Here is a 133,034-nt window from a genome sequence, read left to right as displayed (position 1 = left end):
AAGCTGATGCTTTGCAAGCACAGGCAAGTCTTACAGTATGCTGCAAGAATACAAGATGTTCACTTAACCTACTTCCTATGTAAGAACAAAACATAGGTCACCTGCTGTCAAACAAGGCAGAACTACAATGGATCAGGCCAGCAGCCAGTGGGAGAACCTGTGCAGAGTTCCTGTGTCTAAATCATGCTAAAATCAATATGGAACTAAAACAACAAAAATTCATACTATAAATACACAAGGGACATACAATTATGTGCTTGAATATGTACAATGAATCTCATTCAATTTTTGTGCATTTCCTAGGTGAGAATTAGGTGGGAAAAGAATCGAATCAAGGAATATTAAGTTGCTTGTTATATTTAGAGGCTCCTGAACTTGTAAATTGCCATAATTTTTTTGTAATTAAATATAAAGTGTATGTGTTTATAGTTCACATTTGGAACATTTGTGCATAAAATGCTTTAAATATACACTAATTTTAAGCTTTGTACGGTGCACATCTCATTTCAGTAGATTCCATTGTCTTCTGTTAGGTGCTTGTTAGCTTTACTTGTGCAGAAAAAATTCTCTATCCCAAAATTGGCATGCAAACTCTGAGCATAAAAGTAAAACTCTTCTTTATTTGGCATCTTGCATCTCCGTTTCTCATGCTCTCCTTCTTTTGCATCTGTATTGCAAGTACTGTGACAGCCTCTGGGTAACTTTACCTCCCATAGCAAGCAGAAATGAGCAGCGCAAAAGTTTTCTGTGGAGTTATTTGTACTATTCTATGGACCATCTAAATTCATGGGCTCTGGCTAGAAATCAGTGGTGGGATATGTATCTAATAGGACAGTTGCTGTTTGATACTCCAGCTTTTATGTGAACTGTCTGAGTCCCAGAACATCTATTATTATTTTTGTTGCATAATTATTGTCCCCAAGGTAACAAACATCAAGGCATTAAAGCATTTAAAACATCAAAACAGCATTTAAAATGTATATGTAAAATATCTAGCAATGCAATAAAAACATATAGACATACAGATACAACACAACCAGGGAGGAGGGACAATGAGAGTTTACTGGCAGTACACCAAATGAAACTGGCAATGTAGAGCTAGCATACCAGCAAACCACCTCAGTGGTGAAGTTGTTAAACAGGTGTTTTATTTTATCAAATTATAATGCCACTGAGTCTCATGAATAAAGCTGTAAGTTGATGTTTTGCTAAATAAAATAGTAGCACAGGTCTGACTGACATGTGTCATACCACAATGCTTTAGTGGAAAAGAAAGATATGAAATAGTGAGAGCTGCCCTGCAATTCTATAAAGTCAGCTGATGTAAACTTGGGACATAGTTTAATCTGCCAAACTTGTTCTGACCTTGGTCTGATTTTTTTTTAAAGTGGCTCCAAAAATAGAATTGGAGACATCAGTAGAAAGTAAACAAAAAGTCCAAAATAGAAAGGCATAGATAGCTATGGGCCAGAGCAAAAGAAAGAACATGTTGAAACATACTGTTTTCATATTGTCCCACTGCTCTAATAAAGCAGTCTATATACCACTTGACCAAAGTGCAGCTAACTCATGTTGAAGTTCTCCTTTAAAAAATTAATCATTTTTTGCCTTTACTAGATCTTGACAAATCAAAATATGCAACCTTAAAAATGGACTAATGCTTCAAGTAGAAACAATATATTTTTTAATATCTATGTGGTCCAGAGTCCCATACCCATGGGTTACCCATTCATTGAAAAGGAATCTGCATATAGATGACATAATTCATGCACTAGATAAACATGAAGGAAGCTTCACATGTTCAGCAGAGTATGTACTATACAATGACACTGGATCCCAACAATGGATCTATATTACAAATCATGCCATTCCATTTACTTTGGTGAGTGAAGGTACCCATCTGCCACTCACTTAAGTGTGAGATGAGAGATTGGAATCAGTTACCCTGCCATCTTCTTCCACCTTATGGTAGTCACTCCACTGCCATATTTTAGTGAAAAATGTGGTAGCAAGGAACAACTATTTTGTTCGTTGTATCTGGGGTTTGTCAGGTGGCCTTTGCTAATTTGGTGGAAAGATTATGCTGAATTCTTAACACTACAAGCTAGTTTTAGGCAGATACAGGGGCTGGAGAATTATTACGAATCCATGTTATAATAATTCTCCTTCCTTTCAGCAGCTGTATGCATATCATAACTAGAGGTAGGCATGGACTAGGAAAAAAATGTTTCATCACATTTCACAGACCACGAAATTTTCACGGACCCACCCCGGTTTGCGGACTGGTTTGTCAGCCCATGGTCTGCCAATTCCAGGATCCCTAGGATGGCTCCGTTCACACGAAGAGATGCCAAACTCGCAGGGAGCCTTCAGCAGCCACCCTCCAAGTTTGGTGAAGACTGGCTGTCAGATGTCCGAGTTATAGACACCCAAAGTGGCTGCCCCCAGGAAAGTTCCATTAGATATAATAGGAGTTGGAAATGCCAATTGACTTGCATTGGATCCATTGAGATACATTGCAGCACTAAAAAGTTGTAATGAAAACATGGAACGGAGTTAGAGAATCTTTCTCTGAGAACGGAAAGTGCTCTGCAGTGTTCTCTGTTATTTCTGCACAAGCTTAGATGCACTGCTCTGCTCTGGGCTTAGGGTTGCCAGCCTCCAGGTGGTGGCTGGAGATCTCCCTGAACTGATCTCCAGGCCACAGAGATGAGTTCATCTGGAGAAAATGACTGCTTTGGAGGGAGATCTCTATGGCATTATACCCTGCTGAGGTTCCTCCCCTCCTCAAACCCTGCCTTCTTCAGGCTCCACCCCCAAATTCTCCAGGAATTTCCCAACCTGGAGCTGGCAACCCTATCTGGGCCTGGAATGACAGCCACTAGAGTAAATGACGGTATCTGGAAACAGATCAAAGGGAGTTGGTAAAAATCAGATCCAGATCATTTTAAACGGATCATCATGAATTCATATGGTTTTTATATTGAAACGAAACAAAAAGGCTGTCATATTATAGATTGTATCCTAGTCTACAGACAGCACCAAAACAATCACACACACACACACACCGATCTGTGGCACTGCCACAGCGCAAAAACATGCTTCAAAAGCACGGATCCCCATGGAGCCTCTCGATTTTTACATTGAGCCACCAAAAATCCACCACACAATCCCATATCATGTCTACTGCCACAAATTGCACCCCAAAAACCATGCACTCACTGCTTCGTTGTACCACCACGGTGCAAAAACACACTTCAGAACCATGGATCCTCATGGCCTAGTGGCAAGGAATCCCCAAAAGGGGAGTTTCAGATCCTCCTGAAACAAACAAAGCTATGGACAATGAGTACCTCTGCTGGGATGCAGCCAGAGGGTGGCAGGCACTGGTGGACTAGGGGACAGGAGGACATATGGAGAAGGAGGTTAAAATTCCCTTTGTGTGTGGGGAGGTGCAGTCGCACTTGGCAAGGACAGGGGGTGGTCTAGAGCCCTGATCCACACAGGCACCTTCCCAGCCAGGACAAGTGCTCTAAATAATAATGATACTGTTAATAAGTATAATATATAAAAGTATTCTTTGATTCCTCACTAGCATAGCCCCTGAGCCTGGCTATGGAACAGAAGCAGCCAGAATCTCAAGCAAAAGCTTCAAATACCTCCCTCTGTGACTGAAAAATCCACGCTGCAGTTTCTCTGGGTCTTACTGCCTGTTGGAAAAAGAAACCACTTGCCTGAGAGGTGGAGGGGAATTTATTCCTTCTGCTCTCATAGAGAAGAATGGGAGCTCTCTGTTTGACAGCCGGAGAAGGTCTGCAGATGTCCCCTCTGTTGCCTAGGAATTTTTTTTTTTATATAAAATTTTTTATTGGATTAGACACATATAAAATTTATTACAATCACGTTCCCTTAAATTTTCCAATTCTAACCCCCTCCCTTTCCCCCCCCTTTTGTTGATTTCCAACAGTTTTCCAACCCCTTATCTATTCTCCCTCTACTCATTTCAAACTTATTATGCTTATTATAATATACTTTCAAACTCTTCTAAGCTTATCTATAGTAACATAGTGCTATCTCTAATTCCCTTCCCAAATGGGTAAAAGTATAACACTCTTAACTTATCTTCTTCAATAATAATAATAATCATTTTGATAGTCTGTACTCTATCTTACTCTTTCTAATTACTTCAAAATGGGACAAACAATTTGTCCCTCTTTATGCATAACTTCAAATACTTCTATAAACATTGCATACATTTATTATAAATCTGTTGCCTAGGAAATTGATTGCTTGGCAGTGGCATGTCTGGTTTCACAGACCAATGGACCAACAGATCGGCCCAAAGGTAGTTGAGCCCATGAAAAACGCTCATCCCATGATCCGCCGGTTCGCAAATGCCAAACTGGGCCAGTCTATTTCAAATTTTGGTCCATTTTTCTGTCCCTGCCCACCTCTAATCATAACACATATTTTATTTTTTAAAAAGGAGTGCTCATAGCCAAGCACACCAGGAAGGCTTTCCATGGGTAAACATTTGTATTAACTTTGGAACTAGCTGATAACTATTCAATATGAAAATATTGCCATCTTTCACCATTGACCTGATTGATTACTATGACCATGGCTTTTAATCAATACATTTGTTTGTACACAAAATATTTCATTCTACAAACAAATGAAACACTAGTTTACCTATTACTCACATGGAAAGTGCACCAAACTACTATAAATGGTACACAAAGACAAAAATAATGGTTTTCAGGAGAAAGCCAAAAATCTCCCACTTGGCAACCCAATCCAACAATGCAGCCCCTTTAAATATCTTGGGGTAACCTTTAAAGATACTCTGAATTGGAAGACACATCTTGCATTGGTTAAATCCTCAGCATCAAGGATTGTAGGGTCAATCATACATTTCTTTTATACAAAGGGGTGGTGGTCAACTGATAGATCCAGCACTGAAATTATTTAAGAGCAAGGTAGTCCCTCACCTCCTATATAGAGCTGAAGTGTGGGGTTGGAAGGAAGACATTCTAACCAGCCTTGAGGTAATCCAAAACCAGTTCTTGAGACGGATTTTGGCTTTACCCAAAGGCCCTCCTGCCGCCCTGATGAGGGCCAAAACAGGACTCCCCTCCCTTAGGGCTCAGGTACACCTTGCAGTTTTAAAATACTGGAAAGGGATCAGATTTTCCAGTTCTGACTCCTTAAGTTGCCAATCAGTAAATTACTTACTATCCAAAGACCCCACACAGCCTGGCTTTCTATCCACCATTTGCCAAAGGTATACCATCCCGGATGACCTGTTAGGGGTCTCAGCCAACAACCTCCCATTTAAGGAGTGGATCTATAAGTCAGATGCAGTGATGGATTGGCTATCAATATCAAAATCTAAGGCAGCTCCTTGGTATAAACTGATCAAATTTGACCATTCAAGATCTCCCTACCTAGCCAGTATTTCTCATTACAACCTCAAAGTGTCTTTCACTGCTCTGTGCTTCCAGATGATGCAGACAGCTCTTTTGGCAGGGCGTTATTCTCACACCCCTATGGAACATCGCACCTGCATTTGTGGATTACCTACAGTGGAGAACCTTTCCCACTACCTACTTTATTGCCCATTATATAGTGTACCCAGAGCTAAATTTTTGGCCAGAATCCTACCAGTGACAAACACATACTCTGAAATCGAGAAGATTGTGTTTTTGTTATCTGACACTGATAATCATGTGTCCTGTAGAGTCAGTTTGCACTTGCAGCCAAAAAGATAAAATCTAAGGTGGTACTGAATGAGGCTGCTTCGTGATCCCTGGGATAGTTTGGCATACTGTATTGTTCTAAATAATTTTAGTAACATATAAAGTGTGATAAGGGACTTAATTGTTTATTAGTCAATGTTTGGTGAATTGTGACGACCTATGATTATAGACAATAAACTCTTTTGATCATTTCATTTTCAAAAACTATAAATGGCTGCCATTTAGGTTGTATGGATATTCATGACATGCTCCTGGCATATGTGTGAGAGAAGGAAGCACAATGTGATAAAAAGCCAGAAAATTGACACTTGCTTGATAGTTTTGTAGTAAACTTGCCTCATGGGCAGTGAGGCAATAAATATTATAATCTCATGTAGAAGGAAGGAGCTATAATCCTTTCAAATAATTGATAATAGACCTGAAGAGTTGGCAGATGGCAAAAAAAGAAAAAAACAAGTCTAGATATATAAGATGGGTAAGAGGAGGAGAGACCAACCAAATTATATTACCAAAACTCCAGAGAGTGTGCTCATGGTTAAAGATATAAAGCAGATGATTCTTATGGTTGTTCTTCCTGGGGGGGTAGGGAGAAAAGGGGGGAAACAAGTTTGTATCGGATGTATGGATTGTTAAATTTATTCTATATGTATATGTACCTGAAGTATAGATTGTACGTGGAGGCAATATAAGGAATACATCAGTACAATAAAAAAAATTTTTTTAACAAAACCAAAAAAACAAATAGACATAATATGACCATGTTCAGTGCTCATTTGCCTGACCGGAAAGCCTATTCCACATGTGCAGCTCTTTTTGAGCACTGAAGCAATGGATGAATGTTTTGTAAAACTTAGTTCTTCAGTGGCAGTTCACTGTATCTGCAGCGCCTGATCTAGGGTTGCCCGCGCCCGGGGCAACCCTAGGCTGACTTCCTCGTGCATTCCTCGTCACTTCGGTGACATCATCACGCAGGGCAGAATGGCGGAGGCAGCGTGCGGAGCTGGGAAGCCGCCCGCGCCATTCGCCTCCCTGCAGGTGAATGGTGCGGGCGGCCTCACAGCCCCCCGCACTGCAGGACAGGGGGCAGCCGGCTTGCCGCACATCCCCTGTCCTGCAGGGCAAGCAAAGGGCAGTGCGGCCGCCCACATCATTCGCCTGCCCCGCAGGAGAGGGGGCAGCTGGCCGCCCCCTGTCCTGCAGGGCAGGCGCATGGCATGGATGGCCTCGCAGCCCCCCACTCTGCCTTTCGCCTGCTCCATGGGACAGGGGGCAGCCGGCTTGCCGCGCACCTCCTGTCCTGCAGGGCAGGCAAAGGGCAGTGAGGCCACCCACGTCATTCGCCTACCCTGCAGGAGAGGGGGCAGCCGTCCACCCCCTGTCCTGCGGGGCAGACGAATGGCGTGGGCGGCCCCGCAGCCCCCCGTGCTGCCTTTTGCCTGCCCTGCAGGACAGGGGGTGCACGGCAAGCCGGCCACCCCCTGTCCTGCAGGGCAGGTGAAAGGCAGCGTCAGGGGGCTACGAGGCTGCTCGCGCTGCTGCCTGCACCCTCTGGCAGCTGGCAGCTGCTCCCGGCGCCCTCTCCCTAGTGGCACTGGGGGAAGACTACCCCCCTGCCCCCCTCGATCTGGCCCTGTGTATCTGCATTTATTGACATTTCCTATGCAAGAAGCTGCTGAGGCATTAATGTGGAGGGAGGGCTCTGCTAAAGCAAATGTATAACATTCTATTCATTCTTGGAATGGTGGGACATTCATAAAGAAAGTAAAATTGCTATTTTGAAATGAAAATAGGATCAAGTAAGCATGTCTGACTAACAACTACCACCCAAGTTCCCTTGCAGGCTATTGTACTTTGGTCGCATCATGAAAAGACAAGACTCTCTGGAAAAGTCAATAATGCTAGGAAAAGCTGAAGGCAGTAGGAAAAGAGGAAGGCCCAAAATGAGATGGCTCGACTCAATAAAAGAAACTACGCCCTCCAGTTTGCAAGATCTGAACAAGTCTGTTAATGATAGGATGTTCTGGCGATCTTTCATTCATAGTGTTGCCATAGGTTAGAGATGACTTGATGGCACATAACACACACACAAGGTACACTGAGGAATGCTAAAAGCAGAAATGGAAAAGCCTGCAGATTTTAATCTCTCATATTTATTGCACAGGAATGTCTTTTTTTATCAGAGCTGATATTTTTCCAATAGCAAGTGAGCAAGCTTTTATATTTAAAAAAATACAGCAAAAAAAGGAGAAAGAATTGATACAAGTTGAAACTGGACATTTCATAGTTAATTCTTAGCAACTGCTGGAATTGCCAGCAGCCCTTCCCTGTACAGAAATGTCAAGGTAGGTCAAAGTATTTATAATCTAGATTGGCACAGAAACTTTATCTGCTGAATGACTATCACATGAATTTCATCACAGTATTTTTTTTTTACCAGTCTCTGTGGCCAAGAAAAACTGGACTGTATCCTTTTTGTAGGTGACTTCAGTTCTTTTCCTTTCCACTATATCTCAGTCAGGATTTTCATAGACCATATCCAGACATATCGCTGTCTTAATTCTGTTGCAATGTACTATGTGTAACAAGGGAGGGCGATAAAGCTCAGCCCTGCTGCCTGCCAAGTCACGAGATACCTTGTGAGTTAGCAGTTTATTCAGTCAAGCCTGCATGCTGAATTCAAATGTCTCATATTAAAATCACAAGGCACTATCAGTTCCTTTTTATTCTCTCAATTTGATAAAATATGTATATGTAACTAAAAATGTTTAAAATAGTGACATTGTTGCCTTCTTGGATTTGGTAAGCCTTGAGAAACTCTCATCTTCAAAAAATCTTTTACAATTAATGGGTGAATTGGTTCTAAACCACGGAAATTAAATCAGTTGATAAGTAACCAAAGATAACTGTGGATACATTATTCACTGTATCACAGTATCAGTCTGTAGTTCCTCATCTTTAAATATTGTTAGTTTGTAGTAAAGTCCCACCAATGCCACTCATCAATCACCTAAAGAGGAAAGATCCAGAACAGATGACAGGGCTACACCTTAAACCAGTGATACTCATTCAATGGCTTGGGGGCCACATGTGGCTCTTACACATACCAACTGTGGCTCTTCTGAATACCATTTCCTAGTATGGCACCTCCCTAGGGTTGTCAGGTCCCCTTGCCCTCCCAGTAGAAGGAGGGGGATGCGGTGCCTACCTGTTCACTGCTCCCATCATACTCCTTGTTCACCCCCATACCTGGACAACAATGCCACTTCTGGGAAGTGACATCATCACGCAGGTTTAGGGGTACGCGTGCACTTTGCAGCCCAGCAGTGTACTCGGGGTAGTGTCATGTCACTCCCAGGAATTAATGCCATCACATTGCCCTGGGAGCATGCCCAGGAGTCATGTTCCCGCACTTCCCCCCACCCCACCAGTCAGGTAAGTGGTAGTGTGGGTTGGAGGGTGAAGATGGGGGATCCACTGCCCCCATCAGGGGAATGGGATCTCTACGCCTGTCCCATATTTCAGAAGCATAAGGAAGGCCCTTGCCCAGTGATGCTTGGTTCCCAACTTGAAACAGCTGCCACCAGAGAAAGGACAAGCCGGGAGCCTCCTTGAGGTACAGAACTCATGTTGTGGATGGAAGTAAATGTGGCTCTCTGCAATCAACAGAGTGAGTACCACTGCCTTAAACAATTCCTACATGGAACTTATAAAGTAACTTTATAAACGTACAAAGTTACCATGTGTTACAATATAAATATGCACTTCCTATGAATTCTTATAGAAGAATACCTTTGATAGACTAAAGACTCCCACTTTCTCTGGTGGGAACTTCTCTCGAAGCCTAAGTGGTCCTATGCTAACTAGCTATCTGACTAAACAAACAGAACAACCATTTAACTCTTTCACAACTGAGCATAGGACACTTGCACAGATTCCAACAGTTTTGCACAAAGAGTGCAAAGAGTTTGTCTATACCGACAAACTCTTGTCCGCAAGTGTCACTATAGAGGGGCTTGGATGGCAATATTGATACCCATAATTCTCATCACCGACAGTCTTCTGATGTCATTTTCTTTCACAGTGAACATAACCTCATGCCAATCTGGAAGTTATTGTGAGCTGTGTAACATGAGGTAATGCATGTTCTAGGTAATTTTGTCCATTGACTGCATTTATTTTTTCCGATTTGAACTATAAAATGGTGATTTTCTTGAGTCAAACTGAGAGTACCCCTAAACATTTTTTTTAGAAAAAAAGCACTGCTGAACATTCTGGTGCAAACTGGACAAAATATATGTTGTTGTGTAAATTCACAGCTCAGTTTATAAGCTGGTTTGGACTTTAGTATGGCTGTGCTTTTCATGAAATTTAAACCATGAATTTCTGTAGTAGACTACTACGGGTGCAATCATAAGAAGAGCTACTCCAGTCTAATTCCATTGTTTTCAATGGACTTAGACTGGAGTAGCTCTACTTAGGATTGCACAGTAAATAATATCTATCTCCAGCTGAATAAGCTTCTTAATGCACGCCTCAGATTCAAAACAGATGACAGAACTATTACCAGCAGGACAATATGTGTTTAAAATCAATGTTAAAAATCAAGATACTACAAATTCTTGAAGAAATAAACCTTATTCAAAAGCTATTGAAATGGAGAAACAATTATATCAATAGAATTCAGTAACAAAAATGAAACCTAAAGTACTTTCACCTCATTCAGCTTGTTCAAAGAAAAATATTAAAAGCATCTAGATTTAGATGGGGGCAGGGAGACATTAAAGTAAGAATTCTGTCCACCCTGCAGTATTTGATAGTGTACAAACAGTAATTATATGGCTGCCTGCAGTGATTTTGCTGTTTTTCCAGATATTACCATGTGGAGAGGTGAGATGAGTTCAACACCAGCAGTTCAGTTCATCTGCTCACCAAGCTCTCTGTCAGAATCTTCTCACTTGCTAGTGGCTGGAAAAAAAATAGAGTGAACAGATTGTCTCACCCTTGGGGCCAAACAAACTGAAATCTTCTGGAACAGAACTGATGACAGTCTCTAAGGAAGGTATCTAATCTATTATCATGCTATACCATGATGCTTAGCACCTGTAAAGTAACTTGCTGTGGGGGGTGGGGAGAAAATATTATGGCTTCAAAGAGACCTGAGAGATTTACATCCTGCCTCTGATTTTACTATTCTCTAGCAGATTGTAGAAAGACATCACTAGGTATTTCTAACTGCAAAATATCTTCATTAAATTGCTTCTAGATTTTCCAACCATTTCAAAATAAGTCAAAATCAACTTTATAATTAAAGTATGCTGTTTTTCAGTGTTGTACCATTGAAATGCCTGATAATTCCATTAATCATGAAATCAACCACTTTGTTTAATCAATCTAAATTTGGCACAGAGAATCTACTTGAAATGGGATATAACATGGCTAAATTTCAGAGAAATTCTATATAGAATGGCTGCATTGTCAGGTTATCCTCTTTAAATTATTGATTGAAATAAAGACAGGCTTTAAGTTTGCATTGGGTGAAACAAGTGTTCTCTCTCTGGAATAAACCCCTAATATAAAATGGTGCTTTGCTTGCCAAGCCAAGAGGATTTCAAGCCACAGCCCTCTGGGCAAAGGGATCCTAGTGGTTTCTTAGGGAAGTGTAAGGCAAGACATGCTTCACAAACTCTTTACATTTATGAAGTTAGTATCCAATATGTTGTGCCCCCCTCCAATCAAAAGTGCAGTTGCACTTCTGTAGAAAGGCTATAATCTGCATTATTGCTGTGTCACAGAAATTCGAATGGTTGAACTATTGCCATTTGATGACTTCCTTACTTTCTAAATAAAAACTTGTGTAATTTCTCTGAATTCTTGCAGAAGTGGCATTTTAGGAAATAATGAGGAAACTCCTCCACCCACTTTGCCACAAATGCAGTGATCCAAGCTCCTAAAATCTGTTATAGACTTGCAGGCAGTGTCTACATCATAAATAACCAATCTAATTGGATGTAAGCAGGCATCAGATGGGAAAGTGAGAGTCACAGCTTTACAAAATGGGTGAACCACTGGATAACTTAGTATAAACAGTCACTCTTGATCCAGACTCACTTCCATAATCCTGGTAATTCTTTGTCAGGATGTCTCCTGTCATACTCTGCAAGGCCTCTGTGTACTGGTTGCACTTTGCAAGCCCTGTTTGATTCTGTGTGACTCTGATGTTAGAAGCTGTTCACTGCCTGGAATGTGACAGCCTGCTGTTATCTCTTTCTCAATTTGCGGTTTGGCTTTTGCCTGGGAAGGCCCTGAAGTTACCTACACATCATCTCAGTTGGGTTCTGCTGTTCATCTATTAAACTTAGCTAACGAGGGTTGCCAACTCCAAGTTTGGAAATTCCTGGAGATCTGGGGAGTGAAACCTGGAGAAAGTGGGGTTTGGGGAGGGAAAAGACCTTGGCATGGCAAAGTAGCCATTGGCATGGCAAAGTAGCCATTTTCTCCAGGTGAATTGATCTCTGTGGCCTGGAGACCAGTTGTAATTCCAGGAGATCTCCAGCCACTACCTGGAGGCTAAGCAACAAAAAAGAGAGGCGCCTTCAGTGCGAACGAATAAGAATGGTGGAAACCACAATAGAAGGCTGAGTACCGGCAATCTCTGGACTGAAAAACTTTTCTGTTGATTTGGGCATTGCCCTTTTTGAATTTGCTGGTACACAGTTGTTTTCAGTCCTGTTGCGCTTATAGAAACACAGCGCTTTGGTCCATCATTCAACTTTTGTTTATGTTAATTGCTCACAATGAATGTGTATTTAACTTGTTTATTGGACTGAGTGCATACTCGCCTTGTTTATTTGACTTCCTTTTACTGTATAATCACGACTTTTGACTGAATATACTGTTTGTATATACCTTTGACTGCATATACTGTTTGTATATGCATATGTAATTGTTTATTGCTATCAGTGTTTAGTATTGCCGGTACTCAGCCTTCTATTGTGGTTACTCCCTGGAAGCTGGCAACCCTATAGCTAACTGTTCTCTGAAGGGGGCTGGGCTTAGAATCCTATAGAATCCTGCTTGTAGAGAAAGGACATTCCTGTCAAGGAATGTAATAGTGGATGAACTAGCAACTTATCAATAAAATGCTTTAACTCATGCATTTTCTGGACTCATGCAGTAAAGTCTTTGACAGTTACTTGGCAGAACTTTACATTCTTTAATATTCCCAAGTGACCAGGTCAAGCACATATGTATGGGTTACAGTCGAATCCAGCATGAATGAAAATACAAGTAATCCTGTATTGTGAAAGTACCTTATGACCATCTCAACTGTAACAACCAAGAAAAAAAAAAGGAGCAGCACCAATGCAAGGTCCAGGAAGAGAAAAAGAAACTGAAGCACAGTGGAAGAATTAATAATTATAGATCTCTTTTTAAAAACAACCTCTCCAAATTCCCACTTTAATCAAATGAGTATTTTAAAAAAATACTTTTTCAAAATATGCTTTTTTAAAAAAAGGATTGTTCTTCAAGACTAAGTTGACCTTTGTTCTTAAATATGTATGGAAAATTATTATCACCTATTTTGTGCCTTTTGCTGAACCAAAATCAGAGTTTCTTGCCAGGCATTTGAATCAGTGTCAGTGATGACATTTGCTAACTGTGCTGGTCAGATTCTCAGCATGATCCTTTCCTTTAATCTGTCTCCCCATGTTTAAGTTATTTATTAATGTTATTGTTTAGATTGACATTTCTTTAAAAAATCACAGGACTACATAGAGACCATCAATTTATCTAATTCTGAAGATGATATCATCTCCAGATACTTGAATCTGAGGATTGGAGCTACATTGACAGAAAGGAAATTTATCTTCAAATTCAGGATACTCTCCAGGTTTGAAGAAAAATCTGAAAGTTAAAGGGGGGGGGGCAATGCAGCAGTTGTCTGTGCTTGCACAAATAACTGTATCCTGGAGCCTCCTCCCTCACTAGCTGCTGAGGTGGCCTCACTGGATGTCTGTGGGCCGGCTGGGTGAAGCTCCACTGCTGCCTTCCAGCATCGCTGGACCCAGGAAGGGTGGCAAGAGGAGGACAGGCAGGCAGGTGGGGACAGCAGTGGAGCGGGGAGGGGAGGCAACTGATTGAAATCCACCTGTAAGTCTCTTGGTGAGGGAGTGGAGGAGGAGAAGCGAGTTGGCTGGGGTGAAGGATGGGAACGCTCCCCCCCAAGTCTCATGGATTCCCACTTGTCCTTTTATGATACTCAAGAAGGTTTCTGTTCCATTCTTTGCTTGCTGCTTGACTGATCAGGTTCCAAGGACACAGATTGCATCTCTGCCACTCCAGACAAGAGAATGGTCACAGATAGACAATTGTGCTATTTTTTGTTTTTGCTAATATATCTGAAAGCTGTTGTTTCCCTGAATAAATCTACTGTTAGTTCAACCATTCTTTCTTTGTCCCTGTGGTTGCAAGATATTAAAATAACACAAATCCCAGCCTATTACTCTACATACAATCTGGAAAATAAGCAAATGGTTAATTGGAATGCCAAAATGGTAAACTGGAAAGCCAATTTGATTAAATAAGGAAAACGTGAGTATCTATGCTGTGTCATATCTTATGATTTATATAGTTTCTTAAAATGCCTCATCCTCTGTTTGCTTCTGAATCCTGTTAGTTTCTAAATTAGTTTCCTATTATCCTTGGTTTGCTGGAAATATTGTCATCTGATTTGTCCTGTTGATCCAACTGAATTTCATTTTTCTATTCACTCTAACAGAACTCTGGTCTACCTTTCCTCATTTTACTAAGACCTAACAGAAACAGTGACATTCACATCCTTTTTGTTAATCTGCACTTTGGTTGCTTAGTTTCAGCCACATGTGACCTAGTTTTTTTTACAGAAGCTGTGTACACATCTCCCACTGAAATTAACTGAAATTGTCAGGGGGGGGGGGGAATCCTTGAAAATCATTCATAGGATGTCCCAAAACAGCCATTTCAAATAAGTGTGACTGAAGTAAAGCAGTGGCTAAATAAGAGGATCCTCAGAGCACCTATGGTGATGGAAGGGAAATTAAATGAAGAAAATTAAATGAGGTAGCTGAGCTGATGGGAAGTAGAGTGGCTAATAGAAGTGTGACAAGTAGGTAACTCACAAGGGCTTGTGAGGTGTATCTCATTTTCCCTTTCCTCACTATGTCCTCTTTCCCATTCTTGGCCACCCTCATAGCCTGTCCTTCTCTCCTTCCTACCCACCTTTGTCTGCCCCCTGTCTTCAGATTTCTCCCCCCCCCTCTCGTCCCACGTAGCTTCTCCCTGATGGCCCAGTTGCATGGTGCCAGCTGAGTCAAGACCAGATGCATGGTGGGAAACCTGCAAGGACTTGCAAGGGGTACTTCACTTTCCCCTGCATCTTCTACCCTACACTATTTCCTTTTCCCCTTCCGCTCGTAGCCTCCATATGCTCACCTTTCCCTATGTCCCTCTCTCCTTCAAACGCACTAAACAACTTACCTTTTATCTGCTCCCCCCATCTTCATCTCTATATCTTAATGTACTTAATTTTTATGCCATCTTTCTCTACAATGGGACCCAAAGCTGCCCACATCATTCTCCTTGCCTCCAAATTATCCTCACAACAACCCTGAGAGGTAGATTAAGCTGTGTGTGTGTGACTGGCTCAAAGTCACCCAGTGAGTTTCTACAACAGAGGGATGATTTGAACCTGGGTATCCCACATTCTTCTCTGAAACTCTTACTACTACACTACACTGGCTTGTGGGCAGGGGAGGCTGCTGATGAACAGTAGCAAATAGCCAGGTCTAGGTTAGTCATGCAAGCCATGTGGTATCAAGTCATCCGGTGGTTGCTTCTGGACCTGCCCCCATGAGTCCTCCCTCAAAGGTCAAAATAGTTTTGGAAAGGGCTCTGCCACCTCCCCTTGCCTTTTACTGACAGAAACCAAGCCTGGAATACTAGCGAAACTGTTATCATTGCCTAGCAACAACCTCTTAGGGCATCTGGTTAAAGCTACATGTTCTCCTTTATCATTCTGGGGTTTTTAAAACTCCCCAGTTTTAAAAAAATGTTCCAGACTTTTCTGCAAATCTGGGACCTTTTTCAGGTGTGTAGGAAGATCTATTGTGTCATTAAATCTCTGGATTTAAGTTTTCTCAGATCAGAGGAACTTGGCTATTAGTATGTAAGATTAAGATTAAGATTAGTATGTAAGATTAAGATTAGTATGTAAGATTAAGTAGAAGTTTTAGGAGATTTGTTGGGAGTTGAAAAGTGGCAACCTGTGACCTAATCAAAAAAGGACACTGGTATACAAAGAGGCCAAGGAACAGAGATGGTATGGACATGATCCTTGTGAATATGAGTTTGGTGTAGCGGTTAAGAGCGCAGGACTCTAATCTGGAGAGCCGGGTTTGATTCCCCACTCCTCCACTTGAAGCCAGCTCTGGAGCTCTCTCAGTCCCACCTACCTCACAGGGTGTTTTGTTGTGGAGATAATAATGACATACTTTGTAAACCACTCTCAGTGGGCATTAAGGTGTTTAAGGTATATAAATCGAATGTTGTTGTTGTTATGTTTTAGCTCTCCCTCAAATTTAGGCTATATTTGACAACTTCAGTTTCTTTTCAGAGCTGACTGAGGTTTGATAATGTAACAATGTTGTTGTTTTTCTACCTAAAATAATGTTTATGTTATATTTTATAGGGATATACTTGACTTTCTCTGATGCAAGGGAACCTGAGAGTCCTGTGTTATTTGCCATGTATTTAGACAGCTTTTCAACTCAAAAGATCCTCAAGGTGGTCCGCAACAAGTTATTGTGGTTGAAGGGGAAAAGAACTGAGGAATAAGGGGACGCTTAAGAGAACACTGACTTGTTGGTGTTGCCAAAAGAACATTTACTCTCCATTATGTTGTTCCTGGATTTCTCTGTTCTACAGAATTTGTTTAACTTTTCTTTAGTCCTTGAGGACCCTTCTGCTCTTACATTGCCTGACAGGCAACATTATTCAGGGAAAGCTTTTCCTATAACTGAGAGGCAGTGATAAAGGGTTTACCCCTTGAATAAACTGGCCATGTAGCTGTTAAAAGCATCAAGGCTGTGCATGCGAAAAAGTGATGGTGTCCTTACTTCTGTCCTCGAGTTCCCATTGACTCTCTTTCCTCCTCTCCCTCTCATTTCCTCCTGTGCAAAGTATCTATTGTGCGTGCCTTGAGGTAGCTTCATGTATTTTATTTATGATATTCTTTAGTGCCATGAACATTATAAAACACATCCATAATTTGTTTTGACACTCCTAATAATTATTTAGGAGCTGTATTTCTGCACATTGTCGTTAATTTTGAATATTTGCAATCGTTAATACTGGAGGGGGGGGGGCTGAAATGCCCAGAGGCAAAAATAGAATTGTGTAAGTAAAGTTTAATATTTCAAAAATTCCTGAGCAGGGCTTTGTCTTTAATAGAGCTGATACTTTACAGACAGAAAACTGAATCTTCGGTTACAAGCTTTTAGGTAGGCTGGGAATGGTGTCCACTTGAGCCTTTAAGAGTTCCTGCCTCACAGCGGAGCAGACAACCCTGGGCTAGTTGGTTGAATGAAGGCATATGTACGTTTGCAACTGCTGAAGCAGCACCTACTTGCTTGTCACCACTTGCGGCGGCTGCAGTTGCATGACTTTCAGCGTCATCCGAAGCAGAATTATACCCTTCTAAGTAATTCTACTTAGGAAGGCACTGAAAGCCACGCCGAGAAGAATGCCTGTAATGAATGAAACAAGCAATCACTTCAGAGTGAAAAAAATTGAAGGGCAGGAAAAAGGAGGCGTTGTAGGAACGGCGGCGGCAACTGATGCCTTAAGTGGCAGCTGTGGGCGGAGTGCTCGGGCGTGGCACTTCCCATCGCAACTGGGTCAAAGAGGAACCCACCTTGACCGAAGCACTCCCAAATGCTTCCTCCAGATGGCGCCACAGCAACTCCCTCTTACATGCTCTTCTTGCCCCGTCCCTCCCCACCGCCCCTCAAGCCTTCTCCGGTCGCCTTCTGATTGGTCTGTGAACTCTGTTACGCATCCTCATAGGCAACACCGCCCTCATTTCCCTAGAACGGGATTGGTTAGCGCTCACGTCAAACAAAAACCTTTCAGCCCCTAGCTGGATGGATGGATGGGTGTCAAATGTAGGTGACACTGGCGGCGGGAGACACGTAACCTGAGCATTGTTCTGGGCCTCAGTGAGGTTGGGGCACTGTGCCCTCCGCAAAAGGAGTGGGGCGGCGCTGCTGCTACTGTTGGTGCGGGAAAAATCGCCGCCGCCGCCGCCATCATGGGAGAGAAAGCGAGTAACCAACTGCTCTGCGACAGCCTCATCCTCTGGGTAAGGGACGGAGGCCGAGCTGGGGAAGGAGGGAGGGAGGGCCAGCGTACGCCTCTGCCCCTCTCTTCCTCCTCTCCGTTCTCCGTGTGGCGCTCTAGTTGGGGCAGGGGGCGCCGCATGGTAACGCTGCCTGTCATAATCCCGCCCAGCGCCCTTCACCTGCCGTCTTTCTGCATGCCGGCCTGGAGCCGCCTCTCGCGGTCACTCACCTTTCAGGCTCAGCCAGCCAGCCACCCCCGGGGATAGATCGAAACGAAGCCGCGACGAGCTTCTGCATGTCTCCTAAAAAGCAAGCTTCGCTGCACGGAATTTATTCTCAGTTTAAATTAAATAAACCTCCACTGCCACTATAAAAACTAGAGAGATTTGTTAAAGCCACCGTAAGCTTTCCTAAGCGTAAGCCTTTTTTCCTTTTTACATATGTATGTAAGGTGCCACTAGGCTCGTGGTGAATTTTGCTGCAGCACAGACGCAAGGCGGCTACTCCTGTGGAATTATTCTTACCTTAAATGTCCATTTTTATCCGGATATAAACTCCGTGGCGCAAAGTGGGATTTACTTCCAAGTAATCATACATAAAATGGGGCTGTAAATGCTATAGAGGTACATGTTGCATGAATACAGTGCCCTCCCTCTTCTGTTGTCTGTTGTGTAGCACTGCTTCAAATTACAAAATTTAGTTGTATACAGGTGGAGTATCCTGTAGGTAGTCTTGAATGTACCTGCAAATGTTTCCCTGATTTTGCTATTATTCTGCCTATTGCAATTTATTTACTTATTTACTTATTTGTTTAGGAAATCGCATATCCATGCCTTTAATCTTATAACTTCTGTTACTGCCCGCATGTTTTGTCTTCTCAGAAGGTGCACATTTGTCTCTCCATTCCACATATCAGGCCGTTTGTTCAGTTCAGCATAATGTCAGTCAGTCTGGCTTTCCAGCATCTCAGCTGCCAACTTTATATATACGGCCTTCCCAGTTTGGTCTGCAAGTGGAATAGTTGCAAAGCCCGAGGGTGTTTACACACCTGGCAGTTAAATACGACCTTTGTGCTATTTGTACCATTTGTGCAAATTTGACTCTGTCAAGCTGGGACTGAATAGGGACTATGAATGGTTATCACATTATCACGGGTAACAGATTTCCTTTACAGAGGCGGGGTCTGGGGGAGCTCAGTGGCACTTGGCGTGGGCTTTCGGGGACCACAGATCTCTTTGTCAGATGCATCTGACAGGGAGAGCTGTGGTTATCGAAGGCTCATACTGCATTGGAATTGGATGGTCTAGCTGTTTGGCTGCTACAAACTAACAGGGCAAACTCCTTTGAAGCTAACTGATCCACACACTAAAAGGAGATGTTTACATATACTAGCAAAGGAATGTTTTGGTTTCACCCTCCCCTTTCCCCCCGTAATTGCATCTTCTCTCTCCTCCCCTCCTCCCCCCTCCTCGTCTATATTTGACCAGTCTCTGTATCATGCATCTGACGAAGAGAACTTGATTCTCGAAAGCTTATGCTACAATAAAATTGGTTAGTCTTAAAGGTGCTACTGGACTCTTTTTGATTTTGTACCATTTGTATAATTCTTTGTTCAGACAAGAAATCAAGTGTGAATTGTAGCTAAAGTAGGTTTTACATTCTTTCTTTGAAAGCCAAAGCCACTGAAGTGTGAAAATGCCAATTTTCTAAGAATCTTCCCTGTTCTCTTATGCTGTTTAAATTGTCTTCTCCTAAAATGCTGCCCCCTTTTTAATACGTTTACAGGATATATGTTTCTCTGTACCAGTCCTGTTTAAAGAATTTTAGGATTGCAGAGAAGGAAGTTCTCCAAGTAGCGTAGTCAGACAAACAATGAGAATCACTCCCAGTTGAGCCATGATACATTGTACAGAGTGGGTGATTTTGAGTTAGATATGCATAGGTATTCATAGCATCAGGCTGCAAGCTCTTTATTTATATTCCTCTGGAGAAGGCGCGTTCTGTTTGCTTGTGATGCCTGTCATACTGTCCAAAGAAAAGAAGCTTCCCCCTTTTTGTCCTCCGCACAAGTAATCTCTCTTTTCATTTCCTTATGTTTTAGACTTCCTTGTTAGATGAATGCAAAATTACATTCTCTGATCAAGCTCTTGGTAGTAGAAATTTATAGGGAAATAAGTTATAAGCATTCCTCCTCCCCACATGATTTCATAACTTCCTCCTCCTGGCAACTCCCGTAGCCTCACCTTTTCCAGCTTTCTTTCTCGTTCACACTCACTAACCAACCTACCTTTTATCTACCCCTCCCTTTCACCTATGTATATTATTTATTCTCTTCTTTTATATTCTGCCTTTCTCCACAATGGGGACCCAAAGCAGCTTACATCATTCTTGTCTCCTCCATTTTATCCTCAAAACAACCCTGTGGGGTAGGTTAGGCCAAGAATATGTAAGTGGCCCAAGGCAGGGCCAGATCTAGGGTTGCTGGCACCCTGGGCAACCCAAGTCCAGTCCGCGCATGCGTGCGCTCCTGGCACTGCATGATGATGTTATTTCTGTGACATCACGCAGGGGCGGAGTGTGCCCGCCAGCGCGGCAAGCCGGCTGCCCCGGCACATGGTCTGCCGCAGAGCTGGCGGCGACAGCGCGGGCAGCTGGGAGGCCACCCGTCCCATTCGCCTGCCCTGCTGAGGGGGCGGCTGGCTTGCTGCGCACTCCCTGTCTTGCAGGGCAGGCGAATGGCGTGGGTGGCCTCCCCCCTCTACTCAGCTGCCCGCACTGCCGCCTGTGTGCTCCTGGCGGCTGGCAGCTGCACCCGGCGCCCCCTCTTTGGTAGCACCAGGGGCAGACTACCCCTCTACCCCCCCCCGTTGATCCGGCCCTGGCCCAAGGTCACCCCAGCAGAGTGGTGATTTAAAGCAGTATCTTTCAGATCCTAGTCTGAAACTCTAGCCACTACATTACACTGTCTTTCATGGGGTGATTGATGCTGAACAGTGGCAGGCAGCTAGTCCTGGGTGAGTAATGTAAGTTGGGTGGTAGTAAGTTGCTCAGTGGTTGCTGTCAGTCTGGCCCTTCAAAGGCCAAAAACAGCCCTTCTCCTACCTTTTACTGGTGGAAAACAAGGCTTGAAGACTGAGGATACTGATGCGGTTGCATAGCAGCCTCCAAAACAGCTATCAAGAGGGTATTTAATTGCTTAAAACTATAGGGATTGCCTCTATTATTTTGGAATTGGTTAGGCCCCCAATGTATTCTTTTTCTTTCAGATTTTTCTGCAAAACTGGTAGTTTTTCAGGTTTTTAGTAAGATTTTTCTTGTTTGTTCATGGTTTCCATCTCTGGATTTAAGTATCCACAGATTTGGCCATGTCAAGAATTAGATATATTGATGATGAGTTTAGGATAAATACAGAAAAATGTTATATTACATTATCCATGTCAGAGAACAGCAATTGTATCTAATCTTATTGAATGCCAAGGTCCACAAGTATTCAGATCACAAAGCAAAAGCTACACAAGTATTTTTCAAAAACCGGGGACTGGGAATGTTATATAGAATACATCAGGAGTCCCCAATATGGTGCCTGCTGGCATCTTTCCTGGCATCTACCAAGTGCTTTTAGAAAGCGCACAGGGTCAGGTAGGGGTTTTGTCCAGCCAGGCTTCTGGTTGGCCATTGGAGATCTGATTGGCTGTGGCAATTTTTTAAAAGTTGCTTTGACAGCAGCTGCCACTAGCTCATGGATCTTCACTATGTGATTGAAGGTAAGCCCAAATAAAGACAGTATTTTAAACAGAGTTTTCATTTAAAAAGACATCCTGTTAAACAGAACTTCTGCCTCAAATGCTGAAGAGTTAGAGTTTTGTACAATGTCCTGCAGCAGCCAGTTTGTGGATGCATCTACTACCCTGTGTCAGAAGAACTCCAAAGGTGCCCGCAGGCTCAAAAAGGTTGAGGACCCATGGGATACAGTAAAAAATATAGTGCACAACAGTTTAGTTTAAGTTAAATCAAAGTTCAGTCATGAATATGATTGATCTCCCCACCCCAAAAGTAGGAATTCTGAATAATCTGCAAATCAGTATACGAAATTCATAGAATATACTTTGTCTCTATCCTACTTTATAGCCCCAATTTGCATAGCATTCCATAGCTAAGTAGATAACAGAATTTCACATTGCTTATTCTATGTGTTGCATATTGGTTGTTCAAATGTAATTTTTAGGAAATCTGTTTCCTGGTATCTGGTAAACCATCATCCAAGGTATGAACATAACAATATATATTTGAGAAGGGAGCCATCTAGCTCTTAACAGAGCAAAAGGGATTACTAGAAGGTTAAAAAAAACTCTAAAAACTATTTTTGTTATATTTTGTTATTCCCAGGAAAGTGTCCTTAAAATTGCTGTTTATGTGCTTAATACAAACAAAGTTGTTATGGAAAGAATCCCTTGTCAACTGTTCAGTTTGATAGTCATTACCATTTGAGTGAGTTCTCTTCTTTGAAATGCTGAAGGAGTAAAATAGCTTTTGTTTGCTAAATTGTAAATTATCACTTATTGTCAGAGGAAAAGCTGTTTAGTAATTGTCATTATTAACATACCAGAACCAAGAGACTGGAAAGCAAACAAATGTGCTCGTAATGAAATGTCCCACAGATTAAAATTTGCCTTATTGGTTAATCAAGTAAAGCTAAAGTTTATTAATCTTCCAACATAAAGCAAATTAAGTTTACAGCACAAACTTTTGTGTTTCAGTGTTGCTTCTTGTGGAATAGGCTGCTTCACAATGATATTTTTCTCTTCTTCCTCTCTCAAGTGCTAGTTTATAAGTGTTTATTTTCAGTCATATGCTGCTGCACTGTGTGCTGTTTTAATTCTCCTTAGTAATTTAATCTTAATCAGGAAGGGAATAAAATGCTTACTGAGGGAATTCTTAATATGCACTTGGAAACTCTTAAAACTGTATGCATAGTAGGATCCCTGGTCCCCTGGTGGGGAGCTGGCAGGGGGAAAAGCGGGGGAACAGGTCTCTGGGGTGGTGTGACAAGATCACTCCCAGGAGTAATGTCATCTTGCCACCACAAAAGTGCTCCTGCGCTTTTTAGCGGGTGAATTAGGGCCCCAAACGGGGCCGAATCGGCCCCTTTTGGGGCCCAAACCAGCCCAATGTGAAGCATGCACGCTCCTTGGCTTGCAGGATTATATCACTTCCTGGAAGTAACATCATCACACTGCCCCAGGAGCATGCTCGTGCAAACCATGTACTCAAGGATCGACAAAAATGTGAGTGCTGGGTGTCCCTCCCTACCTGGAGGGTAAGAAAACTGGAAACCCTAATGCTTAGCATAAAGAGTTCAAGTGTATCTAAAAGCCTGTCCATATTAATTTAGATCAACATGATAAATATGATCAACAAGGGATGTTGGTACTTATGAATGTACAGTTTTAACCATGAAGGATGACCAACAGAAATCAATTTAAACCAGTTGTCTAAGAATACACATAGTGATGCAGGAAGTAGAATACCAAGTCATGGTGTGTGCAATGGGTGGGTAGAAGGTTTGATGTTGGGAAGGTAGTATATAAATATTTAAATAAATGAATGAAATTAATGAAAGATGGGTCATGATGATACACTGGTGATGCATGTAATGCTGGCTGGTTGTTGGGATTGTTGCCAGAAACTGGACTGAGTGGATCTTAAACTGATCCCACACAATCCTTCCTGTGTTCTTATGAAAGAGTCCTTGGTCAGGATCACTTATTAATGATCACACAGATTAATGAGACCTACTTTTCAAAGAGATCATGAATATGCACCATAATTATTTTATACTTTTAAATGAAGCTGGTTGACCATGGAGAGTTTTTTTCTAAAAAGTACACACAAGAATACAGTCAGCGCTGATACTGGTGTAGGCAATGTGAGTCAGTACTAGAAAGAGACAAGTTTGTTTTATAGACTGATCCTGATGAGTAATTAGAATTCTGTTTGGATGTCTTGTAGTTGAATCACAAAAGTACATCTTGATGCTGAAGATTCTGCTTACTTAGCTTATGCCTGAAATCATGTTTTGGCTCTACCCCATAAATCATTTGATGGTTGGAATGTAGTGTATTATATTTAACAGCTGTCATATTCTTATACCTGTAATGCTTATTTTGCTTTTTCAGCTAGTATATGTGTTAGACAATTTACATTTTTGCCTCTGCCTCATTTCAGAGCTGTAGCACTGGCAAAATTATTATAGCATATTTTGGGGGGTACTGCCTGCATACTAGAATAAAGACAGCTGTGGATTAAACAAAAGAAGTTTGAGGACATATTTAACTTTAGTACTTAGAAAAGCTGGAGCTTCTTACTTATTATGAGGTTTTTTTCCTGTTATTTTTTCATGTGACTCTTCCATAAGTATGCTTTGTTATTTATTTTGAAAGATCAATATACTGCTAGCACATTTTGAAATATTATTGTGCTATTTGATGTATGATGAACAGGTGGAGTCTTGAATTATGCATGGTATACATGGCTTGTAGAATGTAGCCTTCTCTACAAGTGACCAAATAAAATTGCTTCCTATGTCTAGCTATTGTATTCCAAAGTTCATCGCTGATCACTTATCAGGAAAGCAGTGAAAAGAGACCACTCATAGGCAAAACGGGTTTCTACATACTCTGGAATGGACTCCTAGAATTCAAAAAAGAATTGGTTTTTAAAAATGCCTTCCAAAATGACCTGTTGAAGACTGAACATACTTATTACCCTTGGAATGGTGAGAGCAGTTGAGATTCAGTTAAGGGGAGGGAGAGAATGAGGCCCAAACTGCACATTACGTTTGGTACATGCCAACAGGGATTTACAGCAGGAACCACCTGCCAGTTGTTCATGGCAAATACATTTAGAAGCACTTCAGCCGGCCAATTTGGATCGGGATCATGGTGCAGGGGGAGGAGGGGTTCCTGCCTTTCCCTGTATGCTGTTTTCCTGACCCAAAAGGGCACCAGTGGCGTAATTTGCCCTGCTAGGGGAGTGTGTATGAAAGCATTCAGTGCACATGCAGCCTAGCCCAGTCCCTCCCTCACCAACCAGGGCAAATAATGCCTCCTGGGGGCCTTTTCAGTCAGGAAAATAGTGTGGGAGGGTGAAGCAGGAGCCTCTCCTCCCCTATGTTGTGGTCCTGATCCAAACTGAACCGCTGTAGAGCTTCTGCTTTGAGTTGCCATGGGGAATTCGCATCTGCCATATGGCTGCAAGTCCCTGTGGCAATCACATGTAAAATGTAATGTGGAATTGGACCTAAGACCCTCTGCTCATGTCTTTAACAACTTGTAGACCCCTGGGTGTGGAAATACAGGTGTGGTCATGGGGAATTTTGAGTCTGTATAATGGTAGAAGGCTGGAAAACATAGTTTGAAAATTGCTCTGTATGATCTGGCAACTCCAGTTTTTTGGGGAAGCCATCTCAGTAAGGAAATGCCACCCATCAATGGACCAACTTTATTTGTAATTTAAATATACAACTGTTGTGGTGGGAGCTCTTGCGGGGAAAAATTCCCCAGAAAATGTCTACTACATTATTATCCTGCCTCTCCAAGGAGCTCCTCCATTTTGTCCTTGCAGCAATCCTGTGAACTAACCTCGGATGTGGGATAGTGACTAGCCCGAGTCACAGTACCGTTATAAGCAGAGTTACCATCTTCTAAGTTCACTGACTTCAAGGGACTTAGAAGGGTGCAACTCTGTCTAAAATGGCACTGCGTGAATCTCACCATCGTTCAGCCTTCTAGATATTTCAAGAAAGCTCCCACTGGATTAAAAAAAATATAGTAAAACACAAGATTGGAATCTGGTTTTATTTATATGTGAATTTTGATCATGTTTTGTCAGTAATATGACTATCAAAGTATCTTATAGGAGATATATGAAATAAAGTATAACATCTAATATATTCGTTAACAAAAAAGTAGGATCACACTGATGTGGAGAAGTAGAAAACACTTGATCAGTCTTCTGCAACTCTGTGCTCTGTGTATCCTGTAAGTTTAATGAGGTTAACTGTTCTTTGGTATTTTATGTTCTCCCCTTTGTATATTTTTGTAAATTTCAATGTATATTCTCCTAGTGGTGGTGGTGGAGGTCAATTGCATTGAAAAGAAAATTAATGTGACTAGATATGGCAAAACTGACAAAATTATATTTTCTCTCAGGTATATTTGCTGGTATTCTTCTATTCCTTTATTGCCAAAAGGAAACACCTTAATAAGCATTGACTGTTTTTCTTGGCAGATGGTATGCTCAACTCCCAAGGTTTTTTAAAAAATTCGTAGCATAGTTTGGGTTTTATTCGACACCCCCATCTCTAGATTAATAGACTTTTTCTTTGGTCAAGCATTACAATTATTAATTTGCAACAACCAGAAATACATTGCTTCTCCTTTTTAGGCCTGCTAAAGCCTAAATGAGAACCAGGCTTCCTTTTGATGTACAGGTTTAACATCTGAAAGTTCAGCCGGATATCCTATATATTTTTTTCTAGAGCTGAATGCTGTTTTATCCCAGGCAAATAGCTTGTAAGACCTCCCACTTGTGCTTTATAAATATATGCAGATTGGTAACCTCTTTTTTTTATTACGTGAATTGCTAACATAAATAATTTGGTTTGTCCAGAAGTATTTATTCTTGTTTCTCTCTAGTTGCAGACATTTAATACTGCTGAATCCTGCAAAGGTGTTCAAGACTTAACTAATGGTGTTGCTATGGCACAGGTTCTTCATGAAGTGTAAGTTAATATGTATTAAATTACTTTCATTTCTTACAAAAATTTAATTCAGACTTACCACAAGAATCAGGAATTATAAAGTGCTGCATTCATGAAAACTTCAGATATTTAATACATGATTATAAAAAGATGCAGACTTTTTCTGAAATGGCCATTATCATGCTGCTGGACAACTTCTAACATTCTTGGATGAGATGAATAGATCCTTTCCAGTTGGGTCTTAGGCCTGGTTATGGGACTGAAACAGCCTTGGTTGCCCTGGTGAGTAATCTTTGCCATGAGGCAGAGGGGTGTATGTGCAATTCTGTTGATTCTCTTGGATGTCTCAGCAGCTTTTTGATTCCATCAGTCTTGGTATCCTTTTGGACCACCTTTCTGGGCTGGAATTTGAAGGTACCATTTTGTGGTAGTTCTGATGGAGGGTAGGTTTCAGAAGGTAGTCTGGGGGGACTATTGCTTGGCTCCTTAGCCCTGGCTTGTGGGGCCTTGCAAGGTTCCATCTTATCCCCTATGCTCTTTAACATCTACATGAAACCCTTGGATGAGGTCATCTGGAGATTTGGTCTGGATTATCACCGATGTGCGCATGAGACTCAGCTCTATCTTGCGCTTCAGGCTGATCCCAGAGAGGCTATAGAAACTCTGAACTGGAGCTTGGAGGAAGTTTTGGAGTGAATAATAATCTGAGGGTTAATCCTGACAACATGGAAGTACTACTGGAGAGCAGAAGGTCTGGTCATGATTTAAGGTGTCACCCATTCTGAACGGTGTTGTCCTTGACGGAACAAATCCATAGTTTGAGGGTGTTCTTGGACCTAAGTCTACTGCCAGATAAACAGGTGGCAACTGTGGCCAGGAGTGCCTTTACCAGCTTCAACTGAGTAGCCAGCTCTAATCTTCCTAGGCAGAAAAGATCTGGCCACTGTGGTGCAAGCCCTGTTACATGTAGATTAGATTACTGCAATGCACTGTACACAGAGCTGCCCTTGAGAAACATTTGGAAACTTCAATTGGTACAAAATGTTACCACCAGGATGTTGAATGGTGTAAGTTGTAAGGACCATATCACTCCAATCTTGGCCCATTTACATTGGCTCCCACTTTTTATCTGGGTGCAATTCTTTTTTAAAAAAAATAAATTTATTACACATTAACTTAAAACATAACCATACAAAACCCAAAATATAACAATTCCTAAGGAGTTCCATACATCTAGAAATTCAATAGTTCTTGACAATGATTGTTAGAAGAAACAATTTCTTTTTCCTGCAAAAATTGCACAATAGGAAACCGTATTGCTTGGAAATTTTTTCGATAGGCTTCCAAAATTCTCAATGCCTGTAGAGCAATCCACTTTACCCAATATAAAATGGTTCCAGATGGAATCATACTAATTTTGTAGTGAGGGCCCTTTCTTATTTCTCCATTTCTTGGCAATCTCTATCCTAGCAATTGCTAACAAAGTTGTTATTGTAACCAGTTTGTTTTTATCTACTTGTTTTAACAAATCTATTTCTAGAAAAATATTTTCTGGATTTCTTGGAATCTGTTGGCCCACGATACTTTCTATTTGCAATAATACTTTATTCCAGAACCTTTTAATGGTGGGACAAAGCCAAAAACAATGTAAAAAGTCTCCTATCTGTCCACAACCATTCCAACATTTTAAGTTCATTTTTAAAAAAAAATTAGCAAATCTCATAGGAGTTAAATAGCTTCTGTGTAGTATCTTAAATGAGTTAAGGTGAATTGTTAAAATTTTAGAATTAAAACTTGGGGCCTTCCATGCTTTTTCAAACTCCTCTTTGGAAATTCTACCTTCACAATCTGCAATCCAAGCTCTTTCAGCTGTTACAATAGGTTTATTACATGTTGATAATAGTACTTTATAGATCTTAGAAAGGAGACCTTTATGGCCTCTCTCACTTTGCTTAAATAGTGCTTCTAGAGCAGTTCAAGGCATTACCCAGTTTCGTACTATACCTAGGGTTTCTACAATATGTCTAATCTGATAATAATTTAACCAAGATATACCTTCTTGCATTGCAGTCTCTATATCTGGTTTGGAAAGGATTTGACCATTTGAAATAAAATCCACCAATCTAACAAAGCCTTTAAGGTAGCATCGTCTAAAAGGAGAATTCCCTTGAGCAGGAGGGAACCAAGATTGATTAGTATAAGAGGCATATCTGGAGGTTAAGGGAAGAAGTTCACTTCCATATTTATCCCAAATTTTCAAAGATATCCTTAAAAATTGATTTTTTTGGACTAGGGGCGTTCTATCTGTTGGTAAATTCCAAAAAAAATTCTAGAATTGTACGTTTGTCACAAAAGTCCTCTTCAATATGTTGCCAGCTTGTTTGTTCATCTGAATTGAACATAATTACTTTAAGCAGTGCCGTTAATATGGCAGCTTCATAATAAAGTTGCAAATTTGGAAAATTTAGGCCGCCTTGTGCTTTAGGGTTAGAAATCACACTGAATTTAATTCTCGGGGGTTTGTAAGACCAAAAAAATTCTGTCATTGAAGACTGCCATTTAGATATAGATTTTTTAGGAATAGGTATAGGTAAAGTCCGAAATAAAAACAAATATTTAGGTAATATAAAACTCTTAATTATTTGCAATCTGTCAGTTTGTGAAAAGCCCTGTTTATGCAACTTTTTCAGTTGTCTTTTAGTTTCCTTATGTATCGTTTCGAAATTAACAGAAATTAAATCATTAAGATCCAATCTAGCTGGAATTTGAACCCCGAGATATTTCCATTTGGTATCCTTCCAAGAAAAAGGAATCTGGGGACCTAGTTGTTCTTTCGTTTCTCTACGGATGTTAATAGGTACTAGGAATGACTTGCTAAAATTACTCTTCAGACCAGAATGAAACTGAAATTGAGTGAAAATATCCATTAAAGTTGGAAATCTGGGTGCAATTCAAGGTTCTGGTGCTGACTTTTAAAGCCCTGTATGGTTTAGGACCAGCATATCTGAAGGACTTCCTACTCCCTTATCAACCTACCCAACCACTGTGGTCATCTTCAGAGGCCCTGTTTTGGGTCCCCTGCTTTCTGAGGTGGGTGGCAACCTGGGAGACAGCCTTCTTGGTAGTGGCTGCAACACCCTGGAACCCTCTCCCCAGGGAGGTTCATCTGTTCCCTTCTGTTGACGTCTTCCCTTCTGTTGACATCTTCTGAGGGCAGAAAGGGTAGAAATTTTGTAAAATGTCAAAAAAATCATATTCAGAAGACAAAATACTTTGTGCACAGGGGGGCTTGTGCAGTGGTTTACTATAGCTACCATCTCTGGAAACTGCTTAAGATGTGAGTGAGGTTTGGTGCACATGGCTGCCAAGTGGATAGCAGCTCCTATCACCAGCCAGTGGAATGATCACTAGCACCCACACTGGTGCTTAGCAGTTGTTTACCTGTACTATGCTGTAGGAACAACCACTTTGCCTCCACTGCAGCCTGTTGAAAAGGGGAATTTGTTTCTGCATTTAGTGATGCTCAGTGGCAATAGCTGAATGAAAGTCCCTCTTAACAAATTATCTTGCTATTAATCTGCTAAGTGTGCTGACAGTACCTGCTTTCTAATTCTGTTTCTTTACATGAGCCAATTATTTTTGATACTGTGTCATGTTGTGATTCTTTATACACATACATATATCGAGGTGATCAAGAATTCCTTGGGTTTCTAGCCCCAGATTCTCAAAAACATTAAACATAATACACTTTTGGTTCTCTTTTTTTTGTTCTTCTATGCCTTTCATATTTTCAAATATTTTTCACAATTGTGAAAGTTTACAGAAGACCACATCAAATTGCTGATGGATATGCATGTGGTAGTGCCAGTACTGCTTTATTTAAGAATAACTATTATCTTTATGTTAAAAGGTAAGATCAGTAGAATAACGTTTCAGAGTGTGTATTAGACTTGCTTTTTAAAAGAAAAAAACAGATAAAAGTAACACTTGAAATGTTCATTCTTAATTTTGTTATATAAAATCATATTTTTGCAATAAATTCTGAGTAGATACCCCTTTCTTCCACATACTCCCATGGGCTTCTTTTACATCAGTCTTGCCCTTTTCCTTCCACCTCTCTTTCTTCTACTTTAGCTTTTTTTTAATCAAACAATGTTGGTTTAAATGCTGTGGGGAGGAGAGAAAAGAACCCATCACATTTAAATAAAGGTAGCTGTTATGTTACTGGGCAAACTGTTTTTGCTCACATGAGGTAATAGGGGTGGAGCTCAATGAACTTGTGAACTTCAGTCATTGTGTTATATTTAATAAAAAAAGCTTAATTTCATTCTAGTGATGCTGCTTGGTTTAATGATGCTTGGCTAAGTCGTATTAAAGAAGATGTTGGTGACAATTGGAGGATAAAGGTAAACAAGAAAGTCTCTGTGCTTCATTTATTCAGTGAGATTTCATAGCTAAAACTGTACAAATGAACAGGTTTTACATGATTGAGAAAGTTTGGCCTAGCAGTTTAAACTCTGAATTACAAGTTAGTTAGACCCTGGTTCTTGCTTGTGCCTTCCAACCAAAGATTGATTCATATGCACAGAATTCACCCACTCTCTTCTTGGTAAGACTGCTGCCAGGGAACTGCATGCATTCCAGCCACCAGGGTTAGAAGACTGGCTGCTCAGCCCCATCCATCTTCATGCTTGAGGCATTTTAAGAATGTCAGCCTGTGAAAAGGACAGACAGTATAATAACAGAGAGAGTTCTATTACTGTTTCTAATTTAATTTATTTTACTTCATTTATACACTGCTTTTCTCCCCAATGGGGACCCGAAGCAGGTTACATCTTTCTCTTCTCACCCATTTTGTCCTCACAACAACCCTATGAGGTAGGTTAGGCTGAGAGCTTCCAATGCAGAGTGGGGATTCGAATCTGGTTCTCCCAGATCTTAATCTGACACTCTTACTACTACATCGCACTAATTATTTTATTGCACTGTCATAGAAACATAGAGCTGGAAGGGGTCTAAAGGTCATCCAGTCCAGCCCCCTGCATAATGCTGGAAATTCACAGCTATCCCCTCCCCTTCACCTCCCTCAGTGACCCCTGCTTTATGACCAGAGGAAGACAAAACACCTCCAGGATTCCTGGCCAATCTGGCCTGGAAGAAAATTCCTTCTTGACTCCGAGGTGGTGATCAGCATTACCCTGGGCATATAAAAAAGGGCCATGAGAGCCAAATACCAGCTCATCCCTTCATACACTCCCTCTCCTGATCTGTGTACATTCATATTAAGTCAGAGAATCATCATAGCTGTCAGATGACCATCTAGCCTCTTATTAAATACCTCCAAGGAAGGAGAGCCCACCACCTCCCAAGGAAGACTGTTCCACTGATGAACAGCTCTAACTGTCAGGAAGTTCTTTCTAATGTTTAGCCAAAAACTCTCTTGCTTTAATTTTAACCCTTTGTTTTTGGTTCAACCCACTGGGGCAACAGAAAACAACTCCACTCCATCCTCTATGTGACAGCCCTTCAAATACTTGAAGAAGGCTATCATATCAGCTCTCAGTGTCCTCCTCTCCTGGCTAAACATAACCAACTCCTTCACCCTTTCCTCATAGGATCTACAGACCTCTTACCATCTTTGTTGCCCTCCTTTGGACATGTTCCATCTTGTCAAAACCTTCTTAAACCATGATTCCCCAAACTGAACACAGTACTCCAAATAAGATCTAACCAGAGCAGAGTAAAATGATACCATCACATCATGTGATGTGGACACTATATTTCTGTTGATAAAGCCTAAATTGCATTTGCCTTTTTAGCTAGAGCATCACACTGCTGACTCATGTTCAGGGTATCATCTACTAAGACTCCTAGATCCTTTTCACATATTCTATTGCCAAGACAAATCTCCCCCATCCTTTAACTGCCTTTTCCTAAATGCAGACTTTTATGTTTATCTCTGTTAAAGTTAGTTTTGCTGGTTTTAGCCCAGTTTTCCAGCCTGTCAAGATCACCTTGAATCATGCTTCTGCCTTCTATTGTATTTGCAACCACTCCCAATTTAATATCATCTGCAAATTTAATGAGCATCCCCTCTATTCTTTCATCCAAGTCATTTATAAAGATGTTGAACAACCCAGGGCCCAGGACAGATCCCCAAGACACTCCACTTATTGCTCCTCTCCAAGAGGATGAGGAACCATTTCCGAGCACTCTTTGGGTGTAATCTGTTAACCAGTTACAAATCCACCTAACAGTAGTAGGATCCAACCATATTACCAATTTGTCAGCCAGAGTAACATGTGGAACCTTATCAAAAGCCTTACTGAAATCAAGATAAACTATGTCCACAGCATTCTACCAAAGTAGTAACTCTCTCAAAAAAGGAGATAAAGTTAGTTTGAAGTGACTTGTTCTTGAGGAACCCATACTGGCTCTTAGTAATTACAGCTGTCTTTTCTAAATGCTCAAGGACTGACTGTTTGATAATTTGTTCCAAGATCTTTCCAGTTATGGACATCAAGCGGATGGGTCGATAATTACCTGACTCCTCTTTTTTCCCCTTCTTGAAGGTGGGAACAACATTTGCCTGCCTCCAATATTCTGGCACCTCACGTATTCTCCAAGAATGATCAAAGATGGTAGACAGAGGCTCCGCAATTACATCAGCAAGTTCCTTTAGTACACTACGGTACAGTTCCTCTGGTCCTGAGAACCTGATTTCATTTAAAGAAGCTAGGTGTTTATGTACCACCCTAGTGTCTATCCCAGGCTGCAATTCCATTTCTTCATCATATGTTTCTTTTTTGCCAGGGTGAGCACAGTTCCCATTACAAGTGAAGACCAAGGCAAAATAGGAATCGAGCAGTTCTGTCCTCTCTTTATTACCTGTTAAAATCTCACTTTCCTTTCCCTCAGTGAGCCTAACACTTCCTTATTCTTTTTCCAGCTCCAAACATAACCAAAGAACCCTTTTTTGTTGTGTTTAGCATCTCTCACTTGCCTAAGCTCATATTGAGCGTTAGCCTTTCTAACACTCTCTACAAGCACTGGCAAGTTGTTTATATTCATCCTTGGTTCTACAGTTCTCCTTTCATTTCTTACATGTGTCTTTTTAAATTTTCAGATCTTTAGAAAGCTGTTTATGGAGCCATCCTGGCTTGTTTAGGTTCCTTCTATTTTTCTTTTTCATTGGAATAGTTTGTGATTATGTCTTCAATATCTCACTTTTAAGAAACACCCACCCATCTTGGACTCCTTTCTCCCTGAGTTTTTCTGACTGTAGGATTCTCCCCAGCATGACTTTGAACTTGTTAAAATTACCTTTTCTAAAATCCATCACAGAATCACAGAGTTGGAAGGGGCCATATAGACCTTCTAGTCCAACCCCCTGCCCAATGCAGGATGAGCCTAAAGCATCCCTGACAAATATTCATTCAGCCTCTTCTTGAAAACTGCCAGTGAAGGGGAGCTCACCACCTCCCTAGGCAGCTGATTCCACCTTTGAACTACTCTGACCGTGAAAAAGTTTTTCCTAATATCCAGCCAGTACCTTTCTGCTTGTAATTTAAGCCCGTTGCTTTGAGTCCTGTTCTCTGCTGCCAACTGGAACAGCTCCTTGCCCTCCTCCAAATGACAGCCTTTCAAATATTTAAAGAGAGCAATCATGTCCCCCCTCAATCTCCTCTTCTCCAAACTAAACATTCCCAAGGCCCTCAGCCTTTCCTCATAGGGCTCAGTCTCCAGACCCCTGATCATTCTCATCACTCTCTTCTGCACCCTCTCAATTTTGTCCACATCCTTTTTGAAGTGAGGCCTCCAGAACTGCACTCAGTACTCCAGGTGCAGCCTGACCAAGGCAGTATAGAGAGGGACTATGACCTCCTGCAATTTCGATGCAATGGCCCTTTTGATACAACCCAAGATTGAGTTTGCCTTTTTTACCACCGCATCACACTGACTGCTCATATTAATTTACAGTCCACTCTTACTCCAAGATCTCTTTCACATACACTACTACCCAGAAGTGTACCCCCCATCCTGTATTTGTGCTTCACATTTTTGTGGTCCAGATGTAATACTGTGCAGCACTTATCTATGTTGAATTGCATCCTGTTCACAACCACCCACTTCTCCAGAGTATTCAGGTCTTGTTGAATTTTCACTCTATCTTCTTGGGTGTTTGCCACTCCTCCCAATTTGGCATCATCAGCAAATTTAATGATTAGCCCATTTACCCCTTCATCCAGATCATTGAAAAAAATACTGAAAAGTACCGGGCCCAAAACTGAGCCCTGTGGCACCCCACTGGACACCTCCCTCCAATCTGATGAAACGCTGTTGACTACCACTCTTTGGGTGCAGTCCTCTAACCAGTTTCCTATCCACCAGACTGTCCTATAGTCCAGTCCACAGTCTTCCAGTTTACCCATTAGAATGTCATGGGGGACCTTATCAAAAGCTTTACTGAAATCCAGGTAAATCACATCGACAGAGTTCCCACGATCCAGTAAGCTCGTCACTTGATCAAAGAAGGAAACCAGGTTGGTCTGACAAGATCTGTTGGGGACAAAACTATGTTGACTTCCCCGGATCACTAAGCGGTCCTTTAGATGCTTACAGATCAATCCCTTTAAAATCTGCTCTAATATCTTCCCAGCAACAGAAGTCAGACTGACCAGCTTGTAGTTTCCCGGGTATCCTTCTTGCCTTTCTTAAAGATTGGGATAACATTCGCTCTTCTCCAATCTTGTGGCACATCCCCAGTCCTCTGAGAGGCCTTGAAGATGATGGACAGAGGCTCTGCAAGTTCTCTAGAAAGTTATTTGAGCACTCTTGGGTGCACACCATCCGGCCCAGGGGATTTGTATTCATCCAGTGCAGCCAGGTGCCTCTCCACAACCTCTCTGCCAATGTCAACTAGCCCCCCAGGTGTCCTGTCATATCTACTACCATCTCTAGATGAGCTCGAGTTCTTCAGGGAGAAAACAGAGGCAAAAAAGTCATTAAGCCTGTCTGCTTTTTCTCTGTCCTCCATCAGAGTTTCTCCTTCCACACCCAACAGCGGTCCAGTTGCCTCTTATACCTTGTGTTATGCTTCTCACATATCTGTAGAAGTTTTTCTTATTGTAGTGAGCCCCCCTGGCCAGACCCAGCTCATACTGAGCTTTGGCTTCTCTGATGGCTGATCTGCAGTACCTAGTAACACTCATATATTCCTCTTTAGAGGCCTGTCCTTCTCTCCATTTCCTGAACATTTCCTTTTTCTCCCTTAGCTTATTCTGGAGCTCTCTGTTCATCCACATCGGTTTCTTGGAGCCCTTACCATGTTTCCATCTTGCTGGAATAGTGAGGGCTTGAGATTGCAAGCTGTTTTCTTCCACTTCTGTGTGGCCCCATGCCCTCTTCACTCCCTCCTCCAGGTTTTTGTGGTTCTCCTTCCACTCTTGTCTCCATCATCATCTCAAGCACCTCAAAACGATTCTTGAGCTCCAGTGGACCAGCGCTTCGCTTTAGTCCACGTCTTGCGGTTTGTATTGCAGAACTGAGAGGACGCTCAGAAGGGAGATGGACTCTTCCTTCTCTTGGACTTATTTGTTCATGCTCATGCAGAGCCCCCAGGCTCTTCTCAATAAAATCTTCCTCTTCCTTGATTTCCTGAAGGGTGGTGATCCTCTCCTCGAGGCTCTGAATCTTCTCCTCCAAAAGCCTGACCAGCTTACATTTCTGACAAGTGAAGTCTGTCTTCTCTTCCAGGAGGAAAACAAACATGACACACTCCATGTAGGTGACTGGAAAGGGGCCTTCTGTCAACATCATCACCTTCCAAGTATATTCCAAGAGTACCCTTCTAGCTGCAGGTCCCTTTCCTTCTCCTTCTCAGAGCCCAGATGGATGTGATGTGCCTCTGGTGAGGAGGAGCCTAATTCAATTCAAGGCTCAGTCAGTAGAGGGTGGGGCCAGCAGTTAGCCCCAGGCAAAACAGACACTCTCCAATTAGTAACAAGCCCCCTCTGAAATCAGCTCCAACTCAGGCAAAAAAGACAAACAGAAACACTTACCCCAACTGGCACCACTTTACAGCAGGCTCTACACACTCACACAGCCCCAAACACTGTCCTCCCACACAATAACCTCAGCAAATTCCCCCAGCAGTTAAGGAAGGCAACAGAAAAAGACTCACCACTCTAGCAGCTCCTATCCTATTCGTCTGACTATGTTCAGCTTTTCCCTTACCTAAGATCTTAAACTCCAAACTTACATGGTCACTACTACCCAGGGTACCCACTACTTTCACCTCATCAACCAGTTTTTCCTTGTTGGTGAGAAACAAGTCTAAGTCATATCTGTTGGATGTGACTCGTAAGTGTCTTGGGTCCTGCTGGACAGGAAAAAAGATGGTGTAGAAACATTTTAAGCAGCCTAAATAACCCAGATCATTCCAAACTTGTCTGAACTTGGAGCTAAGCAGAATTGGCATGGTTAGTACTTGGACGGTAGACCGCCAAGGAAGGTCAGGGAATCATCATAAGTCAGTTGCAACTTGACAGCATTTAATAATTATTGGAAACATTTAAAAATAAAAAGGCAGTTTTACATGTATAACAGTGCAAACTTGAGAACTGTGGAGGCACCTGGTCGCTGGTGTAACAGCAGCATCTCTGGTCCATTCCCTGAAGGGAGCCACAGAGGTTGGAGACCATGCAAATGCTCTGTAGCAGGCTGCAGGTGCCATGATGGCAACCCCAGAAACAGTGTCATCCTGCCCACAAGATACCATGGGGCCACAGTAGCATGGCTTTACCAGACAGAGACCCAAACCACCACATGGCAGCAGCCACAAGGACTTGGCCTTTGGATGCTTGAGTGGAGGTGTGGCACACAGAATGGAGGCAGCAGCATAAAAAGGGTGGAAGGGGGCCCCCAGCACTCCATATACCACCCCTGCCTTTCTGGCTTGGCCTGCCTGGCATGTGGGGATGGCAGAATGGGACAGCTGTACTTCACCAGAAGCACAATAACCAAAATACAAGGGGAGAAGAACTGTGCCACACCAGGCACAACCAAAAATACCAGTGCTTCCTTGAGCAAGGCCAAAGAAAGAAAGAAGCAAAGATGAGACCAAAATGAAGAGTTAACCAGTGCTTCATTGAGCTTCCACAATAGGCAGCCACAGCCTGTCTGGGCAGGACAGGGACAGCTCCCAAGGGCATGCCACTCTTGGCAAAATGAAAAGCTCCTCTAAGCAGGCAGTTACCAAATAGCAACTCCTAAAGTTGTGCTGTGCCAACTTGGAATCCCTCTTCTCTATACAAAAGTATGGCAAAATCCCTAAATTCCTGTTGGAACCACCTGTCTACCAACCAAAAACCTCTACACCAGGCAGGATAAGTAAGAACTCGGAGATCTCTTGGTTTCAATTCCTTTCTTTTCCCCAGACAATGACATGGTCTTTCCCCCTTCTCAAAACAGCTGATGCATTTCTCCACCAACTCTCAGGTCCAAAAAGGGACGTTCGGCTATTCTGAGCCATCAGCTCCCTGTTCAAAGCCTAGACTGATCAAGCCCGGGCTCTGAGAGGCAAGTAGGAGTCTTACCTGCTTTTTAAGAAGGCCAGAGATGTCACTTATTCATATAAGAGAAAAGGGACGTTTATAGTACCACAAAGACAGAAACAAGGTAAAAGCCTGGATTTTACTCAGGCACACAATTACAGGCAACATATACCTCAGGCTAGTCCTGTTGCTACAGTGTAGAAAGACAGCTGCTATAACAGCCTGAGGTGGATGCTTCAAAGGAAGAAGAGAGACTCTAAGCTTGGGGGTGCATCAGCACATACCTCCTTTTCGGTACTTCTTGCCCTTCCCTAGGATTGGCCTGTGTCCCCTCAAATTAGGGTTTGTTCCTGACTTCTGGGAGGATTCTCAGCAGGCTCTAGTATTAATTTTGATACTTATAGATAAGCGAACCAACCCCCTCCCCCTTTTATTTTTGGGGATTCTCACAGATTTGCTGAGGGTTGCGAGTTATGAACTGTGCTAAGGTTCCTGTGCCATAATTCTGACTGCCAGCTGAGACCAAGAGGTATTGATAAGCATCTCACATTCCAATTTTACCCTTGGAAGAGCTGAGTACAGGGGAGAATGATGATAGCTGTGGTTCTGCTCTCTGAGCAGGCCTCAAATCAGAGGACAGCCAGAGTTGCCTCTAATGGGGGAGCAGTACTCAGACTGTGAGGAGGAGCTTGGTTGCATCGGAATCCAGTAAGGAGAATATATGAGAGATACAGTGCCAAACTTTAATAAAGACTCTAAAAAGTGAATTCTTCATAATAACCAAGGTCTTTTCCCTCCTCTTTTGAACATTCTTAGGCCAGTAATTTGAAGAAGGTTCTTCAGGGAATTATGGATTATTATCATGAGGTATGAAAACGCCTGCAGTCTTTTTAGAATATCAAAACTTAAAAAAAAATTTAAATCAAACTCTAAACCTCAATTTGATAGTGTATTGATGAAATATTATTGTGCTGTTTTTGTTTTTGGTTGACTTAAAATAGAAATAATAGGAACTTGCTTGGGAGGAGTTTACTTGCGTATTCTGTGAATAAGTCATTTTTACTTCTTTGTAAACAATCTGTAGTTTATTGTATCAGAAAAAACTTTTTGAAATTCTATAAAGTTGTACTGAACATGCTACCCACATGTGTGGGTTGTCCTGATGCTTCAGATAGGCAGAGAGAGCTTTGTCACAAGCAGCCAGTCTTCCTAAGGGAGAAACTACATGCCAAAGTGCTGCTTCTTTGTCTTTTTTATTCTGCATCCTATTCTAAATCTCTACTTACAGTCATTCCTCTTGTAGCATACACTGCTGCATCTCTAACAGAATTACTAGCCTCATATTTCGCCTAATGCCATTGGTCTGTGAACTGGCTGGGGACTCTCAAGGCTGCAATTCTCACTTCAGTTGCCCTAGAACCACTTTACTTACTCTCAGTCATCAACTGGTGACAAATCACTTAACTGATTAGATACAGTTCTTGTCCATTTTTAGTTTTTCATATTAATATTTCTTTGCTTGGTTATTATCATACTAGCATATCTGAAAAGATTTGTATAAAACAAATGTGCATAATAGAAAAGTGTTTATTCCTACGAAGAAGCTGAACAGTTTTTTAACTTCTCCAGTTTATTCCCATGTTTGTAGTAGGACCAACAAATGTGTATCTTCACAGACTTGTTTTTTGCATTATAAAATTATAAGACAAGAATTATTTTCAACTTTTACAGTTTTTGGGCCAGCAGATTTCAGAAGATCTCCTTCCTGATTTAAGTCAGATATCTGAACATTCAGATCCTGTAGAACTAGGCAGGTTACTGCAGCTTATTCTTGGCTGTGCTGTCAACTGTGAAAAGAAACAAGGTATGACATGCTGTCTAGTTAAATGTTATTTCCTGTGAATCAACTCTGGGACAGATTTTTATAAACTGTACTGAGAAATAAATTGCACGGGGAAATAGTTTGCAGTGATAAAACTGTTCACTCCTCTTTATTAATTGTTCTATATGCTATGTATGACTGATTGTTAAATGGAAGCTTAATTTAACAATCTGAAAGTATTTGAGAGAGAGAATAAAAAATATGCTTAGAAGTAACAGCCCAACCCTAAAATTTCTATGTCTGCATTGTGCCAATGCCACTAGTCAGTATCCTATGTTTGCTTAGCAGAGAGGCAACATGTACAGAAAATTCCAAGATGTTTGGAACATAGAAGTTGCTTCATTGTCCATAGCAATCTCACCACAAGTCATCAGTCACAGAGTTCTGTGCCAGTGACATCCCCATGACAGGTAGATGGAAACAGCCCAACTCACTAGTGCATGCTGATGTGGCTACACCTCCTAGATGTCCTACAGCACTCTCCACTGAAGCTAGCACCATAGGCTGGCTAGGAGGAGTGATACAGGGAGCTCTCCTAATGTGAGTTGAAGTCCACTGCTGCATCCATTTCCCTTTTGCCCAAGGCACACAAGGGAAAGAAAATATGGCCACTCCAGCCACAGCACTCGCACACTTCTGTAGCACTCTTCGCAAAGGCAATCCCAATAGCACACTTAAGACCTCTCCTGCACAAGGGTTCAAATCATCAATATGGCAGAGCTTAGAAGAACCAGCATTTTGTTAGGCAGGGAGAATACAGATGCTGGTGCAACAGGAAGGCAGCACACACTTGCACATCACAAAGGCATTTCTGTCAACCCCCTTATTAGCTCACTGGGTAAAGGCACCCAGGGCTTCTGACTTTGCTGTGGTATGTTTGCAAAAGTCACCTTTTGGCCTGCAATAGGTTGAGCAACAGCAGAACAGAAGTCCACATTAGAACCCACAAGTCTCATAGTTGGGAACAGTCCTCTAATCAAACATTCAGCTTAGACACAGAAGAAGAACACATAGCAGAAGTCATTAGGAATCCCCATCTGCCCTGGCGCCAACACCAGACATATATATCAGAGCAAGGAGAACTGCAGAGAAAGATGAAGTGCAATTGGGAGGCCCAGGTCTAGTATATCCAGTATATCCTGCCTGTGGCTAAGAAACCTAGAAAGGAATCCCAGGCACAACTGAGATTTTGCCCCATCAATCACAATAAGTTGGGATGGACGGCTCCTGCTGATTGGCTGCCCAACATCTCATTTTGGCCGGCAATCCCACATACACTATCTCTTTGCTGCACTCAGGGAACTTAGTACCTCCACCTGCTTCCTTTCATCCCAGCAACCTGTCCATACCCTCTACCTCTGTCATTGTGCAGGCTGCCTGACCTATCACATACCAGTAGGGATCTGGGGTAATATGCAACATAAGGATCCTTCGCTTTCCCTCTAGCAAAAATACACCTGTGCGAACAGTGGACCACCCACTCAGCTCCCTTTCAGTGTAACTTGTATGCTGAAGTCAGCTCAGGGCAGTAATGAAAAGGAGGTGGGAACTGATTCCTCTCTGCGAAAACCTTAGTCACACAGAAACCCAACTGTAAAGTCATCCACACATTTATTGAACAGCATCAGAAATGGTTGTTGTGGATTTTCTGGGCTGTATAGCCGTGGTCTTGGCGTTGTAGTTCCTGACGTTTCGCCAGCAGCTGTGACTGGCATCTTCAGAGGTGTAGCACCAAAAGACAGATCTCTCAGTGTCACAGCGTGGAAAAGAAGTTGGCAGGTAATTTATATCTACTCAGGAAGGTAGGGTTGGGCTGAGTCATCCTGTAAGAGTTTCCCAGGGTGTGGAATGCTAATGGAGGGAGGCTTCACTGTATCCTGAGGAGGTTCTTTTGCATATGGATTGGTGCTTGATATGCTAATCTTCTCTGCAGGGCTATTGTCGGGTATAGAGTATTTTGTTAGCCTGATGTTTTTCAGGATGGAAACCATGCTCTATTCATTCTTAAGGTCTCTTCTTTCCTGTTGAAATGGTGCTTATGCTTATGAATTTCAATAGCTTCCCTGTGCAATCTGACGAAGTAGTTGGAAGCGTTGTCCAGTATTTCAGTGTCCTGGAATAGGAATCAGCAGTGGCTGAACATAGCCTAACTCAAACAGGACACAGTAGCCTAACTCAAACAGGACACAGTATCCTATACCCTGGGAAACTCTTACAGGATGACTCAGCCCAACCCTACCTTCCTGAGTAGATATAAATTACCTGCCAACTTCTTTTCCACACTGTGACACAGAGAGATCTCTGTCTTTTGTGCTACACCTCTGAAGATGCCAGTCACAGCTGCTGGCGAAACGTCAGGAACTACAATGCCAAGACCACGGCTATACAGCCCGGAAAATCCACAACAACCATCGTTCTCTGACTGTGAAAGCCTTCGACAATACAGCATCAGAAATACTGGCAGCAAGAATGGTGTTGCCAGTTTTGCTATTCCCACAAAGTTTCTTTGCTTTTGAAAGCTGCTGTGCAGATCCTGTATGGCCATGAGAGGGTCAACTGTACTGGTTGTACAACTGTTCGTTAAGCAACTTAAATAGTGCAGGATCCAGATACAGGACAGGACAAGCAGATGCTCTACCACTGAGCCACAGCCCTTCCCCTTCACATATTCAAGGAATATGTAAAATAATTTTAAAAGAGTATTTCAAGATTTCCTTACATAATGGAATCCTCAATTGCCTTTGTAAGGAAATTGCCTTACAAATGAAAACTTCAGCTGGAATGAATGTTTCAGAAGTGAATTGCATAGCAAAGAGATTTTATATTGTATACCTGCCGTTTCCCTGTCTTACTACAAAAATATTTTGCATTTTGGTTTGCCTTGTAGAACATATACAAGTTATAATGACACTAGAAGAGTCTGTCCAACATGTTGTCATGGCTGCAATACAAGAGGTAAGCAAGAATTTTATGTTAAAAATAGTTCCTTATTAGGGTTGCTAGGCCTCTGCTGGGGGTGAGGAATTCTCCCCTCTCCCTGTTTCCTGCTCCCTCTCTAAGCAGAAGTGGAAGAAATTTTTTTTAAAGGCTTTGGGCTGACAGCGTGATGTTGCTTTTAAGGAAAACCCAGAAGTGATGAAAGTCTTCTCTAAGAATCACCAGAAACTGTATGGTTTTACCATAGAGTTTACAGCAATTTGTGGAGAGGCATGACCTGGAAGTGATGTCATACCATCACTGATGGCCACCTCTGTTCCCCATCCCGTGCCCTGTCTCCTGTTGGCATGGCCTGGCAAACCTATTTTACAGGTGTGCATGTAGGTCAGATTCTCCCTGACATCTAGGTCAGATTCTCCAGTCTAGTTAGAGAATCCTTAATTCATCCAGCCATTATTTCCTATGGGGAATAATGGGGGAAACTATCCGGGGGGGAGCAGGGGGGAGTAATTTTTCAAGCAAATTCTACCAAATGTGCAGAGAACTTACTAAAGACCCCCCCCCCCGGTCCAATTCTATGGGCTCCTGAACAAGTTGCCTCCAGCTACTCTCTATTGTTTTCTCTGGAGGAAACATTTCCAAGGCTTCCCATGCAAAGGGAAACCTTAAGCAAAGGCAACCCTTGGCCAAAAACCAATCCCAAATGCAAGTCCCAGTCCCATGCAAGCTGAACCAACAGGCTCAACAGAACCAAAGTAAAGCAAGCAAACCAATGTCAAACCAGAGAATCCCAACCAAACTGAAGCAAGGTGGGGCTTGCCAGAGTTGTGGAGTTTAAAAGGGCTCTTTTGGAGCTCAGGAGGGGTAAAGGGGCAGGATGGGTATCTGCTTGCAGCCTCCTGTCCCATATCTGCCTCATGCTGCTCTTCTACTGTGGCATAAAGCTTGCCTCCTCTTTGCACTGCTGCCCTCTTGCTCATTGGCTACTGTTTTGTCCCTTGCTGCCATTGAGGCTCGTACGGCTCTCCTGCCATGGTGCAAAGCTTGCCTCCACTTCGTACTGATGCCCTGTCACTCGCTGCTGCTCGCCTCTGCATTGGCTGCTTGCAGTTGAATAATTTGGCACAGCAGAGTTCAATTCCCCGGATCCGATCTGGGTTTCTCTTACGTGAACCGTCATAGCCAAATTATCCACCTATAAAGCTAGATCCTGAACCATAGATTGCTCCCTTACCCTGTTCCTAACTCAAAAACTAAACAAACTGAGCTGTCTAGGACTACAGCAGTGATTAAACAATATATATTAATCAGCCAGAAATCTTGATTTATCTTCTCTACTCATACATGGCTAGCCCAGTTTTCCTTGTGACTGAAGAAGAAAATATGTCCAAATGTAATTGATTTAAAATATATTTTGAATATGAGCCACTTTCTTTAGAAAAGAATAAATCACTCCTGAGCTCTTGACTCATATCCCTATTTACTTCCTTTTGTTTTGCTTTTCCCTCTTTTCTGTCTTGTTTGTTGCACTTTGTCCGGAACATCCCCAGCCTATCCCAGAGTCAGCACCAGCACCCGCCCAGATTCCCCAGCCCCACCCCGAGCTGAGCCCGGCGGCCCCACGCCAGGCATCCCAGCACCGGCCCCACTTACCGGCCATTCCACCGCTGGAGGAGAAGCCCCACTGAGCCGGGGCGAGCTGGGGAAGCCCGCGGAACAGCTGAGCGGCACAGGGAAACTTGCTGAGCTGCAGTGGCAGGGGAGCAGACTATGGGCCCGCTGACCAGCTGGAAGTGGCAGCGGAGTACCCGCCGAGCCGCATGGCAGCCCAGGAGCCAATGGTGGGGCCCACCAGCCAGTCAGGGAGGGTGGCAGCATTGCGGCTAGCAGGATGGCTGCGGGGAAACATGGCCTTTTGGCGGAAGGTGGGGGCAGCCAATCAGGCGGGGCTGTGGCTCACACACTTATTTAAGCTAAATTGCATAGTCAAGATATTGTTGGAGACATTTGGGAGGGATTGTAGGAACTCAGGTGTAAAGAGTTTATAGAGCTGCTTATTAAATGTATGTACTTTTTGGTGAATATTGTGTTTTTATCTTCATAAGGGAAATAAATATTTGTCTAAATATAGATGTATTGTCATATGTTTGGATTTTTTGAAAAACTTTTAAGATAATTTTAATAACTAAAAACAGTTTGATCTTTGCCCTTGACCAAGGCAAACTGCTTGATCTACTCTTGCATTTCAAAAAAGAAAGCAGTCTTTTAAAACAATAGGCAGGAATTACTTAATGGCTTGTGACTCTTAGCTGAGTATATGTCTTTCAGGTCAGCGTATGAATTATGGCAAAACAACCCGTTCTACATATGAGAATCTAGACTGCATGATTAGCATCTTCCCAAGGACAATCCTAAACAGAGTTACATGCTTCTAAGGTCATAGACTTCAGTGGACTTAAAAAGATGTATCTCTGCTTAGGATTGAGCTGTAATTGTAGTTCTATCTAGCCTACAGTTCCATAGAAGACTCTGTACTGAGCTCTATCAAGTTACAAACACTCGTTTTATAGAACAGATAATTTTATCTAAGTTACTTTTAATTTTTGTTGTTGTAGTTAATGAGCAAAGAAATGCCTGGCTTTGTTGCGAGTGACTCGTCTGGTGATCTGGAGCAACAGGTAAATATAACATATAATAAGTGAACATTAATGGTATCTTTTAGGTGTTTAATGATCTTCTACTCTTAATTTATAATTATTTTCCAACTAATAGACTTAATATTGATGCAGCCGTATTAGTCTTACTACCAAAGGGAAGGTTGTCACTGAAGGAAATGCTCTTTCAGCTCCATGTTGGGCATTACCAAAAACAAGGCCTGGCCAGTTTCAGGTTTTTCAGAGCTTAAGTTCCTTGTTGTGAATTGATGCTGGATATCCCAGTGCTAGTGTAACTAAAAATAAGCTTTGTAGATGGGTGGAATTGAGACTAAAGCCTTCAGGTACTTTACTGGACTTTTGGGGAACTAAATTTGGAAATAACCTGAGTAATTAAAGGTACAGTCAGGCTTTGAAGCAATTGCCATCTGTTTATTAAACTTACTTCCCAACACCTGGCTATAGTTTTCCCACTGGGCAGGTTGAGTGAATGGGAGTTGCCGGATGCGCAGTATATAGGTAAAAAACAAACTAACCTTTTGTGTCTAGCTAAATAACTGAAAATGAAAATTTTGTTTTCAAGCTGAAAATAACATTGGAAGAGCTTAATGAAGTAATAGCAGAAAAAGAAGAACTAAAGCAACGATGTCAAGAGCTGGATCTGCAGGTGAGCCCATAGTTTTATCCAAGTATTTTTCATATAGGGAGATTCACTGATCTTAGTTGGCTGACAGTGCAATCCTGTGCAGACTTATTCCATTGACAAACAGGCTTATAGGGACAAACTAGACATGCAGGTTTTTAAAGAGTTGGGTCCAGGTTCCCCATACCCAGCTTGGGTTTACTGCAGCCACACAGCAGCTTTGGGGAATGGCTGTTAAAAATAGAGTGCAAACAGCTTCAGAACTCCAATGCTGTGGAAGGAAGAGCATCCTTCCTCAAGCCATTTTCCAAAATAGCAAGGGGGGAGGGGTGTCTCTGGTTTTGCTGCTCCATGTGGAGTATTCTGTGCAGTAAAAAACAGGAAAATACCCTCCCCTGTGCTATTTTGGTATGGGAAAGCAGCCTAGGGAGGAAGCCAGGAGCTTGTTTGGGCTCTCCTTATTTTTTAACAGTCACTCCTTAGACTGGAAAGTAACTGCATAGGATTTTACTGTCAGATCATATTTCCTTCAAACAGCTGTCTGTGGGTTCACACACTAAACTACCAGGCCATTCTATTCATTTTAATTTACTTGTCTTTGTACAGAAATCTGATACAGCATACAATTTAGGCTAAACCTCTGTGAAAACATACTTTTTGCTTAATTCCACATAAAAATGTCTGTAATGCTTCCAAATCCCTGAGAGATTTCTTACACAATTTTTTGTGGTGAGCTAGTGTGGTGTGGTGCAGTGATTACAGAATTGGACCAGAATCTGGAAAACCCAAATTTGAATCCCTCCTCTCACATGGAAGCTTGCTGGGTGAATTTGGGTCAGTCACACTCCGCCTAACTTACCTCACAGGGTTGTTGTGAGGATAAAATGGAGGAGAGGAGAATGATATAAGCAGCTTTAGGACCCCATTGGGGAGAAAGGTAGGGTATAAATGAAGTAAATAAATAAATACAATTTAAGTTTTGTAGGTGCATCTCTGTTTCTGACAAAATGAACCTTATACACCATTCCAGCAATCACACCATTCCAAACACGTTGGTTTAGCAGGGTGTAGCTCTACACTGTTTTGTCACCTTTTTGTTGCTGCAGTTCTGTCTGGTGTAGAACATTCTATAGCCTGATAGCAGTCCACATAACAAAAACAGTATCTCGTTATTTTTAAAGTAGACAAAGGTACTAGCCTCTGTCTTCCTACCCGGGGGAAAAATACGTAAGCTCCTTAATAATCGGGAAAGGATTGTACCCTTTAATATGAGAAAGTTACGGATCCAGGGAAAGGACTTATGGGAAGAACTTTGGAACACACAATTTTGTCATACTGGGATTTAAAAATGCTATGTGAATTTCTCCTGGGAGCTTACAGAGCTCAGCTTTTACTAAAAAAAAGTTGTAAAAAAAAAGTTGTGTTTGCATCCTTGTGCCCAGAGTTTCATTTTGGACAGCATACAGTGTGACAGGATTCACAAGTGCTGCAGTGCTCTTTTCTGTCTTTGGTTTAGTTACCAGAACAGTGCCAAGAGCCTTGACTTTTAAGTCAGTTGGGTTATGTATTGGGGCTTGTATTTTCTGTGCTGGTGCAGTGGATCAAATAATTGGGCTGTTTTTCCTGTTTATAGTCCTGTTTATAACAGTTATAGAGTACTCTGTGTTAGATCCTTGCCTAACAGTGTATCTCTGTGGTTGTAGGAGATTAGTGAAGACTCATTAAGTCTATTAGGCTGTTGGTAGTAGCTGATAACCTGCTGGGTCTGTTAGGCACATTTGTTGTAATAAATAATAGTAGTAGTAGTAGTAGTAATAGTAATAATCATTATCATCGATTTATATACTGCCCTTCAGGACAATTTAACACCCATGGCGATCATGGCAGTGTCTCATTCTGGAATGTTGATGTATAAGTTATGGTAGATACTTTTCTTATTCTTCCTTTGTTTTAGGCTAATAATTTTATTATATTTTTATGAATGGGCTATGCTTTGATTATAAGCTGTCTTGAGTGCATGTTTAAAAGGCAAAATTATGAATGTAAAATACACATGCTTTCTTAAACACTGTGAACTTGAACACCACCATTTCTCCTGCCAAAAGTCAAACAGAAACAGATCCAGCATTGCATATAGCAGAGATTTTTATAACAAAGGCCACAGCTGACTGGTCAAGCACCTGCTTTGCATGCCCAAATTTTCTGGTGTAATTCTCAGCATCTCTGGTTAGAGAAACAATTTGAGAGCTACTGCTACCCATCAGTACTGGGCTAGATGGACCAGTAATGTTGCCTATTCCAAAAAAACAGTTGCGGATAAGAATTTCCATTCAAGTTTTTAACATGTTGGGGCACTGAGTCAAAGTTGGTGCACCTGATTTGAATGCAGAAGATCCTAGGATGATCCCTTGCGTTTCCAGTAAAAGGATCAGGAAAGGCCTTAGGAAAAACCTTCTTCTGCTTGAGACCCTTGAGAGCTGCTGCCTGTCAGAATAAGTTCTGAAGCATTTGGACCAGCGGTCTGACTCCATGTAAGGCAGCTTTGTAAGTGAGGGGAGGGCTGTAACTCAGTGGTAGAGCATCTGCTTAGCATGCAGAACGTTCCAGGTTCAATCCCCGGCATCTTCATTTAAAAGGATCAGGTAGGAGGTGATGTTAAAAAACCTCTGAGACTCTGGAGAGCTGCTGCCAGTCGAGTACTGGCCTGATTGGACCAATGATCTGATTAATTATAATGCTGCTTCATGTGTATGTGTGTGCAGTTTCCCAAATTAGCTTCAGATTCCTTTGATGAAGGAAGAACAAAGGTATCGGGTATGATTTTAAGTGCTCGTGTAATAATGTATATCCCCCGTATGCCCTTAGGTGAAAGATGGCATGGAAATTAAAATAATATCTTTAAATTCACACTAACCCATATTATGCTCGTTACTTTACTTAAGTGTTTCCAATCTAATAGATAGGAAAATCTCATTTGATACCACCAAGTAGTGCCGCTGAGAATATGTATTTTTAGTTGAAAATCAACAGAAATGGATTATTCTTGGTTAAACTAATTGTTAATAAATTCACTTATAAGGTCTCCTATGATACTTTACAAGAATATAAGAAAGGTAGGTTTCTTTTTGTTTTAGAGGACAGTAATCCAAAGAGTGTATTGCATCTAAGTACCAATGAACTAACATGATGTTATGGTATGATATTAAAATTAACACAGTGGCTTTCACTAGCAAAAGCTTAAGGCTCTGTTCTTTTAATCTGTTGCTCTTTTGCGACTGTTAATATACTTACTATTGCATTCCTTTTTTCTCAACTGGCAACGTTCTCAGGAGTAATTACAAAATGCATGTTCTCCCATATATAGTACTGTATAGGAACTGAAATGCTGCTGCTGGCTTCTGGCTCCTGGAATTGCTTTCTGCAAAAACCATTTCCTGCTGAGTGTTAGTCAGTGCCATGCTGCTGTGTGTCTCCAGTTTACAAACTAAGAAGCCCCTCCCCCCAAATGTAAATTACGGTTTCCCCATGGTGCGTCTTGTTGGATTTTTTTTCCTTCCAAAGTAACCTAAAAACACTATATTTTTATGTCTTCTAAAAAAATAACTGCCTTGACTAGATCAGCTCAGACAGCATAGGCCACATCTTTGTTATCAACTTCAATACAGAGGTTCCATTTAGTTGTTGTAGGTAGCATCATCGATTACACAGCAAATCCTAAAAGAAATTTTGTATGAAAATCTAAAAAGCTGCAAGGGGAAGAGAAATAACCACTCAAGTAGTCCACGCTGTAGCATGAGAAAGTGAGCCATGCAAGGTCATAAATCTCTCACAAAGGTAAATGAGCTTGCACACAAGCAGAACAAAGCGTCAGAATAAGTATTTTTTCTTCCCAATTTGAGGTTCTATTAAGGGTTTTGCACACAGATAAGCAAAGCATCTTCCTGTGAATAGTATGTTATCTTTGGAATCTAGTCTGACGTTGAAGTCTGAAACAACCACTTGAAGGTACATAAGGGTAGATTTGCTGGAAAAGACAAGTGGTCTATCTAGATCAGCACTCTGCTTAAGAGTGGCCAACCACATGTCTAACCTAGATGGCATACCAGCAGGGTACAGAGAGACAAGTCTCTCCCTGTTGTGGACCCCTGCCCCCTCACCCCTTGGTATTCAGAGAGTTACTGCCTCTGAACATGAAGGTTCCAGTTAATCATCAAGGCTCATAACCATTGACAGACATATCCTACATGAATTTGCCTAATTCCCTTTTAAAGTCAATGAGACAAGTGGACATTAGTACATCCTGTGGCAGTGAATTCTGCAAGTTAATTATTGCGATTAGGAAATACTTTCTTTTGTCTGTCATGAGTCTGGTACTGATTGCTGGGTATTTATGAATTCTAGAATTCTAGAAATGTTTATGAATTTCTAGAATTCTAGAAACAGCAAGTCAGCTGAAATTAATTAATTTATGATAGTGTATATAAATAGGTACACATTGTCACAATATAAGATAAGAAAGATATTTTAGCAAATGTGACCTTTTACCATTTGTTTTGCCCTCAGATATACTGAGATTATTTCGGAGGAATCACTTTTATACTCTTATCAGGCAGTGGCTGAATAGCAGTACATTTTTATGGATGTTTTGATGAATTAGTACTCCTGGATTCTGTATCTTTAGGTGGCTGCCCTTCAAGAGGAAAAAAGTAGTCTGATGTCTGAAAATGAGATTATGAATGATCGGTTGGACCAGCTGGATGGCTCTCTTGATGATACCAATACTGCAGTAACAAAAAAGTATTTTCATGCACAGTTACAACTGGAACAACTGCAGGAAGAAAACTTCAGGTATGGATTAGTGACTTCTATTGGCACTGTTATACCCAGTGACCTCATGAATTAATTAGAAGTGAAACAGGTGGAGAATTGCTGCATTAAACTTACTGTATTTTTGGGAATCTCTTCTAAAAACATTGTATTTTTTGGAACCCACTTGAAAAGTAACTCCATGCTATTTTCCCCCTTCCCAACATAAAATGGTGGATGTTCACACCAGTTAACACTGGACAATTTATATTTAATTTTTTTTATTTTTAGTATATACTATATAATCTACATAATATATATAAAAATAATATATAAAACAACAACAAGCACAGACAAACCCAAATTTGCCATTGGACCTCGCAGAACCTCTTCTCCCAGCTTAACCTATTCCGCCTTTGCCTCATGAACAACCTGTAAAAGAGCCATAAGCCAGTGCTGGGTTCCAGTCCACAGTTTTGAGAACCACTAGATTAATCTAGTGATCTCTTTTTGAGGCTGGCCTTGAAGACAGTTCCGAAAGTCCTGCTCATGCAGAACACTATCCTATTCATTCGTGGCTTAAGTGCACTTGTTTGCAGTGTTTCCTATATACCCACCATATGCTTGATTCAAAGTGCTGGCTATCACCTGTAAAACTAAGAACAACCTAGGTTCAGCATACCTGAGACAATGCCTTCTTCACTGCTAGCCTGCCTAATTGCTAAGATCTTCTCAAGAGGCCACTGTTTAGGGTTCTACACTGATGGGTGGTTCATTCCATGAAGACTCATAATACAGCCTTTTCTGTGGTAACACTTTAAATTATGGAGCATACTTCCTGGTGAAGCCTGGTGTAAAACTTTCCACCAGACTGTCAAACTTGCTCTAGCTCTTCATTTGTTCCTAATTTAACTAATTGCTGTGGAACTAAGATATTTCTGCTGCTGTTAATTCTAGTAATCTGTTTTATCATTTTGTTTGTTTTATTTTATATATTTTAAATGTCAGTGGCTTTATTTTGTTCATGACCTTCTATAATATTGATGAAAAACTGATTTTTTAAAAAAATATTGCATTATCTATAGTCTGCTTTTCTCACTGAGACTCGGTGCAGATTATACCATGTAACTCAATACAATCAATAGTTGGGAGTTCAATAAACAAAAGAGTAGGGTATGGATTGCAGAAATTTGAAAAAAAGCCAAAATTTAATACAGAGCTGAAATAGTGCTGAAACAAAATATAAGCAATTTAACATGACATGTTAAACATGGAAACTCCTCAGTAGGAGCATGCTTGCAGCAACAAACAGTTCACAGTAGTATAGTCTACAGTTCGTATCTCTATATCAGAGCATCTTTCTGAACAATTTCCTTACACCACAGTCCTATAACCTGTGTAAAAAAAAGCTCTGCTGAATAATTCATAGACATAGTTTGTAGAAAGCCAGGAGAATGGGAGCTTTCCTGATCAATTCAGGTAGGCCATTCCATAACGTGGGAACCACCATAAAGAAATGTGCACATGTGGGCAGCTGTTGATTTTGCCCATTTACAGGGTGGTATCTACAAAAGGCTCTGTTCAGATGAGCAAAGCTGCCATGGCAGAGCATAGGGAGAGAGGCAGTCCCATAGATATGAAGGCCCAAGATCATGAAGCGGTTTGTGTGTGATAGCCAAAACTTTGAACCTGGTAACTGAGGGGTAGCCAATGAAGTGATTGTAGAATGGGAGTAATATGCATGCTCCATCCAGCTCCTCATAATAACTGAGGTGAGGCATTCTGTACCAAATGGAGTCTCCAAGTTGTCTTCAAGGGGGACCTATATAGAATGTGTTACAGTTGGTAATCAAGAAGATTGAAAAAAGAAAAACCCTGGGCATGGAAATATCAAGGTCTGTATCCAAAAAGGCTAAAAAAATTATTACATCATAGAATCTTTAAATATAAATATTAAAAACCATATAATAAAAATCCATCAATTTTCAGTAACAATGAAGCATTGCCTTTGTCTATGTTCAGGTAGAGATCATAGAATCATAGAGTTGGAAGGGGCCATACAGACCATCTAGTTCAACCCCCTGCCCAGTGCAGGATCAGCCTAAAGCATCTCTGACAAATATTCATCCAAATAAATATTTGAATAAATGATCATCATCTGAGCCATTAGAGCCATATTCATCACTTAGCCTGCCCTAAAACCAGACCGAAAAAGGTCCAAATCACAAGAGTTGTCCAAGGAGGCCTGGAGCTTGTCAGCTACTGCTCTCAACCACTTTGCCCAGAAAGGGCAGTTTAGAGACTGGGCCATAATTGCCTGCATCATTTTTGTCTAAGGATGGTTTTTTAAGTAGTGGGCAAATGACTGCCTCTTTGAGAGGCTGAGGGAAGGTGCCTTGAGTTAGTGACTGATTTAGGGTTCCTTTATGTGGTCTTTACAAGATTCTAGCAGCCAGGATGGACAAGGATCCATCCCTCAGTGGGATGGGCAAGGATCTGTTGATGTGAAAGAACAACTTAGTGATTGCTCTGTTTATTTTGAAGACTCCTTTTGCTTGCCATTTTGGGATGATGCAGCTTCTGGTCAGATGTGATTTATCATCTTTTGTCATATTTTGAAATATGGGATAGGAATGGGGAATACTTGATGCATATGATTAAGAGACTAGGGGTTATACTGGACCTGGCACTGCTGCTAGAGAAACAAGTAAATGCAGCTGCAAAAAAAACCCCTCACAACTCAGACTAGCCGGGAAGATGGCTCTCTACCTTGACACAGCTGATCTGGCCATTTGGATTTATGGCACAGTAACGTCAAGACTAGACTACTGTAATGCACTCCACATAGGTCTCCCTTTCAAAGTCAACTTGGAGACTCCAGCTGGTGGAGAAGGCTGCAATTCATTACTCTCAGGAGCTAGGTGGAGCATGAATATCACTCCCATCCTGCAGTCACTCTATTGGCTGCCCTTCAGTTACCAGGCTCAATTCAAGTTCATGACTATCACATTCAGAGCCCTTCATGGCCTTCACCTCTCACATCTGTGCAACCACCTCTCCCCCTATGTTTCGCCATGGCAATTTCGCTCATCTGAACAGAGTCTTCTACAGCTACCATTCTACAGTTGGGCAAAATCAACAGCTGCCTTTAAACATACTTTCGCTGTGGTAGCCCCTGCCTTTTGGTCTGCTTGAGGTCAGGAAAACTCCCATCCTCCTGGCTTTCCTCAAACTATGCAAAACTGAACTATTCTACCCAGATTATAGGGCCTGGTAGGAACTGGGACTATAAACTATGCTGTTGGATACAGTCTGCTGATGTAGATATGCTCCTGCTAGGGATTTCCATGTTGCTAAACATGTCATGTTAATTAGTTACTCTCTTTCAGAAAGAATTTTATCTCGGTGCTCAACTTTATGATTGTTTTCAAATTTTCTGCTACTATACCCTATAAGAATAATACTAGGAAAAATGGAAGGCAGTAGGAAAGGAGGAAGACCTAAAACGAGATGGCTTGACTCAATAAAAGAAGTCACATCCTCCAGTTTGCAGGATCTGAGCAAGTCTGTTAATAATAGGATGCTTTGGAGGCCTTTCATTCATAGGGTCGCCATAGGTCGGAAGCAACTTGATGGCACATCACACACATGTACCTTGTTGTATCTGCTCACTAAATGCCCTGTTCATTATTGTATTTTGCTCAGTGAATATTCTAGCTGTTCATTATATTATATTTCACCTCCACTATGTAATTTATCTTGTGTCACAGTGAGAAAAGTGGACAATAAATAAATATAAATAAATAATAAAATCTGCAGAATAAGGCATGTTTATTTTAATTTTTTTGCTCATTTTAGTTTTTGCGTTTCTCACTAATCATAATCATTATTTATAGATACCCTATAAAGAGAAACAGATACTCTTAACAATTGCTTATTAATAAGATTCAAAAGTACATTTTTGAAATTTAGTAATTCTAGAGCAGCCATTCTCTAGACTTAATTTTCCTTTGTGGAAAGGAAATGCATATAATAAACTGCTCCTTGTCTAATATGTCTATCCCTTTCTTAAATTTTCTTAAATATTTTTGTTTTGCCTCTATAAATATAAGATAAATGAGCAATACTGCTTATGAGTATAAATATGTAGTATTAAAGAAGTGAATACTGAGAAGTATTTTCTAGCAATCCCTTCTATGTTTATGAAAAGGCTTGAAGCTGCAAAAGATGATTATCGTGTTCACTGTGAAGAGCTGGAGAAACAACTGGTTGAGCTTCAACATCGGAATGATGAACTGACCAGTCTGGCAGAAGAATCCAGGGCCTTGAAAGATGAAATTGATATTCTGAGGTATGGTGTGAATAGTTGCCACTGGTAAAGAGTGTCCCCAGCATATGATGAGGTTGTCCAACTTCTTACAACGACGTATACTACTTCACTTCTCATAAACAAAGAAACAAAATGTCAAATAAATACAGCAATTCAGTCGCAATGTTACACATTTTGTTAAACTAATAGATTTTAGACCATAATCCAGGAGCCCTTTGTTTGCAAGTGTAATTGAAGTTGTCAAAACTATTTTGGACTAAGTGATACGTGATGTTCTGGTATTGAAAGTGCAAAATTTGGCAGTAAACAAGAGTGAATATGATGGGTTTTTATTTCTACATTTTCATGTTTATAAGTAATATTAGGGTATCCCTATGCTTTGGTTATCATGTATGCTGTTACATTTTTTTCCACATCTGAAAAATACGTCATTGCACTTATGGTTAAGGTGTAAGATGCTGTGCATTCAGGAGTGCTGCAGACTTCCTCAATAAGAGTGCCGTCCTAAGCACAGTGGCTTCAATAGATGTGGAAGGGTATAACCCTGCTTAAGTGGCACTGTTAAGTGTTGCACTACAATGTCAGGGATCCAGACTTTGAGTATCTTAATTTTTAATAACAAATGAAGACGTATGAAATTTACACCTGGAATGCATTTGTGTATTGTGGAAGAAATTCTTCCCTTTAGTGATCGCTGTGGAGGGGAAGAGAAAAGAGGTTCAGTCTTCCTTTCCTCCAAGCTGATTGGCCTGGAAAATTCCTGGAGATTTGGTGGTGGTACTTATGGAGGAGGGTTTAGGGAACAATTAGCATAGAGTCTACCCTCCAAAGCTACCTTTTTCTCCAGGGGAACTGATCTCTCTAGTCTGGAGATCAGTTGTAATTCTAGGAGATGTCCAGTCCCCATTTGAAGGTTGGCAACTCTAGGACGGAGAATGGGGATGAGAGGGAGCTTATCAGGGATGGGACGCCACCCTCTGCAGCTGCCATTTCCTCCAGGGGATCTGATATCTATTGTTTGGAGACTGGTTATAACTCTGGAAACACTTCGTGCCTCACCTAGAGGTTAGAAACCGTAGCTCAGAGTCAGCACACCAAAAGGACACATTGAGTTGCTTCACTCCAGGTGGACTCTAAACATCTCCATGAATTACATCTCCCAGAATTACTACTGGTCTCCAGACAACAAAAATCAGTTCCCCTAGAGAAAATGACAGCTTTGGAGAGTGGGCACTGTGGCATTATACCCCACTGAAGTCCTTCCTTGCCCCCAAACTCTGTCCTCCCCAGGATCCACCTCCAAATCTTCAGGAATTTCCCAGCTCAGAGCTGGCAATCCTACATTGAGCCCTATTTTATCCGCCTTCCATCATCATTGAAAGATACCAAAGAGGGCACTACTCCCTTTCACCCCCAAAATATTTGCTTTGGAGGAGGTATTTGTGGTTCATTTTGTTCTCTGGGGGAAGCAATTTAAACCTCATCCACACTCAGAACTGCCATATTTGTGCTACTTTCTTGTGCTAGGTGTATAAGGAAAGGGAAATGTGCATATGTCTTCAATGTCTACATCTGAGTTAGAGAATATGGTATATGTGGGATAGGAGTAGATCAGTTAGATTCCTTCACCTCTCTACCATCTCTACCATCAGTAGATAATCTCTGTGAAGGAATTAAACAATTTCTACCATTTTGTATTTGAGTATTGTTTAATATTTAAAATGGTTGCCTTTGGGGAAAATTATCAGTTTCAGGCAGATCATTCTTAAGGTAAACCTAGGAAATAGAAACCCAAACAAACTATCCCTACTGACATTTGGAGAAGTGAAGCGTAGGGCTGCTTTACTGATTAATCAAGATCTTGGTGGAAGTGCCAGATATAAACCTTATAAACAAGAGAACCAGAAACAAGCTAAGGACGACCAAAGAAGGGAGCTGAGGAGAAATCTTTGCGGGAGAATTTGACTGCTGCAAGAAGGTACAAGGCTGAACTAGAGGAAATTGTTGTACTTTAGAATTTACCAGGATAGACAATAGTCTAGTTGGCTTTAGATGGGTATGTTTTCTTTTGTTGATAACTTCTTGTAATATGTATTATTGATGCTTTTAATAGTAGCATTTTGATTTGTTGTATAATCAGCTTGCTCTCTGAAACTTTTTTCTGCTCTCTATATCTAGAGGCCATCCCTGGTAATTGTGAGTTATGTGGGTCTTATAAGAAATCTTTAATGCTATAGAGAAAAGGTTGTTGGTTGGAGACAGTCAAGAGGAGAAAAAGTAGACTTTGGGTTGATGGTAGATGTGTGTGCATGCACCAGTGCCTTCTTCTGCAGAGTCTTCCTTAGTGGTCACCCATCCAAGCACTGACCCTGCTTATCTTCTGAGATCTGATGAGATCAGGCTATACCATGCTGCCTTCCCTCCCAGGTTGGTGGTAATAGAAGAACTACTGGAGGAGAGCAGTTAAAATGGGGCTGCAGATTTGAAACTAGAGATGCCACCTCCAGATTGGGAAATTCCAGTCAATCTGGGTATGGTGCCTAGGGAGCACATTGTTTGGGAAAGAGAGGGAGATCAGCACAGACATGATACCATAGAGTCTGCCCTCCAAAATTGTCATATTCTTCACAGGAACTGATCTCTGTAATCTGGAGATCAGTTGAAATTCCATGAGAACTACATTCCCCACCTGGCAGCTGGTAACCCTAATAAAAACTGTTCTGGCTCACTTTCCCTTCCAGTCACTGGGTAGTCTACTGCCCAAATTTTGATGTTCTTTTTTACTGTCATCACCTGTCCTCTGATTCTACACATGGATGAACCATAATAATATACATGCTTCACGATCACTTAATCCACAGAAGTCATTCCCAAAAGTGTAACAGTTGAGGATATACTACTGTTGGTTTTTTGTAATAACCCATCTTGAGAACAGAGAAATAAATTGTGTGATCCCAAGTATGTTTAGGGAGCAATCCTTACTTAAGCAGATCTAATTGAAAGTAAGTCCCAGGTTATTCAGTAGGGCTTATTCCCAGGAAAGTGTCCTTAGGATTAAGTTTCCTTAATCATTTATCTCAGATGCAAACTAACATGTAAAAGAAAACCCATAATATTTCAACTAGGAGGTGAGTCTGTATCATCCTCATAGCCTGCATTATTCTGGGAAAAATCAGGAATGAATGTCTGTCAAAATGGTTTGCTTTTCACTGCACTTAGTTCTATGAAAGCCATTGGGGATCTGGTTTTGGAAAATGGAGCAAATGTAGAGATTTGAGTAGTGGTCATTTGCTTCTGCTCTTTGTTGGCTTTGCTGCTACAGAATGGTTGCAGATAAGGCAAGTAAGCTGGAGTCAAATGTTGAGGTGTACCGTAAAAAACTGGAGGATCTGAATGACTTTCGCAGACAAGTGAAATCTCTGCAGGAAACAAATATGATGTATATGCATAATACTGTTAGCCTAGAAGAAGAGCTAAAGAAAGCAAATGCAGCCCGTGCACAGTTGGAAACATATAAAAGGCAGGTAAGAAATTAGCTTTCCTTTACATCCTGTGAATTAATGTTTCCTCGTTATTTTAGTTGTTTAAAAACTTGTGTCCCCTGACTTAGATATGATTCAAATCCCTTTTTCCTTGCTGAATGAATCAGTTCCTAATCCTGCCACTTATTTACATGCATATGTCTTGTTGATTTGTTATTTTTTATATTAAAAAAGTAAATGTGTTCATTTAGGGCAAGCCTAGAAGTGGTCCTTCTATGAAGGGGGGGGGAGCAGCTTTGTTGTGAGAAACGCACATTTCAGTCGCAAACCAGAAGCTTGTATGCTTGGCTGCACGTGTGGGTTGCATGTTCACTTTGAGGTATTTATGGATGTAGTCAAAGTGCCGAAGTGAGAGAAGGCCACTCGACATGTGTTGTGGGAGTTCTGCATTGATGTCTGAGGACTTTCACAGTCTAGTTGGGATTTGAACCTGGGTCTCCATCATCCTACTCAGACATGACATGGTGTTCAATGTGTTGTAGATGGGAGTTCAAAACTGGTTATTTGAGCTGCTGAAGATATTCTGGCTAGACACCCTCTTCCCATTTTTTCCAAATCAACCAGTATCATTTTTCCTCATTCATATAAGGTCCAAGAACTTCACAACAAATTGTCTGAAGAATCCAAAAGAGCTGATACACAGGCATTTGAACTGAAGCGATTAGAAGAAAAGCATGAAGCATTACTTAAAGAGAGAGAGGTGGGTCTTCTGTGAGTGTAATTGAATACATTAGTTGGTTTTCTCAAAACAGCTGAATATAGTTAAGATACATGGACAGAGATGCCTGATAACAAGACCATTTTCTGTTGATAAAAGACATTGAGAACCTTAGTCTCAAGAGACTGAACTCTGACCAGAATAAAAGCAGAAGGAGATTGTACTGTAACGTAGGGACTTCAACAACATTAAAACAAATTTTACTAAACATGGCAAATACTTCTGTTGATGGAAGATTTTTGTGAGCTCTTAAACACCAAAGAGTTATTTAGAACTGGGATTGTCAGCAGGATTTTTCTTAGTCAAAAGCCAAAATTATATCGCCTAATGTTCTAACGAAGACACTGCTGTACGAAATCAGACATCAGCTTGAGGGGCACTAGCAGAAGGAATTAAAGGTGGAACTGCTGCATGAGGCAAAGAGGGGCTAAATGTGTGTCTTTTTACTTGGCTATATTTGCAGTTCTGAAGCTGTCATGTAAATTGAGGGTCTCGATATTGGAGGGTGTCAGACTGGGGCAGTGATTCCTTAGAAGGGACCCCTTCCTTGGTTGATCAACCAATACCCTCTTGTTCTGAGGATAGCCCTGTGTTGTTGGGGGTGTAAAAGTTCCCATCCTCCCCTTCCTTCCCACTGCCTTTGTCCAAGAAGCAGAGGAGAATCTGCATGTGTGTGAGAGGGCGTACCCCCACATCTCCCCTTCCTGCTGTATTGTGTAAGGTGCCACCACTCTATTTCTCTACCTATGTCTTGAGGTACAGGAAGGGGCTGTGTGTGTGTGCTGCTTCACACACCTGCCCTCCTCCCTAGCCAGCTAATTTGCTATAGCCCAGTCACAGTGGTATTTGGAAATGTAGTTGCATAGTCCTGGAAAAATTTAGATTGCTAGACAGAAGATTAAATGTCAAGAGTATGTTAAAAGTAGAGTTCTGAGAATTGTTACCAGTTCTGTATGCAGGGCCAACTAGGCAGAGATTAGGGATCTCAATGCACAAATGAGAAAGTGATGCTGCGAATAAGGGTTTAGGTTTGTTAGGCAGTGGGAAACGTTCTGTGAGAAGCTGTACCTTTACAAAAGAGGTGGACTTGAACCAAAAGGGCACCAGGCTTGTGGTGCTTAATTTATCTATATATAATGTCAGAATAGGTTTTAAACTAACATCTGGGGTATGCCAACAGGAGCTGGAGAACCTCTGGTTCAAGGTGATCCATCCCAAAGGGATGGTGTGATAAATTCTTGGGAAAATATTAGTGGGAGCAGGCTAGAACTTGAGAATGAGAGTAGGTAAAGGAGGGCTGTGTGAAGAAACCTTTAGGAGGTTTTGGGAGGCAAGGATTGTTTAGAGAGGGGAACAAGGTACAAGTACAAGGTAAGCTAATGCTAGAATCCTCAAAGCCAAAACAGGAGAATTGGAGTTCTTGGTGCCAAATTATAATTTAGATATAGCAAACATTATGAGAAACCTAATGGAACAGAGAAAATTAATGGGACACTTTTATCCCTGAATATAAACTCTCTATACAGGACATGAAGGAATGTGGTGTTGGTGGTGGTACATCAGAGAGGGCACAGAATCAAATAAGCTTGACAGCATTAGGGAAATAAACTCCCCCATGGAACTACTATATACTCAGATATCGGGCCCTATAGGTTACTTGTGGAGGTGTACTATCATTTCCCTGATCAAAACCATGAGTCAGATCTTGTGAGAAAGAAGGAAATAAAATAAGCGATTAAGCTGGAAATCGTTGTAATACTGGGTGGCTTCAGCTACCATGACATAGATGACAAAAAATGCATGGTAGTATGAAGCTGGCTTCCACCAAATCAGACCATTTGAGTGCAGTCTACTGAGACTGGCTCTCTAGAGAGTCAGGCTTTCCCAGCATTTCCTCAGTTGAGATTTTAAGGACCGAATGCAGGACTTTCAGGAAACAACTGTGGTATTCTACCACTGAGCCACAGCCTCTGTCTTAAGGAGTTCTTCGAGCCATACCTTCTATTTGATTTACCACTACTTTAAATAATCTTTTTAAAAATATTATTTTCAGAGGTTGATAGTACAGCGTGATGCACTGAAAGAGACAAATGAAGAACTTAGGTGTTCACAAATGCAGCAGGATCACCTCAGCCAAGCAGGTACTTTTCTCTTTTTTACCTTTTTGTAGATCTTCTTTTTTATAATTCCATAAACTTACTAATGTGTAATCTTTTTCAGATGCGTCTGTTGTGAAAAATCATGAAAATCTTGCTGCCGAAATTCTGCCTGTGGAATATAGGTAAGAAAAGTGCTAGCAAAAACCATAATACCCTAAAGGTTTTTTGTGAATATGTTTTGACTGAATAATAGAGTAGCATGCGTACGAACAGAAAATTATTTTGTTTAAAGTTGATGGAAATTGTATAACTTTCCAGTTTTTGCTTAAAATCTTTTCTAGTAATGCCCTTGAAATAGAATAGTTAGCAAGGCTGAGTAACACGTCAAAATTAGTCTGGAATCTGGATTCTTATGGGATTTGTTGTATACGTTTTTAATGGTGGAAAAATTGCTAAAGTTCCAATGAAGAGGGCCATAAAATGGAATCTGTTGACAGTGGGTCTTTTTAGGAAAATTGTTGCCCTTCTTGGAAAAGAGATTTTTTGATAATGTGAGATGTGTGTGTGGGGGGGGGGGGGAATTTTTAAATTATCCTTATGTGCTTACAACTCTGCCACTACTTCTTACACAGATTTCTAATATATTAATAGAGTGAAGCTGACCGTATAGCATATAACCGAAGTGAAAAATATATTTGTTAAATTGTACGTAGATAGATTATACTAGTTCCAGAACTCGTGGGGAAAAAAGATACTGAAGTAAAGAACACTTTTTGGAAAACATTTTGCTTATAAACTTTGTTTTTGAACCTCAGAGAAATGTTTATTCGGCTACAGCATGAAAACAAAATGCTTCACTTGCAGCAGGAGGGGTCGGAAAACGAACAGATTATGGAACTTCAAAAGAAGCTAGAACAAAAGCATCGGACAATAAATGAACTGGAAACAGAAAACAGGTGATCCTCTCATACCTAATATTTTGAGAAACTTATGAATATATTACATTTTTTAAAAAAAACTACGTTGAAACTAAATATTGAGAGACGGTGTGCAAAACATCAAAGAGATATTCTTCAGTCAACAAAAATAGATGACTTTTTAGGCATTTTTGAGTCATAGAGAACAGTGCTTAAGGAATCTGAGTAAATTAAAGTGCAAAATGTCAAGGTCAGGAGGCAAACTTTCTTTTTTAGTTGCTCAGATACTTAAAGCAGCTGTTCGCCTGTGAGTGTTTGTGTTATGTGCTGTCAAATTGCTATGAATTAATGCTCTTCAAAACATCCTACCATTAACAACTTTGCTCAGGTCTTGCATACTGAAGGCTGTAGCTTCCTGTACTGAGTCAATCCATCTCATGTTGGATCTTTCTCTTTTCTTACTGCTTTCAATTTTTCCTTGCGTTATTGTCTTTTCCAGTGAATTTTGTCTTCTCATGATGTGACTTAAGTGTTCTCCTAGTTTCTAATAAATCTTAGTCACTATCATCACTTCACCCTTCCCCTGATCAACTAATGTCCAAACAATGATGTGCCAAAAGCAGAAATTAGGAATCAAGAGTACAGCAGTTAAAAAGAGTAAATAGTTCTTGATGTAAATATACTGGCAGTATTTTGTGTCTGTCACAGCTAAACCATTGCTATAGGGGAATCTCCTGCAGTAAATACATAAAGTGCTCTGGACAGGTAGACCTCTCTAAATGCTCAGAATTATGTATCAGGAACTCTTGATAGGCTATACCTCCAACCCTCCCCTTCAAGCACATGACGGCTGCATTTGTCACAGACACACTGATAGTATACCAGTTTTTCCTGCAGTGTGTGTGGCTATTTCGTAAAGTAGGCAGTACCTTTGTCACAAAGTATCTTTCCCTTTCAGGTCTTAACTTTAACAAAAGGCATTGCACTTTCTAAAGTTACTATCAAAACTGTGTTTGCATTGTTTCCAACAAGCATGTCCCTTTCAAATAATTACTCTTTTCCTACAGTAAATTACTATCCTGCTTTCCTTGTGTACATGTAACTGGTGGGGAATTTTTTAAAAAAATATTTCCTAATAGACTGAGCAAGGAGCGTATTGGAGAGCTTCAGCAGCAGATTGAGGACCTTCAAAAGACCTTGCAAGAACAAGAATCCAAGCCAGAAGGTGAAGGAGTAAGTGCAGAGATGAGTGGTTTTTTCAAGATAAAATTACTCACTGTTTTCGTCCTGGAATGTTATCTTGTTGACAAACATTTGGCTTTTAGTAGTAAACTTTTCTGTGACTGTAAGTGCTGACTATTGTTACAGCAATGAAAATACAAGCACAGTGCTTTGCTTCCACCATAAAAACAAGCCATTGTTCAGGAATTATTAGGAGAGGGTCTTGAGAAATGAGCTATTGTGATGCACAGGGTACAGAGCTGGGTTTTCATGTGAGACTCCAAATCACTGCAAGCTCATTGAGTAGCCGGTAGCAAGTCATTCTCTTGAGAGATTCTACCTTACAAAGTGATTGTGAGAAGTGCTTTGCATACAGTTCTTTTTTTATGGGGTGTGTGTGGGGCAAAGTGATCATAAAATACTAAACTGCTGTTGATATTTCACGCATTTCCGACATAGCATCTAATATTAGACACTGATGGGAACAATTTAATGGAGCATATGGGGATTGTTATTGGACCTAATATATTTCTCATAATTTTAACTTGTTTTTATAGTCAAGCAAGCTGAAGCAGAAGATAGCAGCACATATGTAAGTTTTAAGAATTAATTTGTTCATTTTAAATCTACTCAATATATATACACATGAGAGAGAAAGGGAAGAGAGAATCTCTTGAGTTTGCCCTTTGCACAAAATACTTTGCCTCATGTCCTTTTGAACTTGCAATGCTAATACTGAGAAAAGAAATGATCATTAGCTGTGGGGAGGCCCCAACAACCTCTCATAACCCATCCCTGTATCACAAGTTATCCTAGTTTCTTATTCAGTTACTTATATTCCTTAGCCCCTTGCATTTGTTTAATTTGAAATGTTCAGTGTTACATTTAGCCTTGTTTTACTTTGTTTGTTTGGCTTCTAGCCCACCCTGCCCATAAGCAGGCTTAGAGCAGGTTACAACAAAGTATAAATACATTTTAAAACCACATCATAGTTATCATAAAATACAGTTCTCAAGACAGTGACTAATACAACCCACCCCAGCCAGTAGTGCATGGGAAGGGGGGAAAGGAGAGGGAACAGTCACTACTGTCCACACTTCGACTCATGTGAGGGGCCAAGATGACTATGCAACCACCTCCCCCCCAACAAGAGACCAGTAGGGAGGCTCATCAAGATGAATACGAGACCAGCCTCAACCATATGCCTGGTGGAACATCTCAGTCTTACAGGACCGCCGAAAGGATAAAAGATCTTGGTGGGCCCGAGTAGCTACAGGCAGAGAGTTCCACCAAGTTGGAGCTAGGACCGAGAAACCCGTGGCTCTGGTTGAGGCCAGTCGAACCACCCTGAGGCCAGGCACCACCAGTAAATGTTTATCAGCTGATCTAAGCACTCTCCGGGATACATATGGCAAGAGATGGTCCCGCAGGTATGCCGGTTCTAGTCTGCTAAGGGCTTCATAGGTCAAAACCAAAACCTTGAATCCATGGGGAGCCAGTGTAACTGCTGCAAGATGGGAATAATATGTGCTCTGTATGGGGTACCTGTAAGGACACATGCAGCCGCAATCTCCAAATGAGACGCAAGGGAAGCCCTGCGTAGAGCGAGTTACAGTCGTCCCACCTGGAGGTGACCGTTGCATGGATCACTGTCGTTAGGTCATGGGTCACAAGGTAGGGGTCAAGCTGCCTGATCCGCTGAAAATGAAAGAAAGCAGATCAGGCAACTGCCACGAACTGGGCCTCCATGATAAGGAAGTGTCCAATGTTATCCCCAGGCTCCTGACTGCTGGAATGGGCACAGTGGTGCCCTATCGAAAGTCAGGATCCGGATCCCAAACCCAGTGGCCCACAACCCAAGTACAGGAGCTCCGTCTTCATGGGATTCAGCTTCAGTCAACTCTGCTTCATCCATCCAGACACGGCATCCAAAGCTCTAACTAGGACCTCTGGGGCAAAGTCAGGCCATCCATCCATCAGCAGATATAACTGGGTGTAATCTGCATGCTGGTGACAACCCAGTCTGAAACTTCGTACCAGCTGGATGAGAGGACAAATATAAAGAATAAACAATAAAGAGGAGAGTATTGTCCCTTGCAGGATGCCACGCACCAACAGGTGGTGTGATGATAACTTCCAAGTGCCACCCTTTGTCCCCAACTGTGGATAAAGGAAATGAGCCACAGTAAGGCAGTCCCTCATATTCCCACAATGGCAAGGCAGTGGGTCAACAAATCATAGTTGACCATGTTGAATGCTGCCAGATCTAACAACACCAGCAGCACTGCCCCACCTCGATCTAGGAGTCTTTGAAGATCATCTGCGAGGGCAACCACCACTGTCTCCGTCCCATGGCCTGGGTGGAAACTGGCCTGAAATGGGTCCAGGGCAGAGGAATCCTTCAGGAAAACCTGCAGCTGTTCCGCCACCACCCACTCAATCATCTTGCCCAGGAACTGGAGGTTTGAAACTGGGCAGTAACTGGAAGGGTTGGTGGGGTCCAAAGATGGGTATTTCAAAAGACGTCTCACCACGGCTTGCTTAAGTGCCCCCCGGAAAAATTCCAGAGCTCAAAGATAAGTTGACAATGGCCTTCAGTGAGGCCCTCAGTCCATCCGTCCTGGCCCTTACCAGCCATGAAGGACAGGGGTCTAGAGAGCATGTGGTAGGCCTCACCAGCTGCAGGATCCTGTCAACCTCCTCCTGGGAGAGTAGACTGAAGTGAACTAAAGTTCGAGATACTGTATAACAAAGTTAAAATACTGTTGTTCCCCACTTAAGGTTGTATATATCAAGAAATGTTCTCATCTTCACTTCTTTAGTTAAACTATTTAAATATTTAAGTTCTCAAGCCTAAAGTTTTAGTCTTTTAAGGCTGAAAACATGTCATAGAATTTTTCCTGTTATTTTTTTTTTTTAAATCACTGAATAATACCTTCAGTTTTCTAAGTTCCTGTGCTGGAAATGTCATACATCTTAGTTGACATTTTACATGTAGTTCTAAAGCAACTCAAGGCATGATTTTTTGCTCTTTTTCACAGTGATGGCTCATCATTTAAAGATACCTTATAAAAATACAAGTACCAGTTTGAGGGGACCTTATTTTTCAGTTATGATTAGTTCCTAAGAATATGAATAGTATGATCTTATATTTACATCCACATTTCTGAATCTTTCAGGGAAAAGCTGAGTGAAGTCCATGATGAGTTGCAAAAAAAAGAGGCTCTTCTCGCAGACCTCCAACCAGATCAAAATCAAAATGGTAAACTGTTATATGACTGTTATTTTGGCTATTGATTGTTAATTTGGCTACATGTGGAAGGCACTAGTGAATGGGTTCTTTCCCTGTGGACCCTTACCCACCAGCAGCTCTAACAAGAATCCTGATGTTATAAGATCTACGAGAATAGCTACCTGCATTAGTTTACACTGAGGAGGAAGAGGGGTGGTGGTGGTGAAATCATCCCTCTTCTGTCAGTGGAACTGCACTTGTAAAAGAGAGTAATGGCTTCATTAAAGTTGCTCCCATTGATGCCTGCATAATCATCTAGACATTTGTGTGTTGTTATCTTGTACTTCCAGTCTGCAAACAAATGGAAGATTGTGTTTTATCTTCTCTTTGCACTCATGATATTATTTAATCTGGTTAATCTGAAAACAAAGGCTGTGAAATACCCTTAGTAGATCAACCAAAATAACACAAAACAGTGTGTGAGGATTCAAGTCCAGCATAACATTTTTTATCAATTGCTGGTTAAAAGAATTTGCCAAAGGCCAAAGGTGTACAGATTCATACCGGCTTCATCCAGCACAGTCCAATCTAATCAAGTCTGCAGGCTTTAAGTTCAAGGACCTGAGCTCCCCCCGCCCCTGCCACTTTTTTGGCATCTAGGTCTTGATAAAAAGTATTACATGGTTTTTGGCTTTGCAATTTCTGTCAAAAGATTAGTTGCAATATATGAGAAGCCATGTGCTGTGATTCCTGAGTACTACCCTGGGGCTGCAGCTTGTGTACCTAAGGGGGGGGGAACCCACAAGCCATGTTTCCACCTGTTAAACAATTTTATTTCGTGATAACTATGTAGGCCGTACCCTTTTATAGGCCATAGTAGAGATGGGCACAAAATGGAACACGAACCAAAAAGAACCACGAGCCAGCCCGGTTCGTGGTTCGTGAACCAGCGGTTCGTAGAAGCATCTTTCCACAAACTTCCGAACTGGTATGCTGGTTCGTTTGCTTTGTTCGTTTAAAAAAGTAATGCCTCTTTCTGTGCCGCTGCAAAGCGGCATGGAAAAGGGCATTTAAACCTACGGATCAGCTGCTTGTCGGGGAGATCCCCAACAAGCAGCTGATCATTTAAACAGCAGGCCACACAAGCCCCACCTGCAGTTTAAATGACTATTTCCCTGCCTCTCGGAGCAGCGGGGAAATGGCCATTTAAACTGCAGGTGGGGGTTGGCTGCTGGGAACTCCCAGCTGACCAGCCAATCCCCGCTGTTTAAATGATCAGCTGTTAAAATGATCAGCTGTTAAAACTAAAGGATCTCGATTACAGCAGTACTCTCCAGAGAGCCAGACGTACATGTTCAGGCTTATCCCTGGGACTTTCACCCCCAGAGGCTATTCCATCTTATTGCTATTCTTTAAAGATTCCAGCTCAACGCAGAGCCTTCACATTGGCTAGACTTAACTCCTTCCCCTCTAAAGTGCTTGCTGGTCATTTCTCGGGACTCCCTTATTCTGAACGAGTTTGTGACTGTGGACAAGGAAAGTTAGAGACCTTGGATCATATAATAGTTTTTTGCCCTAAGTGGAGTAAGGAAAGAGAGAGATTTATTATTCCTATTATGTTAAAAGAAAAGCTTCCCTTCCTTCCTTGGGCAATCTCAGTGTTATTGTCTGATAACTTTCCTGACAATCAAACCTCTGCTATAGTGGCTTCCTTTTTAGCCACGGTGATAAAGAAACAAGATTTTCATGAGTTTAGATAGTTTAAAGTGATAATGACGAGTTATGTCTATGTGAATTGGGTATGTTCAAGTGTACAGTTCATATTTTGTTGGTGTTTGTATGGCTTATGGCTTCGGCCGGAAAAGCAATAAACATATTATATTAAATGATCAGCTGCTTGTCGGGGATCTCCCCAACAAGCAACTGATCCACAGGTTTAAATACCCCTTTCCATGCCTCGGCTAAGCAGCACGGAAAGGGGCATTTAAGCCCCAGGAACTACGAACCATGAACTGGTTCACGAACTTGCCCCAGTTCAGGGAAGTTTGTGGTTCATGGTTCGTGAAAACGCACGAAGCATGAACCGCACGGTTTATTTTTTTCTTGGTTCATGCCCACCCCTAGGCCATAGCCATAAATAGTTTTGAATTCTTCTAGAGAGTGCTACATACAAGGGTACTTTTAGTTCATCCTTCTTTTCAGGCTTAGATAAGACACTCTTAATGGCCCTCCTCCCTAGTTGTGTTTGTTGGTCTATATGTTTTGTTAAATTGTTTTGTTACATGTTTTGTTACATGTGCATTTTGAATACTGTTTTAAAGGTTCTAATGACTTGATGGTCGCCACCATGACGACCCTATTTGGGTGGAAAGGTGGCATATAAATGTTTTAAATAAAGTAAATAAATTTTTATGTTAACAATCTCATGGTATTTTCCACTAAGCAGCACAAAAAATAGAAGAGTTGGAAGCAGCTTTGCTTAAAAAAGATGAAGATATGAAATCAATGGAAGAGAGATATAAGATGTACTTGGAAAAAGCAAGAAGTGTGAGTATTGCATTTTATAATGTCAATGCATTTATTTCATAAATGTGAAACTGAAAGGTTCAGATTGTTAGCCTCCAGGTGGTGACTGGAGATCTCCCAGAATTACAACTGATTTCTAGGTCACAGAGATCAGTTCCTCTGGAGAAAATGGCTTTTTTGGAGGGTGGACTCTGGTTTTATGCACCACTGAGGTCCCTCCACTTCCCAAATCCCGCCCTCTCCAGGCTCTATCCCTCAATCTCTAGGAATTTCCCAACCTGGAGTTGGCAGCCCTATTCTCTCAAGTCATCTTCCATTGCATTTTAAAGTTTTAATTTGGCATCTTTTGGTCATACTTCCTAATTTTATTGTTTAAGGATCTACCCAACAGTATTATATCACAAAATGCTTTCAAGATGGCTGCCATTTCAGCTAGAGAAGCAAACATTGAGTTATTTTGCAGCAAAACACCAAAGCATCTTTTACCTCAAAATTCATTATTGTGACTGGATGTAAGGCTGCCAAAAATAAACTCAAGTGCATTTTATATGTTCATTTTCATGCAGGTGATAAGGACATTGGACCCCAAATTAAATCCAGCATCAGCTGAAATCATGTTGCTGAGAAAACAGCTCACTGAGAGAGACAAAAAAATTGAAGTGCTTGAGGTAAAAAAAAAAGCTCCTTAATATTCTTTTCTGGAAGTTATAACTAACTTGATTACAAAAATTAATTGTGTTTGAGGGCAATTGAAAGAAGACAGAGAGAATGAAAATATTGTGTTTATTTTTATTATTTATTTGAAAATGTCTGTTCATGTTTCTGTAATTCATAGCAGTCTACCATAAAACATAAAACATTCAACTCACAAATACAGTAAAGTATAATAACCATAGTTCATACAAATATTTCCAAGAAGACAAAACCATAAAAATCAATCTGTATATGCCTTACAAAATAAAACCATCTTCTCAGCCTTATAAAAGGCTGGTAAAGATAAAGCATGAAATTTTGCCGTAGTAGAGCAAACCTTTTCATGGGAAGCTACTGTCAGAAGAATGCCTAGCTAACATAAATTAAGATAACAAAAAGGGCTTCCCCCGGAAATTTCTAGTGGCTATAGAGCGGAATCCTGCCCGGGAGACAACAATAAATACTGATAGTCACAATACTAACTAGTATGTATTATATTATTCCAATAACGAGTATATATAATTATTCACATAGCATAAGCATACAATCTGTTAAATACAAAAATAGAGACTCCTAACATTCAAGTGACTATCGTCGTTCATTCATATATACATACACTTAACATGTGAGTCCCATACCAGAGACCCCAACGGGTGTAAAGACGATGTTAGCAGGTAAGTCTGTAAATGTCCATTAATTGTAATTATTAATTGTATCTTCTTTCTTTTTCTTTATTAGATGAGATACGGAGAAGATGGAAATCCAAGGAAGATGCCCTCAACGACTTCTTCAGGAGCATACAACCTATCTCTCTAAACAACACAAAATAAATATTTAACAGACTCCAGCTTTTTGAGCGTTATTTTAAACATTATTTTAAACACCTGCACAGTACTCCACAAAATGTTATCTTACCCATGATGGTCATTTTTCTTTCGCGGTCTATTTACAACCCAGAAATGACGCGGAACCAATCCAACGTACTATTCCCTAAGCATTGAACGCATCTTCCTTGGATTTCCATCTTCTCCATATCTCATCTAATAAAGAAAAAGAAAGAAGATACAATTAATAATTACAATTAATGGACATTTACAGACTTACCTGCTAACATCGTCTTTACACCCATTGGGGTCTCTGGTATGGGACTCACATGTTAAGTGTATGTATATGAATGAATGACGATAGTCACTTGAATGTTAGGAGTCTCTATTTTTGTATTTAACAGATTGTATGCTTATGCTATGTGAATAATTATATATACTCGTTATTGGAATAATATAATACATACTAGTTAGTATTGTGACTATTAGTATTTATTGTTGTCTTCCGGGCGGGATTCCGCTCTATAGCCGCTAGCTAACATAAATTGGCATCTGGATTAATATTGAGGCAACTGTTCCTTCAAGCACACAGGTCCTAGGTCAGGAATATTAAAGATAAAACACCAGCTCTAGGGTTGCAAGGATGAGCCTAGAAACTAGAGGGGTGGAATGAAGGCCAGAGACATGGGGAGATGTGAGATAGGCAGCATCACCAACGTCACTACATTACTTCCAGGTACACAGAAGTGATAATGGGTAGCTCTACGAAGTGCTGGAAACTCTCTGGTAAACTCTAAGTGGCAGCTGGCAACAGATATAATCATGAGATTTCCCATCATAAGCGGGTACATGGTAAGCTTAGCAGCACCTCAGATTGAATCTAGGAACAAATGGGCAACAAAAGAAGTTTTTTCGAAATCAGAGCAGTACATCCATGTCACTCAGATTCTATCAAAAGGTGAGTTGCTGAGTTCTGTACCAAGCATAATGGCTTGTCGTCCAGATTAGCCCCATTTAAAGCATATTGTGCTAACAAAACCATGAGTCAGCGTAGTCAGCTCAGCTAAATCAGGAAGGGAAGAAAATCTGCAGACTAAATACAGATGATAGAATAGCATCAACTAGTCTGAATGCACACTCTTGTTATTCATTGATATGTATGTGTTGCCATAGAAAAAGCTATATAAACTTTGAACATTTAGTCTGAATACTGAGGATCATAAAATTTCTTTCACATGTGTCTTACAGTTATAAATTCTTTCTAGGGGGAATGTAAAATGGCTAAGATACGTGACCTTGAAGAAAAATTAATTGTGTCTGCGTGGTATAACAAGGTGAGCTGACTAGGGTGTGGGTGGGTGAGAGAGAGAGGAGCACACATGCACACAAGGAAATAGATATTAATATTTTCAGGAATAAAAAAATCACTCCCATCTCCCACCTACTTACTTCTGGCTGCAGTGGCTATAGCTTTATGCAGGTTCCAGCTGCTATCCTGCCCACACAATCAAAAAATTAATTGTGCCATTCAGCCTGTATTGGCTTAAATTTTCTAAGACAACTGTGGCACATCCTGTTTCCTTCTAAATTTACAGCATTGCAAATTGAAGGTGCCAAAGTGTACTTTTGAATTACAATGGATATCTGCAGTAGTTAATCTTTTAAGAGTTCTAAGACAGAACGTAGGGGATCATGCCTCTAAATAGCTTATTTTGCTTACTTCCAGAGCTTAGCATTTCATAAACTGGGCATGGAATCCAGACTGATAAGTGGGAGTGGTGTCGACAGAGATTCTAGTTCTCACCTCCCTGGGCGCTCTTTCCTTGCCCAGCAACGTCATGTCACCAATGCCCGAAGAAATCTCTCTGTTAAAGTACCTGCTGCAGCATCGGATTAAATCACCAAGGATATTTGTGCACTAAAGTGTCCTTAAATTATTTTGTAACTTCTGTTTGAAACTACCTGACAAATGAAGAGGTTGTGATGCTGGGCATCAGTTATTTTACATGCGAGAGCCATTTGTTATGCTGGTAAATTGAATTTAGCCAGCTGAGTATACAAAGCAGTGCATATTTGTCAACTGTTTTAAATAGACTTGAGATGCATGCTCATAAATGCAGTTGTAAAGGATTTATATCTGTCTTCATAATGTCTTGTATATGAATTGCAATGTTTTCAGTCTAATTTGATTTATTGACAGCAATTTTTATAAATGTCCTGTTCTACACAGAGAGTATTTTTTCTGAGATCCTTTTGTTTTATATTGAAAAAGGGAAAAAAACTGAAAATCTATTGCAGTAATTTTTGACATGAGTGGGTTTTGCCTCTAGGCAAAACATAACAAAAATGATTTACTGACATTTGACAGTAAGGCTGCAGTCTTAGGCACACTTACAGTGCAATCCTATGGAGAGTTACTCCAGTCTAAGGCTATTGGCTACAGTGGGCTTAGACTGGAGTAACTCTGCATAGGATTGCACTGTTAGTTGGGGCTAAGGCTCGTCATGGAACTTGGCTCAAACCTTTTTGAGCTTTCTTTCAATAGGATGAGTATTAGGGTTTTGTAGAAACTACTTAATCACAGTTTAGAGTAGACAGCATAAAAAAAAACTTCCTGTTTTATAAGTATGAATTCAGCAGAGCCAAAATAGCTGTATATTGAAACTTAATTCACCATGTTGTTGTTTATGCAAGAGTTTAGGCTCTTGCCTAAAATAGATTATTGTAGCATTTTTAAAGATGCAAAATCTATTATTCAAATCATTGTGAACCTTGTACCATTTGTTAGTTTTGGATCATGTGAGCCATTTATATGGTACAGGAAAGATTCTAACCTTTGTGTGAAGACAGGGCAGTGTAGTCATAGAGCTGTGCTCAAGTGGCCCCACAAATTTTATAGTTCATGGCTTAAGGTAGCCTTTATTTGAGAGAGGGGAGTGACAGCTAAGGAATGAGCTTGGGGATTGAGAGTTTTAAGTAATTTGGCTGCAAAGGATCTCTTATTTCCAGCAATTGGCATGGTGGTTAGAAAGCTTCAGGCCATTGGGTGGTGCAGGGGCTCTTTCCTTGTCATGCAGAGTAACACAGTGTGATCAACCACAGCAAGCGGTGCAGGGGGTGGAAGGTGCCAGATGCATTCTACTCCTAAGGGTTGAGTGTGCCTGGTCCCTGGTATCTTTTGCACCATGGTTACATGCTGTAGGTTAGCTGATTTGTGTTTGTACCCTTTTCAGACTAAAAGCTTCTTACAGTAGACTTTCCAGAATAGCAAGAATGTGCTGCTGCTGATTTTAAATCTTTATAAAATGTTCCCCAGTCTGAAATATTACTGTTGACATATTGATATAATTTAAATCACCAAAATTATACAAAACTAGTAGGGCAGGGCTCTTGCAAAGAACAAAAGCTCTCTCGGTGTATCCATGTGCATCAAGCAACTGCTGGAGTGTTGCTTGCAAAAGGTCATGCCATGATAAAACCCTGCCTGTAAAGTGATACTGCACTTCTAGAATCAAGGGTACAATTATGGGCAACCTGGTATAGTTTCCATAAGGCACAAAAAGGAAGTGTGGATGCAAGTTCTTGGTTGGGGAGGGGATGCTCGTTTTAAAGGCAGGCAATGCTTAAAAACCCCTCAAACACCCAATATAAAGCTAACTAGAATGGAATGGTATTTTTGTAGTTTTGTAAATTATACTAATGCAGTTGTGAGATTAATTCATTTCCCTGAAATAAGATAAGTTATGTCACCTCGATTTTGTTTGTGGTGGTGTTCTGGCCAAGCGCAGAATTCAAACACTATACTAAACTACAGTTTAGACTTTATTAAACTTTGCATTTATTAAATCTGACTTAACATATATGTGGCAGTAATTGCAGTATTACATGATTTGGGTTTAGATTTTACTTCTAAAAGTGTGAAATATGCTCTTACAATCTGATGACATATTACACTAAAATACCAACAGTACAGTTGTGTTACTAATTTGAAGTCTGTCAAGTTTCCATGTTTCTGTTGACAACCGGTTGGGTTTTAATGTCCCTTATTATTGTGCTGAACTTGCTGCATTGTGTATTGTCGAAGGCTTTCACGGCCGGAGAACGATGGTTGTTGGGGGTTTTCCGGGCTGTATTGCCGTGGTCTTGGCATTGTAGTTCCTGACGTTTCGCCAGCAGCTGTGGCTGGCATCTTCAGAGGTGTAGCACCAAAAGACAGAGATCTCTCAGTGTCACAGTGTGGAAAAGATCATCTTTTCCACACTGTGACACTGAGAGATCTCTGTCTTTTGGTGCTACACCTCTGAAGATGCCAGCCACAGCTGCTGGCGAAACGTCAGGAACTACAATGCCAAGACCACGGCAATACAGCCCGGAAAACCCCCAACAACCACCATTGCTGCATTGTGTTTCTAAGCTGTCTGACTGCTGTGAATTAGTAGAATGAAATAATTAATGCAGATGTTGTAGCATAATGCTTAGTGTTTTTAATACTGTAGTATATTCTTGTAATTCAGTATGACTTTTAACTGCACTGAATAACTCTTTAGTCTCCATAGATGATATTTCAAAAGCACAGTAGATTTTAATGGTTTTAATCTTTAATTCATTTTCTCCTCTTTATTCTCCCTGTACTAGAATGACAGGGCCATAAGCTTGGTCAAACTAGGCATGTTTAAGTACTATCAGAAGCAATGGGACTTACTTGTTTCTTTAATTAATGTAGAATTTGGTCAGAACTAATTTTGACCTGGATTGGGACTCAATACCTTGGTATTGGAGCCATTTGGTATAAATGCCCCCCCCCCCCGAGCTTTTTTTCTGGGAAAAGAGGTGGTGGAACTCAGTGGGTTGCCCTTGGAGAAAATGGTCACGTGGCTGGTGGCCCCGCCCCCTGATCTCCAGACAGAGGGGAGTTTAGATTGCCCTCCACACCACTGAGCGGTGCGGAGAGCAATCTAAACTCCCCTCTGTCTGGAGATCAGGGGGCGGGGCCACCAGCCATGTGACCATTTTCAAAAGGTTCTGGAACTCCGTTCCACCACGTTCCTGCTGAAAAAAAGCCCTGCCCCCCCCCCAAATTTCACCAACTTAAGTTACTTTTCCACATTGCTGTGTTTGGACCTATACAATAATAGAGACAAAATAGAATCTAAGGAAGAAATCCATATAACTTTGGAAAGATGGAGTTCTTCGCCCAAAACAAGGGGCCAATCCAAGCATGGCAGTAAACATGCTCTTGCAGAAAATGGTAGTTGTGTAGGGTGTTCCTGCCTCTTGTTTTCATAATGTCTATATGAATTGACCTTGTGTCATGACATCATGATGTTAAAGTACTGGCTGCTAGTGTTGAAGCAGAGCAACGTAGTGTAACGTCATTACACCAGGTAAATTCAACTAGACATTATAAGATGAATTGGAGAAGAAAGTAGATGTGTGGTAAATGCATACATATTGCCAAGTCTAGTACAGTTGCTAGCTCGAGGTTGGGAAATTTCTGGTGATTTAGGGATGGGGCTTTGGGAGGCCAGGGTCTGGGGAGGGATCTCAGTAGGGAATAATAGCATAGATTCCACACTCCAAAGCAGCTATTTTCTGCAGGGGACCTGATCCCTGTTGTCTGGAGATCAGTTGTAATTCCAGGAGATTGTCATACCCTACCTAGATGTTGGCAATTTCTAGTTTAGCTCTGGTTTTGTTTCAACGAAATGTTATCATTTCCAGTTTTATAGTACTGTCTTCCAAAATAATAAACACAAGCATTACTCTAAAATTGGCTATAATTGGGAACAGACTTTAAACTATGTTGGTGCAGTAATAGCTTAAAAGGCCAGATGCAAGTGTGTTCATCATTACCAAAGAGTCACCAATTTGGGGAAAGCTTTCTCTCTCCCTCATCTCTAAACAGATAGATATGTTTAGTATTACAACTCTGTCTAGGATGTGCACTCATATTTTGGATTCAGATATTTATCCTAATGATATGCATTTCCGGTATCTGTGTATGCACCATTCCTGTTATTGAAACATTCCTCTTGAGATATAGCATCTCATTTTGAGTTGTTGAACATGGTGAAAATGTATCAACAAAGCAATTGTATGTATTAGCTGTTTACAGCTGAATTTTTGAGTATTTGACAACGCTAATTTTAAACTTGAACTACCTCCTGTGAGTAATAAAATTCCAAGATTTGATCACCAGCAATTCAATTTAGAATTTGACCCTTCTTGTTTTTAAATATGTACAGTTGAAATGAACTGGAATTTTCCTCTGGTATTTATTCTGAAAATACAATACCTTTTAAATTGGATATTTGTTTAGCAATGAATTGTATTTTCTTGTATTATCTTTCACTTAAATTAGTATATTGTGATTTGGGCATCATACAGAGAAAATTAGTTATCTGTGCAAAGCCTGTAAAATGGATTGTGTTCTCATGATTTCAAGGTGTGGAGGAAAAGATTACCAGAAATGAGCTATTTCTCATTAAATCAATAATTTACTGATTCGCTGAAAGATATTGATGCATTTCCTTTTCCAGTTAAAGAGCTGAAAATAACCCTTCTTTCTATTGTAAGTATTCAAAAAGAGCGATAAATTCAAGATAGAGTACATTTCTCCAAGCAGGACTTCTGCAGAACTCCACATTCATATTTTAGTGGAGTTTGGGCTGAAATAATGCTTTAGAATTTGTACATGGTATGGTAAGCATTGAAAGACACACGCATACCCAAACACTCCTGCTGTACAACCTCTCTTTATTTCAGTAGGAGTTTGTATAAAAACCCAGGTGGCGCTCAACAGATTATGCCCTCTCTTGACTGCATGGTTATTGTAATTAGGTTCAGAAGCACTTTGTTTGTAATTGTCATTGTGTAAATTCATACTTTAATAATGGAGAATGTGATTTAGTTATTAAAAATCATGAACATTTTGGGACTGCTTTCTAGAGTTGCGTACTTAGAATAAAACATTCAGTAAATTTAATGGAATGTTTCACTTAAGGTTATATGCTACTTTTTATTGATATGAAATAAGTGTTTTTCCACAGTAAGCATTTTGTTTGGGACCAAATAATTACTAGCAATACTAATATATTCATTTACTAAAGAGAAAGTTACTTTTATTTTATATTTTTCAAATTAGACTTGTTGGGGTCTAATTTTTAATATGTACATGTCTGTATCCGTTCAAAGAAATGGCAGAAAATTGCACTAATTTGTAAACGTGAGTTTCCTTTTTATTTGACAAATATTCTTTTATATTCACATAAAAACTTTTAACTAATTTTGTGATCTCTTTATTTTAAGAACTATATTAGTGCTCTAACAGATAGCTTCCTCATGGCTGGTGAGTGTGCTTATAGTCCAATCCTAATGTTTTTAGCCTTTAATGAGAGCAGGCTCCAAAGTTGATTGATTTCAAATATGCATGCAAAACAGCTTCTTTTAGTAAGCATGAGGAATACCTTGGAATCTCCAACAGCCATTTTTCCTCTTGTTCTGTAGTAGCTAATAAGCCACCTTAAAATGCAAGTGGGAGCTGTGGGTGTTACAAGGAAAGGCATCAGGATGTAAACGGTACCACACAGCTTGACTAGATGGGAGGGGTATCGCAAAGGATGATGTCCAGATGCTGATTTCTACTCTAATCAAGCTGCACTGTACTGTTGTGCCTTTACATACTGACTCCCTCAGTGATAGCTCAAGGTGATACTTGAAACACTGTATAGAAGATCACCTGATGAAGCTTTAAATTGAAACGTGTAGGGATCTCAGTAACCTCAATAAATTCTTGCACCTTCCACCTGTTTATTTTCTTTTCTGCCCAGCCCCTGGCCACAGGAAGGAGGATTGCTTCCCCAACCTCCATCTCCAGTTCTCTTTCCTCCAGATCCCTGGTAACCACGGGGTGCCAGACATTCCTGACAGATGTTTTGTGCTACAGGCAGTAGATTGCTTTGAGGTGGGCTCAGACAGGAAACCCAGAGGGTCACTTGCTACACTGGTGAAATAATCACTCTTGATGGCATAGTGGAGGATATCAGCTTCCTCCAGCTGTTCCATGATGCATATCCCTGGTACATGATCCTCACTCAAACTTCAGTGAGACAGAACATAGTGCCTGCCCTGTATAAGTTTGCCAGGGAGTATGTGAAGGCACAGTTGTCCCAGCCTTTGGGGAAAACTACACTTCACACTGGATCTTTGGACCAGTACAAATGTGCAGCATGCATACCTCTCTAACTGCTCATTGTTGCCAATCCAAGGACCTTCAGGGTGGTGCTACTAAAGTTAGAGTGGGTGAGCAGTCCCACCCAGCCAGCTAACACTAAGCTCTGCTCCGTGCCCAGGTGATGGACGAGATGTGTTTGACGACCAACATCTACATCATCCAAAGGATGGTAGGGGAGTGGGGAGGCAGTGATGTTACCTGTGCATTTGTAATGACAGATTGTGCAAACATCTGGTTAATGGTCAAGGGCTTGAACCTCATGTTTACTGCATGGCCCATCTCCTTCATCTTGTGAAGGATGCCTTCAGGTTGGGAAAGCCCGATCCTAACTGGGACACTGAGGCCTGAGACCGCCATCAGCTGATACAGTTTTGCCAGAATATTTTGGGCCATTTTTCACACAGTGTTAAGGCTACATATAGATTGTGTGCATAGCAGGTAAAGGGGGGCATGCCAGAGCACCACCTCACCACTAATGTACTCACTTGATGGAACTCCACCCAAGCCATGCTCAAACAAAGGAGTGCCTTGCATGAGTTGGCTGCCAATGCGCTCTTCCTATGGAGAAATGAGCTCTGCAGGGAGGTGAGGAAAGTGCAGGCTGCTAGGGGTGTCCTTGCCAGGGGTGAGAAGGAGGAAAGTGAAGGTGGCAGCCAACCCATGATGTCCTCCTATGGCTCCAGTGGTAACCGGAGATACAGGAGAGGGCATTGGGCAGAGCAAATGGTTAGGGATTACCTTGTGGAGCCCTACAAATTACCCAACACATCCTTTGGAGAACTGGGCCAAGAAAGAGGCAATCTGTCCAGACCTTTCTGTAGTGACACAGAAGTTTCTCTCCTGCCCTCCTATAAGCATGCAGAGTGAATGGGTGTTCTCACAGACGGGTGACACTGTCAGCTCTCACTATACCCATCTGCTCCCAGGTATGTGGAAGCATTGGTCTTCCTCAAGGTCAGCCTCCCACTTGCAAACTTCCCAACCCTAGACGGAGGATGTTTAGGAGGGTGACAATAGGACCAACCTGCCCTAAGTGGAAAGGAAAAATCTGACCTCTATGATTAGTCTTAGAAACCAAATTAGAAACAGGAATCTAAGTAGCAAAATGTACACCAATGTGTCTAGTAGGCCAATAGGACAGGTGGTAAATGCACTCCAGCTCACCCAAAAAGAGACTAGTTCCAGGGTTTTTTTCTTTCCAATTTTACTAACCTTGTTGCATATGTTTCAAGTTGGTTCAAACATGTTGCACACCAGTTCATTAACCAAACCTGCACTGCCACTAAAGTCTTCCTGTTCCACATATTGTGTTCTGTTGTTAACACCTGAAATTTTCCTTCCCACTGCAGATCCCACATCAGTGGCAAGAGAAGCATCCTTTCCTCTGGAGACACAGGTAAGGGATCGCCACTATCAACTTCCCCATCATTGGTGTGTTGATGAGAGAAGGCTCCTGGATATTCCATAGGTGGTGGTGATGAACAGTAAGACTCCTTATTTATTTCTAGACAGACCATCCAGTGGCTAACCTTCAGAAAGCCTCATCCATCTGCATGATTGACCACCATTGTATATCACAGAGTGGCTAGTTAAGCATGTGTTTCCAACATTTACTGTACTTTCCTTCCTTCCCCTTCCCCTGGAAAAAGACACAGATGACTTGCTTTCTGATTGATAGTGACTGACACATCTGCTGACGGAGTTCCCTTTCACATTTCAGGTGAAACTCTGTTCCTGCAGCAGAGTCTAATCCACACCAGGAAATACAGGAGTGGTATTGTCCCAGTGTTCACATCTGAAGACGAATGCAGTCAGTCAGCCAGAGGGTGTACTACTTGCTGGGGTTCTGCCATTGCCAAAGACCATCCCATGAGTGGTGGTCCCCTTAGTTATTGGAGTAACACTTCTCCATCATTTGTTACTTGGCAAGGGTACAGAACCTCTTTGCTTTAAATTGAAACAGCAGAAACTTTCCCAGACAAGAAAAGATGGTACAAGTACAGAAGTGTCTCTTTTTCCTGTGGAGGCCATCCAGTTTGGAGGGAAATGAGATGGGAAGACTACAGGTGGGGGCCTTGGTGCAAGAGGGTGGGTGGGTGGAAACACATGGGATGGAAATGTACTTCCAGTGCAGGCTTGGACTGCACCAAGGGACAGAATTTCCAGCCGAAGGTACAGCACTGGACTCCCAACAAGTGTCCTGAAGAAGCACCCTACAAAGAAATTGGGCCTGTCTCCTAATAAGATCTTTTGGTTGTTGCTGGAATGCTTCCTTCCTTACTGTTCTTTCCTATAGGTCCCTGTCCCTGATTGGCAGTGAAGTACTTTAAGGAACTGCAGCTGGATGTTGAAGAGGGAGTAGGGTGGGTTATTCAGAATCATTCTCCTGTTTTACATTTCAAAACCTAGAATGTGTCATATGTCTGTTCCTGAGTAACTTACAGAGTACTCCTTGAAATGTTACATAAACCACTATTGACTGTTTACACATTCAATTTTGTGCCTCCTCTCTTCATTGAAAATTTTTTTGGAAACAAGTAGGAAACAAAAATCTGGGCAAAAAATATATAATACAATGGGAGCGAGCTGGAGAAGGCGGGGGTTCATGGGAGGGGGGGTTATGGCATGGCCCTGTGTCTCATTTTAGGAAGGAGTGGTGCGACGCTGTCCACTCTGGGTTGGCAGTGCCTCTGGGTTTGGGGTCAGCCACTGTCCTTGCCTTCTTAACCTACGCCTCTCTCTTCGTGTCTCTCCACACTTCTCATCTAACTCCTTACTTTCCACCCCTGCTTGTGCGGGGGACTCCCCTTTTATCCCTTCACCAATCTCAGCCTCTACCTTCTAGTCCCGCCCCTAACCACCTAGCTGCTGCCCTAGCTGCCTTAGGCAGCCACACCTGTGGCTGCTCTGCTGTTGGCTCTTCTAGGCTTCTCCATGCCCTTTCTAGCCTGTCTGTTGGTTTGCTGTGCTGCTGCATCTCTCCTGCTGGCCTCTGGGAGGTAGTGTGGCCTGGTGCCTCCTTTGCTGCCTTTGGCCTGCTGCTTGAGTTGGTGCTGGCTGGCTGTCCCTGCCCTCTGCCTGTTCTCCCCCTGGCTGGGTTGTTGTTCTTCCCTTGCGCTGAGGAAAGAGGCTGCCCTGGAGCCCTGATTGGGTAACTGGCAGTCGTTAGGACCCAGGAGATGCCGCCAAGCCTGCCTCCTGTTGTTGAGGCTTTGCCTGAGTTTCCTGCACCTGGGGCTTTGCCTGAACTTTCTAAACCTGGGGCTTCTTTGTCATTCTTGGCCCTTGTTGGTGTCTCCGAGGTCTGTCCTCTCCTAGCTGGGTAAGTGTTAAGGGTGGTAGGGCTGGACTGCGGGGCTGCAAGCCCTGTTTCTGGGGTGGGTGTTCCTGGTGGGTTCCCTAAGTCCGGCCCCAGACAAGAGGTTTCATTTACCCCACCCACCAGCTAACAGCTGCAGCCAATTGGTGTGTGTGTGGGGGGGACCGGGCTTCATTGGGGAAGGTAGCAATAAATTCTTCTTACAGAATGGACAGAACTTGGTACATTCCTTGTAGAAGAGGTCCACCTCCACCAGCTCCAGAAGGCAATACAGTATCTCCCTGATGACCTGGAAGTCCTCCTCCCTCCTGCTATAAAGGTCTTCTGGGAGGAAGGGTCTTTCAGGCTCATGATTGAAATCTGCGGCATCCTCAGCCCCTGCTAGTGCTGATTGCCCTGTGAATGTTGTAATGTGTGTGTGTGGGGGGGGGGTTGGCTGAGTTTGGGCCTAACTTTTTGCAAGTCGTAAAGATCAGAATGATTTTATTCTGGGGGAGTGGCTTTGGGTGGCAGGTGTACTCACAGTTTGGGTCTCTACCTACCTCAAGTTTCTCCACTCTACTCTAATAAATCTCTCCACTCTAAACTCGTGTTAACTCATGGGAGAAGTCTCACACAGTCGCACCTTCTCTCACCTGTCAGTGCAATGATAAAAAAGGAGGAAATACATTGGAAATGATTTCTTCCCCTCAACAATGAGGTCTCTCACCCCCCTGGGGAGGAATAAACTTTTGAAGCCCAGTGACCCAAGCACATATCCCACCCCTACTCTAAGATTTGAAAACGGAAGATTGCAAAAGGTTAGCTTTGTGCCAGGGAAGGGAGCAGATTGTGCTGTTGGCTGATGGCCAGTCCCTTTCAGTGTGCTTTTAGGCTGGCAACCTACATCTAAAGTGTATCCCCTCACAAGGTTTGAAGATGGAGGGGGTGTCCAAGTCCCGAGTTGCCACAGAGGCTCATGTTATGCAGATTAGGGTGAAAGTTGGAAATAATAAATAATTATAAAAGGATAACCACACTGAGGAGGATCCAGAGAGGGTGGGATGATTTCCCAATTCAGTGGCCTTCTGCTGCAGTGTTGCTGTCCTTCATTTAGGTGCCACCACTGTGATTAAAGCAATCTTTCTAGCTAATAGGTTGAGGATCACCAAGAAGAACTTCATCCAGCTTGGAAAGACTTCTAGTTTTTCCAAGTTTTTATGATGTTAACCTAGCATTAAAAAAAGGAAAACAATGGAGGAGTTGCATGAATTCTGCACACCCAAGCCTTTCTAGGTCAGTATTACATGTGCAGGCTCCGACCTGGTCAGATTTTAAGACTTCATGGCAATCAAACCACTATGTTTACTTTGTCTACTCCTATTTCCTTCAACTCTGGGTTAATGCTTTTAGTTGGAAAGGGAGATTGGGTAACCTGTCCATTCCCCCACTTTTATTAGTAAAAAATAGAGAAAAGAAAGAGGGTCATTCCTTGATTTCCCATGTTCAAATCCACACAAATCCCCCATCCACTCTTCCCTTTGAAATCTGAGTAACTCTCATGATTCCTGTATGTCAGTGGGCTCTATCGCATTGGGGTAAGGCATGAAACAATATATTATGGCCCTGTCATACAATCAAGAGGAACAGAATAGGGCCCAATACAAAACATCTTGGTATGCAAGGATGTTGTGGTCTAATCTTTGGTCAAAAACAGAAAAACTGGCATTACTGAAGATTTACAAAGATGGGAAAATTTGAATGTTTCGTGACTAGGGAGAATCTTTGCTGTTAAAATGAATATATTACCAAAGTTGAATTTCTTGTTTCAAATGTTGCCAATTCATGTAGATGAAAAGATTTTTAAAAGGTGGCAGAAAAAGATAAATGACTTTGTATGGAATGGGAAGAAACCAAGGATAAGATTCAAAATATTACAAGATGAAAAAAGTTGAGGTGGATTGGCGGTACCAACTATCAAATTGCCAAGCGGAAGCATTAGTTTGGATAACAGATTGGATTATAAATCTGAACAGAAGACATAAAATATTGGAGACAATTGATACTAAGGAAGGAATTCATAATTATTTATGGATTAAGAAATCACTAAAAACTATTCAAAGACAAGATGGTATTCATATTTTGAGAGCTGGACTATTGAGAATATGGTTTCAATGTATAAACACTAAGTCCGCCAACTTCATCAGTAGTAAAGAGTCCAGTAGCACCTTAAAGACTGACCAGCTTTATTGTAGCATAAGCTTTCGAGAATCACATTTCATCAGATACATTGGAGGGTATGAAGAAACTGGCCAGATATATATAGGTGGTGAGGGGAGGGGGGAGTAGATGCTAATCAGTTGCAAAAATCATGAAAGAGGTGGAGTGCACAATCCAGGCTGGGTGTGACCCCTCCCTTCCATAGCTGAATCTGAATAGAATGCCTGATAATGAGATAACCATTCATAGTCTCTATTCAATCCAAGTCTGACGGAGTCAAATTTACATATGAATTCCAATTCTGCAGCTTCCTGTTGGATTTTGTTTTTGAAATGTTTCTGTTGAACTATGGTGACCTTTAAGTCCTTGATGGAAAGTCCTGGTAGATTGAAGTGTTCTCTCACTGATTTCTGGATGTTGCCATTTTTAATGTCTCTCAAGCCCTGGGTGGAAGACCTCTCCTCGCCTACAGACAGCCCCCAACCTTAAATGATTTCTCAGGAACAACCGTGTATCGGCTAACAGAGTCACCAGCACAGGTACCAGACCCTGCAACAGACCCAGATGCCAGCTCTGCCCTCATATCTACCCAGAAAATATGATTACAGGACCCAATGGCGTCAACTACACTATCTCTGGCTCTTACAGCTGCTCATCCTCCAACATGATATATGCCCTTATGTGCCAACAATGTCCATCCGCTCTGTACATTGGACAAACCAGCCAACCTCTGCACAAAAGAATAAATGGACACAAATCTGACATTAAAAATGGCAACATCCAGAAACTAGTAGGTCAAGAAGCATAGAACCTCTCAAATGGCCTCAGCCAGGAGGGAAATGGATTTTCAGGAGGATTGGAGAAGCTGACTGTTTTGACAGAGCTCGCTCCTGTGGGAGATGTCCCCCTCAAGGGGGGGAAAGAAGACTTGGATGAGAGGGGCCCATTAGGAACAGCTGCTGCAGATGAATTGCAACAGCTCAGGGCACAGATGGGGGAGATGAGATGTGACATGCACATATTCATGAGGAATATTCAAGAGGCACTGCAGGTGGCTATACAGCCAGAGCAGCCAGGGGACCCGGCTGGCCAATAACCTCTCATCCCTCCTGCCCACAAGGAAGAAGCCTCAGTGCCTCCAGATGGACCAGGACTCCCCAGCACAGCTGGTCTGTCTGCCAGACGGGCAGGTTCCATTGGGGCTCCCTGCACAACCCGCTCACCCGGGCCCAGTGCCTCTACTCCAGAAGCTGTGGGGGGCAGAGGAAATTAGAAGCCCACTTTGAAGGAGACCCAGAGATGCTGGGTACTTCCTAGTGCAAGTGGCAGAGTTCCTGAGGGAATGGGGAGACACTTTCTCTGATGAAGCCAGCTGGGTAAACTACCTGGTGTCCTGGTTGGGGGGAGAAGCAGCAAAGTGGTATGTGACTCTACTCTGTGCAAGCCCTGGAGCTTGGAAGTGTGAGAGCATTTATGTGCACCTTACGTGTGCAGTACAAAGATCCCCTTGAGGAGGAGAGAGCAAAGACTAGGCTGAAGTGCATGTGGCAGGGGAAATGGCCGATGCGCACATTTGCAGCAGAATTCAGGGTGTGTGCTGCTAAAGTGACAGACTGGACTGAATCCATGAAAGTAGAATTCTTTTGTGCTGGCTTAAACCTGGACTTAGTGGCTAAAGCAATGGTTCAGGATGATCCATGAACCCTATTAGGCTGGATCCAGTTGGCATGTGAGACTGAGAACCAAAAGCAAGTGGTAAAACTGCTTCACCTTTAGCATTAAGCTGGACAGCCTCGGGGAGTCACCAAAATCCAGAGGGAAGACAAGCTCAGAGGGAGAGGACTGCTCTGCTTAACTGCACAGATTACCGCAGAATAAATGCAGTATCCATGTCAAATGTGTATCCCCTACCCCTATTAGGGACCTGCTGGGAGTGGTCGCCAGAGGGAAAATCTTTACCAAACTGGACTTAAGAGATGCTTACTTTCGAGTTAGAATCAGAGAGGGAGATGAGTGGGAAACAGTGTTCAGTACCCCTCTGGGCCAATTTGAATACTTGGTCATGCCGTTTGGACACCTGGAGTCTTCATGACCTTGATTAATGAAGTTTTGCACAAGCACCTATACAAAGGAGTCGTCGTTGATTTGGATGACGTATTGATTTATAGCAGTGATTATGAGTCACATGTCAAATTAGTCAGAGAGGGCCTGACTATCGTCTACCAAAACCAATTGTATGCAAAACTCTTGAAGTGTGAATTTCACGAGCAGGAATTGGATTTCCTGGGGTATTGAGTATCAGGCAAAAGGCTGGGGATGGATCCAGCCAAAGTACAAGCGGTTAAGGAGTGGGAGGCTCTGAAAACGAGACACCAGTTACAATTGTTCCTGAGTTTTGCAAACTTCTATAGCAATTTTGCTGAGACTGCCCTACCCTTGACTAATCAGCTAAAAACTAAGGGAAGGGGGCCAGGGGAAGCAAAGCCAGGAGCTAAACTGACCTGGACTACTGAGTGCTAGCAAGCATTTGAGAAATTAAAGGAACTATTTACCTCTGAACCCATACTGTGTCACCCTGATGAGAATTTTAAAAAATCATTGTTCAAGTTGATGCAAATGACGTGGCTATCGGAGGAGTAGTCCTGCAGGCAGGCAAAAGGAGATCTCCCCCTTGGGAGTTGAAGGTTGGAGATAGTGTGTATGTATCTACAAAGAGGCTTTGGGGAGTTTTTTTGCAGATAAAATCTTGTCCCTCTGCTGCAACCTGCCGGCCATGATTGACACAGTAAGGGAACTGGAGACCCCTTGGCCATCTTCTGGTCTGATTTTGGATCATTTCAGTCTGGTCGATCAGGAGGATGTTGACAGGATCCTGCAGCTGGTGGGGTCCACTATGTGCTCCTTGGACCCCTGCCCTTCTTGGCTGGTTAAGGCCAGCATCGATGGGCTGAGGGCCCCTCTGGAGGCTATTATCAACTTATCATTGAGCTCCAGGGTTTTCCCTGGGGCATTAAAGGAAGCCATAGTGAAGCTCCTCCTGAAAAAAACAGCTTTGGACCCCACCGACCCATCCAGTTACTACCCAGTTTCGAACCTCCCATTTCTGGGTAAGGTGATTGAGCGGGCAGTGGTGGAGCAGCTGCAGGCTTTCCTGGAAGATGCATCAGTCCTGGACTTGTAACAGCATACCTGAGGGACCCTCTCTCCCAGTATGTAGCTCAGAGAGCGCTTAGATCTGCAAGTAAACACCTACTGGTGGTCCCTGGCCCCAGGGAGGCTCAACTGGCCCGGATCTGGTGGAACTCTCTGTTGGAAGATATTCCGTCCCACCAAGATCTTGTATCTTTTCAGCAGGCCTGGAAGATAAATATGTTCCGCCAGGCATATGGTTGAGGCCAGCATTGGATCCATTTAATAAGCCTCCCTGCTGGTCTCCTACTAGTGGAGCGGGGCCATATGGTCATCTGCCCCCCACGCATGAGTAGTTATAGAATACCAACACACACCTCCACCTTTCTTTTTTTAAAAAAAAATTTTTATTGGTGAGTACATAAATTTTACATAAATTCCCCATATTACCTAAATTATAACAACCCCCACCCTTCCCCCCTCCTTATTGACTTCCAACAGCTTTCCAACCCTTAACCCATCTTATCGTTTAAATTATTTTTAACTATATTCTTCTAAATCTTATATATATTGTATCCCTTATTCTAAGCATGTTCAAATTCTTCTATATCTCAGATTCTCTAATATATCCATTCTATTCCTAACTGTTTAACCTATCTATTCTTAATACAATCTTCTTAATAATAGTATTAGCTTAGATTAATTAATAACTGAATTTCCCCATTAATGGTAAAGTTACTTCTCTCTCCCCTTTATAAAATCACAAATTAATAATTCTCAAACTGCCACAGTCCTCCTTTCACATCCCAGTCTTTTTCTAAATATTGTTTCAGTTTCCTCCAGTCTGCAAAATATTCTCCTGGATCCAGATCTTTCAGTTTTCTTGTCATTTTGTCAATTTCTTCCATGTACAACAATTTGTAAATCCAATCTTCTATAGTTGGTATTTCTTGCACTTTCCATTTCTGCGCATACAAAAGTCTTGCTGCTGTAGTCATGTAAAATAGCAGTGTTCTATACTGCATTGGAACATCTTCCATTCCTAAGTTCAGTAGCAGCAATTCTGGGTTCTTATTTATTTGGGTTTGCAAAACCTCATTAATTATTTCTATTATATCTCCCCAGTATTGCTTAGCTACCTCACAAGTCCACCACATATGATACAATGATCCTTCATGCTTTTTACATTTCCAGCATTTGTCTGACATATTTGCATTTCCAAGCGCAATCTTCTTAGGCGTTAAATACCACCTATACATCATTTTGTATACATTCTCTTTAATATTGGTACAAGTTGAAATCTTCAAAGTGTTTTTCCACAAGTGTTCCCATGATTCCATTGTTATTTCTTTATTAAAGTTTATTGCCCATTTCACCATCTGGACTTTGACTGTCTCGTCTTCCATATACCATTTTAAGTGTATTTTGTATATTTTCGAAATGTCTTTTTTACCTTCTTGTAAAATCACTTCTTCTAACTCCTAGTTTTTCAGTCTTATTCCTCCCTTTAAACAGTCCGAGTTGTAAAGATCCCTGATTTGCCCATATTGAAACCATCCACAGTGAGGAGATAACTCTTCTTGTGTCTTTATTTTTAGTATTCTATGTTCCATCGACATTATCTCTTTATAAGTTAAACATTGTTGTTCATTATAGACAGCTCTCGGATCTATTACTTCATATGGTACCACCCATGAGGGGATGCCACTTTCCATGTAATTCTTATATTTCTTCTAGATTGTGAAAAGGCTTCTTCTAATATAGTGATGCAAAAACATAGAGTCCGCTTTAACTTTATCGTACCACAAGTAGGCATGCCATCCAAACAATTTTTTGTATCCCTCCAAGGCCAGCAGTTTACGGTCTTTTAGCGTTATCCAGTCTTTTAACCAAGCCAGACAAATTGCTTCATAATATAATCTTATGTTTGGCAGTTGCAGTCCACCTCTTTCTTTCGAAACTTGTAATACTTTCATTTTCACCTGGGGTTTCCTGCCTGCCCACACAAAGTCTGAAATTTTTCTTTGCCATTTGTCAAATTGTTTGAAGTCTCGGATAATTGGAATAGTTTGCAGCAAAAACATCACACGTGGTAACACATTCATCTTCACTGCTGCTATTCTTCCCAACCATGACAAATTTAATTTATTCCATTTTATCAAATCTCTTTCTATTTGTTGCCACAGTTTCTCGTAATTATTTTTAAATAAATCTATGTTTTTCGCAGTCAGCTCAATTCCTAAATATTTCACTTTATTAGTTACCTCGCAGTCTGTTATCTCCATTAATTCTTGCTGTTTTTGCTTCGTCATATTCTTACACAATATCTTCGACTTCTTTTTGTTCACATAAAATCCGGCCAAGTCTCCAGATTCCTTTATTTTATCTATTATTTTTGGCATGTTATCTGTTGGATCTTCCACTATCAACATTACATCATCCGCAAATGCTCTGACTTTGTAGGAAAATTCCTTTATTTTTATGCCATGAATTGTATCGTCCTCTCGTATTTGGATCAACAAAATTTCCAAGATCAAAATAAACAACAATGGAGACAATGGGCAACCTTGTCTTGTACCTTTGCTTATTTTCAATTTTTTAGTCAAATCATCATTAACCACAATCGCTGCACACTGGTCTTTATAAATTCCTTTAACTGCTTGTATGAACTTTTCTCCCATTTGCAGCTTTTCCATAGTGGCAAACATAAAGTCCCAGTTCAAATTGTCAAATGCTTTTTCCACATCCACAAAAAAGAAATCAACTTCCCTATCACAGTGCTTATCGTAATATTCAATAGCGTTTATTACTGTCCTTAAATTGTCCTTAATTTGTCTATTAGGTAGGAATCCAGCCTGTTCTTCTGCAATAAATTCCGACATCCATCCCTTTAACCTTTCCGCCATAATTTTCACAAATATTTTATAATCATTATTCAGCAACGAAATTGGCCGATAATTCTTAACATTAGTCAAATCTTGTCCATCTTTCGGAATCAGTGATACATTAGCTTCATTCCATGAATCAGGAATCTTTTGGCCTTGCAAAATTCCATTCATTACCTCTCTTAGAAACGGTGTCAGGTCATTGGCCATCATTCTATAAAACTTTGCTGTTATTCCATCCGGTCCAGGCGCTTTCTCTAATTTTGTTGATTGTATGGCTTCTTTTATTTCTTCCTCTGTCACTTCCCTATTTAACTTCTCTTTACATTTCTCTGAAATTGTTGGAAGCTTCATTTTCTCCAAATATTCCGCTATTGAATCTCTATTCACCTCCTTTTTTTGGTACAGTTTTGCATAAAATTTGAAAAAGGCTCTACTAATGGCTGATTGATCCATCAATATATTATCCTCTTCTCTAATCTTAGTTATGGTTTTCTTCTCCTTTTTTTTCTTTAGCTGCCACGCTAAGTATTTCCCAGGTTTATTTGCATCCTCAAACGACTTCTGCTTCATTTTTTTAAAATTCCACTCCAATTCTTTATTATTCATTGCCGTCTATTGTTCCTGCAGGATTTTCATATCCTGATATATTTTCTTTTTCCCTGGTCTTTTCTTAAGTTGTATCTCTTTGGCTTTAATTTTTTCCATAATTTCAAGTCTCTTTTCTTCCTTTCTCTTCCTAGCTCTTGCATTCAGATCCATTAGTATTCCTCTAATCACAACTTTATATGTGTCCCATACCTTATAAGTTGATACATCCTTATTCAAATTGTACTGTATAAAGAATTTGGTTTCTCTCCGTAACAACGCAATGTTTTCTTCTGTCTGCAGCAAGTCTTCATTTATCCTCCATCCTCTTCTTTTAGTATTTTTCCCGAATCTCCACATAATTGGATTATGATCTGAGCCTACCTTAGGCATTATCTCCACATCTCTAGTCCATACCACCAATTCTCTGGAGGCCCAGATCATGTCAATTCTTGATAGTGTGAAATATCTTGCAGAGTAAAATGTATATTGTCTATTTTTAGGATTTTGTCTCCTCCATACATCTTCCAGACTTTCTTGTTCCTTGATCGCAAAAAACGATTTTGGCAAAAGTCCTCTTTTTTTCTGTGCACTTTTAGATTTCTTGTCTTCTTCCAAATTTGTAACTCCATTGAAGTCACCTGCCAGAATTATTTGGTCATAGGTCAGTTCATCTAGCTGTTTCTGTAAATCCTTGAAAAAAATTTCTTTTGCCCCATTAGGTGCATAAATTCCAATCACCAAAGTCTTCTTTGAATTCCAAATTATTTCCACTGCTATATATCTGGCTTCTGTATCACTTAAAACTAATTTTGGTTGCAGCTCTTCCTTAATATACAATACAACTCCTCTCTTCTTCTTTTTGGAAGCTGCTGCAAATTCATTTCCAAGTTTTGCAAGTTTCAAATATTTTACATCCTGCTTTTTGATATATGTCTCTTGCAAACACACTATATTACATTTTTGTTTTAAAAGCCAGTGGAAAATAGTCTTACGTTTAAAAGGTGAATTTAGTCCATTTACATTCCAAGATATAATTTTACACTCCATGATCAAATTTTAGCTCTTTTTGGTAAGTCTTTTTCATTGTCTTTAATAAACGTTTCCATCTCCTGGCCAGATCTGATGTTCCTCCTAGCTCCACCAAATTCGAAAGCTAGTCCTTCAGGTATTTCCCATCTGTATCTGATTTTCAAGTCTTTTAACATCTGGACCAACTCTCTATACTTTCTCCTCTCCAGCAACACCGATCTGGGCAGTTCTTTCATGATTCTCACCGCTTTCCCATCTACTTCTAATGGATCCTGGAATTGTTTACTCACGATTGACTCTCTTGTATTCCTAGTTGTAAATTGCACAATCATATCTCTTGGTAACTTCTTTTGAGCTGCAAATTTTGAATTAATTCTGTATGCCACATCCAGAAGCGCTGCAATTTCCCCTTCTTCTTTACCCAGGTAACCCGCCAAGATTTCTGTAATCTGCTCTTGGGCTGATTTTTCCAATAATTCCGGGATTCCACAAAATCTAAGTTGTTTTTCCATTTGTTTACATTCAGCTACGATCATTCTTCCCTTCACTCCTCTCAACTCCATTCTCTGCACATCTGCCAAGGTGTCAGCCGCATTTTCTACTGTGTTAACTCTCTGCTGTGTAACTTGCAAGTCTTTTTGAACTTGATCCATGTTCTTAGCTAGTTCTGCCATCTCCGATATTTAAGTGCCTCTTTAAAGTCTTTCAAATTTTTCACCATCTCTTGCATCATATCTTTAAGCTCTTTATTTCCTTCCAAAACTTTTTTATCTAAATTTTCCAGCGCCACTTGCCATTCCTTTTTCAACATCGTGGGGCTAGCTTTACTTCACTCCCATGAGTCTACTCTTTTCCTTAACTCCGTGGCACTGCTTTATTATTTTCTTTTATTTTTAAAAGTCAAAATTTAGGGTTTTTTTTCTAAAAGCTAGTATTTACGCAGTCCAAAATGTCGGGCGTCTTTTCTCTATGGTTTTACTTTGAAGCAAATGCCCTTACCCTTGTCAAAGATGGCCTACTTCCGTTTTCCTTGAAGTTGCAACTTTGCCCTTCTTCAAAATGGCAATATTCCACTTCCGTTGTTTTCAAGCCACTTCTCGCCAGTCTCTTTATGGTTCTGACGCACTTCCTGTTCCTCTCCGCTTCACAGCAGTTCTCGCAATGTTAAAGCTTTCTCACAGTCTGCTATCTCTTCCTAGCCACAGGTATGTAAACAGTAATCGTTTTTCCGCGCTAACTTCTCTTTAAAATGTCACTTTTTAGTAACTTATTTGCCGGAGCTTTCTCGATTATATATCAAGTCTCTCACAGTTTCCTAATTTACTTTGTCACTTTATTTCTTATTGTAATCTGTCCCGTATTGAGAGATAGCAATCTTTACCTTCTTAGTTGTTTCTCTTGGGTTGTAATCACTGCTTCGATTATCCAATCGATTCAGGTTCCCTTCTTAGTTTGCTGAAGCTTGGGCATGCAGGTCTTATGCCAAAAATTGACTCCAGAGCCACTGCAGAGATCTTGGCTACCTTTCTTCGGGTGGGACCTCAAGGGTGGATGGGGACTCATTGCATAGAACCCCCCTCACACCCAAGATCAACGTGCCCTCGAGGTCTTGAGTGTACTTGCCTGTTCTCCGCCTGAGAACAGGGGGCTATGGGCAGTTTGCACCCCTCCAGCCCCTACAAACAGCGGCATGGACAGCTCAGCTCCCTGAGCTGCATTAGACCTTCATGAATCCCAAGCCAGAAGTCCCCCACACCTCCACCTTTCTTATATGCTGTGCAAGGAAGGTGAAGAGGGCCCATCTGGGATGTTGGAATTTATGTTGTTGAGCCTAATTATAGGATGTTATATCCATTGATGTGTGATTTTAGTGTTTTTATCTTTTGTATTCTTATTTATTGCTGTAACTCACCCTGAGTTCGCTTGCGGGGAGGGAGGGCTATACATTTAATTGATGATGATGATGATGATGATGATGATGATGATGATGATGAATCTCAAGGGGGCCCAACGAAGCAAGATGGTCTGTTTAATTAATGATGTAACTGTGCAGCTGGAACTGCCTAAAAACCTGAAACAGGTACACCCGGTATTCCATTTGAGCCTCCTAAAAAAAAACCCCAGGACCAGATAAATGGCACCCTGAACCAGCAGCTCTGCCTCCTGTCATGGTGGAAGGACAGCCCCATCATGAAATTGAACTAATTTTGACCTCTAAACTAAAGTGGGGAGTATTGTATTATCTCGTCCAATAGGAGTATTTTCCCAAAAGCCAAGATGAATGGGTTAGATCCACAGACATCCAAGCTTCTAAGCTGATAAGAACTTCCACAAGAAATATCCAGGGAAACCGGGTGGAGATTGATTTTTGGGGAGGCAGGATGTCAGGATGCTGGCAGCATCTGTCATACCCATATCTGAGGGTTGAGGCTGGAAGCTGTGATGTTATGGTTATCTATTTCAGCTGTGTGTATTCACACTCCCAGGCTGTGAATTCTTCCTGGAATTCTCTCTCTTAGCCTATGCTTGCTCCTAGCCACTGGGAAAGGAGCCCACATAACCTTGAACCTTGTGTCCTCCCCTGTGCAGATAGTTCCCAGCAGAATGACCCAGCTTCTAGGAGGGGGGAGGGTAATGCTAGCCTGTGAATGATGCTTGGTTGTGCCTGGCAATGGTTCTTGATGCTTGGTTGTGCCTGACAATGACCCTCGTTAAATCTTGATTCTAGCAACTTTTCAATAAAGCTTCATTTAATCAGTTGGAGTCTTTTGGAAAGCTACTTGGCAAATCCTTACAGTACCCAAGTGAAGGATGACAGCAGCAGAAGGCAACTGAATGGGCAGCAACCTGGTTCACGTGCCTGGATCCTCCATAATGCAGATCTCCCTTAATAATTCTTTATTATTTCCAATGTTCACCGTAATCTGTATAACATGAGCCTTTACGGCAGCTGGGGACTCAGAGCCCCCTTCCAGTGTGGGCAGAATAGATAATAGCCAATCAAGGATCATAGATGGCTGAAGAAGGCAGATGGGAGGGGGAAATAAGAGATAAAAATCTGTTACACTGCCATCTTAATTCAGATAGGATTTGAGCTTTCAGTGATGGATACTGTCTCGGACTATCTTGCATACAAGCAGGCTTAAAACAGTGACTGTCTGGAGATAGTGTTTGTGTCTCCAGAGTGTTGGATGGGAGAGCACCTGTCTCAGGAGACCTTAGATGTCTCAGAGTCTGACTTGTGTGATAAAGCATTGTTCTGGAAGACTCCGATCAGACTTGATTCAGATATAGGTGTGCACTTAACAACAACAACAACAACAACAACATTCGATTTATATACCACCCTTCAGGACAACTTAATGCCCACTCAGAGCGGTTTACAAAGTATGTCATTATTATCCCCACAACAAAACACCCAGTGAGGTGGGTGGGGCTGAGAGAGCTCCAGAGAACTGTGACTAGCCCAAGGTCACCAAGCTGGCTTCAAGTGGAGGAGTGAGGAATCAAACCTGGCTCTCCAGATTAGAGTCTCGCACTCTTAACCACTACACCAAACTGGCTCACAACAACAACATCAGTGTACACATATACTGCCTTTCTGGACAGATTAATGCCACTCTCAGAGCAGTGAACAGTATTATTATTATCCCCTCAATACAGCTGGGGAGCTGAGGCTGAGAGGAGGGGCTTACCCAAGGCCACCTACAGAGTTTATGGCAGTAGTGGAAGTCAAACTAGCAGATTGCTAATTTGCCACCCAGCCACTTAACCACTGTGCTCCAGTAGCCCTAAGCATCTAGTTAGCTTTCCTATATTAAATTATTTAACTCCTGTCAAGAGGTACACCATAAATACCATTTTAAGTTCATTACAGAGTATAGTACACAAGTAATACTATCACAGAAACTCTGCTTCTATTCTAAGCCTTTATTAATAAACCATGATATGACTTAAGCCCCACCCACTCCCCTACTGTGAGGCAAATTTTCTCTCCAAAATGGGCAAGTTTGCTTGCTGTGGCTGGACAGCCTCTGGTAGCATACCTCAGAGTATAATCTTAAGTTTCTTTTTTCCATACTTAAAACATATTTTTGGCTTATATCCCAACGCAAATATTTAGTAGAGGAGAAGCACAAGTCCATGTCTTCTTTAAATGAAATGGCACTAGAGGTCGAATAAAGTTCAAAAGGAAACAGCAGGTTTATTAACCAGGCAGGGTTGGTAAATAGGTAGGCAGGGAAAGAAAAGCTGAGGTTCGTCTTTGGTCTTCAGTGCAGTCCCACATTGGGACCGTGCATACGCAGGTCTGCAAACCGGAAAAGATTCTTTTGCTCTAAAAGATCAGACGAGGGCGCTCGACCCCTACTACTCATGTGCAGGAATTTCCTGCACATCAGTTGTTTTTTTGCCACTGTTAGGAGAGGTTAAAGGAAATGTTTACAATATGAAATAAAGATGCCTCTCATCATGAAATGGTTGTTGTTTGTTGCATTTGGGTGAAATCCATAACTTTTCAGGAGGCAGACTTTGCCAGAGGTTCATGCCTAAGTCAGAATAAGGGACCTTTTTGGTTCAAGCAGTGTTATAAGAGAAGGCTGTCCCTGGCTCATATATGCCAGCAGCAAAGATATCTGCCATGCTGAAGCCGCCTGCCCACTTGAACTGTGAACTCTGGTTCCGAGGGCCAGATCAGCGAGTTATCTGCCTCATTGGAGCCACCAGCCCATCCTGAACTGTCAATTCCAGTTCTGAGGGTCAGATCCAGCAGCAAAATCTGCCACGATGAAACTGCCAGCCAATTTGAAACATCACTCCAGTTCTGATGTTTGCATCCAATAGCAAAGCTATCTGATATGTTGAACCATCTGACCCGGTTCCGAGGGCCACATTTTGAATCTAAATAGGAGGCCCTGACCACCAGTTCTGACTAATCACTGTCAGTTCTGACTAAGCCCTGTTGGATGCTCGTCAGATGATGAGTGATTCCCCCTCCACCTTCCCTCTCTCTGGCAGGGATCTGACTCATCTGGAATGCTCTGCCTGCTTAAAGCCTGACTTGACCCTTTGCTGTATAGGTAGAAGACACTAGTCTACCTAGATTTTTTCCCTCACTTCACATCTCATTGCAGGAGAGTTGAGGGGGATCATGCACCACTTGAGCATCTTAATGCGCCTAGCTCACTGTGGAACTGACTGGTTCCTACAGTTCTCTCAGGGACCTCTGTTCTGTTCTAGGCCTCCAGACTTCCCTTGTGGCATGTCTAGCTATGGGGCTGGGCTAGCTCTGTTTCTGAGTGCAAAGATACCTTCTATGACTTTCTTGGCCAAATCCAGCAACAGTCCCCCTATAGTTCTAGCTATATCCCCAACAGCCTGCTAGCATTAGTGAATGCTTGAGGAAGGGACTGTAGCTGTATCAGGGGTCAGTTTCTGAGGGAAGCTGGCTAAAGATTTGTAGTCTGTGACAGGAGCTCACACATATAGTGAGAAACCCAGGAGTCTACAACTGAAACAGTATAATTTAATGACCCCAGAAAAAACTGTGTTACTTGTAAATAGTTTTAAATATATTTATTGGTAGTGGCACAGAGTGGTAGACTGCAGTCTAAGCTGTGCTCATGACCTGGCAGAAGCCAGGTTCAGGTAGCCAGGTCAAGGTTGACTCAGTCTTCCATCCTTCAGAGGTCGGTAAAATGAGAACCCAGGTTCCTGGGGGTAAAATGTGGATGACTGGGGAAGGCAATGGCAAACGGCCCCGTAAAAAGTCTGCTAAGAAATGCCAGCCCCTCTCCTCCATGGCATTTGGCAGGAGAAGGGGAAAGGTATGAAATGTCTAATGTGGGGAGAGATTGGCATCCCTGCAACCCAGAAGCAACAGTGTCGAGCTGGAGCTGATTCTCTAGCATTTGGCTGTCACTTCCACTGTAATTGCGCAAGGCTGCTGGTTGTATGCCCCCCTTCTGGCTTGCTTCCTCCCCCTAACCAGCTGGCAGAAGCAGGGATTCCAGGGAGATTGCCACCCATAAGCAGTCATCTGGAAGCCCTAGTTATCAACCACTCTGGTCTAACTACATTGTATGCTATTTCAGTTTAAACTGCAGATAACCCTCCCTCAGAGAAGCAAATAAGCCCTAAGAATAGGAATTGAGGGAATGTTATCAGTTAAAATTAATTCTGTGGAGAGCCATGGCAGAAATTGCTTCTCTTAACGAGAAAGTGCACAAATGTGGTAAGGCTGGGGGGACAGTGTGGTTCCTGTTCTGTAGTCAAGGCTTAATTTCACATCCTTTGGAGCCTGGAAAGTGAATTTCTGAAGGAGGGCAGTGAAGAAAAGAAAAAGCTCTGTCCTGGCCAGCTGCTCTCCAAGACAAGCTCGCTTTCCTGGAAGACAACAGGAGAAAATGGTAGCATTAATTGTGAACTCCTTTGTTTTGTTGCAGCAGAAACAGAAGCCCTAACAGAAAATGCACTGCTATCTGCTTTACAGTGACAGTACAATATTCTGCTACTTAATGTCTTTAATAGGAGAGGTAAATGCCCTTTCTGCCTGTAGAGCCCCTTAGGACATTCTAAACAAAAGTGGAGGTGGGTTGAAGTCTGTAAGTGAAAATTGCCTGGATGTCCATTATGCCATGTGTACACATTTTGCAAATTGCAGAACGAAAGCCAAAAACTTTTATAGTCATGGCTACTTCTGCTCTGTTAAATGTTTGAGGAATGCAGAAGTTCTTCAAGCAAAATTATTGGGAAAAAGGTAAAATTACAGCAGTTCTGTAATAAGTTACTAGGCATGCTTGAAGCAAGAGGTGGGATCCATAAAACTCTGCACAGTGCCAGATGGAATGCTTTCAAGTAGTTGATGATGAACTGTTACCTGCAGAGAATGGCAGAAATGCTTCCCTCTTCCTGAACTGACCATTTTCAAAGAAATGGCCAGGATTAAAGTCATTAGGAGTTTCCCACTCATCCTTATCGAAAAGCACTGATGTCAAGAAAGGGATTAAAACAGTTCCCTGAAAAAGAAGCAGTATAAAGAAGACAATGCATTAAAAAATTACAGCTTGCTTAGTGTAAAGTCTACATTGTAATTTAACTTGGCATACTGAATGAAGATGCATTTTGGCTGAATTCAGATTCTCTGTGTATTAAGACATCCATGAAATTGTATTTTACCAAAACGTATGTTACCGTTTCAAAACATTCTCAGAATATAGAAGTATAATGATTCAGGATTAGAGATGGGCACGATCCAAAAAATTTTAACGATCCAGCGGATTGTGGATCGGCGCCAATGACGATCCTGAATTAACGATCCGCACCAATCATCTCCTGTTCCTGAGCCGTGGATCGTGGAGGCAAAAGTGGAGGGGCGCCCCGCTGTTCCCAGCAATACAGGAACGGTGGGTGATGCCGGCGGCATCTGTGTTTGGCCGTCAGAGCTGCCTATCAGGGTTTGCAGGGATGAGATTGGAGTGCCCATGGCTACAGAACACCCCCTTCCCCTTCCCTCCCCTGGGTGTCTTCTCCCAACTTGTGACTGATTTGCTGCTCTGTGGTTGGAAGAAAGCCCTGCTTTTTTTTTTTGGTTTTTATTTAATTGCGCATTAATAGTTACAATATTATATATATATATATATATATATATTTGAATACATTGCCTTCAATATTTGAATTATTATTCCTCATACAGTTATCCATCTATGTTCCCATACCCTTATCCCTCCCTCCCTCCCTTAACTTCTCATCCTTCCTAGCCAGGGGCAGAGGCTTAGAAGCTTCCACCGAACATCCCGTTGTTGACCTTCCATAACCCATTTTAGATATAAATGCCACTTTTCCTTAATCTTTCCTGCCCTTAATTCCTATGGCTCATCCTGATTAATTATAGCTATAATGTCTGATCGAATATATTCAAATAAATAATTTTGCCAATTTAGTTCCGTCCACTTGGTTTTGTCTTTCCAACCAGATGCTATTACTGCTTTACCGGCTACCACCATTGCTTTAAATAACTCCTGTTCTTCTTTCCTAATACCTTGATGGCCTAGAGTACTACCTAACATCAGTTCAACGTCTATCTTCAGTCTTATTAGAAAAAACTTATAAAGCTGCTCTATTACCTTCTCCCAAAAGGCTTTAGCTTCTGTACACTCCCACCACATATGGGAGTACCATCCTTTCTCAGTTCTACAATGCCAGCATTTTGAACTCAGTCTTGGGAACATATTAGCCAATATAACCGGAGTTCTATACCACTTCGTATAAAATTTCATTTCCAACTCTCTAAATTTATGCACTTTTATCTTCTGTATACCTTTAACAAGTCTATCAATCATTCTTTCCTCTAAACTAATTTCTACACTCCACTTCCCTTGAAGGAGGGTTCTTGTCCGATCATTATCAGATGTCATCCTCCTATATATCTTACCTATTAATCCCCTTTTTGTGTTTATCATCACCTTCTATAACTCCTCCATTGGTTCCCCCAACACCAAGGTCTTATTTTTACTTGTCTTTTTAAGTCTATTATGTAAACCTATTAGCTTCAACCAATATTGCCTACCTATTTCTTCATGTAATATTTGTAATGGCTTAAGTGACTGCCCACATAGTATATCTTGTAGTCTAGTATACCCTTTCTGTTTAAGTAATCTCCACCATTTCTCATCTTCCTCCTCCTCATCCAGCGCCTCTATTGGTGCTTGTCTAGATACTCCCTTTAACCATTTCGGTTGCCATTTCCTCCAAATCATTAATTCTGTTTTCCTCGGTCCCGGGTCTAACATACTATATTTAAACTTTCTTCCTGGAAATACTCCAAATCTTCCAACCAATTTATTTGCCTCATTCTCGATTCTAACCCATTTTTGTTCACTTCTCTCCCCTATTTCCATTAATGCTTTTATTTGAAATGCTTCATGATAATTCCCCAGTTCTGGGACACCCCAACCCATATCTGAGCTGTGAGCATATATAAAATATCTAGAAACCCTACTTTTTTTACTGCCGAAAACCCATTCCTTTATTCTTGCATTCCAGCTGTTAATTTTTTGTCTATTAATTTCTAATGGTATCGTTTGGAACAAATATAGTAGCTTTGGAGTCCAAAACATTTTCACGATGTTAATCCTAGCTGTTATATTTAATGTCCTTTTACCCCATCTCCTCATTTCTTTCATATTGTATTCCACGTCCGATTATAATTCCTCTCTACCATCTTATTAACATTTTTAACTTTATCTATCCCTAGATATCTGAATTTCTTAACCCCTAAACCTATTCCTGTCCATTTATGTATCTCTTCCCTTTCCTCCATTCTTACATTGATGTACATTATCTCTGATTTTGCCATATTAACTTTTAATCCTGAGTTTAACTCAAAGTCTTCTAATATAATTTTTGTCTCTTTAACTCCTTCTTTCGGATTAGATATAACTATGATCAGATCATCTGCGAATAGATTTAATTTAATTTCTTCCTTGCCTATTTGACATCCCTCTATCCTCCCAGAATTCCTAATACGCTGAGCTAATTGTTCTATAGCCATTATAAAGGTCAAGGAAAGCTGGGCTTCCATTCAGGTTTCCAGGGCGACAGAAGGAGGGCAAACAGAGCTCAGGCATTCCCCTGGCTCCATTGCCAGGGGAATAGATTGCTGGCACCTGAGTGTCTGGATCCCCGATCCGAGCCCGATTGCCCTGATCCAGGCCTGTCCTGATCGCCGGATCATTGGCCTTGGCCGATCACGATCCGCCGGGTCATGATCGCGCGATTGCCATTATCGTGGGTTTTTTCCGATCGTAATGTGGATCGTGCCCATCTCTATTCAGGATTATGTATTAATTGTTATTTATACCTCACATTCTCCCAATAAAAATGTTCAAGCTGAGGAGGTTTGGAAAAATATAAGTTTTTGAAATGGCCAGTACTGAATATCAAAGCCATTGGGATGTTTCAGACCTGGTTATCTGTTGAAATTGTGGCCCAGGTTCAGTTCTACACTTGTCAGGGAAATGGAAGGAACAAAAAAGTCAGACTCCCACAATACACCAGTGTTCAACAGATCAGACCTAGCCATCTCCAGATGATGATATGCCACAACCAAGTGCATGCCAATAAATGCTTACATAAATTCTATGTCCAGATGGCCCATGCAAGCAACACTCTGCAAGGAAAGGTGACAGTCTCCCAGCAATATTATTATATTAACCAGTGGGGCCTAGGAGAAAAAGATTCCACAACTCCAGATTCCACAACTCCACAACATACAGAATCACATTGTTTTGGCAGCCCCTAGTGTGGACTGGATCCCGACATCCTCATGATCTCTCTTGTTGCAAAGACACACCCAACCTAAGAAACAGGCCTATATTTTATCTATCACACTCCAACTGTAGCTGTGAATGTAGTCAGGGTTGGAAAAATGATGGACAGAGCAAAGGGGTGGGGTTGCTATGAACAATAAATAGCACTTTTCATCAATGGCAATTGAAAAGATATGGTACAACTGAATGCTCAAATCTTTAATGTGGAGTTTTGCTTATTTTTAGGAAAGAGGAAATAACATTTATTTATTTACTTTTGGCAAATGAAATCCAGCCAGCGTGGTGTCACGACTTGTCATCCGTGGTGCATTCAAAGGGAAAATGTTGCTCTTTCTTTGAGTCTCATGAATAACTGCATTGGTATAGGGCATGTGGTCCCTGTCATTCATTGCTGGATGGCGAGACTGGCCAATCACAGAGTCTATTTCAGCTTGTACTTTTGCTATACACAAAACAACATTTACAATCAATACAAGAAAACAAATTCCTGAACTGTCAGGCAGTTGCATTTTCTACAGGTAAAATTAGTACCAAGAGTGAGGAATGCTCAATTTTTAAACAATATGTTCCTGGGGTTGCATTAGATTTCCCCCAAACTGAAAATATACCCTAAATTTGCTATTTCTGGTTGGTTCAGGGATACCTGAAATATCGGAAGTATACCTGAACATTTCTGGGATTCTGATATTCTCCTCCTTCCCAGTTTTTAGTTAGTTAAAAAGATTTGAGGCCCTCTGCATTGTTTTGTGTTATATCTCTTGTGTTTCCTGGGCTACAGGAGGGAGAGGGGGAAGAGAGTCAGCTCACCTCCGAATGGAATCTCATGGAGGGATCAGAAGAGCTGTCCCTAGCCAATAAAGGAATCACAGAGCCCCATGCAGCCTGAAGAAGGGTTATTTAATTTGGAATTTGCCAAGCCAGAGCAGACAATTTCTCAGTGTGTTTCTGTCTCCTGGCTGTTTGTGTTGCTTCTGCTGTTGATGACCTGGGGAACAAGCCTCTCTTGCTGGTCTACTGAACTGGTTTGAATTTACTGGTTCATTTGCTACCTTTTGCTTTATTTTTATTTATTTTTATTTTATTTATTTATTCATTCATGTTCTGTTTATTTCTGACTGTGGTTGGGCATTAGAAGAGAACACACGTGTTTCTTGAAGTAGGGAGCTTGGGGTAGCCATTTTGTTTTTCTAATCATACTAATGAAGCAATATAACACAGTATAGGACACCAGTTATGTAACAGAAGACAGAAACAGAACAATTATAATTCTACCTTGAACTTCTGGATAAATGGCCATGTACAGTAAAGCCCAACGCAAAGTTGTGGAAGTTGTCTCTGTCCCAGCAAAAAACAGATCTAATGTGGAACACAACAGATTTGCTTCATGGAAACTTGAAGTGGTATCCTCCTTTCAAAAAAAAGAAAAAGAAAGAAGAAAACACATTAAGCCACTAAGCTGATATAAAAACCTCATACTGAAATCATAATGGGATCCCAAGACTTAAACAAAATTTCTATTCCTGAACAGAGCTCAGGATCCAGAAAGACCATGGCAACAGTCATGAGAATGATTGTAGATTGCATTAAAGACAAAAACAATTCAATTGATTATCAGTTATTTCTAATGAATATTGCAAAGCCCACTGAAGGTATACTCAGATGTAGAGCTTAGGGGTAGCTCATGTGATGTCTTTATGGAGTGACCTTTATTGGCTTCAGCATCATTAGCATATAACAGGAAGGATCAATAACCGTTGATACACAGTCGTATACACAGCTACATCTTTTTCTGAGAAATAGGAAATCATTATATTTTGATTTGTCCAGTACCTTGACCATTTCATTTAGGTAAGCATCAATGAAATCTCTTGTTTGAGATGGGCTCCAGGCTTCTTTGTGTTTTTCAATGATGTCTTTTACAAAGGATTTCATTTCCCCCCACTTTTTAAAAAAAGCCTGATGGGGTCCTGGCAAGTATGTCATTATGGTTGGAAAGGTATTGTATACCTGAAGAAACAAACAAACAAAATATAGAATCAGAGACTCAGAAGGGATCTACAGAGATCTAGTCTAACCCCTTGCATCGTTCAGGAAATTCACAACTATCTCCCCTCTCCACATCCCCAGTGATCCCTGCTCCATGCCCAGAAGATAACAAAACACCATCAGTATCCCTAGCCAAACTGGCTATAGGCCTGGAAAGAATATAGAACTTCTTGTAGACCGTTCAATATACACAGTTGCACACACAAATATCTTGGGAAAGGATGTAGCAGAAAGAAAGGACAGTTTGGAGCCTATTGGAAAAGAAAGTAGGATATCATGCTGGGATATATGGCAGTGTTCATGCATGGCACTCACTAACAGCAAGCTGCTCAAAAAGGCATCCCCATGGCAGTTTCTTCAACTCCTCAGCAGTTCTGTGTGAATGGAATTAGTGTGCAGAACGTGCATTACATTTGGCATAAATTACACCTCCGTAGCAAGAATCACTTATACACATGCAGACGCTAACAAACAAACGTGGTGTACAGAACCACTGATTCCCATCACAAGCATATTTATTTTAATTTTTTTTAAATTATGTTATTTGTACCTTTCTCTACAATGGGGATCTAAAATGGCTTACATCATTTTCCTCTCCTTTGTTTTATCCTCATAACTAGCCTGTGAAGTGGGCTAGGCTGAGAATGTGTGCCTGGCCCAAGGTTTCCCAGCAAGCTTCCATAGCAGAGTGGGGATTTAAACCTGGGTCTCCCAGGTCCTAGTCTGACACTGTATCTACTACACCATGTAAAATGGGACATTCAGCTGCAGTGAAGTTCATGGAGAGTTCGCATATTATATGTCAGGAAAATGAAGTAGAGCCATATAGTTTTTGGACATGACATAAAAAACACTAAATCAAAAGGAAAGGGATTGGGGGGTCATTAGTAGAGATGGGCACGATCTGCATTACGATAAAAAAAAACCCACGATAATGGCATTCGCACAATCGGGACCTGGTGGATTGTTGTCTTCCACGGCAAACGATCCAGCGGTCGGGAGGGGGCTGGACTGGGGCTGGACAGGGCGATCGTGATAGGATCAGGAAGCTAGACATTCAGGTGCCAACAATCTATTCCCCTGGCAACGGAGGCAGGGGAATGCCTGAGCTCTGTTTGAAACTTGATAATATTTCCCCTAGTAAGGAAAAGCAAACAGTTGTGAGTGAAAAGGTGGCTTCCTGAGAAAAATATAAGCAAAGTGATTGGGAGAGGAAGGGGTTAAGAGAGAGAGAAAACTTTGAGTGCGGCTATCAGCAGAAGCTGTTTTGCGCTCCTCCTGAGTTCATTCAGTGCGTTGAAAGAGTTAACACTGAGAAGAGATCTCTTCTCAGTGTTAAAGCTTTCAACGCACTGAATGAAAACAAAACCCCCTTGCTTTGAGAGCAGCTATCAACTGAAGCTGTTTTGCGCTCTTCTCCTGAGTCCATTCAGTGCATTGAAAGAGTTAACACTGAAAAGAGATATCTCTCTCCTCCTGGCTTCTCAGCCCAGTGCCTGCTTTTTGCAAGAAGTTGATATGTGATTTGATGTTTCATTTGTGTTTTTCCTATTTAAAAAACCATAGGATCCGTGAGGATCCGTGTGGATCCTGGTTTTACTTTCTTCCTGTTTAAAATATGCTTTTGGAAGACTCGCTGCTTGCTTTTAAAATCAGGTGGGGAGGAATGGATTCTATCCCTGCTTTTTTTAAAAAAAGCTGTCTGAAACTTGTTGATGGGGCATCTCTCTCTCTATTTGGAGAGGCAGGGACGGGTTAAAAACTCCCCCCCCTCTTCTCTAAGTGCGTGCGTGTGTGTGTGTGAGAGAGAAAACCTCCCCTCCCTGAGGGGAGGTGGCTCGTCGCTGGGTTAAAAACTTTCCCCCCCTCTGCTCTAAGAGTGTGTGTGTGTGTGTGTGTGTGTGTGTGTGTGTGAGAGAGAGAGAGAGAGAGAGAGAGAGAGAGAGAGAGAGAGAGAGAGAGAGAGAACGTCCCCTCCCTGAGGGGAGGCGGCTCGTCGCCGGGTTAAAAACTCCCCCCCGCTCTAAGTGTGTGTGTGTGTGTGTGTGTGTGTGTGTGTGTGTGTGTGTGTGTGTGTGAAAATGTCCTCTCCCTGAGGGGAAGTGGCTCGTTGCTGGGTTAAATTTTTTTCCCCCATCTGCTCTAAGTGTATGTGTGTGGGGGGCACCTCTCCGATCCCAGATTGGAAACGGGACTTGATTGCAGTGAATCGGTGATCTGGGGTCATCACCAGCGCAGATCCACGAACAGCTTGATCAGTATTTTTTTTTTTGGATCGTGCCCATGTCTAGTCATTAGGATACCTGAATGGAAAATCATGGAAAATACAAAATTGCTGGAAGAACAAGTAACAAGGTGAGGTGACGAAGCGAGGTAGTGTTGATTTGGATGTCTTTCTCAGACAGAATGGGTTCTGTCCTAACATTCCACAAGATCTCAAAGAAGACTAACCTGACCCCAAACGCTCGCCTGAAGGTAGAGTGCCTCATCAACTAAATGTAGTAACTCCTGGAATTTGCTGTCATGGTAATCATAGCGATCCCCAAAAGTGATTGAACAGATGATATTCGAAACAGCATTATTAATCTGAAAATGAGGGTCAAATGGCTGACCTCAAGGGGAGATAAAAGATAGTTATAACTTTCTTACAAGAAAAAAAAGTATAGGAAAATGGTAAGAAGTAACCTTTCACACGAATAAATCATTTAGTGACTGTTTGAAAGTCAGTTATTTAAAACAGAGTGCCACAGGAGTCTGGGATGTTATTGTCATATATAAATGTCTGGAACCTGCCCTAGTGGCCCTGGACTCACCCTCGCTCAGCTGATGCCTCTCGGATGCCCCCTTGCCAGGCAACAGGGTGTATTCCAAATTAGAGCCCCAGCTCACTTGGCTCATAGAGCACTATAGTAACCAACAGTCTGAAAGTGCCTATGGTGATGGCAACATCCCTGGGGTGGCCATAGACCTGATGGCAGGCATGGGCCTTATCCCAAAGATAGCCCTTGTCAGGGCTTGTCACTGCCGCCACTGGGCAGGGCCCCAGCTGGGCCAGCCCTGACATCAGAGGGGCACCAAGGATACTGCAGGACCCTGCTCTGTGGAAGGAGGGGCGGTATACATCACCCAGACTCCCCTCTCAGTCCACTCGCTGGCCTGCTCAACCTGGCCTGCTTACCCTCTGCGTCCTCATCTCCTCCAAGCCTCCACTCTCGCTCTGCTCTCACTCCACACCATCACTCCTTACTCACACCCACCACCTCAGAGCTCTTCCTAGCCACCTTATATAGGGCTTCCTTGCCCCGCCCCGCCCCGCCCCGCCCCGCCCCGCCCCACCCTCCTTCTAGGCTTGTTCCCTCTCCTGACTTGGCCCAGATGTGCCTTCCCTCAGGTGTTTCCCTCCTACCACTAATCCCTTCTTGGCTTCCTTGCCTTGCTGGCAGGGTGGGGTTGAATGAGAGCCATCCCCAGCTGAGGCCTCCTTGGCCTTGCTCATGAGGAGCTGCCCCAGCCGGCTTCTGTGCTGCTGAGCCTGCCTGGCCTTGCTCGCGAGGAGCTGCCCCAGCCAGCTTCTGTGCTGCTGAGCATGCCTGGCCTTGCTCATGAGGAGCTGCCCTGGCCAGCTTCTGGGCTGCCTGCTCATTGATGCCGGGCGGGGCTACCCATCTCCTCCCCCAGAATGCCTGTGGCAGCTCCACCTGGAGGGGCTTGGCTCCTAGCACCTCGTGAGCCAGGCTGCTGTCCTCTAGCCAGGGTGTGGCTCTGGGCTGTAGTGGCTTCTTCTCCTCCTTGGCAGGTAGGTAAGGGCTCTGTTTGGGCTGTTGCTGGGTCCCTATTCCCCCTGCCTTGGCCCTTTCTCTCTAGCCTGCTTAGCCCCCTCTCTTCCCCCTGGGGGGTGGGACTAGCTGGCTTCTCCCTGCTCCCTCCAGCCTTCTGAGGCTTTGGCCTTTCGCCCCTTCCCCCTGGAGTAGGCAGGTTCTGGCTCTGTTTGCCAGACAGAGCGGTTGAACTGCTGTCTCCCGGCTGCCCCCTGCTGCTGCCTGTCAGCAAGTCCGGGGGCTGGGCTGCTGACCCCAGACAGCCCTCCTCTATGAGGAGTCAGTGGGTGGAGTTCTAGGCCTAGGTGGTCCCAGTGCTCCCTCTGTAAAATAAGGCACAGACAGGAGGAGGAAAGTAGCTGTGTGTCTTTGAGGTTTAAGAAGCAGCAGCTTATGAAGAGAACAGCAGAGGCCTCAGTGAGTGGATCAACACAACACTTCTGCCAGATCCTCCTCATACTGAGGCACCATTCTCTCAGTGGAGGCTAGACCGTGGAGGCCTCAGCTCATCAGTCTCTCACAATAAGACATTCACTTGTGCCAGTATTTTTAACATAGTTATATTTTCAAATTGGCCTCTGTTTTCATTCTAATTTTCTTAAGATTTACTGAACAGCAGGAGAGACTGTAGCAGAATTTGGGGTTCATCAAAGATTGAGACCAGACAGGATCTTAGGAAGGAATGGAAGTTTATTTGCCGGCAGGACCCAGCGCGACTGAAGTCACAAAGAACTGAGTCCCAGCATAAGGGAGCAACCTTCTTGATATAGTTTCGTTAAGCATAGCATACAGTTACATCACATAATGTGGTTACCCACTAACTATTGGTTACAATTTGCTGTAACTGCATTCTCACCACATACAGTTTACCATGTATAGCTATTCTGTTGCCATTTCCTCTTTTCACTTTGCTTAGCTTCTTGTTTCCTCTTTGCAAGCATAGCAATTTGTTCTGTTGACTTTAGCTAAGAATAACTGACAATGTCTGGTAAATTTCCACAGTCTTGGGCGTTGCCCAGCTTCATTTGAACAGAGTTAGATTTACACAAAGAACAGGCTGCTGAAAGAGACATGCTGGAAAAGATTAGATATTGATCATACTATTGGCATTATTAGCATTATTATCATTTAGCAATTTCCCCGGCTACAAGACGAGTACACATATAGAGTCCCACATGAACTTCAGTGTCAACAGAAGCTCTTTAAACGCCCCATTCATCTCACTATTTTTGTTTTATTGTATGATTGACCCTTTGTTACATCCCAGAGAGCCTCGTTTTGCATATAGATTTCCCTTCCAACATCCATATATTTTTCAATGTCAAGAGAAGTTCTACATACTACAATGGGAAGTCACCTGGGAAATTTTCTGCTTCCTTTCTTTGTTAATGGAGTAGCATCAATTTAGGTGGTTAAGAGTGGCAGGAGTCTAATCTGGAGAACCGAGTTTGATTCCCCACAACTCTACTTGAAGCCAACTGGGTGACCTTGGGTCAGTCAGAGCTCTTCCAGAGCTCTCTCAGCCCCACCCACCTCACACTGTTCTGAGTGGGTGTTAAGGTGTAAACTGTTCTGAGTGGGGGTTAAGGTGCCCTGAAGGGCAGTATATAAATCAGATGTTGTTGTTGTTGGTAGAGTTGCTTATGTACAGTTGGGAACTAGGGAACTTTGAGTTACGGCAAATAATTTTTGAGCTTGTAAGTACAAAATAGGAGTGAATATATCACATCCGCAACTGGTAATTGACTCTAGATCTTATCTTACCTTTCTCATCTTCAATTGCATCAGTAAGGTATCTGGTCTCCTCCTGTATCCGTTCTTCTAAACTTCTCTTCCCCAAACCAAAGTTCCTGAGAGTTGATAAGGCAAATCGTCTTTGTTGTTTCCAGGTATTTCCATTAGTGTTGAGCAATCCTGAGTGGAAAAGATTAAGAGTACATGCTTTTAAAATTATTTATAAATAAAAAAGAAGAAAGAAAAGGAAAAAAGTTGGGGTCTTCTTTATAAGGTTATGTTTGCTAAGATCAGACATAGTAAGATGGCAGCACATTTCAAGGTGGTTAAGGAATTGTTAGTGGATTTATCTGACTACTCTTAATGCATATTTTCTTTTGATTTAGCTTAGTTGTATTCACTTCCTGGATCATAGAGAGCCACATTAACATTTACCATCAACCAAAAGACCCATGTGACTACTACATGCCCTGAGTACCACCCCACCAAATGCTCATGTAAAATAACTAATAAAAATATAAATATGACCTTTAAAATTGTCAGAGTACCTCTGAGCATGTAACCCCCCCTCCCTGCTGCCACCAATGTTATATGTTATATCTTAGACAGTCCTTTTATATCTGAATTGACAGGATGGACTTTCTCAGACTTATCATTCTCCGTCCTCAGCATGAGAAACAGCATTTGCAACGATAATGGTGGAAAGATTAAGAAGATGTATCTCAGATGTAATTTACTAAGACCAAATAGGATTTGTCCCAAAGATATTCATGAAAGATAACGTTAGATATGTCCTCAATGCAATTGAATATTCAAGAAGGAAGGGGGGTGGGACTGCATTTATTGTCATGGGCTGGTCCAGTAGCATGGTCAGAGTCTATTCCAGAGTCCAAAAAGCTTTTATACCACCCTTACTCCAAAAAGCTTAGGGCAATAGAAATGGTTCTGCCTACCTCCATGTGTAGACTGAGGGGCAAAAACAGCTAGAGTTGCCAGGTCCTTATAGGCTACCAGCATGGGAAAGGCGGTACTCAATGGAGCTTTGGGCCCATGCAGTCCCAGCTTTATTGTGATGCTATCACTTCTGGAAGTTATGTCGTCACGCTGGCTGTGAGAGTGCTGCTGATTTGCATCTGCCGATTAGCAAGATTGTTACCAAATACTTTAGAAATGTATATATTATGTTACAATATATGGAATATGTTCTATACTACCAAATCCAGATGCTGCTCTGAACAGGAGGATTTGGGTCCAGTGGCACCTTAAAGACCAGCAAGATTTTCAGACAAGTGTCTGAAGGATGCTCAGACTCTCAAAGGCTTATGTCCTAAACATCTTGTTGGACCCTAAGGTGCCCCTGGATTCAAATCATGCTGTTCTACTACAAACCAACATGGCTCTCTACCTAACACTATGCGCTGAAGGCAGCAGAAAGATTGGTTATCAACAAGGTTCGAGGGCTAAGCAAAGGCAGAGTCAAGGCACAGTCCAAAGGTCACAAAAGCAAGGCCTGGTTCAATGGAGTGGCCACAGCAATAGCAAGATTCTGACACATTGCTTCCACACCAGGAGGTGGTCTTCTGTGGCTGGGTTTTATAGTGAGGTTGGACTTGCAACCAGTTGCTTAGGAGCTATCCTGTGGTCACTCCTCATCACTCTTCACAAGCAGCTGGCGCCTGGCCAGGAGGCATGCGCTTTGCTGCCTTTCCTGCAGCCCCACATGTTGTCTTTGCCTGCGGCGCTCTCTGGGTACAGCTGGGGGTTTGGACATCCCTGACTGTGCTTCACCAGTGGTGTTGGGGCTAGAGGGTGTTGGTGCTTCTTGCTCAGCTGCTGGCTGTGGATGCTGATCAGCCAGCAGCTGTTCTTGCTGATCCCTGGACTCTGCTGAGTCAGGGCTGGCTACATGAGGCTCTTCTCCTCCTGAGGAGGCAGGGCTGGCTACACAAGTGGAGGTGGGCATGATCCAAAAAAAATTACCGATCAAGCTGATTGTGGATCGGTGCCGGCGATGATCCTGAACTAACGATCCACACCGATCATCTCCCGTTTCCAATCCGGGGATCTGGGATCAGGGATCAGGGAGGCCAAAGCGGAGGGTGCCCTGCTGTTCCCAGCTATGTGGGAAGGTGGGTGGTGGTGGCGGCCGCCGGGCCTGGCGGGCACGGGGAGGTGGCGATGAGCCACCTCCGCTCAGGGGGCGGGGGGTCTGGCCGCTTGATGGCGGCACCCCCCATGTGCCCACCCGCCAGGCCAAAAAGGAGCGTGCTGGTATTCTCGGCACAGGCTGGAAGGTGTGTGGTGGCAGCGGCCGCCAGGCCTGGCGGGCACAGGGAGACGGCGACCAGCTGCCTCCCTTCAGGGGGCAGAAGGTCTGTGTTTGGCCATCAGAGCTGCCTATCAGGGTTTGCAGGAATGAGATTGGAGTGCCCATGGCTACAGAACACCCCCTTCCCCCTCCCTCCCCTGGCTGTCTTCTCCCAACTGGCGAGTGCTTTGCTGCTCCATGGTTGGAAGGAAGCCCTGCTGATCAAGGCAAACTGGGCTTCCATTCGGGTTTCCAGGGCGACAGAAGGAGGGCAAACAGAGCTCAGGCATTCCCCTGGCTCTGTTGCCAGGGGAATAGATTGCTGGCGCCTGTGTGTCTGGCTTGCCGATCCGAGCCCAATCGCCCCGATCAAGCCCCGATCAAGCACTCCTCCCCCGAATGCTGGATCGGTTGCCGTGGATGGCACCGATCCGCCGGGTCCCGATTGCGCGATCGCCATTATCGTGGGTTTTTTTTTTATCATAATGCCGATCGTGCCCATCTCTATACACAAGGCCCCTCTCCTCCTGAGGAGTCCTCACTATCACTGAGCCCCATGACATTTATGTTTCTGGATGCTGAAAAATCATTTGATAATGTGTCTTGGAAATTTCTTATGAAAGCACTGCAAAGAATGAACTGTGGGACTGAGTTTTTGAATTTGATGGAAAGTATTTATACTAACCAGTGAGCCACAATCCCAGGTTATGGTTCTTTTATGGAGAAAATTGAAATAACAAAAGGAACACAACAGGGGTGCCCAATATCACCATTACTGTTTATTATTGCTTTGTAAATTCTGGCAGTGAGAATCAGGCAAGGCAGTAGAATCGATGGGATAAGGGAGGGGAAAGAGATATATAAAATGAAAAGCAATGCAGATGTTGTGGTTATATCAGTGACAAATCCAAATAATTATCTGTTCTATGTAATGAAACAAATATTAAAATTTTGACAGCACTCTGGATATAAATTGAATAAAAAGAAAACAAAGATAAACTGTGCTATTACTACAAAGCCTGTAAAATACTTAGGAATAAATGTATTGGCATGAAATGAGAACCTATATAAGGATAATCATAAAAAATGTGGACAAGCATTACTGAAGACTTGCAAAGATGGGAAAATTGAATTTTCATGGCTAGGAAGAATTTCTCCTGTTAAAATGAATATACTAACAAAATTGAACTTTTTGTTTCAAATGGTGCCAATTCACCTAGATCAAAAGATTTTAATTAAGTGGCAGAAGGTAATAAATGATTTTATATGGAAAGGGAAGAAACCAAGAATAAGATTTAAAGTATTACAGGATGAAAAAACCCCCCGCTGTGGATTGGCAGTAAAAAAAAAGTTAAAGATAGTCCCCTCTGCAAGCACCGTGTCGTTACTGACCCATGGGGGACGTTGCATCACAATGTTTTCTTGACAGACTTTTTATGGGGTGGTTTGCCATTGCCTTCCCCAGTCCTCTACACTTTACCCCAAGGAAACTGGGTACTCATTTTACCAACCTCAGAAGGATGGAAGGTGGAGTCAACCTTGAGCTGGCTATTTGAACCCAGCTTCCGCTAGGATCAAACTCAGGTTGTGAGCAGAGCTTGGACTGCAGTACTGCAGCTTAGCACTCTGAGCCATGGTGCTCCGAATATTAACTTGTACCACCAGGCAGCAGCATTCGTTTGGATAACCGAGAGTTCCAACTGACAGTGTTAGAAAAGTCAATGTACTGATGCAACATTTTATCGCATGTGGTGGACATGCAAGGAAGCACGAAGATATTGGATAAAAATACATGAAGAGATGCAGAAGATTCTCAAGCTCAGGTTTGAGCTGAACCCGAAGAATGTGCTATTAAATATTTTACCAAATAATGTTACAAAAGAACAGGGAGACCTTTTCTGGTATATGGCTGCCAGAGTTTTTGAACTCAAGAGTGTGAGCCCAGGGGGGTTGAACCTTTCTATTGATTACTCCTGCTTTCTTGGATAAGAGAATTTTAACACTTCCAGCTTTGTTTTATTGTGACATCTGGTCATCGAACCTGTAGTGTATTTATTACTTTGCAGAATAACATTTGTCCATAGTAGTACATCCCCTTTAAGAATCATACATTTTGTAACCTAAGGGAGGCACTATAAATGATGGAGTGGGTCGTTGAGTAACTGTATCTGTCGATTACTTGGTGCTCAGACCTGTTTGGGGTGTGTGAGGAGAGATGGCAAAAGATAGTGAGTATTTAATTTAATACGTGCTTTGAGTTGCGTGTTACATATAGAAATAGGGTTTATTAGTTTATTTTTGTTTAACAGCCCATAAATACTAGCCCTGGAAGAAGAAGATCCGAAACGGGAATTGGAAATGAAAGCTGAAGCCCGTCGGCTAGTTATGTCTTTCTGATTCCATCTACAGACATATGGACTGTTTTTCCTCTGTTTGCACTCTCCACCTCCAGTTGAGCCTATCACTGTATATGTTTGAATTTATGTAATTATCCTTGGCGACAGACCTCCTTATCACATTATTGTATTGTATTTATGAACTTTGTAAACTGTCTACACACTATTGCACTTTTGCACTTTTGTATAAATTATTATATATATATTTTTCATTGCTGGTGTTGTTCTCCGGTTTGTGTTTTGCGTTTGTCTGTTTCCGGGGGTTTCCCTTTTGGTTTTCAGAGTACTATATGCAGCAAAATGGAAAACAGATTCATGCCCTGACATGCCTGAGTGGACAGACAAGATGTATGAATATGCATCAATGGCTAAATTAACTTCCTATATGCACAATAGACCAATATTGGAATTCTGGAAAAAATGGAAAGATTTCTTCGATTATTTAGGTTAAAACTAACATAAATTAAGGTTAGAGATAAAATACAGAAGAGATGACTGATTAAAAATCATTGATATTAAAGTTTGGGTATATGCAATTAAGGAGAGGGGAAGAGAGCTTTTATATAATCTAGTTGTGCTGTTACATACGTTGAATATATTTTTCTGAGTAATACATTTCTAAATACATATTTAGCATGAAATGCAAACATATAAAGATATTTACCAAGATATTTAATTTTTTTAAAATTTAAATTTTGAAGTACCATTCATTTTATGGAAGATGATATTTTGAGCTCCAAAATTAAGTCCTCTGGCAGGAGTAGCAACAAGTCTCCTCAATGATTCAAATTCCCATATTTAGAGGGTAGTTGAAATAATGGCACAATCAACTGACTAACATTCATTTTTTAAAAAGTTCACTGGCATCTTAAAAATTAAACACAGTATTTATTTCAACATTATTTAAGGTGTCACTTGATTATATTTTTATTTTTCTATAACAGACTGACATAGGGATGCCAGGTCCCCCTACCTTCCCAGTGGGAGGGCAGGTGACCCAGTGCTTACCCTTTTGGCATCCTCTGGTGCTCCTCCCAACACTCACACTCCACTTGCGTGCTCCTGCACCTACATGATGACATCACTTCTGGGAACTGATATCATTGCGCAGGTGTGGGAGTGCATGCGTGCTTCTCAGTGGGCCAATTTGAGCCACAAAATCGCCCACTGAGAAGTGCAGGAGCACTCTCAGGGGTGGCACAATGATGTCACTCCTGAAGGGGACATCACTCCTGAAGGTGACATCGTTACATCACCCTGGGAGCACACCCTGGGCAGCATTCCCTCACTTTTCCTTCCCCGCCAGCCAGGAGAGTACAGGTGGGGGGCGAAGGTGGGAGTAGGGATCCCCTGCCCCCAGCAGGGGAATGGCATCTCTATACTGACATGGCTGCTACTTTGCAATTAACATTCAGTTACAGACAAATACAAGTTGGTTACATTTGATCACTAATTATTCAGTTCTTAAAAACAGGGATTCAGATGCAGGTCCTGGAGCAGTCATACAGTTACAAAGGATAAGACAGGCATGAGGGTTGCTAACATGTAACTAGACCCTAGACGGTTGGATGAGAATACAGAGGCTGCAGAGGTGGGTATGGGTTGGCTGGAGAGGACAAGGCCTTTACTTTCCATGGTGTGAGGCCCACTGTTCATAACTTACCTGTCCCTAAAGCAGCTAGTTTCAAGGTGGGAACCTGTAAACCACAAACCATACAGGGCAGAGGTCTTGCTTACTATCTATGCAGGTTAACTTGTGCCAGAAACATATTGCTTGAAACCAGCCACATACTTCAAGAAGAGTCTTGAAATGGTCTAAGTGTTTCCACATTACATTTATCATTAATTTGAGAAATTTAAGTAATATGATAAATGATGCTCACCATTTGCACCAACAACCTTATCCGTAATTGGAAATATTGGACGATCTACAAAATTTTCTCCTTGATGAATAAGAACTTCCTTCACCAGAGGCAATCCATTTACAATCACAACCCACGTGTTTCCACCCTGCATGCTGAAGATTCTGCCATATTTTTCTGCGAGCTGAATGGGGATGGAAGAAGAATATTCAAGAGCCAGAAATGTCTTATTAATGTTTCTGCCTACTGCTGCTATCTCTGAATGGAGGAAACTTTGGTCTGAAATTCATATTCTAAAAAAAGACTGACACCAAAGTCTAAGAATGCGCTAATTCCAATTTCCTAATCAAGTTACTAGTAATTGTTTTAGGACAGACAAAATAAATTATTTTTTTCATACAGTGCCTTATTACCTAATTCCCAGATTTGGGCACAGTGAATGGTCATTCATCTATCTGAAGGGTCTTCAACATTTTTGAACCTGAGGGCACATTTGAAATTCTGATACAGTGTGGTGGGCACAGCAACAAAATGGCTGCTGCAGGAGACGAAGCCAGTGAAAAAATGGTTCCAAAAACTTACCTTCAGTCACACAGTGAAGTTCCTTGTGCTGTGGAAGCACCTCCTGCCAAAGCACCTTCTGCTGAAGCAATCAAATCTCCAATGGCTAATTAGAAGCCCTGCTAGGCAAAACCTCTACCTGGCCCATCCACTTTCTAAAAACACTTGGTGGGCACTAAGAAAGGTGGCAGAGGGTACAATTGTGCCCATGGACACTGCATTGGGGACCCTGATATATCTTTTGTTCAACAAGTATAAATGGAATGCCCAGAGACCATAAAAACAAACAAAGAAAAAAAGTCCTATGGCTCCTTGAAGATTGACTCATTGTTGTTGCTCAGGCTTTCATGAGTTTGAGTCCAACTGGTGAGATGCAGTCAAATACACAGCACAACCCTGCGCTTCCACATCACACTGGATATAATGTCATTGGGGCTCGACACAGAGGCATTCTGGAGCACACAGGAGAGTGCTTCAGTATGTGTGTGTGTGTGGGGGGGGTGTCTTTCTTTGTTCCCACATGTTTCCACCCACTGATCAGGTGAGAGGTGACAAGGGGTGGAGGATGGGAGCAGGGAATCCCCCACGCCCACCATGGGAATGGGAACCCATTCATCCTTACCTTTTGTATAGCAATATGAGGCTTCTCAAAAAGCACATTGAGCATATTGCCCAAGAAAGGAACGGGCAGCGGCCCGGGAGGAAAATCCTTTGGACGTCTCCTTTTCCTGTAATCAGCAATGATCAGAAATATAAATAGGAACAAAAGAAACTCTGGCTGAGATACAGCCTCCTGGATGGCAGAGAGCACCTGAAACAGCATCTTGGAAACCTTTCGAAGGCAGAAGACAGTGTTGCTTGTGAAGGAAATCCAACCCAGATCCAGGAAGAACAGCCTCACGTGCTCTTTGCTGACGTTGCTGATAATTTAATCTTTAAAAAAAGTTCTGTTGTGAAAGAGCAGGGCAAAGCTTGCAGATCAGCACAGCACTCCCACCCTCAGAGGCTTAATGAAGACTGCACAATGTGATTTAGTGAAGCTATAACCAGGAAAGAGGATTTTCTTTTAATAAGAAGAGAAAGGGGCTGAGCAAAAGAATAACTTTCTGAATTGGACCATCTCTGAAGGTTTCCAGATCCAGTTGGGCTGGGAGCAGTAGTTTGTGGTCTGCTTGCAGAGTGTTTGCTTTTCTTTATCTTTTACTCTACTGATTTGATTATTTGACAGATGTGTTTAATGTGTTTGTATTGTTACCCAAAGAACAAGTCTCCTTGTGAGTGGGGGGAATGAGCAACAAGGAGAAGTTTGCAAGAGGGGGGTAACTGGGATCTTTTGCGCCAATGTACATGAGGATCCCTTCCTCTAGAGAACCTTTCAATAAGCAGTCAGATATTCAATAAATACTACAGAACAATTGCACACAAAACACACAGCACACCCACAGAGCTAACTAGAAAAAAATAGGGAGGAAAGTTGGAGAGAGTTGCAGAGTTGGCTTTATAGTTACCAGGTCCAGAAGATTGAGGGTGTCTGAGGGAGAGCAGCTTCAGTGACCAGTACTTCATGGCAAGAGGGAGAAGGGCTCAGACATGCCATCTGAGGGCATGTGGAAGGTCCAGAACACACACACTGAGCACATGGCAGGACAGTCAGATATACTATGGAACATGCTCTGAGGCAGGACTGAGAGTCTATGCCCTAAAACAATGCCTTAATGGTTCTTCCCAGTGTGGGACAAAGGACTGGGAAACTGTCTCCAGGGTGAAACAATAAGGCTGGCGAACTGTCTCCAAGGTGGGACAATGAACTAGGAAGATTTGATTTGGTCTTCATGAAAGGAACTATAGGTGTAAAATGGTTATTTGATGACCCATGATGGCTGGATGGGTTACAATAGGAGAGTAGGTAAAGGGTAGAATTGGCAGGGTGTGTGAATGGATTCATTCAAGTACTTCTGGAGACCTCCATTGTTCTATGGTTATGCACAAATTCTGGGGTGTGGGGCTAAGTTACTCTTTCTTGACTTCTCACATTCCACTACTTTTCCATCTCCTGCCTAGCCAGGTAGCTTGTCTGTGTTTTAAACATATGAGCAGAGAGGCTTATGATATTGGCATATTAATAAGCCTTAATATCGTGAGGGTAAGTATGACTACGGCTTTTTTTGATCTGGAAAGCCCCAGAATAGCATTTTGGCTCCTCTTTAAAATACCCACATGACTGGTGTCACGTGGGTATTTTGAAAATGGCCTGTTCTGGCCATTTTGGGTCCATTTAAGGCCCGAAACAGCCTGGATTGGGGACAAAATGTCCAGGATTGGGCCGGTGCCGGAGAGAATCCCCCTGCCCAGCACCAGTCCAATCCTGGCCTTTTCAGCCTCGATCTGGCAGCGGCCGGTTCCAGGCAATTTTGGCCCTGATCCAGGCTGTTTTGGCACCGTTTTGGCCATTTTGGGTCCATTTATGCCCCAAAATGGCCTGGATCAGGGCCGAAATGGCCAGATTAGGGCCAAAATGGCCAGGATCAGGCCACTGCCTCCCCCACCCGGCACCCTCCCCCACCAAGCACTAGACTGATCCTGGCCATTTCGGGCCCGATCCTGGCTATTTTGTGCCTGACGGGCCCCAAATGTCTGAAAGGGGCAAAAAGGTCCAGGATCGGGCCTATAGCAACCAGGATTAGTTTTCTGCCCAGCAGGGGAACACTCCCCCGCCTGGCAGCAGCCCAATCCTGGCCAATTTGGGCCCAAAATGGCCAGGATCATGCCCAAAACGGCCAGTATTGGGTCTCTGCCTGGTGGGGGAACACTCCCCCACCCGGCAGTGGCCTGATCCTGGCCATTTGTGGCCCTTTTGGCCCTTTTGGTCCCAATTTGGGCTCTAAATATCCAGGATCAGGCCTGAAAAGACCGGGAAATGGCCCTGATCCAGGCCATTTCAGGGCCATTTTGGTGATTTGGGGCCCATTTATAGCCCGAAATGGCCAAGATCGGGGCCAAAATAGCCTGGACTGGGGCTGAAATGGCCAGGATCAGGCCGGTGCTGGGCTCGCCAGGCACTGCCCCAATCCTGACCATTTTGGGCCCAATCTGGGCAATTTTGTGAACTTTGGGGCATTTTGGTCCCATTTACTGCCCAAAATGGCCTGGATCAGCCAGGTGCCCTAAATGGCTAGGTTCAGGCTTCTGCCCTTTGGGGGGAGTGCTCTCCCGTCCAGCAGCAGCCTGTTACAGGCTGATCTTGGCCATTTGGGGTCCATTTTGGCCCAATTTTGGCCTGAAATGGCCCGGATCCAGCCACAGCTGGGCATGGGAGTGCTCCCCTGCATTGAAGAGGCCTGTTCTAGGCCAAATCGCCCCCCCCCATGGAGCTCAGGAGTGCTCCTGGGGTGGCTCGCCTGAGTGATGATGTCACTTCTTGGAAGTGATGTCATCGTGCAGTCCTGGAAGCGCGCATGTGTGCTGTTCACGTGCATTAGAGGCACACCACCTCCTCCTGGGAGTTGCCCAGGTGAGAGTTCTCCTACCTCTTTCCCCAGAAAAAAAGCCCTGCTTTACAGTATTCCCTATTAGAGTGTTAGAGTTTGATAAGAGAATTTTTTAAATTACTAGTCTCTGCTCTTAGAAGGGAACTGATGAAAAGCCAATCAAGCTTAATGTTTTGACTTCCTGACTTTTTAGATTATCTGATAGATGACATTTTAGAAGCTGGGGGAACTGAGAGCGGGACCACAAGTGACGCCTGACACAGGTTGGACACTTGCCAGCTTCCCTCAAGTTCTGATGGGAAATGTAGGCAGCTTGGCGGAATGTTGGACAAGTGACAGTTGAAAAGTCCATTGGACAGCAGTCAGAGAGTCAAGCTGCAAGACCAGGAGTCTCCTGTTTTAGGACTCTGATTGAAGTTTTTTTTTAAAAAAATCTCTCTTTTAAGCTCATATGTTTCAAGTCACTGGTTTTAAATCTTTTTTAAAAGTTCTGTTTACAGTTGTTTTTATTGTTGACTGCAGAGCCAATTAATGTTCTGATGCAACCCAGATCCAGGAAATCCATCCCAGATCCTGGAAGAGTAGCTTCACCTGCACTTTGCTGATGTTGCTGATAATTATTTTTGTGCATGTTCTACTGTAAGATAGCAGGGTAAAGTTCATAGGCTGGTGCACCCCACCCAGAGGTTACACAATAAGTTGAACTGTAACTAGAAACCAGTTAAGAGAAATAGTGTAGGTGAAAGAACTGGTTTCTGGATTGGAATGTCTCCTTTTTGCTTTCACTTAAACCATGTAAACTTACTCTCCAAGATGATTCTGTGGATGTGCTGTTGGTGAACTTACCCACTAGTGGAAGTTCCCTGTTGGCTTTGAAGAAACAGATTTAGTAGCTCTAATACCTTGCCAAGGTGTCATAGCTATTCTCCTGTTTGCCCTGTTCCACACTACATGTAGTCTCTGGTTGCATTTACAATTGAGATCCGTGTCCAGCAACATAACATGAGGTAATTGTAGGTCACTCTGCCTGGTTTACTAGGAAGAAAATGACTTGCAAAGTGCTCCTGGGAGAGGTTAGTGAATATAAACACTCAGTCCCTAAACATGAACATATAAATCAACTATTTGTGCATTGATTTGACTAAACTGTTGATAGTCTCTTTGCATTTTGAATTGGTTGTTGGGTTTTGTTGTGGGATCATGTTACCATATTTTACATTTGCAGTGTGTTGTTTCCTCTGGGGAAAATGTTATTTATATATTTAGAATATTTCTATGCTGGTGCTCAGAGTTCTGCTTGAAGAGGCTTACATTAAAAAACATAGTATAAAAACAAGCTGTTAAAAAACAAGCTAGTAAACATAAGCAGCATAAAAACTGTCCATAAAAAGAACAGATAATTAAAAAGCTGATAAGGTAAAAACCCCAGTTAAACATTTGGGTAAAAATATCTGTTTTGGCCTCATACCTAAGAAAAAGTAAAGTCAGGCAAACCTCAATGGGAAGCAATTCTCATGAGAACAAGAGAAAGGAAGTTTCTCTGTCTGCCTGAAAGTATACTAAATATCAAAACCAGAAGGCAAGCAGTCAAAATAGCATCAAGGACAATTAGATAGAGGGAAGTTCATTCACAAGAAGACCAGCTGACCAGAGCACCTGAGCTTCTTTCGTGGACAAGTAAGAACCACAAAATACACACAACCCAGATGAGACAAGAATTGTGACAGAAGACTTGAGAGAGACCCAAGCAGAAAACTAAACATAGGATACAGTTGCATCATTCCAATGACAACTTTCTCTGAAGAATTCCAAAACAGAATTTCTTGATAGAAGGGTGACATAAAACATGATAGCATTTTGAGAACATAAAAGAATTCTTTGATATAAACAGTGATTGAGGATAGCTCCTTTTCATATAAGAATGTGAGCAGGCGTCTGTGAGGTGGCCATATTATTGTCGTTCAATCCTCATGAATTGTGATTTTTTTTTCAAGACTACAGGCAGCAATTGGCGCATAACCAGCTTCTGGTTGATGTCCATGCTTCCTTGTACTCTTTTCTTTGCACACGCACATGCGCGTGTGTAATCTTGCTGGTATGTTCAATTCTGTACAATTAATTTCCTATTGCAAGGTTAAATATATGTATTTATTTGTGCAGATATGACTTGCTTTTCTTTTCAACTAACGCTAGAAAAACATCTACACTTTTATATGGTTTACTGAAAATTTGGTTTTGTGTCACCTGGACTCATTTCAATCTGGCTTAAATGCAGTGGTTCTGTCTGTGATAGGGTCCATCAATAAAATCCTTCTCCTTGCTTACAGTGAGAGCTGGGAAGGGGAAGTTGTGACTGTGAGAGAGGGAATCTTACAGACCTTCACATGCTACTACATTGATTCCCTCCGGATCAATGTGTTTCTAGGAATCCACCTGCTGTAATTCTGGAGAGGTAGAAATGAGAGGATTTTATTGTAACTGGGCTGGAGCATTATTCTATTTCAAATCCAAACTAGCCTGCCAAAAGGTAAATAGAAAGAAAGGTATTAATCTTGGGCCAAAATAGTTGCTGGCTAAGGAACTGTGGTCCTTTGGAGCTGAAGCGGCACACATCAAGGGGCTAATCAACAAGAAGGCAGGTCCAATTCTAGTTTTTAACCTGATTTTGAAAAATAATTTTCCTGAAATCAAGGATCACATACTGTGTATATGGCATATGTGATACTGTGTATACTTTTCTGTTCTGCCAGTAGAAAAGAGCAGGAGTCCTTGTTAGTTAGTTCTTGTTAGTCTTATAGGTGCTTCTTCAGATATCTGAAGAAGTGAGCTGTGACTCATGAAAACTCCTACCATACCACAAATTTTGTTAGTTTTATAAGTGCTACTGGACTCTTGCTCCTTTCTACTGCTATAGACGACTAAAATGGCTATCCATCTTGCTCTGCCAGTGTAATTAAACAGAACTATACACTGGATCAGTTTCTAGTTTTGGTCTTTACTCAGTCACTCTTCCCATAATGGGTTGGAGCCAGCAATCTCTCAATGCAAGGAGTGGAAGATATTTGCTGAATTCCCTCCACCTAGCTCTTCATCTGACTCTGGGAACACTGATACCCAAGTCTTTAGGGTCCATGTGGCTTAGCCATGTGGATTGGTGGCTCTTAGTGCACACTGGTCCTTTGACTCTTGGAATCAGCTTTTTCAGGCTGCTGGGGAGAAGAAGAATACAGCAAAGGCCCATGCCTGTCAGTATTTTTCCACTCTTGGATCACTAGATCTAACCCTTGGTCCCTTTTTCACTTGCAGGAGGACTATGGTCTGGCTATGGTTACCCATAGGGGCGTACACATCAAAAATTATCATTTTATTTCTATATTATATTGCTGGGAAAGGAATGATTATCATATTTTTATCATACTAGAAATTCGTGTCAGTAAAAATAACTATTTTAATTAATATTGGATATTTCCTTTGGGAGGAAAAGGTCAGATTTCTGGAGCAGCTACTTTTTTAGCAAATGGCACCAACATTTCAGGGAGCCATCCTTGTCACTATTGCTTTTGGGGGGGGGGGACTTCCATATCTTGCAAATTCTCAGCTCACCCTGTTTCCCCCCCAGGAACTACCTGATAACCAAAAGTGATGCCTCCCTTTGAAATTGAGGGATTCTGTATCTAATTTTAAAGTAGGTATCCTCCAAGTAAACAATGAAAACAGCAAAATCTGACCACCCACAAGCAAGGTGGCAAGCAAGCAAGGGTCTCAACATACTTAGAGGACTCTCCAGGTATGAGTTAGTAAATTAATAATTTAAAAAAACCCTCCTCAAGCCCAGCCCAATGGGAATGTACTCCAGAGGAGATGGACTGCCGAGAACAGCTGAGGGTCAGTTAAAAGGAATGGGAAGGATTCGGCCTGCTTCAGTCTTCAAGAACACAGAGAAATCTGGGAGGTGAAGATGGGCAGGGGTGGTAGGACGTTCCATTCCCTGTGATTCCTCGAGGACCCACAGCTTGAATGTTCTAGAGGGGAGCTGTTTAACAATAAAAGAAAGAAAAAGTCACGTTTGTGATCTATTACTTATTAGGATGATGCCTCATATTTGCAGCAACTCTAAGGGATCTGTGTGTTCCTGAAAACTTAGTTTGAATAAAACTTGTAAAATGTTTGCATATCTTCTAAGGAAATGGTAGTTTTAGTAATGTTACCTTCTCACCTAGTTTGTATCAGTTTAAAATTGATAGAAGTTCATTTTAGAAAGCACCAGTCACAATTTAGGAATTAAATAGATCTGATGATTAATTAGTCAACAACACTTCCAAAGCTTTCATAGGAGATGCTGCAGTATAATGTGTAAATGATGCTCCCCTGTGGTTTGAAACTGCAATTGCAATTCTGATCATCCTCTAGTATTTCAGTCAAACAATTTTAACATGCGGCTGGAAAGGATGTCATGTTGTTGTGAGGTACTGTTCCAGTGAGTCTCTGTTCCCCAGATCTCCCCAGGCCTATCCAAATATCCTCCTTCAGTATTCTATAAGCTCTCAGGGTCCTGAAGAAGAAAATATCTGCATCTTTTTAATGTTTCATGGAAGCATGATCAGTCCCGACTCCTGAGTGACCCAATCACTTCTCCCCCTTTTTTCCTTTTTTGCTTTAAGCAATTTACAAAGTCTTATTTTGTATGGGGAAGAACTGCCTAACTTGTCTGTTAGTTACCTGTTTTAGTTGCCTCATCTAATCTACTTTACTATTAGATATAGTAATCATGATATAACATGGATTATATTAAACCCATTTGCAAAGATACGTATATACAAACAGTCTAGTAAGGAGCTGCTTCCTGTTGAATACATCCTCAATAACAAACCCAGCTAAAGTGGGGAATGGCTCTGATCCATAGTCATTTTGCATTTCTATACTTCTTCTTACCCGTTTAAAATTTTAATGTTTTGATAAGCGAAATAATGAAAACATTAAAAATATACTTCTGAATAAGATATTACTTAAAATGTTCTTTTTCTTTAAAAACAGAAATATAGATTTTGGCAGCTTTTACTGCCACTAGTTCTTAGCGAATGGTCTCTCATTTTACCTTAATCTTGATTTGCATGCATGCTTTGGAACAGGACTGTTTCCTCACACTATAGGTAACCTGTGTTTGCTGAAATCAGGTTAATCTGAGAGTGTTCTTTGTCCATTTTATGCCGGCCTGAAATCAGCAGTTCAGATCTTAAATAATCCTAAAATACATAAGAGGAAATAAGCTGATAAATGGCAGACTGACAGCAATTGCTACAATAAAAGAAAACAAAATGAAAGAATGGAGGAATGAAGAGCTGTATCCATCCCGTTTTTCTGCTCAGTCTTCCTTGATTCCAAAGCCTCCCACATACAATTGCAGGGCACGTCTACACCAGGGCTATTTCCCATAGCTGAGAGGGAAACAGGGCCGTATTAAGACATATGGAAGCCCCAAACTATGTCAAGTTTAAGAATAATACATAATACCAGGGCTTTTTTTCAGGGGGAACGCGGGGGAACGAAGTTCCGGAACCTCTTGAAAATGGTCACATGGCTGGTGGCCCATCCCCCTGATCTCCAGACAGAGGGGAGTTTAGATTGCCCTCCGCGCCGCTCAGCAGTGCGGAGGGCAGTCTAAACTCCCCTCTGTCTGGAGATCAGGGGGCGTGGCCACCAGCCATGTGACCATTTTCTCTGAGGGCAACCCACTGAGTTCCACCACCTCTTTTCCCAGAAAAAATGCCCTGCATAATACCATTAAAGAATAATACATCATACCATTACAGTTTTATTCTACCATAGATAGATAAGGATAGGAAAGGATACTCCTTTCCAAAGCATTCTGGCTCAACACCACACTCCCCTCTGACCTCAAGACTGTAGTTATTAATGATGATTGGTTCCACTATCTCATCACTGAGGCCTTCACCATTCACAAACTCATTGCCCTCCAGCTAGGTACAGCCCAGCAATCTGTTAACAAAAGGCTAGGAGGGTCAGAAACCCCCATTAATGGGAAGATGGTCAACTAATGTATAGAAATTTTCTGAAAAAGAACATGCTCTTACAGCAAAATGGCAAGGTCCAAGAAAATAAATCCTGCTATCAAGTCAAACTCACCAAGAAGGGGGGCATTTGGCATAAGTTTTTTCATTGTTCCAAGCTTAAAAATGGAAGGGGTGACCTCCACATCAAGTAGCTCCAGCTCCTCCCATCCCCTTGGCACCAGGTCAGGCACCCCAGGTGTCTTTAATTATAGTTTGATAGGTCTTTCTAAACTACACATCTTCCCAACTGCCAGTCAATTAAGCTGAAACATTCATGACCCATTAAGCCACGCCAGGATAATTCCTTCGCATGAATCCCTCATGCCTTCTGAAACAAGGGGAGGGGAAGGAAATGTTACATCCTTCCTAAGATAGGTTGTTTCAGAAGACATAGTGGATACTTCATAAAAAAGAAGAGTTGCTTGTTTTTGGTGTGCATTTTGGTTTTTTTTTTATAGCTAGAATAGGCCTAATCATCGTCTTTTCAGCATCCTCAGGCCACTATTCATGGTGGGAATCTATATTTGGGTGGTCAGAACTAGAGATGGGCCCAATCTGAATTACGATTTCAACCCCCCCCCCCCCGATTTTGGCGTTTTCGCCATCGTGACTCAGCTAATCGGTTCTGTCCATGGCAACCGATCCAGCAGTCGGGAGTTTGCTTGTTCGGGACTTGATCGGATGGGTCAGTTTCTGTTCGGAATTGCAGACACTCTGGTGCTAGTAATTTATTCCTGGGGCAACGGCGTCAGGGAAATGAGCTGTGTTTGCCCTCCTTCTGTTGCCCTCGAAACACGAATGGAAGCCCAGCTTTCCTTGATTAGCAGGCTTCCTTCCAAACATGGAGAAGCAACCCAGGGGAGGGAGGGGGAAGGGGTGGGCACAAAGGAAAGGCAAAAGGCAGCGTGGGAGGCTGGGAGGCCGCCCGCGCCAATCGCCTTTCCCCAGGACAAGGGGAGTGTGAGCAAGCCAGCTGCCCCTTGTCCTGGGGAAAGGCAAAAGGCAGCGCGGGAGGCTGGGAGGCCACCTGCGCCGTTCGCCTTTCCCCAGGACAAGGAACGCATGGACAAGCCGGCCGCCCCTTGTCTTGCGGGGCAGGTGAATGGTGCGCGCAGCCTCCAAGCCACTCGCACTGCTGCCAGCTCTGCAGTGCACCGGGACAGCCGGCTTGCTGCGTGGGCAGGGGCAACTCAGGAGCGTGCGCACGTGCAACAGCCTGACTATGGTTGCCCTGGGCGCTGGCCTCCCCGATTCCCGATTTCGGACCAGAAACGAGACTTGATCGGTTAGAATCGGGAACCTGCATTCGGCGGCAGCCCAGATCCACGATTGGCTTAATCGGGATTTATTTTTGGATCGTGCCCATGTCTAGTCAGAACACACCACTGGAATGCTTAATATCATGCTCCACCCCATTGTTATAATGATTGCTTTTCGAGTACTTTTAGCTTTATTTTTGTTCTTCCTCACCTGCTGGGTGAGACACCAGCTCACCAGGTTAAAGACCCTGAGTGACTTGGCGCAGCACAGCAAGCTTGAGTCAGCCGAGGCTGCCCAATCCGGTTGCTTCCCATTTTTTCTTCTTCTCTTTTTCTATTCTTCACCTTTTATTGGGGGGCGGGGGTCAAAGTCCATCAAGATTCCATGGAGGAGTCCCGTTATAGGTAGGACCAGTTCCTCAGAACCAAGAATGACAGGAGGCTACTCATCTTTAAACTTTGTCTCAGTGGGAAAGAAAACCAAGTTTCATTCCCCCTATGAGAGTTCTGTATCTGCATGGATCCAAAGTTCTCATTTAGGTAAACCTGGGCATCTTTCCTGGTTCTGAAGATCTGACCCTCCCCCCAACCAGTGAAGACCGCCAGCTTTTTCTGGGGGTCCTCCACTTTATTGATCACCCAACAGTCATAGTGATCCATCTTAGCAACCAGCTTTTTAAACAGCTTTCAGCATGAACTTTCATACTCACTTTCTTTCATTTAACGAATATTTTCTTTTTGAACATTTTTGCCATTTTCCCTCTACATTTTTAGGCACATCATCTAATCTGCATAACCAGAAGGCTTTGCAGAAGCATGAGCCCTCAATTGCCCAGACTTAGCAGCGTCTACACAGCTTTGGCCTTTTCAGGCTAAGCTTTGCCACTGCTGGCCTTTTGACCTTTGAGGAAACTGAAAGCTTGGCTGTCTCCACTTTTCTCCAACAGCTCCTTCTTCAAGCTGCACTGCTCTGACTGTCATCAAAGGTCATCACTGACCTTTCCTAGCTCCTTCTTGAACTGCAGGCATCCAAGCCTGGATTTGCCATCCTGCAGACCCCATCCATGTGGTTATACCCGTCCCTTCCTCTGATTGCTTCCCACTTCAAGCCAGCGCTCTTGCCTCAACAACCCCACCTGCCCGAGCCCAGCCATTCTCAGCCAACCACCAACGCCTCTCCATGGCTCTCCAGATGTTGTTTTGGACTCTGGATGGGATGACTTCAAGATGCTTATCCCAGCACAAACTGTTTTGCCAGTTTGGTGTAGTGGTTAAGAGCGCAGGACTCTAATGTGGAGAGCCGGGTTGGATTCCCCACTCCTCCACTTGAAGCCAGCTGGGTGACTTTGGGCTAGTCACAGCTCTCCGGAGCTCTCTCAGCCCCACCCACCTCACAGGGTGTTTTGTTGTGGGGATAATAATGACATACTTCGTAAACCGCTCTGAGTGGGCATTAAGTTGTCCTAAAGGGCAGTATATAAATTGAATGTTATTATTATTTATTATTATTGTGCTGCTGCTCACTTTTGACTCTGGGGTGTGTGTGACTTCAAAACATTCTGCAGCTTAGCACACGTTGTTTGTGCTACTGTTCACTTTGGACTTGAGGGAGAGGGTGTGATTATCAAACCCTTCTTGCCATATTAACTGCTCATTTATGTAGTTAAGTTTTTTTCATGTATGTACCTTATAGGTTGAATTTGTTGTTTTGCTTAAGAGTTTCATTTGCCTCAAATCAGTGTCTTATTTGCTCCATTCATTCGTTCTGTTGCTTTACTATGTAAGGCTCCTCCTTGCCAGAGGCAGAGCAGAAGCACCTGGGCTGAGGCAAGAGCACATGGTGGAGAGCTGCTGCTAGAAGGTAAGCGGTTGTTGTCTTTCTGGCTTTTGCCCTTTGCCCTTCCTAGCTAATGTGTGAGAAGCTGAGGGTGAGTGGGTTCTGTGTAGCTTGCTAGAGAGTGGTTCTGGTTAAGTTCTGTGTGGGGCTGTTGGGGGCTGAGTGAATTGCTGTTGTTTGCTGCTGGTTGCTGTTGCTCTTGGTTACAAGCCCTGCCCCCTAGTGTCCTGGGGCCCTGCTGGGCCAGGCAGAAAGGGACCTTTTGAAACAAAAGGCTCCTCCTCGCCAGAGGAGAGCTAAAGGGCTCTTGGCCTGTGGCTCTTAGCCTGGGGATCTGCCTGGGGGACCTGAAACTCTGCTGGTATACTGGTTCTACTGGTACTCTAGGTATATTATTATTATTTCCAAATATTTTAATCTCTTAATTCCCAATTTCATACCTGTTAATTTTGCTATTTCTTTTTGTTCCTCCGAATCTATCTTTCTAAACATTATTTCTGATTTCTTAATGTTTATCCCTAAACCTGAATATGCTTTAAAATCCTCTAAAATTATCATTAATTCTCTCAAAGCTTCCAGAGGGTTCCCTAACACTAATAATATGTCATCTGCATTTAAATTTAGTTTAATTTCCTCCTTCCCTACCCTGTACCCTTTAATTCTAATACTGTTCCTAATTCTATCAGCTAAGGGCTCCATAGCTAAAACAAACAACATTGGGGATAGAGGACATCCCTGTTTCACTCCTCTCTGTATCAGTACTTCCTTAGTATGATCATCATTAACTTTAGTCATAGCTTTCCCTTCCTGATAAATTTCCTTTAGTGCATTCAAAAAGGGGCCTTCAAAACCGTATTTATTTAGTACTTGAAATAAATACCCATGATTTTGGAGCAATATAAAGATAGGGAGGGAAGATTTATTTTTTTCAAATTTAGTATGAATGGGGAGAAGTATACTTTGGTAAATATATATGCACCTAACAAAGGTTAAACCCTTTTTTTGAACAATGTTTTTCAAAGGCTGCAATCATTTTATGAAGGCAATTTGTTAATTGCAGGGGACTTTAACACTGATATTATGAAGAATAAGAAGTTAAAGTTAAACAAATGGAAACTTAAAGAGGTATTTAGTCTCTTGCAGGAAGAAAGGCAACCCACTTTTTTCTCAAAAAGGTATAAAAAATTCTCTTGTATTGATCATATTTTAGTGAAAGCAACTAATGATATGGAAGTTAACAGAGTGGAAACAGGTGCAATATGGATTTCAGATCATGCACCACTTAGAATAGAGATTGGTTTGAAGGAAGAACAGAAGGTTAAAAGGTGGAGGTTTAATCCCAAAATATTTTCGCAACAGAAGGATAGGGAAGAATTAATAAAAGGGGTTCAACAGTATTTTAAGGAAAATAAAGGGTCTGCAGAGGAATATAATTTGGGATGCTGCAAAGGCAGTTATCAGAGGAATATGTATTACTAAAGAAATTCATTTTAGGAGGAAAATGAATATTAAAGGAAAGCAAAAATTAAAGGGGATAATAGAACTACAGAGAAGATTACAAAGGAAGATGGAAAGGCAAACTCAGGAACAGTTGAATAAATTGAAAGATGAATTGCAGGAATTAGACAATCTTACCTTGTGGAAAAAGGATATATTAGTGAAAAATGAGTTTCAGAGAAGAAATATAAATTCGATGAAGAGATTGGCAAACTATCTGAAGAAAAGAAGGGAAAAACAAAAGATAGTGTGCATGAAAAATGAAATGGGAAATAAGGTTTTTAAGGACAAACAGATAAGAGAAATTTTTGAAAAGTTTTATAGTAAGTTATTTAAAGCTGAGGAAGGGAAACAATTTGATGAAGTTATAATCAACAAAATCAAGAATGAGGATTTGGCAGCTTTAAATGAGGATATTACACAACAAGAAATTTTGAGTGTTATAAAGAATTTAAAAAATGGGAAGTCACCAGGTTTAGACGGACTTACAGCAGAATTTTATAAAATGGTTGGGATATTAATAGCTCCGGAACTGCAGAGCCTGTTTAACAGGATACTGAGGGGAGGGAAAGCCCCAGATTCCCGGAGGAAAACTGAAATCACGACCATTTGGAAACAATTGAGGGACCCGGAGGATCCCAACTCTTATAGGCCTATTTGTCTGGCAAATCAGGACTATAAAAATGTTTTTTTGCAAAAATGTTCACAAGCATTGGTGATATCTCTAGTACAGTTTGTAGTCAATTTCACAGTGGGTTGGGATTTATATACATAATGCCAAAGATTCTACACGCAGGAGGCTTATACAGTGATTTTCTTAAGGGTACATACATGCTCACAACTATAAATGCATAATATTATTCTGAGTTCATATATACAATGGTACAAGAATACTGAATAATCAATTTCTATGTATCTCATCAATGGCCAATCTCACTTCCCCACACCCACTTACCATAATCAAGCTA

The 133,034-nt window shown here is 41.9% G+C and overlaps 2 protein-coding genes across 4 annotated transcripts; one reads left to right on the top strand and one right to left on the bottom strand.

Moving 5' to 3' along the window:
- Positions 1-17,950: 17,950 nt before the first annotated feature.
- Positions 17,951-75,644, top strand: HOOK1 (hook microtubule tethering protein 1). 3 transcript variants are annotated; one of them, XM_054981764.1, is made up of 22 exons: positions 17,951-18,156; positions 26,833-26,918; positions 31,231-31,303; positions 39,269-39,319; positions 40,184-40,316; positions 43,222-43,289; positions 45,887-45,949; positions 46,509-46,592; positions 51,250-51,416; positions 55,585-55,725; positions 59,027-59,228; positions 59,836-59,946; positions 62,018-62,105; positions 62,185-62,245; positions 62,879-63,019; positions 64,120-64,213; positions 64,759-64,793; positions 67,381-67,463; positions 69,880-69,980; positions 70,526-70,627; positions 72,742-72,810; positions 73,203-75,644. In XM_054981764.1, exons 1-22 carry the CDS (start codon positions 18,106-18,108, stop codon positions 73,371-73,373), a joined length of 2,175 nt encoding a protein of 724 aa, XP_054837739.1. In that variant the 5' UTR covers positions 17,951-18,105; the 3' UTR covers positions 73,374-75,644. The 3 variants fall into 3 exon arrangements, with proteins under 3 accessions (XP_054837739.1, XP_054837738.1, XP_054837740.1); XM_054981763.1 differs by having other exon boundaries at positions 69,877-69,980; XM_054981765.1 differs by lacking the exon at positions 39,269-39,319 and having other exon boundaries at positions 69,877-69,980.
- A 21,132-nt stretch (positions 75,645-96,776) lies between these two features.
- Positions 96,777-118,890, bottom strand: LOC129329793 (cytochrome P450 2J2). The gene is made up of 9 exons (XM_054979431.1): positions 118,537-118,890; positions 117,375-117,537; positions 110,818-110,967; positions 107,687-107,847; positions 105,020-105,196; positions 104,462-104,597; positions 103,444-103,631; positions 99,739-99,877; positions 96,777-99,245 (listed from the first exon to the last, which is right to left on the bottom strand). The coding sequence occupies exons 1-9, from the start codon at positions 118,735-118,737 to the stop codon at positions 99,070-99,072; spliced, it is 1,491 nt and encodes a 496-aa protein (XP_054835406.1). The 5' UTR covers positions 118,738-118,890; the 3' UTR covers positions 96,777-99,069.
- Between the last annotated feature and the right edge of the window lie 14,144 nt (positions 118,891-133,034).

Source organism: Eublepharis macularius, chromosome 5, assembly GCF_028583425.1.
Source record: "Eublepharis macularius isolate TG4126 chromosome 5, MPM_Emac_v1.0, whole genome shotgun sequence".
NCBI classification, from domain to species: Eukaryota; Metazoa; Chordata; class Lepidosauria; order Squamata; family Eublepharidae; genus Eublepharis; species Eublepharis macularius.
This window is presented reverse-complemented; position numbering and strand designations above follow the sequence as displayed.

Excerpts from the sequence above, each read along its gene's own strand:
- HOOK1 (XM_054981763.1), top strand. The coding sequence starts at position 18,106 with ATGGGAGAGAAAGCGAGTAACCAACTGCTCTGCGACAGCCTCATCCTC. Across the intron at positions 39,320-40,183 it reads TTATGGATTATTATCATGAG|TTTTTGGGCCAGCAGATTTC; the intron begins GTATGAAAACGC and ends CAACTTTTACAG. Across the intron at positions 46,593-51,249 it reads GTCAAGAGCTGGATCTGCAG|GTGGCTGCCCTTCAAGAGGA; the intron begins GTGAGCCCATAG and ends CTGTATCTTTAG.
- LOC129329793 (XM_054979431.1), bottom strand. The coding sequence starts at position 118,737 with ATGCTGTTTCAGGTGCTCTCTGCCATCCAGGAGGCTGTATCTCAGCCA. Across the intron at positions 117,538-118,536 it reads CTCATATTGCTATACAAAAG|CTCGCAGAAAAATATGGCAG; the intron begins GTAAGGATGAAT and ends ATCCCCATTCAG. Across the intron at positions 110,968-117,374 it reads TAAGGTTGTTGGTGCAAATG|GATTGCTCAACACTAATGGA; the intron begins GTGAGCATCATT and ends TTTTCCACTCAG.